The following is a 144,179-nucleotide window of genomic DNA, read 5'->3' as shown; positions in this document are numbered from 1 at the left end:
ATTTCTACTGTTGTCCTCTCTGCTCCATGCCCATCCAGCTCATTGGTATCCACCATGAGCCTATTCATTTTCTTTCCCAAATGTCCTGTGCCATCTGGTGGATTGAGGAGCAACAAGTGGGTACAGGTCCCCAGTTACTGCTCAGCATGACAGTGGCTTGACATGTTTCTCCATACTGATATTTCCAATGTTAGTACAAGTTTCCCACTGTGTAAAGCAGTTCTACTAAGCTAGACCAATAATAGATTTTTTTTAATGTGAAAATTAGTCTTTCACAACTAAGAACAACTTGCTAGCTGCTGGAAGGGCTCAGGTAAATGCAATGACATCCCATGAGGAGGTCACCATGTTACTGTTAGCATTTAGCTATTACTGCTTAATACTCAGCCCTCCACATAGATCTTTCCACTTGTCATCATTTAAGAGCAAAAAGCCTTTAACCTTTATCTCCCCAAGAAGTCAAAAATCTCTGATGCCACAAGTTTCGTAGTTCACAATACTGATGTTAAAATAGTAATTATATTTCACTTAGTATAAAATAAACCCCTTGTAACTCAAAGATATCTTTGAGTTAACATGACGCACTGGATACTGTTCATCACCAGACTGTTGCTTATTTTACCAACATTACAGGGGTTTGTACCATATCTTCAGAAAAATATGCTTTATGCTAAGGGAAGTGCACAAGATCTCACAGTTTCTTAGGCCGTACCTCTGAGCCATCCTCATGCACCATCTTAGTTGTGTCAGCCAGAAGAGAATTAACCCCATCTCTTCAGCATAGTGCTTCCCGTTCTACCCCAGAAGATTTCCCAGTTCCTTTTTCACTGAGATGGGTGTTCTCATGGTTTTCAGAATGAGAACAGTAAAGGCAGTAGCATTTTCTGACTGCTACATCCACATAAAATTATAGAAAACCATTTACTTATGTGGAATGAGACTGGATTCACACAATAAACAAACTAAGAACAAAAACTGATACACATCAAGAGCTTAGATTTGCTGCAGTATTGCAGGGAACCAATGAATTTGGAATATTTCTTCATTAGCACCAGCTTGTAGGGCAGCAATATTAAGAAATTAAAGTTCTGAAGTGACACCACAAGCCATACAAAATCACACAACTTAGTCCCTGATTTTTGAACATACTACATGAGGACAATACACATATTGGCATGTTACTGCAAGAAAGTGCAGTGTACTTTCAACACCAATGTGCTTAATTTGCTTCCTTAGGAGATTTTAGGCCTTGGGGGTGGAAGACACAACAAGGAACTACCCAATCTAAGAAACTGTTTTATCTAGATAAAGATTTTTTTTGAGATCTTTTTTTTTTCTTTTCTTTTAAGTGAGAAGGATATGGAGCAGCTGCCTAAAGCAGAAATGCTACAAAACTCATTAGCCATAGCAAAATTAAATTAGTGCTCTCCAGATAATCCTAAGTTATTATCCATGAATCTTTGTACAATAGTGCTCCACATCACTTTTCCTCTCACATATTATTTCTATCTTTGGTCTGTAGTTGGTGCCTTCTTAAAAGTCTTTGGCTGAATCACTGCCTAAACATGATCCCTGTAATAAGACACTGGGAGGTTTTTTTTTTTGGTTGATTACTTGTGTTTTTGTTGTTGTTGTTGTTGTTGTTTTTTGGCTGTTTAGCCATTTTTTTATTTGTTTGGTTGTGGGTTTTTTTTGTGTGTGTGTCTGTGTGTGTGTGTTACGTTTGGTTGGTTGCTTTGTTGTTGTTTTTCTTTTTTTTGTTTTTCAGCTGAAGTCTTCTTCTAAAACAGGAGACCCAATTCTCCAACATCTTCTACTCCATCCATTTTTTCACATCAGCACACAAAGGCTCCGGTTCTTGTCTACATTCAAGGAATTAAGATCACAGCTACACAGAGAAACTGCAGAGATGCTCTGGAGGCACATATTTAAACATCCCAATTATAGTGGGTGCCAATTTCAGGGGCCCAAAAGACCCACAAGAGTAGAAATGGCAGCCATGGCTCAGCAGAACACGGAGAAGTCTTGCGCCTGCTCCCTTTTCTAAATTAATTTTGCTTTTACTGGCTGGAAATACACATTGTTCATCTCAATATGACAATGGCTTTGTAAAATTTAATGACATTTTTTAGAAGGCCAGACATATGAACTCATCGACCCATCACTGAACTCATGGACTCCAATTTGCTGCGACCTCTGACATCTCCATTGCTCTTGGTGCTGCAGAGCTGAAGCTTCAAGGTCTTTCCCTAATAAATTGCAGAAGAATCTTTACATCCTCCTCAATACATGGGTGAATGGTGAGAAGGTGTAGAAGTACTTGCATAATTGCCTTCTTTGGCCGAGTTGGCCATGCCATGCTTTGGGAATGTGGGCAGTCTACAAGACTACATGAAGGCAACATCTGATCCCTAGCCTATAACCAAATTGAGGCAGCTTGTTCAATCAGAAGTCCCACAGTTCTTCCAAGCCACATGCTTTGTATATGATTAGAGAGACGACACTTGAGTTAGAATTTGAAATTAACTCTGCCATACAGATGCACTCTCAAATTCTTTCTCTCACTTCCACTGTTTGTTTAATCATACTTGCATTGACAGCCAATCAACGTTTTCTCAATTAAAGTGTTTTTATTTTAAATTGAAAATGGCTTTCCATTAAAAGTGCTTTGGATTAATTTTCTACTGCTTGAACAAAGAGCTGAAAGAAAAATTTGGTTTTCAAGACATTGGGTTAGGAAACCCCGTTCAGTTCCAGCCAAGAAACAGCTGAGAGTCTAAAGGCAACCTCTCAACATACCATCTGATTATTTTGGAACAAATTTGGACAGCTTTCAGAGAACATACAGTGAACTATCGTCAGCCATGGGAACAGAAAAGTAAAGGGAAAGGATACTTTCAAGGAAAAAAATAAGTGAAAAAAGAGTAATCAGATAATCTTTTCTCAAAAAAGTTTTCCTTTTGTGAAATTATGATTAATCAAAACCAAAATTGCCTGCTGGGGGGAGATGCAGGACTGGTTTTAACACATCTTAGTGATTATCACTTTAACATATTTATAAAAAATATTTTTTTATTTTAGCTGGGATCAGGAAAAAATATCTCAAAAGTTTTATTTGCTACTGCCAGCTCGCATTTAGTGAAGATTCTATACAGCCCTGAGAAACACGCAGTTAAGAATAACAACATAAATGTGCAAATTGATCTGAAGGCAGTTTTTAATATCTCTTTCACTATACTTCTCTGTGTCAGGAATAAAACATCCTCCTGATATCAAACATATACATTCATTGGCTGGTGGAGATCATTTGTATCCACAATGATGGCACAAATTGAGGTGGTGGCAGCAGGCACCTTCTGCTGAAAGATTTAACTCCCACTGCAGCTAGCAAGCAAATCATAGGTCAGATGAATGTCTCTATGAAGCAAAGATGCTATTAAAACTAATATTTGGGAGTAGTAGTTACTGGAGACATTCTTGTGGAAGGTCTTGAGAAGTTTCTTTTTGAAGTTTTTCTGCAAAAATGAAGGAAGAAATTGTCCCATCTCTTTACTTCTCATTAAGAATCATTACTTCTGAAGCAGTGCTAAACCATCTGTGTCAGGTAGCTTCCCTGGAGTTTATCATTATAAAGCTAAAGAACATATTTTAGTCCAGATTGCACCAAACCAAAATGGAGGGTTGGTTTTAGTTTCCAAGAGAAAGGTTTCTGTACATAATCTCAGCTTTTTTCCACTTCAAGTCTGCAGAAGCTGGGCTGTGTGCCATAATACCAATAAGTTTGGTGCATCACTAGAAAGACACAGTTCCCAATATTTGGTTGATGTACATGTTGCTTGCAAGACTTACAGATTGCTTGTTGATACAGTAAATTAAAAAGTTAAAACCAAGGCCAGCAGAGAGAGCAAACCTGTCTGCAACATGCAAGTTGCTCAGTATTGTTCCTCCTGGGACCACAGTTCTAGAGAAATGTGCAAATATTCTCATCAAATCATAGCTTAAATATCAGTTTGTTTGCCAAGTGATTCTCCCGACTCCATGTTCACAGCCATGAGAAAACATTTTATTTATTAATTATTATTTGTAATATGGGAAAACAAATGGCTATGTTCCCAGTCAGTCAACTCCTCTATCTGCATATGTGCATTCCAGGAACACAAGCCTTACCACTAGCTTAGAGAGGCTTTTTTTTTCTTTCTTTTTTTTCCCTGGGATCCTGCATTAAAACATTAGTAGTACATTACTGCTTAGCAGGTGCACAGACCCCTAGCCAAATGTTACTTGTTAACCATGGTGTGACATTATATGGCCATAAATGTCTACGTATTAATCACACGCTTTGATTTGTATCCAAAATGTGATTTATGCACCTGATTTCTAAGACTGTGTGTTAAGATAACAAGGAAGACTGAAGGAATTTTCTTCACTCAGACAGCTGAATCACTCCCTGACACAAAGTGGATGTAGCTGTCGGCAGAGAGGAAAGTCCTGGAAGAGCAACTGGAATCAACCATGTCAGAAGTGGAGCAGGGAGGGGAAAAAGAAGGCATCTTTGAAAAATTCAAAGGTCTTCCATTCTATTCAGGGCAGGGTATGTCAACAATATAGCTGCCTGCTGGTACTCATATGCTGATTTATGTGTGATCCCTAGAGGGTACACAACATAGACTGGCAGACTGTCTGTAGTCCAGTTTCACTGTCTTTTTGCAGTGTTATTTATTCTGTTAAAAACTGTACCATTGTGGGGGTCAACACTAGAAAGGTTGTTGTCATTGCTATACCACCTGATAAAGTGGTGACTCTGTAAAACCCCTGAATCACTTAGCTATGTTAATGAAAATACACAATACAGATCGAGCTTTGAGCACAGCACCTCACTGGGGACACACATATGTGTTTGAAGGGTGCTAAGCAAAGTTGCAGTGAAGACAAACGGGAAAGCCTACAGAAGGATGTTAGCTCATTCAGCAACTATGATTTGGTTCTCTTCTATTACTTTAGGAGAAAATCTCGGATGATCTAACATGTAGCAAAGCTTAGCAATGAATGAGTCTGCCAACATGGATTGTTGCAAAATCCTCCCCTCTTCAGTGCTTCATTTGAACTTCCTAATTTATAGTTTGATCTAAGGACTGAGGGTGGTGAGGCACTGGAACAGGTTGCCCATAGAAGTTGTGTATGCCTGATCCCTGGAGGTGTTCAAGACCAGGCTGGGTGAGGCCCTGAGCAACTTCATTTAGCGGGTGGCATCACTAACCATGTCAGGGGGGTTGGAACCAAATGATCTTTAAGGTCCCTTCCAACCCAAGCCGTTCTATGATCGTGATTCTATGACCGCATCATCAAGGCTACCAGAGAAAACAGGTGAAATTACTGCTTGTATCCCAGTTGTTCATTCAACATGGTAAGTAACTGGCGACAGCCCCAAGTCACAAGAGGAAAACCCATAGGATTACACTCCAAAATAAATATCTTAGACATTGTAATTTGAAACACCTGAAACAGGATTAAAGTATATCCAGTCTCTCACAGAACTATCCAAAGACCAAACTCCATCTCACTGCATAGACTCCCACTTTTCCAAAGGTATCACTGTACCACTATATTCCTCCTCTCCACCTAGCATGAAGAATCCTGTTTACTGGTACCTATTGTATCTTCATCTCACATTCATAATGATATGCCTAGCTTTCCTATACAAGGCAGAAACACTGTTTCTGGCCTGAGATGCTGAACAAGAGAATGCATGACAAGACATATGCAGGATATACTATATCCTTCATCCTTGACTTCTACATCCCTCACTGTGACATTCACATTCTCCCATCATCTCCAAGACCAGTTAGGCAAATCACAACAATCAATTTTGGTCCATCAGATTTTTTGTGTGACCTCCCTTTTGTATATGCGTTGCTTCCTATTAGCTAATGCCACACAATTAATTTCTTCTTGCTATTCCTTTTGTGTTCAACAAGTGGTCATAGTTGTGGCCAACCCATCTTTTCAGTGTAAACCTTCCGACTCTAACATGGGAATGAAATCACTATAGATCTATTATTTCTCGGAACAGGATATTTCAATTTGCATAAAATATTCTGCACTTGACACAGTGCCAGGAAGAAACACCTAATGTCCATTCTTCATTGCATTCTTGCTGTGGCCTTAGGAACAGAAGGAATCACCAAGTTAGTCTCACACCTATTACTCCCAAGTTCCTCACTTTTCAGTCCCATCTCTGATTTACACTCCCATGACTCTTTGAGAGCCCTGTCAAGGCAGTGACCAAGATAATGGACAAAAGGGAATTTCTTACATGATGTAATTTCACATTAAACAGGATGGTTCACAGGTTGTAATAGAAGGTCAACAACAGATATTATAACCCCTAAATTGGTTGGGAAAAAAATGGTGATTTGAATCAAAACTTAAATATAGATCTGTATTAGCCAAGGTAGCTGAAGTCAAGTGTCTCCCTATGTGTCAGTGATAAGCCTGCTAATAAATTGAAAGGAAGGCAGATCCCATCCTTGTTCATTTTCATAGCATTGGAGTTTACTGGAGGGGAATGGCACTAACACTGTCTTCAAACGTACAGTATCTCCTTTTAAGTTGGATGGCTATATTCCAAAGTAAAAAAATTATCTGAATGTCATTAGTCCAATGGGAATGCAGAAAATGTACATTTTGGAGACAAATCAACTTGTTAGGCAAGAAAAGGAGACCAAGAAGAAATTAATTAATTGAATGGATTCATGAGCCCCCCATTTGTTATTAATAAAACACTGAAGAAGAAAATGTTGATGAGACACAGTCATTCACCTTGGATTGGTATAACTATGCAAAAGGAAAATTCACACCGCTACAGACGGCTATGAAAGCCATATGCACAGCTTTATGTTCTGAGTTATGGATGTTGTAATAGATGGCAGACTCAATACTGTGTATGTGTACTTTGCCTAGGGATGAATTTTACACTAAAAAAAAAAAAAAAACCACAATAAGGGAGATTTGAGAGGAGAAGAGAGCTGATTTAACACAATGTATAACATGTAGTCACTAATGGACTTTTAGTTATTCCAAAAGATAACTGGCCCCATAAAAGATTTTTAGTCATTCTTATCATTATTTTCACACACTTCAAAGGCAATCAGTCTTTTAAAGTTATTTCTTTATTTCTTTATATTACAGAGCTATATGCATCTTAGAATATTGCACAATTACATATGCATGTTACCTTCTGCTTTCATGGACAGAAGTGCCCTGAAGTAGTGACAATGGTTTTAGCCTTTCCTTTTTCAGACGTTAAATGTCTTCTGAGTCAGCTCTTAGTTCTGCTTTTTATGTTCTTTGTGCTTTATAGGTATATTCTGTTACTTATAGCACTCTGGCTGTTGTTTGTTTGTTTTTATCTACAACATAACCAAAATTAATTTGATTTTAACCATTGCATGGTGTAGTCAAACACTGTTCTTACACAGCTGTGTCCATCCACAAGATCTGCTGAAGTCCATTTTCCAGGGAGAAAAATAAAAATATATAAAATATATAATTTACTGTTGTTTTAAAAAGTACTTTGGTTACTTGAAACTCCTGTGGGGTGAAATCCACTCTTGAACTCTGGGCCAGTACAACACCCAAGCATGCTGTGCTAAAGTTCATTTTGAGGATATAAGTGTGACTGACGTTGTTGCACAGGACTGGTTCTAGTAGTCTGTGCAGGAGAGAAGTTGACCGTGTGTTTTCAGGAAATAAAACAGGATTTTGAATTTCACCCAACTTTCAACAACTATGCTAATAATTCTACTGGGCCCTTGCTTCACTTTTTAAAGTGATCACAGAGGAGTAAAAGCACTCTAGGTTATGGTAGAGACACGAGTTATCAAAAATATCTCCTAATAATTTCAGGGTCATGATTGTTCAAAAGGAAACAAACCCTCAAGGCAATTTTAATGAAAGGAAACAAGAGGTAGATTCACCTAATCCACTTCTACTGAACCTTTAAAGACTATTCTCCTTTTTGTCTTTGCTGGAAATTGGAAGTCCCAAATATCCCCATACTGGCATGCACTGTGACTGGTTAGGACCAAGCCTGATAGTTTAGAAAAGTAATTTTGCACTCAGTGAGTAAGTCCTGGCAGTATTAAGTTGCAAAAAGGTAGAAAAAAGAGGGGGAGGGGAAGAGATTTTTCCATCATGGAAAAACCTCAGAAGCTTCATTGCATCTGTTTACTGCTTTATTCCTGAATTTCTAAAACACTGGCAGATTTAAAGAAGGGCCAGATAGTATTGGAAGAGATCCTGAATAGTCAGTACTAGTTTAGTGAGATCAGTCAGGCCATAAAGCCTTGCCAGCATTGCTCCTCCCTCAGAAATTTTTGAGTCTATATTTAAACACCCTTGATCTGGCCACAAGAGATGTGATAGGGCTGACAGCAAGGAAAGAGGGGCAAGGAGGAAATTAGGGCTTCCAACAGAAGGGAGGGTGGGGCAGTACTTCTAGAAAATCTGGGCTCTTTGGACATAATTGTCTGGCAGTGCATAGGTATTACTAAAACCCAGGATTATTTCCAACACTACATCATCATATCCACTACTGCTGTCTGCCAGTGTGTTAGTAGTAAATCTGAAGAGCCAGGAAAATAAGTGGAGCCTGTCTGCCTGCAATGAGGGTCTGGCCTCCACTCTGCAGCAGTCAATGTCTTTCTCAGGGAATTAAATTATCTGCTAAATATCTAAAATATTCCTGGGAGAAAAAATGCTTTTTGCTTAATTTCTGGGGGTGGAAGGTGGGAGAAGGCTGGGATTTGAAGAGGAGAACACTAAAGGTATAAATGGAAGGTAAAGCGGTCTTGGAGGTGAACGGCCAGTTTGGCATTAATACACTGGCTTCACCAGCAGCCAGTCCTAGCCTGGCATTGGTGTGCATTTTGAGCTTCTCTTTCTTCCTTGGCATAATAAAACTTCTGTATTACTTGGTAGCAGCTCTTTCCACTTGATTCTTTCTGGGTTTGTCACACACCACATTAAGATCCCAAGGGTGGGAAAAGTAGTTCTCCTCAAACAGCCCTAGAAAGACTTGCCTTTAGGAAGGGTACTGAAGAAGAGGGATGAAGCAACATGAAGATGTCAAATCTGTTTGTTTGTTTGTTTTTTGGGTTTTTGTTTTGTTTTGTTTTGTTTTGTAAAGGAAAAGAAAGACAGGAGATCCACCAACTTCTGAAATCTAGCTTATGAGCAGATGATTACTTTCCATTTTTAACGAGACATTTTGCCATCTGATCGTGACTTCTCTCTTGCATAGTAGCACAGGTGGAAAGACAGACTGGGACAAACCTAACCCAAAGTGAGCCTCCTCTTGGCATTTCAGCTCACGCTTTAGGATAAACTGCTAATCCAATGATGGAAAAAAGTTAATCCCTTTGATTTTCTTTATTAGCAATCTTTGAACTTCAGTTTTCCAGATGAGTCTAAATTGTTGGAATCCCAAAATAAGACAAAGTATAATTACTGTTTATAGTACAACAAACCCAAGTTACAAGATGAATTCTCTCAAAGAGAAACCCCTATACATTTTAATATCTATTACAGTGGGTGTAAACCATTGCTATGATGAGAAGGGCATGAAGTTCATTAGAGTCCTGTTAAGGCTGTTCTACAGGGCAAGTAAACATGGAAGTTTGCATGTCCTTACAGCATGTTATAAGCTTCTGCATCGGGCCAAACATGGTTGACAGAGACTGGATCCAGTCTACAATGGAACAGAGAGCACTGGAGGAAGTCTGCAGCTGGAGGCCAACCCCACTCATTGATTCTGGGATAAAGGAGAACACTCCACTTCCCTGCCTCTTTCATGCTTCACCTCATAGAGTGCAATTATTCAGGTTTTATAGGCATAAAGTGGATTTTCCCCTCTTTGAACATCTGCTAGCGCAAGGGTTTTCACTACAATAATATTTTAATCTGGGGCCATATTGTGCCATCAGTTTTAATCACAGTTTCCCATTGATCCCAGTGGGGAGTTTTGCTTTAAAATCAATGTCACAATATTGCCCTTGCACAGTGCAGCCGGAAGCATTAAGGTAGGTACTGATGAGCATTTGGAATTGGACACCAGCTGCCATTATGGAAACCATTTGACACAACAGCAAACTCTGTAAAATACTGGCTGTAGGTGCTGTTAACTCTGCAGGTGCCACACTGACCAACCCATTGGTTAGAATGCAGTTAATATGAGAGAGGCCTATCTTTTCAAACTTTTCATCCATGACTAGGTCTGACACTCTTCACCGGGCTAATCAGAATATTCAGAAGGGAGCCCCTTGTTGCAGGAATCAACCCCCTCGCTCTAATAGGTGCCATTCAATGTTCTTTCCAATGATGCCCATGACCTCTCCCTCAGTTTCCATGCTGAATTTGTTCCCATTCCTTTTCATTTGTTTGCACACTAAAATCAGCCTTCAATTCAAACAGCTTTTCTCCCAGAGTGGTGTTTCTTTTCCCTCACATAGGAGATAACTTCATCTCTTGACCTCTATTTGAAGGCCAAACAAGCCAAGCTCTTTTCCCTCATTTCACATTTTCTGCATGATCCTGACTATCCTGTTAGGCAACCCCTGACCCTTATATTCACCTTTCTTAAACATGGGAGGCCACCACAGCATGAAAGACTCTGGATAAAACCTTACCACCACAATGAAAGTTATGTCTCCGTAATGTATGAAAGTTTTTGGAACTATGCATGCAGGTATTTTTACCAAAGTAATTTAGAAAACAGCAATAAAAAACATTTTATTCACATCTCTTCTTCTTAGTAGGGCTGATTTTTTCTATGTAAATGATGGCAGACAAGAAAAAAAAATAGGTGACTGAAGCCTGGAACTACAAGGAAGGTTTTTAATAACTATTTTGCTTGGTATAATTGCAGTGGATATTAACTAACAGCTATACTTCCTCACAGAAAAATTATGTTTTGAATAACCTTAAAATAGAACTTTCCACTGAGAACGTGTTAGTCACAGCACAGAGCAGGATTCTTGGGAATTTTTTAAGTCATCAGAGAGGAGACTCCTAGGAAAGCTACAAGATAAATGGCTTGTGGAGAATGAGATCTAAATGCCAGTTCCATGAAGCCAAAGCCTAATAAAGCCTTTGAGGGGCCTGTGTGACAAAATGACACACCTAAAGATCAATCCCATTTTCGGAGAAAAACACTAACAGATGTCATAGATGTGTGGACAATATGTTCAGACCCTTAACATATTATCACTTTCTAACAAGTCACCATAAGAACCTCATAGGAAAAATTTCTCCTCTCTTACAAAAGAAAAAAAAAAAAAAACACATTTGCAAAATGTTTCAGCTTCACTGTACAAACAAAACCAAGAACCTCTAAAGTCCTGTATTAAAAAATAAATAAATAAAAAATCTCCCTGCTTCTACCCACCCTCAGCACCCAGTCAGAGCACTCATCCAACTGCTGGCTGAGCTGGTTCTAACCCATACTCTCTCTTAACATGCTGTGAGAAGAAAGAGCTACTGCCCATCTTCTACAAGGAGGCCACACAGTACATTCTCAGCAACCATGTTCCTTCAGGACTGATCATTGCAGCATGAGACAGTCACTTGAGTCAGAGAAGGGGATCAAGCCCTGATCTCATGCAGCTGGAGCAGTGGCTTAATTAAGGTCTCTCACATCTTGGATGTAGTCTGTGTCCAACAGACTTTGAGGCTCTCGGGGAGAGGGTTGTTCACTCTAAAATGAACTTGTGAAGCCAGAAGACTTTTCCTACCTTTGAAATGAAATTATTTTTATTGAAAGTGCTCCTGATCATCTTTGATGAGCATGTTGTACCATCAAGGCTGCCTCCTGCAGAGAGGAAGGTAAAGGATCAGCACATTTCATACTTGCAGACTGAAAGGAAGCTTCTAGCCACATTTTACTCTACTCGCAGGAACTCTTTCATTCCTTGCTGGCCTCCACCAGCAGATCCACTAAAATCACAGGCTTTAGCAGAAGCCAGGGGAACTCTCACCATTCTCAGCGCCAGATCTCACTACCTTAACTCCAGCTGGCAGACCGTTTCTCCAGACAAAGCGCTGCTGATTTTAAAGATTGGGCTCCTTCTCCTAACCCTTGCATGTGGGACAGCCCTGAATCTCCTCCAGCTGGCCAATTTTCCTGTCTGGTTTATACAAGAGGATAGACTATGGCCTTGCCTGCTCTTCTCGCCATTTGGGGGTTTTTTCTTCCCAAGAAGAGCTGTTCTGCCTGGATCTCACATGAGACGTACAAGCCTGCAGTTGCTCTGAGAAGTCCTGGCCACCACAACTATTTTTGTTTTCTGTTTATGGTACTTGTTGTAAATGTTATTCCTAAATCCTCATTTATTTCTGCAGCCCATAAACTTGATGATAGCACTAACACCGCAAGTCTTTCCAGCTTAATACATTTTCAGCCTGAATAGTTTCTCTGTAGAAAAAGAGACTCTCACAACCCTTCAAGGATGTGCTTGATGCCTACAACTAATGCTTAGGGGTTAAGACTTTGTGGCAAACACCTGCCAAGTCAGCTCCCAGTGCTACTTACATAAATATGCTTTTGTTCTTAGAATGTTACACCGGGTTTCATAAAAGCACCCGTGTACAGCCATAAAAGATTTAAAAGATATAAATAATAACCTAGGAGTCATTTAAAGTTGGGATCAGCAAATTTCAAGGAAGGGATCAACCAACTTTGGTAATTTAACAACTGTTTAAAATACATTAGCAATATCTGGTTTAATCTTATTGTAATTTATAAGCTATGAGTTTTTGTAAGAAAAAAAGTCACAGTAATATAGGAATGTGATAAAATAAGTGAAAGTCTATGAGTGAGATTTTTAAAGAAAAAGCCTATCATTTTACACAATTGCTAAAGATGTGTAAGCATACACATAAACGAATGAGCAAAAAAAATGTCTAAAAGTGTTTCAGATAACTACAGAGAGATTGTTCGAAAACGAACAGATATATTTAATTTGTCCCTTCCTTTTCTATTCTATGCAGTGGTATTAACAAAGAGCAGGTACTCAGAATTAGCACATAGACATTTTTCACGCTTGAAAAAGAATCAAGTCTGTAGCACCCCCCAGACAAAGAGAGACTTGTAAGGAAGTACTTTATTGTGTTCATACCTAATGTCTACTTGCACATGTACTTCATTATACTGTTTCTGGGGGTTCAGCACTTTTTTCAACCTTTCTTCTAGACTTTATTGCCACGAAGAGGTCAGCACATGTGATACTGTGTCTCTGCAAGAAACCCAAGTGAGATCTGTTCAGCCTCCTACAGGAACTTGAGCAGAACCAGTTGTTCAGCTCAGCCAAAACTCATTAGCATAGAAAATGCAGCGTTAAGAAAGCTTCTGAAAACAAAGCAAGGTGAGCATACACCAGATGTGCCTCACTGAGGTTAGTTTTCAACCCACCTGGGTCAGTTAGGAGCCTAAGTCCCCATCAGGAAAGTGATTCGGGACGTGTTTTTTTCACACAATGGAGAGGAGAGCTGGCCTTTTGCTCTTGGAAGAGCTCTCAACAGCTGGGAGAACACAAAACACAAGACTGAGGCTGTACCTGGAGAAGTGTTGGGTAGTTCTGATAGATGCCACGTGTTCACATGTTGCACAGCTCTATATGGCCACAGGTGCCCAACAGGACCTGGGCAAATCTCTGTGTCCTGGATCTGCTACACAGATCAGTTTTATTTTGGCACCCAGTTGCCAGTGACAGCCAATGTGTCATGGGACCACCAGCATGACTTCTGCTTTGAAAAGTGGTTTCATAAATGGACATACATTTTCAGTGTTGCTCTTCAAAACCTTTAAGTTTAAAACCAAAGCTGGCCTCTTTGAATTGGAACCACACCAGGATAAACTATTTTAAGCAGAATTGTTATACGTTGGGGGGTTTAAATTATCATTTTTCTCTTTCTTCTTCCTCTCTCTCATAGCAAAAATATTAATTGAAATCTCAAGAATGTAAAATATTAGTAACAGATATCACATTCTTCATATTAAGTTCTGGTTTAAAAGTTCTTTCCGTGCTTGTGGGGCTTTATTTTACAAATGACACTGAAGATAAATTTGGTCTTTCAATATGGTGTTTATGATTTAAGTAACCAAACAAGATTCTTAGCATTGGGAACCATGAAATCTAGGCCTACTTCTGCAATGTGACTTTGAATATTTTTTTTCCTCTCCGACCTCCTCCTCTCTTTAGAGTAGGGAAGCTGTCTTTCTGCAACCCATTGTCCCAGTCTCAATTACAGTTGCCAAGTCTTATCACAACACAAAAGTTTAATTCATGTTCTATGGATAAAAAACAGCAAACAAGTTAATACAAAACTGCCATTATAAAAATAGGTTTGAGGCTGCACAAGGGGAGTATCAATGTTATTAAAGGAAAGGTTTGCATCATATTATGTGCTTCCCATGTAAAAATAAATAAATAAATAAAATCCTTCATAGAATTCTGCTGACCTGTACTTCTGCAGCAATATAAATATCTTTCCTTCACTTTAAATAAATAACCAAATAAATGAAGAGAGAGCAGTGAAACTATATTATTAGCAAAGTCATGTAATATCAGTAAGAAAAGAAGATAGTAATGAAAGTAATAAAGGATGCAAAACTAGCAGTGCACTCTTCACATTTTTAAAATGTACAAATTTGCAAGGGAATATATATTCATGAAAGCAAGGTACTAATAGTTTTGGCTCTTGTAGGGCTCAGTCTGTCGAGAACTTCCCAGGATTGGCCTCTGGTGTTCAGGGAGACACAGAACAAGTTGCTTAACAGTTTTGCCAGAGTACTTCAACACTGACTTGGAAAAACCCTTGCAGTTTCTGTCCTCAATCTCTCTGAAGCAGAGTCTGCCAGTTAGACCGGTCTGCAAGGTAGTTTAGCGGTGTGGACAAATTGGTGTTTTATTTCACCTGTCCTCATCTGGGAAAATTTGGAAATCATACATTTTAGCCCCTTTCAGCATTCCTGTGAACAGAATAGGGAGCTTTCCAGAATGTACAATAAGCTGATCTGCCAGAGGTTCAGCAACAAGAAAAAGCCTTGCAGCCTGTTATTGATAACTCACCCACATACATAACAAAACTGATCCTTTATAAATACACTTGTACATTCAGGAAATTTGCTTTTCTTTCTGATATTTGGAATGCCGTTGCAGAAATAAAATCCTCACTAGATGTATTCTCAGTCTGAAAAGACTGTGAATGTAAGAAATGACTTAGTTCAGCTCATAGATAATGAAGTCTTCCAATTAGAACAGTAAGATGTTTCAAAAAGAGTACAAGATGGAATTTCATTATCCTCTTCACATATCCAGTTTTTTCTACGTTTGCCCATGTATTGCCTGATTGCTCTCCACATTCCCAGAGACTACAAAGTATCTTTTCCCAAACTTAATAGTTTAAAAGTTAAAAAAGAAATATAGAAAGACAGAATCCAGAGGGACTCCTATGGTTTTATAAATAGTCTTTTACAAAAGATAAGATCTCATGAACTGAAAAAAAAAAAGGGGGGGGATATTATCTCTCTAGTTCTGAGCACAGTTTTCTGGTTAATACCTTTTTGTATGCCTTTTTCTCATAAAACACAGTACTCTCAGCAAAGAATCATCCCAAATCTTGCTTGTTTTTCCAGTTTCCAAATTTTTATATGAATCTTTTTCCTTTTGGAAGATGAGCTTGCGCTAATCATTTTAGTAATTAATAGTCACATTTTCCATTAAGAGTAATCCTTTCTAAAGAACATATTCATAGGGCAAATATCCACCAGGTGTTTCAGATTCATCTTCACAACCTGGAAGATCTCTGCTGTTTATAACAGAGAATTTTCTCATTGGAAGTCTTCTCATGCCCAAATATACCCTTGCCATTCAACAGCTATGTGGGCAGGTTTCAGGAAAGGGAACTCGGCTCATCCAAACTTTAAATATTCTGTTCCCTTAAGCCATATTTCTTAAAGTTTAATGCTAAGTTAGTGTGATTTTATGGATGGTAACTAGGAATGACGTAGCTGTTCTCATCCTTCTGCTCCCTGTTCTGGTTCTCCCAAGGGGTGGAGTTATATTAGAGAATATACTGCCCAGGCAGAAAGCTGAATAAGGGATTCAGTAACCTTTCCGAATACACATCTTGTTTGAGTTTGTACATACATAATTTATTTTTAGTGTGCATATATTTCACCTATCTAAATGTTTTTAAGATGTCTAGATGTTGCCACTGTAGCCTCTTCTCTTTATTTAACCAGACACTTAATATTCATAGCAGTGCTAATATCTTGTGGGTGTTAGCATGACATCAGCCACACCATTGACATTTTGCACTGCTTTACCTGCATTCTTGAGTTAGGTTTCAGCTCACTTCTGGAAGTAGAAAAGCTGAGATAAGAGCAACTCTGAACATATGCATAACCCACATATACTGGGTGCATGTTGCTGGAGTCCCTGTGAAACGCACAGATCATGCCCTATGCCAAAGCTCCTAAAGACAACCATGCTGCTGCTGCCAGCACCAAGGAGAGCAGGAGTCAGGCAGCAGCTGATCATAAGGCAGGGACTGCTCCACTTTCAGGTGCAGATGTCACCTCTACTGCACCCCTCCTGCCACCAGTAAGGGAACTGAGATCCCAAGGCCCTCTCCACATGCATGCACATACACACAAACATGCAGTTCTTCCTTGGTCTCTGCCTCCCTTTCTGTGCCTTAGTTCCTCATCACTGAAGTGGCGAAGTTTTTAATTCAGTAAGAAGCTTTGACTGGCCCCTGCACTAAAATGTCTGTTTTGCAAACCAAAGGTACAAAATGCATTTTGCTATTAGTTCTGTTGCTCTCCTTGAGACCATCACTACACAGGACTGGAAAATGTGTGGAGAGATTCATATATGATAATGCTGACATTCAACTCCAGGACTGAACTGTCTAAAGACAATCTCCAAACACTACTCCAATGATTAATCAGCTGAACATTCACGCAGAAATATTTGATGTACTGCTCGACTCACCAAAGTCTTTTATTGTATAGTCAAAGGTTATTTGGAATTTATCTCTCCCTGCCAAGAAGAGGCTGACTGTTATTAGGCAAAATCTCGTTGGTGATCTCTTCTCTCTGGTGACCAGCAATAGGACCCAAGGTAACAACATAAAGCTGTGACAGGAGAGGTTCAGGCTGGATGCTAGAAAAAGTTTTTCATTGAAAGGGTGGTCAGGCACTGGAATAGGTTCCCTGGGGAAGTGGTCACAGCACCAAGCCTGCCAGGGTTCAAGAAACATTTTGACAATGTTCTCAAGCATATGGTTTGGTTTTTGGGCGGTCCTGTGTGGAGCCATGTGTTGGACTTGAAAATCCTTGTGGGTCCCTTCCAACTAGAGTTGTTCTATGATTCTATGAAAATTCAACCTGGAGGGCAGGGAGCCTATGCAAACAATATGGAGTAGTTAAATTTAAAAAAAAAAATGTTCAAAAGTAGGTTTGGGACATATATTTAAGGAAGACTGTATCCATTTTTTAAATTAGTCTCCCACAGTCACAAGCATCTAGTGAGAATGTAGTCCAGGAGTGTCACAAGAACATGTATTCCTCCTGTCTCTATGATCCACATATCTCAATGTGTTATAAGCCATCTGAAAAAGGCCAAAAGCCACAGCTATAAATTGCCATGGGAATGTTGCCAATATGATAGATCCCTATCATAGCAAGAAATTTTCTCTTCTGTTCTTTCTTCAGATGGACAGTTGCTTTAAAACGTTAGCATACATCTTCAGCTCTTGGAAAAGAAAGAAATGTAAGTCAGACAAATACTGGGATTACACTGCAAAGGTAGACTCAAATAAAGCCCTTTTCCACTACAATTCAGGATTTCTGCTCCCTGTTTTGATGTGAAAGAACTGTCTCTTCTTAGTTTTTGTTGAATGTTTCACAGAAGGAAAAAAAATCATAGAATCATAAAGACTATACTTCCAAAGTATAATTACTAATATTTTAGTCACCTAACACTACGGAAACAGACAGGTTCCTCTGGGGATCCTGAGCAGTAGGATAATGGCACTAAGTTGTAGTTATCCCCACATTACCAGAGGTTATGAGCAAGGGGTACCAGTCATAACTCTCTTATTGGTCTTTAAAAGGAAGTTATAGGTATATCTGTGGTACAATCTGAGTTTATACACTGGGTATCTCAAGAGCGTTCTGACTTTTCATAAAGCACAATAATTTCATAGTCCAAGCCTCCTCAGCACCCTGAGAAGCAACTTCCACTGCACTCCAGCTCTTATTATGCTCATGCATATCTGTTTTCTTCCCAAAGTAACTGGCAATTGTGTACCTTGCACTGGGTTGCTAGGCCAGTGTTGAATGCAGTTGTCCTGAAGGTTGCATACAGCCAAGAAGTCTTACAGGGAAACCCATAAAACTGTTGACTTTTGAATGAGATACTCTGACAGTGTCTGAAGCTTCTTGTTTGTGTAGCTCATCACATCTTTATGCTTGCACAGTGTTTCCAGCTGCAGGTATGCAAGGTAACACTTTTGATGACACAAGAGAATGTCACTGCCATAAAATAAGAACATTTAACACCATTGTCCTTCATTCTTGTGATAAATTGTATAAGACCAGAAACCAGCAGGACACAACTGTTTCAGTGGCTGCGTAGATAGCTACATGGTAAAACTTCCCTTGTCTAGAAAAATTTCTGAAGTGACTCTCAGTCTTCTTTGGTTTCCACAGCCTTGATATTGAAATCCAGCCCAAGGTTATGAGAAGAATAGATGAAGGTATCCAGCAGATGAATTGGGTTAATTTGTCTTCAAGCCATCAGTTCAAATCTTGTTTAAAATAATAAGTTGAAAAGCATTATATGAAATGAGATACTGCTCTTATACATTTTCTTATTTGTGAAGTGTTTTACATCACAAAACCATTAGAAAAATCCATATTATGTTACCATACTAATGATAATTTCAGAAGAAATGCTGAAGGCTTGGGGTTCTTTAGCCACCTGGAAAGTACACCTAGCAAAGGGTGAGACAGTGGCAAAAACATTCGTCTTAAGGCTATTTTAAGCTTAAGAGTGAGTAAAAGAGAAAGAGTCAATAGTTGAACACACCGTGCCAACCTGTCTCTCTTTCTACGAAGATGTGATTTTTCTTCCTTTTTTCAAATGAAAAAAAAAAAAAAAAAAGGCTTTGTCTTTTGGCATTTAACTTCATGTGGTTTACTGATGTACCATCAGGAGGTACGAACTTCTACCCTAATTCTTAGTGTGTTAATTCAAGTCTCATGGACAGCTATTTTAGCAACAACAATTTTGTAGTGTTTCACTTTAGCTAAAAAAATACTTACTGTGTTCAGTTTTGAAATGCCAATTATTTGAATAGATTGCTCTTAGTTCTTTCAGTCTCTTCTCTGTATGTATTATAGTTGCTCATCCACGCATTTCCAATCTTTAAAAATACTTCAGAAAAGATATATAGGGTCGTAGAGCCAAGACAGCTCAACTCTGTTTAGTTGGCAACCATCTTACCTTCACCACAGGAATAGCTATGGTACTAAAAGCTAATAACACAGAGGTTATTTACATGGACAGCTAGCTGGAACCAGGAAAATTGCACTTACAAGAAAAGTTGTTTTTTCCTAAGGTCTAACATTAAAGCTCAAAGCTCAGTGTTTTTTGTTTTGGTTTGGTTTTGCTTTGGTTTTGTTTTTTTTCCTCCCTTGCCTTAAACCCCAGTGTTAAACAGTCTTTTACTGTGAAAGTAATCCGACCAGCTATCTTCAAAATCTTAATAGGCAAAGTGGATTGACCTCAGTTCATCTTCATGGAGCTTAGGACAAATTGATCAATTTACTTCCCAAATAATTACCATTTGAATGTTGATTTTACCTTCCTAAGATTAGCACATTAAAAAGCCTGTATTCAGTAATGCTAATGCAATGCAGTTCTGTGCACATGCACATGCATACACACACTCACCAGAAACCCAATATATTCTTTATATAGACAAGCTTCAACTGATTCTGGATAATAAGGATTTGTTTATTCTTTTGTTGAGGAATGAAAAAAAATAAAAAAGAAATAAAACAGAAATGTATATGGTTAGAGCTGTGGAGGGAAAGACTTTAGCATTCATATTTTTGAGGTTAGGCATTAAGATTCTATGGATGCAACAACTCTAATCCAAACTTTATCTGTTTAAAACAAGCCCATGGAAGAAAGATTGCAAGAAATGATCCGTGTATCAGAGGAGACATCTATAACAGGAAAATTAGAACACCATCTAATTATTTCATAAAGCTTGTAAGGTGAGTAGTAAGACTACAACAGAGCGTACTGATTGAGCAATAACTTTGGAAGCTTACTTTTCATAAATAGCACTGATGATTGGTTATCAAAATGTGTCAAGCATTTAGGCAGGGCAGACTCCCACACGTATAAATATTCATTTCATTGAATGTTAGGCTAACTTAACTGATATGCTCAGAGTTTTCCACCTAGATGAAGACTCAGCAGTCCAGATGCTTAGTCTTAACCTAGTTAAGCTCCAGTCCCATAATCACCCTCTCCAGTGGTCATTTTCTTCCGTGGGAAAAAAATTCTCTGCTGCAATGGCTGATAACAGATTTCTCTCAGCATCTTAAGGGAAGAAAGGCAGAAAAGTTTTTCTGGTTTGGCACCAGCTAGAGTATCTTCCCCTCTGAACGTGCAGCAAATGAGGAAAGTTTAAAAATATGTATTTCAATTTAATGAGGATTTTTTTTTCTCTACTGTGTACCTGTCTCAGTTTCTCCTGTTTTTCTTGGTATGAAATTTTTCCATTTTTCTTTGCAACATTTTGCATTCTGATTCCTCTCTATGTATGTTACCAACATGAATGTTGTTTATATCTCCCCATTCATCATCTCCTGGCATTTGTCTGTCCTGGAAATTCTCCATGACAACTTTAATATCAGTTGCTTTCTCTTCACTGTTTCTCATAAGAAAGCCTAAGTCTCTCTATGCTTCTTATAAAACTTTGTGAGTTCTGATTCCAATATATCACCCAAAAGCCTGTTTTCCCTCTGTCTGGAACAAATATGAGCTCTGAGGGGACCATCAAAATCAGTACAATCTGTTGAATTCTGTTATTCTCAGTCACTGTGTTATGGGTTTTTAACTATAGTTTATCCTGGTTTTATTTGATTGATTTTTGTTGTTGTTTTGTTTTGTTTTTTTACAATTCCCACAGAAAGAGTTTTGTCATGAAAGTCACAAATAAGATATGTTTCCATCCAGGGTCATTTGGCTTCTCCAGTTTATTAAAAATGCTTAAGAAATACAGGTAATTGGTTTAAAAGTGTTTTTTTTTGTTTGTTTTGTTTTTTTTTTTTTTTTAATGGGAAATGGAACGGGTTACCTCCAGTCTCTGGATCAATTTAAGCTCATGGCAATAATATCCAAAAGTTGTCAGCTGTTTGATAGCAAGAGTTAAGTCAGTTTGTGGTCTCAGTCTAGGCTTCAAGAGACAAATGTCCATATTATACAAAGCCACTAAATATAGCACTAATGGATGTTTAATCAGATTAAATTTAGAACAGGCATGGAAGTAGAACTAGCCTGTAAAGTTATCCTTCCACATTAGAAAGTAAGTTTGTGGCATGGAGAAGCTGAGGAGATGTTAACCTTACTAAAGCTATGGATTGCCTTAGAGGTTTTCAGTCTTCCTTGCTTTTGGCCTGAGTCCCTTTCACAATTCATTTTATTGTGAAAAATGTACTGGAGAAAGGTAGACAAAACAATTACAATATGATGGTTTGCTGTAAGCACTGTTGCATTCTGTGCATACGTACATACAAGTTTTGTAAGCATTTTTGTTCATTTGTTTTCAATTACCAAGGGTATTTTCCTTGTCTGGATTGCCTTTTCTCTTTTATGTTTTCAGTATTATTAGTATTTTATATAATGCAATAAACTTTTTATTGTTTGAAAATAACAATCATGCATTAAAAAATGAAGAAAGCTGAACAGGTTAATGTTAAAGAATTGCACATACTCTGAACCTGTCAGTTCACCAAAATGCCTTGCACCTGGAAGAATTCATAGGGACTATACAGAAAAGTGATTATGACTGATTCAGAGTTTTAATTTCATTATTTATATGCTTAATTCAAGCCTGGAAAATTACATTTGTATATCAGCTGAGTTAGAACCATATATATATTGCAATTCCAATAGCTTAAAAAATATTTTCTTATTGCCTATTTTGAAATTTCAAAGCTGTTACTCAAAATAGCCAATTTTAGCATAGGATTCAGTGTGATCAGCATACTTCAGACCAACACCCCAGTGACTGTGATCCAGGGCTGCTAATGCTTCAAAAGACTTGCTTTCATCACCAGGTGAAATATCTGATGATCTATGAAGCGGTTCCAAACTCAATCATTTTTCAGCCCAGGTTTCTCTGAACGTTTTAAGGGAACAGAGAACCTAAAGATTTCAGTCAGTCATGTTTCATCAGCTGGTGTTTGGCAGGGTTGCTTGCAACATCTATTTTTTTCTGTTTCTTTGGTCAACTACTGGCAGACAGTTCCCTTCCAGGAGTATTTACAAACACAACATTGTCATTATATAGCAATGATACTGCCAGACATAAAGCAATGCAACAAGCAGTTAAACACATCACATTAAGTGAGTTCATTTTAGTAATTCTTCCCTTATACTATCCCAGTATCTTATCGAATCTGTTTCTATATAGCCAAGCATGCTATGTGTGTAGCAAATGTGTGAAATTTGGAGCAGATAGGTTGGTCCTGGTCCTAAGAAGTAGTACACAGAGTGAAAAATGTTAAGAACCATTGATTTAGACAAATAGACTCCAAAGTGACATTTGTATTTTGCTATCATTGCTATAAATACTTTGTCTTTTTTAGGGAAAGCTTTTCCTAGATGTTATTCTAAGAGGATCAGTCACAGTGCTTTTGACCTTTTACTGTACACTACTCCATTAACATCTTGTGGAGAAATTCTCCTTATATATGTAATTGATGCATTTTATGAGACACAAATCAAAATAGATAGTCAAAAAATAGATAGTATGGAACGCAGGAAGAGCTGCCTGCCTGAGTACTTCGTTGGCATATTGCCTATAGTTGATAGTGTCAACTCAACATATGGCCCTTCAAATGCACTGATGAATCCTCTTATGGGAATAAAGTAAGTCTTGCCTGTGACGTGTTTTAAGTTTCAAAGCAGTCCAACAAATAAAGCAAGTTGTAGCTCTAGTAAGGATGAGACTTGTATGCAAACAGTACAGCTTGCCACCACAAGGATTTTGTAATAATTTCAGCAGGCCAGTGTGAACAGTCTTGCACAAAACAAGAGTGATTATTAAAATACTTGCTATTTAAACACAGCCAAACTATGTTACAAGCTGATCTAGCTGGATCAGTGCTAAACTTGAAAAAGACTGTTGTTACTCTTGTTCTGAAGCCATAGATGTATCCTCAAATTAGGTAGAACTTGTAACAGTGCAAAAAAGAAACGATGGCAGAATTAAGCAACTAAAATTCTCATCTAATCTACTGAGCAAGATCCAAAAACCACAGAGTGTCTGAAATTATATATTCAGTGTTTATATGTGGCAGTGATAGAGTAAAAGAATTTGTACTAGTTTGGCTTTTCACATAGATGTACAAAACAAACACAAGTCTCCATGCCAAGAAGTGCAAGGGTATGCAGCAGAGGACTAGAAAAACAGAGGCAGCCTGACCACCTACTCATTTGAATGGAGTAAAGGGATGGGCACCTGACCCAAAGGGTACAGAAATGTCTGAAATAATGAACCAGTTTCCCTTTTTAATGTAGCTTTTGTTACAATGAAGCAAACACTGCTGTAAAAGGATTTTCTCTCCGTTATTTTTACCGCTGCTTCTCATGGTCCTTCCAGGCAATGAATAAAACTTGAAGGGCAGTCTGGTGCACAAATGTTCATGTTATCTTAAAGGGGTCAATGGTCAAAGGTGAAAAAAATTCATAGAGTAGTTATGATTAAAGGTAGGTTTTTAAATGCTTTTGATAAAGGCTTGTAAAACAGCCAAAAGAGATCCTGCAATTTTAATGTTAAGTGGCTTTTGTATTGGAAAAATGCCCAAGGGCCATGTCTAGCACGGTCACTTACAAATGACTGATGGGAGATCAATACAGACAGAGTGGGGATGCAGCTTTGTCACTGGGATATGTAGTTAGTATGTGATTAGCCTTAAGTAGCATTGACTTGGATGTAGATGGGCAGTAAAGTGCTTAGTATCCAGTCAGCATGATAGCTGCTTGTATACAAAAGTTAATGAAAGAGGAAAACTACATTATCATTAGACACCCAAAGGGGCTCCACACACCCATTCAGGGATTTTAGGAAAAGATCAGCCTGACAATGAGCTGTGTAGAACCGCTAGTCCCAACAGCATTAACTCTGAATTTGGCTTTCCTCCATGACGAACAATCCCCTAGGACTTGGTAAACCACCTAGTTAAGCTCTGTGTGCAACCTTATTATAAGGGAATGAGGAGCCCACTTTCCCTTTCTCAGAGGCAGAAAAGCCTGTAAAATAAGCAAAAATAGAAACTAAAGAGTGGAGAGAGGAAATGAGAAAGGACTTTGAGGCTCCTTTGAATTCTTACAGAATTCAGGAAGGTAAGATCCTCTGGCACAGATAACATATTGCCCTGAGCGTCCTCTGTTCCTTAGTGTGGGGGTCATTATACTTAATTAGATCCAGAATATCTCACTAGGCATTTCACTTTTCTTCTCCTTTTGATCACATGCAGTATTGGTAAACAGGGATTTTAAAATGCTTTTTTTTTTTTTTTTTTGCATTCTTGTTACAGCATTTTGCTAACTAAAGAAATAGCACCTTCTTATTTCACAAATGCACACACTTGCATGCTATTTTCAAAACATAGACTTAGTGAAGGACCCATATTTTTAACTTAAGAGTCTGAGCTGTGCCCTGATTTGCCTTTCTGGAGGGGCTTGTGTTTCTTCTTTCTTCCTATAAGAGCTCTCTATTGTACCTTTGTTGGACAGCAAAATAGCCTAAACCAGATGCTCTAAATCCTCCTTGATATCAAATTATAAACTCCTTCATATGTTACTCAAAAAAACACAAGATCTTTCTGAAGAGAGCAAACCTATGTAATGGAGGACAAGAATTTAGATGTTTCAAGTGTTTTGATTAATATTTACTTCTTTTTTTTTTTTTTTACATGAAAAAAAAAAATCATGCTCTGAAAAAGCATCACCTATGCTGTCTTCTATGACCTCTTATCCTCTACTCATGGTATTAAAAGACTTGCCTCAATTTTGGTCACGCAGAGTGAACTGAAATTATTTCAGTGCTAACCTGATATTTCCAGGGCCATGGTGAAGCCAAAAGTCTGTGGCCTAGGGCCATCACATGCCTTTCTAATAGACCCTCAGTACACAGTTAATTATAGGGAGAATTTGGATATCTAGCTGCCAAAAGCCACTGTAGCACAGCACCCAACAGAAAGGCTCCACACTCAGGATCTCTGCTGCATTCAAAGCTGGACACCTTTTACAGGCTTCCCACTTGAAATGGAGATGACCCAGAAGAGCCCAGAAGGCTTAGTGTTGGACAGTACATGCATAATATTTTGGGGAGGGGCAAGCTGTATAAGACCATGCATCTAAAATCATTAAACCTCTTATTAGCAAACGATAGTGCACACATTGTCAGCTAATTAAAATTGGGCCTAACTACTAATGGAGCCATAACCTGGGTCATTGATTCCCAAAGCGTTCATTCTTTTAGTAAGCTAACAGACAAGCTCTGTGGTTCAAACAAGGCAAAATCCGCGCTATAGTTAGTCTATCTTTTTCAACTGTCTGAACTCACCGTTGACTGAAGCTCTTCTGAGGGCATTGAACTGAGTTAGTAGCTCAGCTTTTACAATTGTGGTTATTTCTTGCCTGTTTGTTTGCTCCTAAGTGAAATCTAAAAAGCATTATTTATTAATATTTACAAGAAGGAGACACCATTTCTTCTCTGAAGAGTCTAGATGAACATACTTAGAAGACAAAACAATCTATTCTTCAGATTACTTGGTACAATTTATCAAAACCGAATAATTTGCCCCGGCAAGATTTGGCTACTTATCAAATGAAGCATGGTTGCCCAGTCATTTTCCGGTAGGAACAGTAACATATTGGTATCTTTTGAAGTGTTTTGTTAAATCTGCAGTCAGCTAACACTCAAGAGTAAATATACAGCCACAGCTGAGGCCTTCAACTTGACATTTCCAGGTTCACAAGTCCCAGACCTGTCACACATTTCCTTTGTGACCCTGGACAAGATATTTAATCTCCCAGTCCTCCATCTGTATAACAGCTAATATATTAGTTGTGTTTATTGCTATAGACTGTGGAACAAGAAGAGCGTCCAGTTACAAGTATGTTGAGTGCTGGATATGATGGAGATGTGTTGATAGCTGAGGCCTGAAAGTTGACATAAAAATAAAAATAAAAAAGGAAGAAAGAAAAGAAATCAGAAATCTCAAATGATATTTTGATATTTTTGGCATGATGCTTTCTGAACATATTTCTATAGTCTTCTTACCCAGACCTTCCTTACTTGTGAAATCTCATAGACCCCCCAAGGCTAATAGGGCAGGTGAGGCTCAGTCGAAGGTCTGTTTCCATCTCCAGAGGTCTCTGGATGTATTTAAGAACAATGCTCATATGAACTTCCAGAAATTCATAGCTTTTGGAATAGTCCTGAAACTTTACACCTTTGACACAGTGAGGGTGAATCATTAATTTGGCTCTCAACTTCCATGGAAAGTATTCAATTTGTTTGCATGGTCATATATTTACCACACCAAGACTTTGTCTCCTAGAAGTATAATGCTTGCCAATGAGTTGTTTCTCATGACCTGAGAAGCTAAGTGATGTCTAATATTGATCAGTGGTTCATACATTAATGGAAATAACTAAATTGAAAAAGAACCTCTTTATACACCCAGTGGCAAATTGTATCTGTTTGACTGGAGAGGGCAACCTTTTATTGAACTGCATAGTGGTTTGCTTTTAGTTGAGTTTATTCCTTTCTATAAAGGATTTTTGGCTTTCTGAATTGTTCCACAAAAGAAGTATTTTTTCTCTCTCCTCTGACCACATTTAGTACATGCCTATCTTAATAATGACTCTCAATTTACCTTCAATCACCCCCATGATGTAGGAAAAGACAATCTGAGTTTTCAGTGTCAATGAAGCACAGTGCAATAGGGGATTAATTTATTCCTGCAGACAACAAGCAAGAGTTTGTCCTTTTCCTACAGCTTTTGCCAAGGCATGGAAAGGAAAAGGAACTTCACAACAGACCTTTCAGGTTAGGCTGCAGCAAAATTTTTCTATTTCTTCTTTTCATCAAGTGATACTCATTTCCAAAGTAATGTTGCCTTCCTCAGTCCAAGGAGAGATTCCTTCACCTTGCACCATAGCCATCTCTCCTCTGAAAGAATTATACAATATCGGAAAATGTTGCACTAGAGTGTGAGTTGTTCTCATCCCAAGTCCTGTTTTATTTTCTGTGTCTGATTTTACATCAGCATGCCTACTTCAACTATGTTCTTGTTCCACTTCCTTCCAGTATATTAGCCAGCATCACTATGCTGGTTGACAGGAAGAGAAAAAAGCAAGCCGTACAGGGCAGAGCTAAGGACAGGATTTAGGCTGGCTTAGAAGGATCCAGGTGATCCTGACATTACACAATAGCCACAGGAGATTTTTCAGTTTAACAGCTTTGCTTATGAAGGGACACAACAAATGGAGTTTGTGCAAATTAAACTTGAGGTGAGTTGATAGAGCAGTTTTATTGCTCAGGAAATGACTACACTCTGCTTGGCATTAGTCATTGCCTCCCGATCCCATCTTTGAAAGATCCCAACATTTTATATTTATTTACCAACACAAATTACATTGGCAGCCAGTCACTTCAAGCAATCTGCCTGGTCTGGTACAGCCAAGCATACAAGGTTTCTACAAAGAAAAATAAAAGATCTGTTCTTCCTACTGAGACGGTAACACATATAGCATAGCCCAGGCTGTTGGTCAGCCAGCTGGCACTGAATTACATCACACTTTTTAAAAAAGAAAACTCCTTATTCCACTAATGCTTTCAGTGGGACTTACTATTACAGAAAACAATTATTGGCAATGTGGTATCTTCAGCTATACTGATTTTCTTTCTGTCTTTAACACATTTTTTGACACAGCACTGAAATGTGATGAACTGATACAAAGATATATCTCTGTTGTGGTCAAGCTGTGTTCTCCTCATATTTGTTTTGATTCTAAATAACCAAAACAGCAGACAAAAAAAGGTCTTATTCTGGATTTGTATAAGAATAAAGCAGCAAAACTAAGTAGAAAGATGTTCTTTGTTCTGTAGAGCCTCTCATTTCCATAAATGTTTTGTGTGATCTATTTGGTAAACTCCCGTTAACACTCATTATCTCTGTCCCATGCAGAATTGCTGCCTAGTCATTCCACAGAATAGAAAAATAAGAAAAGTGTTGTCACGATTCATATCTGAAAAGCATTTAAGAAAACAGGCAATTATGGATTTATGAGGACATCTGACTTTTTTTAATAAAAAAAAAAAAAAAGGAAAAGTATCTACAGGCAAGCTGGTGCAAGGGCAAGGCTTATGGCAAGGATACCTTAAGTAACTTATTTAAAATGTCAGATTTCAATTTCCCTATCAGTAAAACGTGGTAATAATGTATAAAAGAATGCTATGAGGATTAGTTAATGGGCCAGTTTCTTGCCCTCACCCTCTCTGAATGGCCCTGTGGACATCAGCAGAACTTACTCCCATTAAAAGAAAGAGTTGGCTCAACACACGTGGTGGCTCAAATCCATGAGTTGCTAAACTTCATGCAGATCAAAATGACAACCACTTCTTAGTATGAGATGTGAGTTTTGCTGTATGTTGTCAAGCTCATCTCACAGTCACATCTCATTAGACCCACAGCCTCTTTTTGAAAGCACTTCATCCTCTCCAGCTAGTAGGTACTGGCTCAGTTCAAAAGGTTAAACTGCTGTTTCCAAAGGATTCAGAAGAACAAGTCCTGACAAGTAAGAGAGCTGCAACTCCTTGATAAATCATGCACAACACTCAGTCGTGGGACCTGCAAAGTACAGAATTAAATTGTGATCACGTTGGCCTGTGCTGACTCATGGAAATGCAATATGGGAATCATTGTTTTAATCAAGTCACACATGTTAGGTCTTTTTGTAAAATAAAAAACTAGGGTGGGTTGTATAGACTAGGCATAAATACCAAAGAAAAGAGAGGGTCTGTGAAAATCAATCTCTCCTTTATATACTCCCAAATTATACTCATAAAAAAGAGGCCTCCAGCAGCTCTGTCAGTCACGATAAAGCTATCACTCTGAGATTTATTACAGGTTCTCTCCTTGTGGTTTCAATGGAAAAGATCCTACAGGTGTGTTTGCATTACAACCAGAGGTATATGAAGATTAATTACACGTCTGAGTGCTGAAATTCATTGACATATTTTCAAAGATTTAACCTGCATTCAAAGTCAAGTCCTAAAAAGGGGTACTAGCTAAAACAGTCAGAATGGGAATAAAGTACTCTCAAGGATCAAAGAGTAATCACCATTTAACTCTTGGACACAGGAATGTAGCCTGAGTTTTCTCACTGGTGCGTTAAGGAAGCTCTGTGCTTTGCATTTGATCTCCTTTGACAAAATCAAAATTCTACATTATTCACTTTAGCTTCCCCCAAAAAAAGAAGTTTTTGACCCAAGAACATCATTTTCTGAACTCTTTGGGGTCCTTACCTGGGACAGCAGCAGTCCCATGCTCTTCTGTCTACACAGAGAGGCAGAATTTGGCTTTTAGAGAAGGTAATTCAGTTGTGGCTGTTAGGCCACACTGCTTAAATTATTTTCCTCTGCAAGGACAAAACACACACTGCTTAATTTCCTAGGACAGGAAATACTGTTCTTTTCAGTCTCCTGGTCTCTCTCTCTCTGAACCCTCAGCACGAGTAGAGACTGGAGTTCACTCTGTTGGGAAAAAGGTAGGAGAGGCAAGATGTTGCTTCCTTCAAAGGACAATAAAATTAAGCACAGTCCAGTCAACACTCTCCCTGTCATGAGCTGTAGAGTAAACCTGGTTAGAAAGGGAAAATGTTTAGGGTTCACTTTGCCATGGGGCTAAACACATAAAATAGCAATCAGCTTTGCTGTAAAAAAAGCTGCTATGTGTTTTAAATCCACCATCTTGACAAACATCATCTAAATAAGTTGCCGCAGTCCAAATGTATTGGTCCTGTCATGAGAACTGAAGGTAGACCAAGAAAGGATTTTGATTTACTGCTTTTCAAGGTCTTAGATGAACAACTATAAAGTGGTGTTTTTTATTTATATTCTTGCAATTGATGCTAAAGTAGCACTTAGGCAATGAAGTATATAGGTTGCAATTGAAAAAGGAAAAACGTAATCCCTAAACATTGTATATCTTTGTCCAAGTAAAGAAATGAAATATCTAACCAACACTGCCCAAAGTTTCTGGATCTTATTCAGCAGAAAGTTAAACTTCCTGAGAGCTGAGCTGGTGGGGTGGTACGGTGGAGGCAGCATCACCCTGGTGAGAGAAACAAGATGGGGTCCACTACAAAAACACACAAAAGTTCTTGTCTCACCACCTCCCTCCCCCTGCCTCCTCACTCTTTCTGCCAGGGTCGGAGTCTTCCTACCCATTGAATCCTCTGAAAATGGTACAACTAAACACCTCCTAACACACCCACCCCTCCAATTCAGAGCATCAGTACACTTGTATCAGCAGGGAAAGAGACTGAAAGAGTAAGTCAAATAGACAAGAACAAAGCTCTGCAAGACAATCAGTTTATTTTGAAAGATATCATAACACTAGTCAAAAGAAATATAAGCAAATACTAAGAAAATCTTTTTAGCTACATGGAGGACTAACAACTTTTAAATTCCAATATTAATTATTTTTCTTTTGTTATCTTCAGAATTACAAGAAACTATTTATTTTGAAAAAGGATGTTTGACATTTATATGAGATGTCAGAATAAATTTTTCCAAGGGTATCAGCAGAAGACATTTTAAAATAGGGCTACAGCAGCCAGAAAAGTGATGAGTGAGCTTAAGGCATTTTCTGGGTCATCCTACATTCAGGGCCTTTATCTCCCTTACATTCTTTTACTTCTGCGCAGCCACAGCTTGCTGCATTTTCAGGTTTGATTTTCTTTCTCTTACCTGGAACTTGCTGCTGTTGCCACTACCTACTCCTAGGCAAGAGTAGTCACTCCTCCACAGAAAGCTGCCATTCTTTAAAAGAACAAATAGCTGTTAAATTGGATTACTACTAATGGTTAACATTTGTACTGTTATTTAATTTCTTTTCCTCTCAGCCCTTACTGATCTAGGAAATTTAGATGTTTTCTGGGGACCACATTAGTGGCAAAGTTTTCACATGGCAGGCTGATGAAATCCCCTTAATGAAGAAAATTTTAAGTCATTTTAAAAAATAAATATTAAAGGCACCAGGTAAGAAGAAAGGCCCATTGAATTTCAAAAAATGACTCTGAAACCACATTTGTTAGTGAAAAAAATTGAACATAGAAATTACTGATCAAGGTTTATTAGCACGGAACTGCAGTCAGTATTGACAGAAGTCAAAACTCAGAATTCAAAACAAGAGATACACAACAGCTTTGCAAGACGACAGGCATTTGACAGCAGGGAGCCAACAAGTAAATCCAACATGTTAAATTTCTTCATCCATTTCTGGGTTAAAATGCCACAGGAAAAAATGTGAACTCTTACATGTGGGTAGCTTTTGATACTTCAAATGATTTATACAAACAACAAAAAAAAAGTATCTTATTCAATCTATCAGCTCTCTTAGTCATTAAATCACAAGTGCACATTTTACACTTTTTGCAAGTGTTAACAGAGTTCTCAAGTCTCACTTAGCCACTGCAAGCTTTCCTTCTAATATTACCTGCAACAATCCCTGTTATGAGAGGATTGGGCTGGCTCTAGAGGACCCAATGGATGTCACTTTTATACCAATTCCATAAAATTTATGGTGTTTAGATACAGATCTTTGAGGGACACAGCCAACTTTAAAAAAATAAAATAAAAATAAAAATAAAAATGGATACATGTAAGTCCAACTTACCTATAATTTTTATTAAAAAAAAAATAAGACAAAGAAATATAACTGAAAGACTAAAGACAAATATTTTTTCAATATAACATTGCACAATTTTCAACAGAATTGCATTCGGCTGTATTGTTTTGCCCACATAGTAAAATTCTTTGTTTGATGTTGGTCTTTCACACAACAGAATGGAAGGAAAATGTTTGTCAAATTGGAAAATTTGTTTCTAAAAACTAAGCATTGGCGGAGAATTTCCAGGACTGATTTGGGACCTACTATGTTTATAAACATATTTATAAACAGATTTACAAAACAAGACATTGACTTAAAATCAGAAGATTTTAAAAACAATCTATATTGTTTTATTTTTCTTTTTGTCTGGGACTGAAACTTTTCTTTCATATCACCTAGCTTTTTCACTATCATTGAGAAGCACCATATATTTTAATAACAGAGTTTTTCAGGTAATTTGGTTGAAACAATTAGGCATATAAGAAGAACATCAGTTATAACAAGATGAGTGATAATGTAATAAGGGATTGGGTATGGAATAATCTGAAACCACATTCAAATTATTTTTTATTAAGTTGCATTTCAAGCAGAAATTTGATGTCCCTTTAACACAGTAAAAGGTAACCCAGTTTATAGCTATTTAGCAGTTCCTGTATTAGCAAGATAAGGCTATATTGTATTCTTATACTTTTAAAATCTCTTTGGTCAGGGCAATGAAGCATAATCCAAAAATATACAATAATTTATAGCTGTCTACAGCAAGGATTACGACTCACAGAAGTTTGGATTTTTTCTAACTTTTTAAGAAGGCTCAGAAAAAAGAGTATGTCAGTGACTTCATTTACAGTTAATCAAAATTGTCCCTTTCTCAGAAAGTCTAAAAATTTGTGATAAAAGTCTCACAATTGGAGAACTTGGAAGTAAAAATTTCATGTTTAGTTAATTTTAAAGGAAGTTATATCTCAAACATGTTTATTGATAAACTAATTAAGTAAAAAATTAAAATATTCTTTCTCTTTTTTGCTTTTTTTTTTTTTTTTTTTTTTGCTGGAAGGAGAGCAGTAGTAGTAAAAGGAAATCCCTAATTCTTTGGAGATTAAGTCAAGAATTCCAGACGTACATAACACGTCATATCAAAAGAAATCTAATGATGCTGGTCAAAAGTCAAAACTAGACATTTCTGATAACAAAATCTTACTTCCTAGCAAGATAAAGCCAGTTGCCTTTGCTTCCTAGTAATATTCTAATAATAATAATTAAAAAAAAAAAAAACGATCTCACACACCTTCCTCAGACAACACTTTCTAATTTCATTGGAGGCTTTCCTGAATAAGAATTGCAACATCTGGCCAACACATATGAAACTTGAAGCAAACAGTTGCATCTTGTCTAATACTTAGATTGCAACCCTTAATGATAATTTTTTATATACATATATTTTCTCTTCCAGTTTGGGAAGTGCATAAAATACCTAAAACTATTTACCAAATTCATAGTCATTTGAATTCAAAGGGGATTGAACATTCCATTTGGCTCATCTCTAGCTAATTTTATATTGAGTACAATAAAAAAATGAATATAGAAAAAAATACAAATAAAAAAGGTAAGGCATAATCTGTAAAACATACTTGAGATTTTTTTTCCCCTAAATTTTCACTTCTTTACCTGGGAGTGAGTTTTGCTATTAAAAACAAACAAACAAACAAAATACAAAACACACACACACATTTTAGTATTTCAATTGTATATGAGGTGGTAGGGAAAATATTCAGAGATATGTCTTAAACAAGCACAGTCTACACTTAATCTCAGTTATTTCTTGACCGTATCTCAAACAGCAGAAAGGTCCTTGCAATATAGATGTGCTGGAATTATTTTGTGTGCATAAGGATCTGTTTTCCTGGTCAAGCTAAGACAGTGGAATGATTTTTTCAAGAGATCTAAGGATAATAACAAACTTCACTATTTGCATTTCATAAAGTCTGCCTTTTTCTTTTACTTTGTTTAGCATGAGTATAGAGCACCATTTGTAGAAATAAACATATTTCAAAAGGCCTTTCAGAAACTAACATCCATCTCACTATACTTCTGCCCCTCACGAGAAGAAAAAGAATAAGTAGTGTCCATGATGTCATTTAATGGAACTAGTATATCACATGTAGAAACTGTGGCAAGTAAGCAATGTGAAAACCTACATAAACCAGGACATGAATCACCTGTACATTTTTGTTTCAAGTACTAGTAAGCTGTAGTTACATATAATGGCATCAATAGTTCTAAACTCACGAACAGACTCAATATCAAAATAATTCTAAAATTTCCATCCCCTGAAGGAATTGTGTCATTAGGGTTGGGTCTGTAGCTGCCAATTCAAACATGACTCGTGATGTTCTCAGGCACTGAATTGTTCATATGTCTACACCAGTGAAGTCATTAGAACATTTGGTTTCTGCCTGGCCTGTCCCAAGGAACCAAAGTCTCCCTTAACCTTTTCCAGATATGGTTTTGTCTTCAAAAACTGTTGTGGCATAGTTCACAGGTAGGAATCCAGTTTTAGAGGCTTACTAGTAGACAGTTCACTAACAGACACTCAATCCACCTCTATGCCAAAGAACATACCTAAACATGTCCAGTTTACCAGACCAGACATAATCTATGTACTCCAGACCAGAAAATATTTTTTTAGTGTTAACACAAATCCTAGTAGTTTTGCATGTTATGGCCACAAGTCCAGCTCCTCATAATTTGCACACACAGTCAGGAGCAAATCATGCCTATGATGAGTGACATGGTAGCAGCATGTACTTCATACGTGTTTTTTTGGCAGAGCATTAGAAGAAAAAATGCCATTGACAATTGTCCCTCTTTCACGCTTTTGTGCTCTGGATATTTCTGAACTTTGCAAACATTCAGGACAGCCTAAAATTCAGTTACAGATCAGAACAAAAGCATCCTACTGCTGCTCAAAGACTTGAAGTGTTCACAGCATTTAACATGTTTTGTACCTGCTTGCAGAGTTTCTGCAGTTCCTGTGGATGCATTACAACTGCATAGAATTTTGCAGTTTCAAATCCATGGATTCTGCAATAAGATAATCTATCAAAAATAATAATAAAAAAGATAACAATAATTAAAGCTTTGATTGACATGAAAATTTTAGTACTTCTTATATATCTCCACACAATAGGGCTGGCACTGGTATAGTAAGCCTAAAACTTTGACATATATACAAACACTCTACAAATGAGGTTTGCAGGACAAACTCATGTTATCCAAAAATTTTGATGCTTTCATTTGCATCTTACACATTTCTATGTTAAGCAATAAAAATCATTTTAGATACAATTCCAAACATAGCTAAGGAGATCTGGAGGAGGAGGTTTTCTCACCCAGGTGTTAGTCAAGGTTTCAGTGGGGTAACATCAATGTACATCAGGTGAGGATCTTGACTAACAGTTTAAAATAATGGTATAAAATAAGAAAGAGAAAAAGAAAAATTATGTCCAGGTTACATGAATTATTGCTACTATTCTTTTAATGACTGCAGAGAATGCTTTTCTTGATGATGAGGTAACTTGTGACTAGCCTGAATTTTGCAGATGAAATCAGTATTACTCCTGGTACACAATGAAAAAACTTGCTGATTGTAGCAGTATGAAAGGAAAAGCAGCAGGAAGGGGGAAAATGCATAATTTGTAGGGATTCAAAACATACATCAGGGTTTAATATCTACTATTTCTGTGCAGATGCAGATGCAGCATTTAAAATTTAAACAAATCCTTCAGAGGCTTCTAGATATGTTACAATCTGTAGTTATTTTGCACACATTTCCACGTTCTCAAAAAGTAAAAAAAGTTATTAAGAAAATCAAAACTTCACATAAACTGAATCCAACTGTTTCATCAGTTATCTCTGTAGCAGTGGCATATTTCCCTTGAGTGTTTCAAAGCCGTAGGAACAAGAGAGTATCTCTTGGTAACTCCACAAGGTACTATATTTTATTGGTCAGCAATGCAGAGTATATATCTATACATCTCTTTCCAGATACAATCAGAGATGCTGGCAGTGACCAACCTCTAGCCCTGTGAAAAGGAACCCATCCTCTGAGGGTGAAGGATCCTCATTTTCTGCCCTCTTCTTATGTAAAGTACAAATTGCTAATGCTGTCCAACATGATAACATGCTTTTGGTTTTGTTTAGTCCTTCTTGTAACTGTTGTGCTTTTTTTTTTTTTAATCTTTGTTTTGTTGCAACTGACTAGATGTGTGTATATATATATACAAGTCTACATATATCACTATCAATCAGAATTAGAAATCATTGTGATGGGAGTGTTTAGAAGACTGATAAATCAACTTTTAAATAAAACTTTTAGCTGACTGACAGTCATTAATGTCACCCTGTGCCTGTGGTTCTTACACATTGCCATGACATACCTTTTCATACACAAAACTATCAGTCCACTATATTTCAAATGGGCTGTGAGTGTGCAATACCAGGGAGCTGATGTACCAGTGGTTCCAGTACTTGGTAGTTGATGGTTGAGGAGGTCAAAGCTGTCAGGCTTGACAGCCCTTTGATGGCCAAAGTTCCTCCGGATGCCTGATGTTTTTTGCAGCTTGCTCCTCTCCCAGAAAGGGATCCCATCTGCTCCCAGTGCTGCTTATCTTGTTTTTGGCTTTGCCAGCCATCCTTCTGGGATACTTGTGTACTCAGCAGGATATCCTGCCCATTTGCTGTTCCTTGTGCTTATCGTGGTCTTTGTTCTTTATCTTGCAAGTTTTGTTACTTGGGTTGCTGTTTACATGTTTTCCATGCATACTACTTGTAACTACACCAGGGGTTTTTTACTCTTTGACAGACACATTGTTCACTTATTTATGTGAAAAGCTTATATGTTGTGTTTGGCTATGCCAACATACATACGTGTGTATGTTGCTGGCTACACTATTGTAGTATGCTCCTCTTGGTATTCAAGGCAAGTAAATATGAATTATATCCTAAGTATGACTATAACTACAATGTGTATCCTAAGTATAACTATGACAATAATTCATAGGTGTCTGCTCTGGCTACAATGCCCACATCTGCCAGATGGTGTGGTGGTGACCTGAGGTAAAACCATTCTCTCTGGCAGAAATAAGCAACCCAAGAGCTGTTAATTAGACAGATAGAAGAACAGAATAATTAGTACACTTCAATAGAATGCTTTAAAACAACAATTACACTTGTAACACCACTTCTTATAGTCAGTACCGTCTCACTGTAGTGGTGGTCTGCACATTTACTGAAATAAAATCTCTTTCAGGGCAGCAAAATAGAGATTATGTGAAGATGACATTATACAAGGATTCACTATTCATAAAATGAAGTTATTCTCCCTTGTGCTGCAGAATCTGTTAAATTAAAGAACACAGTGGTTAGTATCTTTGATGTAGAAAAGAAGGCAAGAGAGAAGAGAAGGATAAGTGTTATCAGCCTGTCTAAGGGAGAAGCAAAAAAAAAACAGATGTAGGAAAAGACTGATTTTGACTTAAGTAAAACATTTTTTTCAGCCCTAATGAAATGATTTTCTAGACCTGATGTGCAATGGAACTAGCAGCAGAGGCTCTCTGCTTTGATACAGATCAACAAGTGAGAAATCACATGCAAGTATGTTTAGGAAACCTGACATGACAGCTGGTTACCTAGTCTCTCTACTCCACAGATGCACTTCTGCACTGGGGAAGAAAAGGCATCAGTCATACTCTTCAGCCAGAAGGCAAAGTAGGGTCATGTTAGGAAAAGTTTTCACGGCTTCTGTGGGAAAAAGATAAAAAATAAAAATTAAAAAATGGAAGCCATGCCAAGAAAAATTGGATGCTGAGAAAAATCTAGAAGAGCCTTTTTGTGAGGAAAGTTCAATTCTGGGGTTACTGATGGTGCTTGCTGAAGAGAGCTTTGCAGGAGCTGTGCTGGGAGACAGGACCACCATAGCCCCTGGACAGAGCAGGCCAGACCATCTGCAGTGCCTTTCAGCTAGGGCAGGCAATCAGCTGTACTCGGTAATCTCTTTATCATTTCTTCCTTGCTTAAACAAACTCCCTGCAATCAGTGACACAGAAGGGAGAGGCATCAGCAGCAGAAATCCAGGTATGGTGAGGGGGTTGTTGGGGAGGGGTTAGTGAAGGTGCAAGAAGAAGCACAGCAGAGCATCTGTAGCCATCCCATCTGTCTCACATACAGCAGCGAGTCTCTGAGACCTCTATTCCACCAAAAAAAGCCCTGCTGTGGGGATTTGCGGTGCACATCACCTCATGAAGGTCCAGATTCCTATTAGTCACAAGGAGCAAAATGACGAGAGGTAAATTTGTCCCTGGTACCAACACCTGCCAAAGGATGAATGAACACTGTGTACGTCCTTGGGCCTCCTTAAAAGGCTTCCACTGACAGTAGTAGGAATTACTGACCTACCTCCAATATAAACTTGGCCTTCGTGGAACGAGGGATGTGTAATGCATACACTGTGACTGCTCTACTGGTGATCTCAGTCCTGACCCAGTGGGTCTAGTCTGAAATTAGTGGGCTTCTAATTGCTTTTTAATTTAAAGCAATTACAAAAGGGGGCACTACCAAACGTCATTTGTACTTGTGGGATCACATATGGAGTTTGACTGGGAAAAGCATACTGGACAATTTTTTCATTAGAAATTTTATTCTACCCACAGAAAATGCTGGAATGCCTGAAACTCAGAATCTATATGGCAACATGTATGGGCATTTTTATGCACAGACCTTTATTTTGCTTGGAATATTGAAGTAAAAAGCAGGCTCAACTATTTAGACTGGACTGAAACTTATGATTCATGTTCTTAGCTCTGTGGCACTGTTCTTTATTGTTTTAGCCACTTAAGGAGAGACCATTGTTAAAGGTTAACTGAGCCAAAGAGGCATCTAGAAAGAAAATAAATTCCTGATGTCTCTTTATCTTCCTTCAAAATTTACAGCAGTATGGAACATGACCTTGAGAAGTCATGTTAACTGACACAACCATGGCCATGGCTTGCGGTCATTGCAGACAGAGATAAGTTGTGTCCAACAACCACTTTGCAGATTGTGAGTCAGTTCTCACTAGAGTAAGGTTTTTCCGTGATTGAAACAACACTTTGTCCCTGCCTAGACATACTGTGCAGTCACGGTCATTGTTGCATTAGTTAACGTGACTTCTCAAGGACATGTTTTAACTTGTCATATGGTTCCTGTGAAATAAAGCCCGGTGAGAGGGACATCAGGAGAGTATTAGCAAAGTATGGGGCCAGCTCCATCAAAAAGGACAGATTCTCCGGCAGCAGTTCCTAATAGAGAAGTGACATCTCTGCATTGCCACTTCAAGCCCACAGTGCTATCTGAAGTGACATCTCCATGTTGCAACATGAAGCCTGCAGTGCTATGTGGAGTGACATCTCTGCAGAACTGACTGAAGCCCATCTTAATTGCAGTTCAGTCTCGGGAAAAGAGTTTTACAAAAACATTGCTGGAAACCCTCAGAGGAGGGCAGGCACCAGTTAGCAGCACTGATTCCTGAGTACCAGAAAGCTATTACTATTGTTAATGAAATAATAATGTGCCATTTTTACCCTGAGTTATAAGAACAGTCACCTTTGATAATAAGAACACATTGCTCTGTTTATCTGAGGGGAAGAAGGTGCTACATTTTTCTTCTTGCAAATACATATCAGGGAAAAAGTAAACATCTTCCCTGCACTAAAAACTGTTCAGCTCTGCTTAAGCAAAATTAAACATGAGGCTTTCTTCCCTGAAAAAATTGTTGAGTCTTGCCTGATTTCTATCCATTCAAGGCTGTGCCTGTATGGCTATGCCTTTAAGCAAACAGTCATAAGCTCTTCCTGGGCCTGGCATCAAAGCTCATGGGTCCACATCTATCCTTTACAGAAGAGTTGCTCCCTTTCTTTCAAGGCCTCACTAGGGCTTCCTCTTTAATTCTGGCTTTGATGTCTGTTTTCCCGACATCCCTCCCCCTCTCCTCCCCAGCAAAATAGTCCAGCAGATTGAGAACAGCCAAAAGAAGTCCAAAACGTATCTGCAACAGAGGTTAAGACTTGAGGGTCATTGAAAGATGAACAATAGTTGGAGTGGAGGAGGGGGGTGATAAAGCAATAGTAGGTTTCCATCAGTTTGGTTTCCAGCTTTCACAGGAGAAAGGGCAAGCAGGAGCTACTCCTTCTCAGTACTAGAGGGTTGTTTATTTACATATTTGTAGATCATTACGGGAGGGCCAGGAATTAAAGTTTGAACACTAGCCAATATTCTCAGGTGGCCAAATTTCAAGTGCTTGACTCAAGTTTTATGTTAGTTAATGATACTTGTGATGAAGTTAAGATTTTTCTTTTCTGGTTTAAGGCACTTTGGAAATAAAGAATGAGGAACCCATGTAGAGCTTGCCCACATCCGATCTCAGTTACTAATAATTTGTTTTCAGACTTGTATTGTTATCCTTGAACTGATTTGATTTTTATGTTATCTTAGTTCAGTTAACATGTTTACTCATGGGTTATGTTTCTGGGATGTGTACTTTTAATAATTCTAAAAGTAAGGAAAGGAAAAGTTTTCTCCTTTCTGAAATTCTCTTTCTGAGACTGCTTTACAGAATCATACTTACACCCTTCTGCTATACTAGTGAAAACATTTTCTCCAGCTGGAGATATTAAAAATTGTTGTATTTACTAGGAACCTTAGTTTTGTTTTTCATATATGGGACTGGTTCAAATTGGCAGTGACAGAAAAGTTGCCTATTGTATAGTACAGGGGAATTCAAACCTGCTGTAACAGTTACTCTCTGCACTGACCTGATGCAATTTTAAGGGACAAGGTGAATACCCATCAGTAGAAAAATGTCGTTATTCACCACAAACAAACAGAATTACCTGTTCTTAACCTTAAGGTCATCTGTTTCACATTCTATCCACCTTGGTCTGATTAGACAAAATTAGATTCTGAGCTGATTAGCTCAAGACATTTGCTGAAAATGTAGAAATTCATTATTTGATTTTCTTGCGGTAATTCTCATCGAATTTGTATGCTCAATGAACAATGTGGAAGTACTTAACCTTACTAGGGCCCAACCCTGCAACCTTTTGTGTGCCTTATGCTGAGTGGTCTCATCAGGTTAAATGGGACCCCTCACATGAGTAAAGACTGCATAATGGGCATAGTGGGAAGGTGGTTTTACAGTCTGTCAGCAGCATCTTTTTGGCTACTTACATCCTAATTTTGCAGAATTCAGAAATTAGCAGTTTTAGTTGCATCTTTTCAAACCTATCAGGAATGAAGTTGTAAGACCAACATTGGACAATTATCACTATATTAGAATGAGACTGCATTTAGACATGAGAGGTCAGGGGTCATCTAAGTCGGTCCTTTTTTAACTTAAATTTCATTACTTTTGCACATTACATTTGTCAAGGCTACATTAAAATAAGTCCTAAATCAGGTCATCTATGGAGAATGTGGGAATGAAACCATAAGGTGAAGGTTTCTATTCTTTGCTTTGTTTTTCCTTGCCACGTGAGCTTGGGCAAATCATATAAACACCTTTTTCAGCTGCTAAATGACAAAAATAATGTGTAATGTACTCTGTGAGTTTTACTTCACTCATAGATATTAAATGTCTTCAGAATCTTAGCTATACTCAAGAGACCTCTCTCTATATAAACTATACACATCCAAGAAACAATGATTTATTAACAGTATTTTGTCATTTCTTATGTCATCATTTAAATATATTTCCATGTTCCACTACCTCAGGACCATAACCATTGACTTCAATGAGATTCATATCTGTGCTTCACAGATGACTGCCTTAAAATCAATGAACATTTAAAAAATTCATATTCCTTCATTATGTTTTCTGGAAAGCTTTTTGTTTTTGTTTCTTTGGTTAATTTTCACACCTCCATCAGAATATTTACTCTTATTAAAGATAAAAAGGGACAGGAAAAAAATAAATTATCTATGTCACAAGAAGCTCTCTGCATGAAAGTCTGTGTTGAAATGCTGGAATCTGAATAGTAAAAATAATTTCATGTTTATCAGGGCCTAGGATCCTATTTATGGGAGAGTGGACTTTATTATGCAAAAGTTTTGTAAATATGGGGAAAAAACATTTCCCTCTCTCATTATGTGGATAGCTGTGGTCAGTGCTTGCAAGATTTACAATCTTCAACAAAGAGGTTAGACCGGACATCAAAAAGAAAGCATGTTGCTTAACATTCCACATACCTCAGATCTTCTCAGTAATGCTGCCATTACTGTCATGAATGTGAGAAACAGTGATGCCTCCAGCTTTGGAAACCTGTGTTTTCAAAGTCTAGATGGGCTGGGGGGAAAAAAATCAATATACCTTCAATCCAGTACCAATTACATAATATTTAGGAAAGGCACAGCTCCAATCCACATTTCCATAAGTTCTTCCTAAGCCAGATCTATTATGGAGAGGTTGCCAGTGATTTAAACTCAGTTGTCTAGTATGCCACAGTGTGATTGCAAAGATTTCCTGAAGTCACCTGAATGCCTAGCAGGACAGTAACTAGAACTCTGTGTATGCTGCCTATGGTCATACCAAACCATAAAACTTATGAATTGCAATTAAATATATTCATTTGAGGCCTGAAAGGCAAACTGGCAAAGCAGATATTGAACTGCTTTACAAATCAGAAGTAGAATTGCTGCATGGATGCATGTTTGACCTTTTGGTTTTTGTCTGACACCATGTTAATGCAACTACCCAGCTTTAAAATTTCAAATTACCAAAGTCGAACTATTACCTTTGCTGCATCAGTGTTGTGGGCAGATCTCTCCATTGCACTTAATTGCACACTGTATGAGTAAAACATCTGCAGGCTGGTCTGTGCAGTGATGTCCGATCAATAATCTACAAATAGTAAGAGTCCTTTCAGTTCAAGGTAAAGATACTCTAGGTTTGTGCATCCAGGGATTTCCTTCATTACAGGTGAATTCAGGGCCACTCTGAGGGTCAGCACCAGGAGACCAGACACTACGTAAATTCCCAAAATGGGGATGAAAAAAGAATTAGTGGCACAATGACTTGTTACTGGATGAATTTCCCTCTAAACGGGAACTGCTTCATTAGCACATACCCTCTCCTTATTGCAAGACTAAAACCAAATAAATCAAACCCTGGCTAGACTTAACCAATATTTTTTGTCATCATAATGTCTCTTTTTCAAAAGAGTTAAATGATTCAAGTTCATTTTAATAGAGAGCAATGAAGAAATTATAGTTGTTTCTATTCACACATAGCTCTAATGGGAAAAGCTTGACAGTAACTGCTGTTGCAAGAAATTCCTAACTTTTTCAGGAAAGGCACTGGTGTTCCTACATGGGTAATTACATCCTGATTCTGAGATTTTCCAGGAAAAAAACAAACAAACAAACAAACAAACAAAAAAACCAATAACTTTGTCCACCAGATTGGAAAGGGCTAAGAGAAAAAAAAATATCTTCAGGTTAAAAAGATTTTTTCAAAAGTAAGCGATTGTGATGGATTGAGTAGATTGCATCATTCATTTCCATAGCAACTAAACTTGTAAAATAACAAGGCTACTAAACTTGTAATATAACAATAAAGTTAGCAGAAGTTATTTGAAATAGTTTCCCTGATAGTTGATGTACAACTCCAGTGAAAAGATGAGACAGATAAATAGAAAGATTTGCTTCCTCTATTGAGGTTTGATTCACTATTTGTCTTTCTTCTTGATTTTTTCCCCATTATACTTTGAACTTCTTTCGAACAAAGAAATACCCCTTTGTCTCTTTGATAGCATAAAAGCAATTCACTTTTTTCTTTCACTCTTCCTTGGCCTCTCATTCTCCCTCCCCCATCCACTTCTGCCTTCCTCTTTCTCTGTTTTCAGCTACCTTTATCATTGCCTCCACCAAAATAAAAATTTTTAACATAGTCAACAAAAGAACATACGTAACATTAGAATTAAAAGCCAAGCGGTAAATCCCAGAATAAATATCACAAAATACTGGAATGATGATTGTTGAGGAAATCACACTGACAATCTGTATCAACAAGTACTTCTTCAGTTTTACTTTTCCTCTCAAATGCTACAGTATTCTTCTTTAATCAAAGCTGGATTTAAATGTTCTTGCAGTCTAAAAGGAAAATGTTTATCTATTGGAATCAGAGTCTTCTTAAAACTTCAGCTGCACGAAAGCCTCTTTTCACATACAAGAAATATAAATATGTTCTTTAAGTCCAATAGAATTTAATGTGACTTCTCTCAACATTGCTACTCAGTAGTACAAGTAATAGTAGGTTCAAACTTGTTGAGAAGTGCTACACCGAAATAACTCCTAGAAATGTTATGAACTTTGCTTTACAGCCAGTGACTTTTTTTACAAGAAATGTGGAAAACATTAGCTAAAATTGTGTTGGTCTGTACAATTTTATTCTGTTAAAGACAGGTTTTATGATACATTTAGCCTTTTAAATGACACTAATAGTCTCTGGAGACACACGGTCTTTCCTGCAGTTCAACAATTAAGTCTATTTCAATGTTATTTGGATAAGTTGAAACAATTCAGTTACTGTATGTCTGCTCAGTGGCACGTACTGTAAGGCTAATGGAAACCACCTAGAGTTAACTAAATAATAAGGCTTTAGCCAGCTTTAGACATCTACCTAACTTTTGGAGGGAAGGTTGAAAGCTGGGGGTGAGGTGGGGGTGGGGGGTGAAGGGGGTCATTTTATTGGCAGAGAAAGCAGTGTATTTTTCATCTCTCCTTCCACACATATGCACCCCTCCTCCCATCCACCACCACACACACACTTCAAAAAAAAATGCCCTAAAATTTACACAGGTCATAAGTCTGACTTGATAATGAGCATGATTAATCACAATAGTGTTTCTGTTTTTCCTTTCTCTTTCTACTTTTGAAATGTGTTACTTGCTAAATTGTACTAGCAAGGTTTTTAGATGCGTATGCATAAATACACATGTAGTCTTTACACATATATATACATAACTATATGTATCTATATATATATATATGTGGCATGTTCCAAATTACTCACACTTTTGTGTAGTAAATGTACGTTTATATAAATTATCTTATGTTGCCATGGCTAGACTGCTTCCGCTACCAAACCAGATCTTTTAGACCTAGCTTAATATCTCTACAGTGAGCTACTATGTAGACGTATCTGTAATCAGATTTTTACCATATGATTTAAAAAAAAAAAAAAAAAAAAAGAGTGAGAGGAAGTAATTAAGAGGGCTCCAGATTTAAAAACTTGGCTTTATTTCAAATCCCAAACCTTGGACTAATCAAGCACAAGAAGGACACAAAGGTACAGAGGGAGCTAAATTAATCACAGGCTAAACTGCTTAATAACTCTCCATCAACCCACACTCAGGGTGGGAGAAAGAAGCAGAACAGTACTGATATAAATCTATTTCCTACAAAGCTGAATTTTCCTCAGATTTTTGGATCTTGAGAATCAAACTGAAATTCTTCTTTTAGTGCTGATTCAGACTATGTCAGTTATTTCTCTGGAGTCTGTTAAATGTGTTAAATCTGTGAGGCAGCAGAAACATACCCCGAAATGTTAGATGTTTTAGCATAGGACAAAACATGGCCTGGTCTGTGTATGAACTACATGAGGATGCTTATCTGATCATGTCATACCACTGAAGATACAGCATGAGAGAACAATTGCAATCCAAGGTACGAAAACTATATGCAACATGTGACCATTCAGATTTGAAGAACCTGAGAAAAGTCAAGAAAATTTCACAGAAAATAGACACATTTTTCAAAATGATTTGTGCTACCAGAAGCTTGACTCTACACAAACACATGCACACAAATGCACACAAAAAGAAAATGTTCTTGAAGACTATTTCAATATTGCACAAAATATTCAACTGTGGATGCAAGGTGAAGCAGCGTACTCTCTCCAAGTGAACTCTGCCTAGAAAACCCTCTCATCCATCAGGATCAAAGGTGGAGAGCTTTTGAAGTGGACATAGTGGCAATGGACAACTCCACAGTATCCTTCAATACTAATTTATCAAGTACTGACTTAAAAGTCGCTTTCTGTCAAAAACAACAATAAACCACAGAAGTGAGGTAGGGGCCATACACGCATACCCACATTGATGCCACCACACTGGTGGTGGGTGTCTCCAGACTCAACAACACAAAAAGCTGCAAACATACTGGGCTCCAGATGAGATGGGCTGCTGCAGAAATGATGCATTGTCATGTATCGAGAAAGCCATAAGATTCTACCCAAAGTATCTAAATAGTAGCATACATCTAAAACTGATAATCTACCACCAAATTCGGTAGGGTTGCAGGGTCTACAGTGCCACTTTCAAGGACTTTCCTTTCTCTTTAAACTCCTCTAGAAGAGATCTGCTGTAGTGATGACCCTCCAGTGAACTGCCACAGTAAAAAGTTTTCCTAAGAAGACTCCTGACAAATAACATATGCAAGTAAAGGCATTAACTATACTGAACATTGAACTTAGGGGTAGTCATCACTGAATTTGACCTAGGAATGATGAGAATATTCCATTACAAACAATTAGTTCCTTTGACTGGAAGGTGTCTTTTTACTAGAGTTAAAGGGTAGCAGATTATGAGGTCTGGATTCATTCTTCTGCATTTATTTTAGAAATTCAACAGATAACAGGAATACAAAATAAGGTCTGCAGAAGAGCTTTTCTTTGATCTAATACAAACAGACTACTATTCTGCAAGCCGCAAAGGTACATTTTAATTACCACAGTGAAAGCAGATGTAAAATCAATAAGGTGTTTTATTTCTCTCATTGATATGTATAAATACTTACTTTACAGCAAGGTTAAGCTGAGTTTTCTGTCATTAAATGTAAGGATTGATGTAGGCCATTCAAACCAGGTTAAAGCAGCAGAGAACAGAGTAGCCCTCCATGTCACACCATCACCTGAAAATATTCACCCAATGTTTCAGAAACAATTTCCTGTGCTATTCAGAAATTTCACTCATCACCCAGTTAGGATTGAAGGCTTTAATGGACAAAACTTTATTACAAATAACTGGGTCAGCCTTTTCTCTATTTATACAACTGTGCTTGCTTGTCTTAATTTATGAAGTAGTTCAATTACTATAGAATTTCTTGGGGATGTCTCATTTTAATAGAATCATTAATTCTATGCTCAGAGGATGTATACAAATTGATGGTCAGTTCCTGATCTTCATTTTAAGCAGGCAAGAATACAATTCAGAGCCTCCCACTGAAACTTTCTCAAACTTTGAGGAAAATTTCTAATACATTCATAAGTATAAAATACATTGGTTTTTGCATTATTTATTTACTATTTTTTATTATTATTATTTGGAGCAGGAATCAGTCTCCTGTGGTCCTTGAGTTAATGCAGTTCCTTCCTTCATACTGGTTCTCATTTGCATAGGAGAAATCAGACCCTTTATCCACTAAAGTCCATCTATCAAAAACACATTCCTACGTCAGTGTGAGATTTTTGTTTGATTTTGTTTTGTCTTGTCTAATTTTGTTTTTATTTGTTTGTTTAACTCTTCGCTGAAAGTATGTAGACTTTGAAAAAGTCCACAGGTGGAAAGGCTGGCCCAGCCACAGCACTGATTAGCTTGAGACATCACTGGACTCTACCTTTTCTAGAGATGTATATGATGCACTAGACAGAACAATAAGTCTAAAACTTCAGTTGACTTTGAACTTAAACATGGTCTACCACTAAAATAAAACACAAAGTTTGGCGTTTTATATCCGTAGATTTTTTTTCTTCAGTTTTCTTTGTCAGAAATTATTTCCCTTCCTGACAGTGGTTCTGGGAATATGCCTTCAATGCTGAGAGGCACACAAATGCAATAGGTGCCACACAAGTACTACTGATTCAAAGCCAATTCCACATTATTCACACAATTTTATGTCTTCACTTAGAAGTTCATTTAAATGAATATCTCACTATTGACAAGGCTCTGCAACTGCACCATTATGCACATAGTGCCCAGATGACAGTCTAATCTGCTCTACAAAAATCTATACAATATTTCTCCTCCTTTTTAAGAAGTACTTGCTGTAATTTTAAATTTCATAAACTTGTTTTATGACCTGTTTTTACAAATTCTTCATGTATCCCATTGTGAGGGTTCTTGAAGAAATCTGCAGGAAAGAGGTACTTGCAGTGTCTGTACAATGATGTGCAGAGGGACCCAAACTACAAAACATCTGGTTATACTGTACAGACAGGGGAACCATGGAAGCAAGTTTGCCAGTAGCAGAATGTTAGCCTTGAATAAATTAGAAGGGAGAGATCATTCACATGCTCTTTTCTAGCAAAATTATATGAATATCAGGTTAACATGGGACAAGAGCCCAGTGAGAATAGAGCCCTTATGATTCAAAATGCAGAAATATCAGAGGCAACATGTCACAGAGATAAGGAAGAGCAAGCATAAAGATGTTATGTGTTTTTTTTTCTCCTTTTTTACTGCAGTCACAGAAGACAAAGTACCTTATCAATGCACATGTTTTAAGGGGCCAATTTTGCATCTAATGAAGTCAATGGAAAAAAACATCGAGTTCAATGATGCAATATAATGTCCTTAATGAAAAAAAGTAATCTCATGTTAGGACCTACTTTTGAACCCATTTAAGTCAATAGTAATCTTTCTTTTGATTTAAAAAGTGCCATATTAAAATACCAAGTATTCAAAAAGAAAGATATCTAGAAGACCTCTTTACAGGGAGTGCATCCCATCTATTAAAAGTTTAGATTAAATCATATACAGACCAGTGCGTGATCCCACAGGTATGGTCAGACTGCCCATGTGTCTAAAATAATCCTGGGCTCAGACATTGGCAGGACAATTGTATCTGAGTATCTTTATGTTTAACTCTTTCTGCCAATAAAATTCTCCCTGACATTTATAGAGCCTGCCATTTTGACTTACTGTATGCTTATGTTAAAATTTCATGGAAGAGGCATAATTTCTTCTCTCCCTGTATATATTCTACCTCAATAAGGAACAATTCATTTTACTCACACTTTTCTTTTTTAATATCACAGTAGCCCTGAGACCAGGCAGAGAAAATATCAACCCAAATGTTCGAGGTGGGAGATGCTGGCAGTGGGGGAAGACATGGAGGGAAGAATATTGTGAAGGGAAACCATTGTGGATGGCACTTTTTTTAAGCAAGAATGACTGCAGGGAACATGGCTCTTCTTGGTCTGAGTTCAGAAAGCACAATTTGGGAAAGAAAGGGATCGGTACTTCTGCTGCCAGGGTCAAGTTTATCTCCAAATAAAAACAGAACTGCTGGCAGATTCAAAAGCTCAGTGAAACTTGTTTTGCTCCTGCTCTGGACAAACGTGTAAGTCAAAAAAGGCAAATTCACATTGACAGGTATGAATTTTCTCGAAAGCTGTAGGAATAACACAGAACATGAAAGAAAGCCAGTAGACTCCAGTTATTTTTGGCCACTGATGAGAAGACATCATCTCCCCACTACATGATGGGAAGGTTCCCAGCTAGCTGGGTGCTCTCTGACCTGTGACAGTGGCAACTGAGACTGGGTCTCCATGTAGACACGCTCGTGGTGCACATCAGAAGTGACAGGTCCCCAGCACCAAGGGGAAAGATGACTACATGGGCGCTTAAAAGGGTAAAATATTTAACTTAGATATGAGTTTCAGTACTTCCCCCTCTCTGGTACTAAGCATAATCTAATCCCCTCATAATTACCTAACTACTCAGAGGATTCAAATTATTTAATGATGCATCTGAAACTTGGAGTGCTAGAGGTCAGGAAATGCAGTTTCTTCTATCGTTAGAAAATAAGAGAGCAACTGAGCTCTTGGAGACCTATGCAGCCTATAATGTACCAGAGACAATAGAAAGAGGAGAGGGATTATTCCTTCCACATAACCCCCCAGTCTGCTGGCACTGGAATCAAAATGTGGAATCTGAATTTTAACTGAGGCTTAATTTCCTGAACAAATAAGGAACAGAAGCATCCCACCAGCATTTAAGTCCTCCAGCAGAATGACCGGAGCACCCAAGGATATGACTTAACCTTGCCTACCCGAGTGACATCCCCAAGCTACACTAAGCATGTATACAGTTAAGCAGTCTATGCTTTTCATTTTAGGTGGGAAATTTGGAGGCAGGGACTATCTTCTTCCATATATCTGTACAGCTATGCAGCACAAAACAGGCCCATTTAACATCAGGGCAGAGAATTCATCCTTTGATGCATATTTAATATGTCAATAATACATCAATGTTAGTTCAGTATATAAACACACATATGCTCTTGGACAAAAGCATCCATGCATCAAAACTCTGCATCCGTATTTTAATGTATTTAATTAAGAGAGAAACCCATTATCACTAATTATAGTTTATATTTTCATAATACTGTTTTATGGTTATTACCTATTCCCTTCAGTTCTATTTATCTATAAGCCTTACATGCTATGATGCTATGACATGATCTAGAGAGCTCTTCAGCTCTCCAGAGTTAAAACAAAACCTGAAATCAGTACCTAGACTGATCTTAACAATTTGACACTGAATACTCTGCAGTATCTGGAATGCAAACTGACTTTGTCTTCTCACACATCTGCTTGCAGATAATCTCATCAGGAATTTCACATATGATTTCTCATTTTATGAAACCTACACACGCACATGTGCCCACTCCTCAGGAGGCTTTCCCGGCATTTTCATGAAACCCTTCATAACAGCAAACATCACTGGGACAGAAAAGGTGGTGTAAAGATTGGCCAGAAACTATTAATTGTTTTTAAAGCATATTTTTGTTTACTTAATTTTAATTATATTTATTGATTGAAAAGACTGAGATTGAGGTGAGTCTTTCTTTTAGTTTCTAATAGCACCTCCAATAAGAAGCAGTATCACTAAATCACTGCAATATTTCTTATAAAGAAGATAGAGCTTTTAGGCTAACACCTTATTAAACTACATTTACCAGTGCTTTTCAGAAAGATTTTTCCTTCTCTGATCTGCAATGGTTTCCAGGCAGGATCAAATACTGGATATTTGCTTTGTGTCTTCCCTGGGGTCTGCATTGGGAAAGGTGTCTTTGCTCCCAGCTCACCACAGTAGGGATGTGGGGTGAAATCCACCCCATTCCAAGTCCACGTAGACTTGATCTGAAGCACAGCCCTTTGATTTTTGTGAGTGCTGCTGGTGGACCGCTGCAACTGCACAACTGCACCTTGGCATCAGACCAGCATGGCACAGGTTCCTTGGACGTGTCACAAGAAGCAAAGCTGCCTCCACAGAGATCTGCCAGGTCTCACAGATTCTTGACACGACCCACAGCTTTAGCTGGGGTGGTCGCACTGCAAAATGCTTCAGTTTTCCTCATCTATATTGTTCCCTTTACTTTTTTCTCTGGCTGCCAGGGCAGACATCAGGCACAGAGGAAATGGGTTAGGATTTCAGCTGTCAGTTCAACAGTGCAGAAATAATACAAAAATAAAAAAAAAGTAAAATAAAATAAATAAAAATAGAAGTAGGACTGTAAACTTTTTCGTTTTATCAGGATTTGAAGCCACTCACTCTCTCTTGATGAAAATTTGTCATCAGTAACCACTGGGAGGTTTTTTAAGGACTCCAACCAACTCACATAGACTAGAGCAACTGCAAAATAATTTAGAAATATTAAAACAGATTAAAACAGATCGAATATACCTCAGTACTCACAAATAATAATGGTAATTTTTGAGTGACAAATAAAGCAATAAATGTTAGCATATGTATGAAAGTAGGCAGAAAAATATCCACCCGTAATTCAAGTCATTCTGCACTGTGTCTTTAATGAATACAGAGGTAAAGATGACTAGTTCCACCTCAGCCCTGTTCACGTATGCTCAGCCTGACCCTCTCATCTTCTCAATGGTAAAATAAATTTTATAGAAAAAAAAAATCAAGAGAATCAAAAAAAAAAGGGGGGGGGGGAGAGAGACAAAAAAAAAAGATAGACAAAGACACTAAGAAAGAAAAGAAGAACTATTGAAAGCCTGTGCAGACAAGTATGAATCAATTATTCTAAAAAGCAGATGTAAAATGAAGCTGCTTAAACATATAAGGCACTTCTACATTGTATTCAAATAATACTGAAATTATAGAGCTGTCATTCGCAGACCTGTCGAGGGTGCCTTTCTTACTACATTATGATTTAGCGTTTCTCTTGGAAGGTTGTAGCAATTTTGACATTAGAGTCATTGGACAGAAAAACCATAAAATGTACATGAAGCACCACCTCTCTTTTTTGAAGTCTCATATAGAGCTCCAAGAACTGATTTTGTCACTAAAAATAATAATAATAATAAAAAATATATATAGAATGACCTGAAAGGAAAGTATTCATGGAAGTGCAGAAATGTTATTCTCAAGAGAGAGAGCGCATGTCTGTAGAACAAATGTAGCTGTGAAGATTTAAATAATTTGATGGCACATAACCTAATCTGACATGGCAGCAGGTTATTTTACAAATTGTGAAGAGCTCTGCCCACCAGTGTCATAATAAGAGCCTCTTTGAGAGACAACTCAAAGATACAGATTTTTTGGAGGCAAACATGCAGGTGACAGAAATGGAGATGGAGCAAGCGAAGGGGTTCCTGCAACATGCTCAGCTCTGGGTGAGGCAGTATATACCACATTTCTTCCCAGATCCCTGTGCAGCCAGTGGGCAGATCAATCCTAGCACTAACAGTAGGACACAATTTCATAATTATTTAGCAGACTGCACCAGGCAGGGTCCTGTCCTGCAGGTGGGTGGATGGGGGTTCTCCCCGGGGTTGCCACAGCACAGCTCACCTCTGCCCTGTGCTCGTGTGCAGCTCTGGGAGGAGCTGGGTTACGGATAAAGGTGGCTCAGTCAGGGAGCCTGAATTGCTCGGAGGTAATTGCTGACCCTCACAGGTCTCATTATCTGTTACAAGCTCCCTGAGACAGCCCACGGGACCAATCCTTTTCCACACACACACATATTGAAACTTTCATTGCAGTTGGTGTCATGGCTACAAGTGTTGCAGTTGCTTTCCAACTGATCAAAGATATGCTAAGAAGAATGAATGCTGAACCAGCTCTGGACATGAACATATATATATAGATATCTATATTTATATTGATATCAATATCAATATAGATAGGCATGCATGCATATCATTTAAATACATGAACTGCAAAATGCTGATGAACTAGAAACAAATGCAATATATTTCAGGGGGCATTTTCAATCACTTGTTCTGATTGTTAAAATTGATGAGATAATCCTAACCATTTAGCTCTAATAAACTCACAGTTCATGAACAATGGCTGCATTAAATCTATTGTCACCAGCAGTAACACAAGGAGCAAAAGCTCACTGGCTCTTCTCACAGCATTTGTTTTTATTCACTCAGTCTCATTCTACATCAGCTGCCATCTGGACAAAATTCAGAAACCAAGACACCTGCTTGAAGAATAAGATGCTGATCAGATGGAATGGGCTGGGGCTTTATCTTGAGAGCAGAAATGTGAATTGTTGGTAACACAATCGCTTAAAAGGTTTGTAAATTATATGCCTTCAGTTCAGCATATGGCTTATGTGAAATATGGACTTGTGAACTTTTCACAAAACTTGGGCTCAGATGATATAGTGGTGGCTGTTTTATAAACGTGTGATAAATAAGTACGACTTTCCATGTATACACACAAAAGAGAGCATCAATGTCTTTCAGCACCCTTTTAAATAATGTTACTATTTTGTGTTTTCTTAGAAGCATATCAATATTTATTTCACCCAAAATATACAGGCAGCACTCACAGTACTTCTGGAAAAGCAAGTCAAGAAAACCCGGGACCTTTTGGCTATACTGCCCTGGAGTGGAAACAAGCCCCTTCATTGTGCCTGGTCAAGGGGTACTGACACAAGTCCTCCTTGGGCTGGGCCTGTCTCCCCATCACAAAAGGATAATTTCTGTAAGGATGGGTAGGGTAGGGTCAAGAATATCCTCTTCTCCTCTCCTTGGTTTGCATTCTCCACTAGACTACTTTTTATATGGCTTATCAACTAGGAGGGTAGGAGACCTTTCCAAATAAAGGTCGAGATGGCAATTAGAGATGAAAATGAGAAATTTTCATAGTGCAGGATTGTTATTTTATGTAGGATTGCTGTAAAATACAGAAATCAAAGCTGAAAGCAAACTCTGAGTAAATTTACAAACACATATATTTGGCTAGTACTGTACCTGTCAAACAAAGGCTTTGTTGAGTAGTACCACATTATACTGGCTTTTCTGATGACACACCAAACCTGAAACTGGGTATTGCTGTCATCAGAGCATAGGATGCTGCTTTGGTCCCTCTGTGGATTATGCACAAAAACGGATCTGCAATATTCACTGACCACTTACCTACACACTTCTTCTAGAAAGTGATTCATAAAGACTGTCAAAGCTTTGATGCTGTGCAGACTCACCTGAGCAAAGATAGGAACTTGGGTGAGTTATGGAGGGCAGGAACAGTGAACAGCTTTCATCTTCACTAATGAGTTTGTAGCACTATACAAACCAGTTTGCACACACAAATGAGGACACTGTAAGTGTACCAATCCTGCTTTTGGTGACCCTCTGGGATATACATCTGTGTAGGTTTCTCACATGTCATGAAGGGATTTCTGGGTGCTAATAGTAAACCAAATCTGAAGAAACATGGCCTGTTATTGCCCTCACTGAATATAACTAGTGCTGCTGAGACATTAATGAGTGTTGGCTTTTATTTCCCTATTTTGAGGAGAAAAAAAATACTGTTCAGGACTTTGGGAAGGAGGAGGAGGGCGATAGAGATTTTCAAAAGTTTGTTCCCCACTTTAATGCCAAGTTATGGTGCTTTATAGCAGCCAGCTTTTCAGTGTTAAATAGTCTTCTGCAGCCTCATCCTTCTGCCTGCCTACAAGAAATAGTGAAAAATTACAGTTGGGGGGGAGACTGAAGAAAGAAATATTCCATTTTTAATTGCCTTTTCATTTTCTTTTTATAGCCATGCTTAAACTGTGAGTTATCAGAAGCTGTTCAAAGTCTTTTTCTTTTACCATTTTAAAATATATTCCTCCTAAAGCCAGATGAAAAATATGGTTAATGGGGTTTTGTGACTCCCACAAAGTCCCCTACAAATTAAGGGACTTTGAAAAAATGTCAGCTGCCCAGTTCCCAAGAAAGAAAAATTAAACAATAAAGGCTTATCGACTTGTTCCTGAGAAGATAAAGCACTTATGAATGAGACCCTCTCATACTCTCTGGTTTGTGATCAGAGTCTTCAGTTTCCAAGATTCACAGAAAATATTCTGATTAGCAAAAGATATGTCCTGATTAAATGAGTTTTAAGATTTTATAACTGAATCCCATCCTTCCTTCAACCTGTTTTCATACAATGCGCTGTCTCTCTCAGTTGTGCTGCTATCACTACCAATTATAACCAGTGCCATAAAAACATCACATTCATGCAGATCAGCTGATTGTGCCAAGTTCAAGAAAGGACAGCAGGATGGAAATGACAGCAGCTTCTCCTGGCTCTGCTCCAAAGTCCCTTCAGGCTTGTTGTTGTTTCTCTCTGTTGCAGACCCCCAGGATTTCAGTTCCACAGAAATATTAATGCCATCCCTCTCTCTAAAGGGCCTGACTCCCAGGCTACTAATGCCATTGAGGGTATTTCTGTTGACTTCAACAGGTCATCTGCAGATCTCTTCATCTTTCATGTCATTCTCTTTTACACTATTTGTGATCTTTCTGTCATGTGTCAGCCTGAGCAAAAGCCATAGACAACAAACCCCAGTCCCACTATCATATACTCAACATATACACACCACATACATATAAACTGCAGGATTATGGCTGCCTTTTTGCTGTGCATGTGACTTGTACATGGCCTAAAAGGCCTTGGAGCCAAGGGGGAAAGACACCTGTGAAAGACTTAAAATTTTAAATTTTCTGACATGTGGAGCCTCTGCTCATTGCCATCTAGAGAAAGGGAGGTAACACAAAAGGCAAAGGAGGGATTCTACTAGCTCTGCCTTGTCCAAGTACGTTAAACTCCAAGTACTTCCAGTACTTGAAGGGAGCGTATAAACAGGAGGGGGAAGGCCTGTTTGCATGTGTTGATAGTGATAGGACAAGGGAGAATGATTTTAACCTAAGACAGGGGAGATTTAGGCTAGAAATTAGGAGAAAGTATTTCACTCAGAGGGTGGTGAGGCAATGGAACAGGCTGCCCAGAGAGGTTGTGGATGCCCCATCCATGGAGGCATTCAAGGCCAGGCTGGATTCAGCCCTGGGCAGCCTGCTGTAGTGGCTGGCAACCCTGCCCAGAGCAGGGGGGTTGAAAGTATATGATCTTTAAGGTCCTTTTCAACTCGGGCCATTCTATGATTCTGTGAAACAAGGCATCTTTCTAGAATCTTGTTAGATTACTGTTCAAAACACTGGTACATTTCCAGATTTCATTTCTTTGGAAACTGAAAACTGTTTCACCTGGAAGATAATGATAACCATATCTAGATATCCATATTAATTAGGATGATATAGAAAATGAAAATTGGTTTTAAATGTTTTACTCTAACTAAGGCCATTAGGAAGAGTGTGCTGATGAACCCAGAGTTTCAGCTCTTCTTATGCTGTGCAAAGGAAAATGAGATTTCTTCTGTCACTCCATTTTCCTGATGTTAGAAATGTGAGGGCAATTTCATAAACAAGAGAGTGGTCACTTGCTGAAAGCAGGACCATTCACTTTTCTGTATGAGCAGCAAAAGAGCCTGGCCTAAAGTATCTACTGCAGATTTAAAAAAAATCCTACATCACATTTAACAACAAATAAAGCATTTTGATCTTATTACTTTACATCTTAAATAAATAAATAAATACATCTAACTTCAAGGCAGTTGCATCAGTATTCAACCATCCTTCAGTCTCTTAACCTGCCCAGTGCTGTATATTTTTAGCATTTAGCTGATTTGGCAAACTAAGCTTGACAACACTAATTGCTGCAGGAGGCTGATGTGGAAGAAAGTAGTCACATTCTTTCTTTAACATGGCACAGTCTTCCATGACTCTGCAGAGTGACACAGTGAACTCAGAATAGTAACCAAACTAAGTGAATCTTCCCAGTGCCAGACAGGGATCATAGAAAATGATGGATTGTCTCCAAATTAAAGACAAGAAGTTAAAAACTATGTGAAGTCTGGAAAGCCAACTCATGCCAAAGGAATAGTTGCTTTGATTTAATTGATGATAAAAGAAAACCCAGAAGAAGGGTAAGTTTGGATGACATTCAAGTGTTTGTCCTGTGTTAGGAGGAGGGTAGAGATACCATCTGCTTACCTTTGTTGCTAGAACCACAATGGATAAGTACAACTATGAAAAGAGCCTTTGCTACACAAGAAGAGGCCGTAGCCAACAGTCAAAGATTTGTAGTTTCATCAGGTGCTGGCCTCTCCACTAAGGCATCTCCTCTGCAGCTGCTGGAGGAAGGCAGAGTTAGCAGCAGTGGCAAGCAGCAGGAGGAAGCTCCTTGTTCCCTTAGGAGTGAATTTTCCCCATACACATTCTCTTCTACATGAGAGAGAAATACCAAAGCAGAGCAATAATGTTTCCGTTATTCCAGCAGAAGTAATTCTGGGCCCATTGGTCTATTGACATGTTGAAAGTGATGCACAGAAATTCTGAAAAATGAAGGTGTGTTTTTTTCCAAGGTGGTATAAACAAGCAAGGAAGCAGAGAAGACATTTTCTAAGCTCTGGGAAGAGAAAATACTTTGTCTTCTCAAACAAAACCAGGATTAAAAATGAGCCAGGCTTCCTTCATCTCATAAAATACCTGATCACTACATCTCTCTCACTCCAGTACAAGATGCAGGAGGCATACAATCACTTTCCTGGTCAAATGCTAAAGAGTCATTGTATATAAAATGCACAGACAAGCAGAATAGGTTTACATAATGTTAATATAGACAAATGGCATGTACAACATATCTAGCTGCAATTTAATTAGATTAATTAGATCAATATAATTAGCAGTGCTATATTACACTATCAAGACTTAGCCTTGCAAAGAACAGTGCTAAAAATGGTTTACAGTCTTAAAGCATTGTAACAGTGCATGCTGTATCCATGCTATCACGCATCAATATCACCACTAACACACTGTTCATACTGAGAGTTTATAGGACACTCAAGAGACACATAAAACACTACCCTTGCAGAGGAAAATTTTGATAATGGAGTCTGTGAAATTATTTCGACTGTTGAAAAGAGCTCACTCGAACTTAATTCCAAACTACAGCATGGTCATGATTATATAGCAAGTTAATTTAACCCATCGAGGCAGGGGTAGACATAATGAACAAAACAGATCGAGGTAGCAGGACTTACCAACGAGCATTTTGCTCAGAGTTCTTCATGAGTTTTGTACACATAATAAATCACAAGTGGCTGTTTAACTATTGCATCATCAACTTGGACATGGACTAGATGTCACACTTGGTGAAATCTCAAACAGTTATTCTTGCTTTTAATAGTGATTTTGCATTAAACAGGGCTGTGAGATTTTGCTAGGACATCTAAACCTCCAGAGTGGTAAAAATGTTAATTTACATCTGTAAGTGTGCTCAGTACGCTTGGGCTTATAACTCACCAAACAAACGATGTATGTGTAACATGTAGAATCAACTACCGTGATGTTCTATATTCTGGAAATTTCCTTGCAAGGAGAAAAATAAATAAACTAAAAAAAAAAAAAAAAAAAAAAGCAGCCTGTTCAAAGTACAACAGCCTCTAAAATTTAGCAACATGAAGTCATGAAATGATGAATTAACCAGAATTCATGTCTGTGGATTTATTCCACTAAACAGAGAAGCTAATCCTAACTATTCCATCTGCACTCTTAATTTGATACTTGCCCAAAATTTTACTAAGATAAAAACTGGTACAATAACCACTTAGGCTAGAACAAGGCTTTTTCTCTTTGCATTTACACACACATAAGAATAAATTTTCTCATGGAAGAGATATAACAACAGCCTTGGTGTCTGCTGTCCATGCACTAGATACACAGACAAAGCCAAAATGCCAAAATGCATATTTCCTTTAGTGGTGAGAGACAGCTGAAACTATATGCCCATTTGACCCTGGAGTACTGAGGAAATAAAATCAATCTATTTGGTAAGGAAGACCAGATAGTTCAGTTGCAACCATACTCATCTCCCTAGAAGACTGAAGAGTATCTGAACAATCTGGTTTGTTTCAATCTATGCATCTAGACTGACCACAAGAATTAGGTCCCAGCCATCCTCAAACTCATTAAAAGAGCAAGTACAGAGAGTTTAGATGTGATTCGAGTTTTCTTAATAATAGATGCAATTAAAATGTGTATATTGTTCTGTAACTGTCCAAGGAAGTCCCATTTTCCATAGTTTTCAGGGTTCTACTGTTCACCATTATGAATATAACATGGTTTATGCTAGTGGTACTTCAAGCCATCTGTTTTGATCATAGTTTTTGTGTCAAGAAAAAGTTATATGCATTATAAAGAGCCCCTCTGCCTGACTGTTGGGAGTTAACATTAAATGCTGAACTGCTAGAGAAAGCATCATTCTGGCTTTAACTGTCTTCAGTATCATACTGGATGTGCAATAGCTGATTTTGACTTCGGTTAATTTTGCATCATTCTGACCTACAGTCTAGTCTTCACTAGATACACACTGCCAGACAAATAGAATAAAGCACTGAGGATTAATATAAAGAACGTCTTGTGTCTTGAAATAATCACCTATGTTATAGAAACTGTGAAAGCTTAAAATGAACGTTATAGCTTTCCAGTTTTTTTAATGTGATGTTGCTTTTAGCTTCTCTGGTAGAAAACTTTGCTTGCTCAGTTTCTGCATGACACATGTAGAAGAAAGTAGTATTGTTTTCATGTGTGAGCACAATTAGTAAAGAGCAGGTAGTCCAGCTGATATTAAAAGAAAAACTTGGGAGCAGAAGCCATCTGTGCGAGTTTTCCATTTTGTTACTCTCCTTTTCAAATAACTAATGTAGGACATTCTGTCACACACTAGTGTTTTATGGAATGCATATTTTCTGACAACTAAGTGACAAATTTGTCTGAAATGAAGCTATTCTTTAAAGAGTTAATTATAACCTGTGTAACATTAAAGAAAATCAATATATGTTTGGAACGAGTCACCATTGAATCTTATTCCAAACAGAGGAAACCTATTCTAAAAAATAAAGCTCTAAAAGTTCTAAAAGTTAAAGCTTTTGTTAAAATAACCTGATTTTAGTGTTAAATTGTTAAAAAAAAAAAAACTTTGTCAATATATCTGTTTAATAATCTTTTTGTAGAGTAACATTACATAATCTGCTTGTATGATGTTCAGCTGAAAATTTCACATTTAATACTGTTTGACAGCAAAACAATAGGCCAGACTGGTCTAATTGCTGAACACCTTGACATATGTAATATTTGGACTTTGAAAGGCATTGCCAAATGTTGGGTATCTGTTCCAATCTTTCAAGCTCGTCCAAATAAATAGACAAAGCTCTAAGAATTTACTCTGAGAACTGCTCATGGAATAAAAAAAGAAAAATGCATAAAATTTTTCCCATCCTTTCCAGAAGCAGGGGGTTTGTCTCAGATATCTCTCAGTAATTTCAGCATACAGGTTTGTCATTGTTGTTTGTTATAATGTATTCTATGTGCTACAGGAATAGTGTCTCAGTTCTGCAGCTATAGTCATCTGGAGTAGAATGAACTACAATTTTAACAAGAAATAACTAAAAATGTTTTGAAGTTGACCCACCCTTTTCTAAGAATGACTACAAGGCTTAGAAACAGACCTTAAATATTTCATCTGTACAAAGTGGCAAAATATTAAAATAATAAAGCCAGAATATATACTGTACTAAGAAAGAAAGATACTGAAATAGATTTAAAAAAACAATAATAATTAAAAAAAAAAAGTTAAGGTTTATCATATCCATTGGTTTTATAGTTCCAAAAACAAAGTTTGAAGAAAAAAGAGGACAAGTCTAAAATAATTTCCCACTCTACTTAGGGGAGTACAACTTTTAGTTATATGTGGTTGTTAACTTAACAAACAATTATTTATAGGTATCTAGAATCCCATCTCACCTGATCATACTTCGGTCAAATAGGCTCTACAACTGAGTGGTCATTTCAAGAAAATTGGTTTTATCACAGTATCTGCAAAGAAGCCCGAGGTGATGTAAAACCAATCCATTGTAAAATTAGAGGCAGATTATGATTGGGATTACAGGAGCAAATCGATATGTCATCTGCATACAATGAAACTATATTTATGGGGTTTCCTAATTTCATTCCATGAAGCAGTTCTTGGTTGCTGAAAAATAAGGCTAAAGGTTCAATTACAATTGTAAAAAGAAAGGAGGGTAATGGACAGCCTTGTCTAGCTCCCTGGTGTCGTTTTAAAAAGGGCGAGTTTAAATTGCTAGTATGTACACACCTGGTCAGGATATTACACAATATTTTTAATCCAATTTTTATGAAGGTCTTTCTAAAATGAAGAGTGTGGGGTTTTTTTTGTATGTGTGTTTTTGTTGTTGTTGTTATTGTTGTAGTTTTTCCTATTGTTGTTGTTGTGGGGTTTTGTTTTGTTTTTGGTTTTGTTTTTGTATTGGTGGGGGTTTTTTTGTTGGTGGTGGTGTTTGGTTTCGTTTTTATATTTAAGAACAGTCAAAAATATTTCCATTTTAATGAATCAAGAGTTTCCCAGTCAATTGAATGGACAAACCTACATTATCAAATTCTCATGGTGAATAAACATACAACTTTGAATCATCCTCAGTGAAGTACAATGGAAATAATCCAGACTGATCTTTGTGGGCAAGGTTTCCTAATGGAAATCCTTTGTGATGAGCTGAAGAAGTGCTTCAGCAGGCCTCTGCTCCTCTTTAAACCTTCACTTAAGGCTTGCTAGAGATTTGAGTGCCTGTATGCGCACTTTGGGTGCAGAAGTGTATTATTTCAGCAACAGTAAATTAATCTAGTCCAGGGTTTAAAACAGATTTCCAATGCAGCAGATTCATAGGAAAGACAGTTCATTGCGATTGTCAAGTTGTGTAATAGTATGTTTTTTGATTCAAATGTTCAGTTAAACACTTCCAATCACAGTTCAGATGTGTATGTACGATTTCTCAATGAATGGTTACTGGCAGCTCATCTAAGCATGTTACTTTTTCCAGTGTTAGGCTTTAGCAGTATTTATTATTTCTTACTAAGTCTAGGGTTACACTTTGATCTGGTGAAAGTTTCAATAAAGTGCTTTTGTTTACAAACTTTATCTCCTGTTTAAAGCAACTTGGAAGATTAGAGTGTCTGACAGTGCTCTTTGAAAGTGTTATTTATGATTTCTAGATCATGTGTCAAAGTTTGAGACTTTAGTTTTAATAATTGACGCAGCTTGGGATACTTCATCTTATTCTTTACACAGAACATGTGCCAGCAGTTTCTCATTTGTATTCTCACTGGTTTACTTTATATGAAAGCTTTTCTGCAACCATGATGTGTTGTAGTTTGTTCACTCTTTGTCAGCTAATTCAGTTGAGGTTTTTTTTACTGCACGTATTAGTATGCATTGATTTTTGTCATTTAAAAACTATTATTCAAAATTACTATTGTTGTATCTTCTCTTTTTTTGAGGTCTGCACCATTGTTAATTGTGGTTTTTAATGATTCCTGTCTTGGATTTTATAGCATATTATTACCATCACAGAATCAAGTTTCAAATTAATATTTTGGTCTGAAAAAAAAAAAAAAAAAGCACTCCTTTTCTTTTTTCAAGAAGTGTTTGATTTGTTCATGCAGTTTCTTGCTTGTGACAATTGTAAAAGGAAAAATTACTGCTCCTTCTACAGTGGGAAAACTGAAGATTTGCTTGGTCATTGATGGTGAAGATTTTCTGTGGAGAAGAACCTACATCCATTTCCAAGATAAATACTCTTAAGGTCCATTGTCTGCAGCATCCCCCCCACAGTGGGCACAGGACTATCTTCCAAGTACTGCAAACACCAGGCTGGTTTTGAAGAGTGAAATATCAAAAGAAAAGTCAAAACTGTGTATGTAACTCGTGTGACATTTTCACTTTGGCCTCATTTTTCTAAAAGACCAGAGCATATTGATCCACTTCCCATATTTCGTTCATAGGCAGCCCAAGAGAAAATGAACTGAAATGTTGTAAGCCAGAGACAACTAATAGGCAGATCACTGAAGTTAGTCAATCACTCCAGGCAAATGAGCATACGTTTCTTTCTAGCCCTTTAAAAAGGAAGACTTTCCTCAGCATTGCCACCTGTGCACTTGTGAGTGACAGCACTCCCAGCTGAAGTTTGGATCTGTGAATCATGCTGATGATCAGTAGGGTAAACCTTCTACAAAAGGTGAGATCCTTGAAGTATTCCCTTTCCCTGTGAAACTCACCGTGTCTTATCCACAAAGAATTGGATCCAGCTTCTTTTCATCCATGTACTTTTTTCTCACCAGCACTGGGGCATCTGGGCAATAACATTGACTGCCTCTGCAAAAGTAGACAGGCAACTGTGCGAGTGCTCTTGATGATAGATCCCACAAATACGTTTGCAAAGGCAGAAGATGGGATTGAAAGCTACATATCCCATGACGGAGGGTCTTCTGTTATCTGTCCAAGAGGAACATGCAGAGTCCACACAGAGCTGCACATCCAGGCCTGCCAGGTCCTGTAAGTGAATCAGCTGCACCCAAGGGACTGGTGGTGTTGAAGGCTGTTGATGGATCAAGTAACAGTAACATACACATCTTCCCTCTCTCAGTGGCCATAAGAAGCTCACCCACAAGGATCACTACAGCTGTACATCACGCTGTACTCCAGACTGATGCCTGATTATGGAAAGCATTGGATTTGGCAGCTGGAGTACTCCTAGAGAGTCCTCTACCAGTGTTTTGCTTAGATATGAGAGTTTATATATCTAAAGAATTCATGTTTCACATACTTGTTGAAGTGAAGATAGATGGCAGAAAGAGGTCTAAGAAGCCTTATGTGCCCTAGTTTTCAATCAGTTCTGAGCTTAGCTTTAATATAAAAATCTGTTATTTCAAACCTTAAACCTTCTGTTAGAATTTTAACTTTAAAATCAAAGGTTTCTTTCTCACAAGAGATTTAATTTCTTTATGGATTGTTGTATTAAAATAAAATCTTCCTGTTGATCTTCTCCCTCTTTTTATGATCATTCTTTAAGCACAAGGTTCTTGGTCCTGTACAAGAAACAGACAGAGGAAAATAGAAAAATTATACATATATATATATATATATAATGGACTTACAGGAAGATAAAAAAGGAAGGAAAGTAGGATAGCAGCTTTATTATGCATAATAGTTATTGCGAATAGAGAGAAACGGTGATACATTGTTTGTTACTGTGCAGTGACACACACAGTAGTAATTGCACCGTATCATGGGAATTATTGAAAGATCTTGTAAAAAAATTCACCATATCTCATGTATTAACTGTCCACATAACTTCCACTACAACTGCACATTGAGAAACAGGCAAGTAAATTCAGAAACTCAAGACAAGAGGTCCTGCCCATAGAATATGAGAGATCATAGAATCATGAAATCATAGAATCACTTAGGTTGGAAGAGACCTAAAGATCATCAAGTCCAACCATCATCTAGCACTATAAGTCCACCAGTAAACCATGTCCCTAGGTGCCATATCCACACATCTCTTAAATACATCCAGCAACTGTGACTCCACCACTTCCCTGGGCAGCCTGGTCCAATGCCTAACCACTCTTCCCATGAAGAAATTCTTCCTGACATCTAATCTAAACCTCCCCTGATGCAATTTGAGGCCATTTTCTCACATCCTATGAACCCCCTTAAGTTGTTTTTCATATATTGATGTTCTAAATTCAAATTTCAAATCAACAATAGTTCCCACAGAATCTCGAATTAAATGCAAAGAAATGCTGGAGGTCTATAATTTATTTCTGCCATGCCAAGGCATCGCGTATAGCTGCAGATGCAGTGGTAACCAGGTACTGATATGCTGTTTACAAATACTAACAGGCAACCGTGAGAGCACTAGGAGAATGCTAGATGTTCAATTAGCATAGGACAGGGTCTGTACCTTATTTTTATTAATGTAAATATAACTGATTAAACCAGAGGGATCATTCTAATAAATAGTTCTTGTTTGAGCAGGACATTAACTGAAGGAAAAATTATATGAAGGCTTAGGGTTAGGATTTGATTGAAGATTTTAGGCTACTGAATCTATTTAGTAATTAGATAAGGACTAAACGGAACATTTTATCTCAAAATGAATATGAATTATTTTTTGGGCCAAAGAGTGAAAGTCCCAGGTGTCATGCTTTCATCTACTTACGGCAAATGGAGGAAACTTGGCTTCCTAGCAGTGGTCAGTAATCAAACGTGAAAATTCAGTCAAGTTAGTATTTTATCAATTACAAAGCTTTTTAATGTATTGTTTTAAAATAATTGAAAATAAGGATCAGTGGGAATAAAGTCCTCATTTTAAAAATGTTTCTGCAGCAGGAATACCTAAACAAAATACAGCAAATAACTATTCTGAACAGTCTCTCAGGTAAGTGCTGAAGTTAATTACACCAAGGTTCAGAGCTACATCATTTTCTACACTGTATTTTTCTGTTTTGTTTCCAAGGGTAATTTCACAGAGATAGGGTGAAGAGAACCATCAGGAGAGGCCAAATTTGCACAGGACAAGGTTCTCCTCACATTCATTTCTATCCAGTACTGGATATACAGAAAAAGATTTTTTTAATCTGCAGTGTGGAGAAGGACCTCTTAGTTCAAGGTTTAATTGTGTTTGATCATTTACAAATGCATAATTACAAACATTTACATGTGGAAACTTTGCAGTGGCTTGTTCAGTCAGGCTTGCTCTCCATGCAACAAACCAAAGAATGGCAGGAAGTGACCACCAACTTGTTTCTTCAAACATAAATTGTATCTTAAAAAAAAAAAAAAAAAAAGACAAAAAAGCAGTTTTAGCTGTCTAGAGTATGTGCATGATGGTATAATCTACAGAAAGTAAATTGTTATATTCAGCTGAGGGATATCAACACTTTCTTAGGTAACCATATTTTGTCATTAAATTTGTTTTCCAGGGTTCAAGGGATTTGATACTTATTTTTCTTTTGTATATCACTTTAAAATAAACCAGAATCCATGCAAAATCTAATTCTGAAATTGTGTTCATGATTCAGAATGCATGAATTTGGATTCGTCTTGTATTAAAGCACTATTCTGAAGGATCAAAAGGACTTAGATTTTGGGGGTGTTTATAAACAAGGAATGGAATGAACTTGTCTTCCAGCCCGTTTGTTGGGATCAGCCTCTCCAGTGAAGTATACAAGAATCTGAACCTTCACATTGATCCTTTCACATCCTGTTGATAAAAGAGGAGATATAAAGTAGTGTGATCTGTATATTTGTTACTAAAAGCACTCATCCTACTCTTAGGATACACAAGCATAGGTACCATGGTGAAACAGCACAGCCTTGTCTAGTATACTTGAACAACCTTTGGGCAAGGAAAGCATCTGAGATCCTCTTCTGACAACCTTCATTGGGAAAAGATTAAGGACACAAAGAAGAGGTTGTTTGTAATATTTTCATCTGAAATCTGGGAAGCATCAAATGTGCTATGCAAACTAAGCCAAAATTCCAGAGACAATCTTGGAAGTAGGTTGAGATCTGCCATCTGATGTTTGTCTCAGCACCCATAATTTGAACTGAAAGTTTCCGGAGCTTAGGAGTGCTGAAAAGCCAGGCACAAGTTGACTACATTTAGGTGTTTAAAATAGATGCACCCAGGAAGAGGATGAGCTTTGCAAATTCAGCTTCTTAGGCAGAAAAAAATTCCAGCCAAGACACTTGTGTATGAAGGCAATCTTAGGACAGGAACCACAGCCAAAAATGAAACAAAAGAAGCAAACACAGCATGAATTCTGTCTGTGTAGAAGATAGATCTCCAGAAGGGTGTGCGGAGATTTCATAAAATTCTTAACATATTTTTAAATTCTATTTGTTAAGAAAGTAAAAAAAAAAAATAAATCCTTTTGATCCCCCTTATACCAAAATGGAAATTGAAAATGATTTTGTAAACCTCTCAATTTTGGATATGGGGTATGTGACTATCACAAGCCTCCAACAAACATACAGCTAAATCAATCAGCTAAAAACATCATTAAAGCAAAACAGGCTGTAAGTGAAGTAGACAAAATTTGAAATATCAGGCAAATGGAACAGAAAGTAGCGTAACAGAGATCAATTTAGTGACTGACTAAAACTCAGTTCTAAAATAAGCTGAAGGACAAGTATGGGTAAAAATCCTTCCTGACGACAAGGTCCTTTCTTCATGATCAATTCCTTCATCTGTGCTGCATAGTGTTACACAAACTGGTTGAGATTAAAATCTTAAAGCTCTTTCTTTTCTTTTTCTTTTGGATTTGTCTCAACTGGCAGCTTATTCGAGGTTATTAATCAGATCTGATTCATAAGTTTCAAAATGTCATAAAGAGGGCTCACATAAAAATAAATAAATAAATCATGTATATCATGCAAACATCTTTCTGAGGATGACTCAGACAACTGTAGGTTGTGCCACAGTTCTGTTGCTTGCTGTGCTGCTGTTTGCTTGCTGTCACTGATTCCCACTGACTTCTCTGAAGCGGATTTTCCATGGAAATCCCACATTTTTTTCCTCTTTTCCTATCCTTAGAAAGACAGACCTTCAACATACCACAGTAATGGAAAACAGTACTTATATCTGGGTTGTGTTTTGGTTGGTTGGTTTTTCGTTTGTTTAAAAAAAAAAAAAATTTAGGTCAGATCACTTTTACTTTCACCAAGCATGAATCAGCTATCAAAGGATCAACAGTCTTCAGGACAAAAAGACCTTTTCTTGTGCAATTTCAATTTCTGGACAAAATAATCTCTGAGAGGAATACAATAAATGTGGGAAAGCCAGTATGGAGATGCCATCCATGCTGAAGGCTTTTCCAGAATTCTTTGGTTTTCTGACTGAATGTGGAAGATAGGCATGTTATGTCAAGTCAGTTCAGTTGGAACCTCAAGACATCAAAATACTGAGCTGCAGACTGCAGAGTATGACCCAGATAGCTGAAATATTTTAAAACATTATTTAAAGACTTTTCATGAAGGTAACAGCCCTCTGGCTTAAGTCTGGAATAGAGCTCATTTAAAAGTCAGCATTTTCTAGGAAAATTTGTTACTTTTTAGTGGTAATTCAAATACTAAATATTTTCTACCAAATTTATGAACATGTTGATGTGGAAATACTCCTAAGTTGCCACAAATATATATATGTATATATATATATATATGTTATCAGACATTGTGTGTTCTCCTTTCTTGTTCTCTTCTGTTGGTCACTTGCAGACAGCTTTCACCCTCAGAAACTCATTATAACCTTCGCTTTAGGACAACGCAAAGGAAGGAAGCATTGCGCAGTGTGTGTCTTTGGCTACAGTGCACCAGTTGGAAATACATTGTATCTGGGGAGCCTGTCCCTAAAAGAGAATGGAGGCAAAAGAACAATAGCACTGCAACTCTCATGAAGGTTTATTTCCAATCAAAATACGTAGCTCTTCAGCCAAAGCTACACAACTCTGTGATCTGTTTAAAGCATATATATATATATGCTTAATTTAATTTAGAGAAATTTCAAAGAAAATTATCATCTTTAGCAAAACTAAAAATATCTGTTGAAAATAATATAAGAATTGAATTATTAGAATGCCTTATCTTTTCAGCTTTAAATACTCACAATATAGAACTACAATAAATATGATTAATGCAAGTATAGATATTTGTAGAAAAGGTAATAGAGGCTCAAATAATACTCATACAGAAAGTTTCATATACTTAAGAAAATATCCAGAAATCACAAAAGATATTTCGATATTGCTTTATATGAAAAATATACAGATGTAATTGTATAGTTTCATTTTTCAGAACAAATTAAACTTCATAAAACAAAAAAATCCATCTTTTACCTGTCTATTATATAGTGTCATGAAAGGTAAGAAATGTTTTATCACTGTCAACATGAATATGCAGCTTGTGCTTTTCTTCCTCCATTTTAAGAATAGTCAAGAAGGAAAAAAACATTGAAAAAAAATATAGAAAAAGCCAACTAATGTAATGTGCTTTATACTGAAAAAGGTAAAAGACACATTTTGCGATCTTCTGGGTGAACATACTCTTGAAGGTTTATCATATAAATCTGAAGTATATTTTAAAAGAATATTTATTTCATGCTACAGCTTGTAAATCAATCCAAGTTCCGCTTATTTCAAAATACTAAGGCAATCTTCTTTTAAGTATTTTCTAAATACATGTAAAATCTGAATGTTTTTAGTTTGAACTGTAAGTATTCAACAATCTATTTCAATTTCACAATTCTATTCAGGTTTCCTAAAAATTCCCCAATATAATAATAATTCCCCAAATTATTTTGATTTTTTTTTCAACTAGGGTATTAAATCACATTAATGAAATATTCCTGTGTTTGCATCCACCCAAGGTCACCAAGTTCAAATCTATTTTTCTCCATTTTCTCCATTGCTTCAAACTATTGCTGTCAAAGAAGGCTGGGGTGGTTTTCCATCATAGAAATGCAGACACAGTAGAAAGCATAACACAACTCTGTATGATCTGGAATAAGTCGGTGATGCTCTGGTGTGGGTTGAAGCACTCTTAGGAGAATCACTGGAACCTTGCATTAATATTTTATTTTTTTGTGTGTTGTTGTTGTTAGTTTGTTTGCTTGTTTTTCCTGAATGATGGAAAGATTTCACGTGTATCATTACAGCTTTACAAGAGTAATTTCTGTACATCCACCTTAATATAGTATGTTACTATATGTTACTATTATAGTTAATATTATTATTACTAACACTAACAAATTCACACAATCACACACACACACACAAAAATAGAATATCTATTTTCCTGAAAATGAGTATAGAGACTGAATGGTCAAAAAAAAAAAAAAAGTGGAGGGTATTGCTGTTACAACTAGCTGCAAATACTTCTGATAGAATCATTTTTCAAAGGAAAATTCAAGACTGTCCAAAATAAGTTGCTCTGAAAACTTACATGGGTTTTTGCCAAAATTTTGTTTCAGCAAAAAATGAAGACAAAAGTTACAGCAATGAGGAAAAATGTACTGTTTGGCTATCTTCCAAATGAATCATTTCAGATTTTTAGTGATGCAAGCGTGTGTTTTTCAATACAAAAGTATCAAAAGAAGAGACTGTAATCAAAGGATGTGATTATTTCAGAGAGACATACTTTGATTGATCGGCAATATTTTCATGTAAGTGGAAGAAAGGATCTGATTTTCTTTACTGCAGTGATATGTAAAGCTTACATCTGTCACATTTTCTTTCTTTCACCTGTGTCCTTCCAGGCAGATAGCAGAATGGCAGTTTAGGTTAAATGAGTGCCACTGAAATTCTTCTTGCACAAGGTGATTTTCCTTTGTGTGGAAACTTCACCACCAAAATCTTCTGTAAAGACAGGTTGAGGTCCATGATGCCCACGATATGGCCAAACAGGTGTATATATAGCTTAGTCTACAAAAATCTCAGTAGATATTATTTCCCAGGGATGCAACTGTAGGCCATGACATGTTCTGGGGAAGGTCCTGCTCAAGTAAACTGCTTTCACAGGGTACATAAAACCTCTTACCCAGTAACATTATCAATGGCTCTGAGAGTTTCTCAAATGTTTTTGTACATCTGCAAGTTAGAAAAACGTGTACATACTTCAGTGAAGGAGCATTCTGGGTACAAATTCAAAAGCTTCATTTCCTCCAGTACATTAAAAAAAAAAAATTACAAATCTACGTTCAGATGGCTAGGGAAAAGAAATAACATTAGGAATAACTCCTGCACAGATTTTTGGCTAGCATCAGTAGTTTTGTCTAAGGACATTTTCTGTCTAGTGCCGGCTGCTTGTTGCTTCATAACACCTGACAAATTCTAGGTTCCTAAAAGCAACCATAAATGTTTTGTGAATTGCTTCATTTAACAGGGAGTTCTCAGGACCTCACCCTCATATTCAGTGTGGTTCTGTCTTTGCTTTTTACCTTATCTCTTTTTTTTTAATACATTTCCAGCTCTTTTTTTTTTTTTTTTTCTAATCTCCCCTCTCTCTTTTGACCACAGAATAGATTTACCAACTGTAAGCTGGAATTTCCCCAGGCATGAGAACTTCTTCTGGAGGGAGATCTATTTTGGGAGGGCTAAGGCATATAGGAGCAGCCCTTACAAATCCAGCGCTTAGAAAAGAAAGAAGAGAGTAGAGTAACTAGAGATTTTGTGCAAGTAAAACAGGATTACTGAAGCATCTATTATATAATCACTCTTCAGAATTACAATATCATATATTTTGAATAATAATCATTCAAGAGACCAGAAGCAGCACCTTTTTTTCTTTTTCTTTTCTTTTTTTTTTTTTTTTAAGGAGAAGAATGGGGAAAAAGAACATATAGTGAGAATCCAGTTGAATACCTTGTGAGACTGGCTTCAAACGCTAGCCTTCAGAAAGGCAAGATATCAGCACCTTGTCTGTAATATTTTGCTGCGTAAGTTCTATTAAAAATGAGATAGCATATTGTAAATATAAGATCATGTGTTCAATCATTGTGTCAGCACTCACAGCTTCTAGTTCACTCCCAAAGTGCAATATTCCAGATATTATAACAAGGCTGTATGGTGCAGGCTTCCATTGCTCAGAAATGCTACCTTTTAAACTAGAGCATGTAAATGAAATACTTTATGCTACAAAACTAACCTTAGGACTAGTGTAGCATAATCCTGATTCACTGCTGTATCCCGTACTACTGAAGGTAGAAAACTTAACCTGCACTAATGAAAAATATCAGTCCTGATTTCACCAAGCACCTAGACAGACACTTAAATAATAATTTTGTGCTTCTAGCTAGATTAACAAAGCAACACTCAAGTCAAAATGAAAAACTCAGAAAGCTCAAGTTACATTAAATATTTGCTTATGAATAGCTCCAATTTTGCTTTGATTGTATGCTTGAAGTCCACTTTCCTAGAATTCTATAATAATTGCCTGTATAATATTTGTTTTGCATGCAACTAGGGAAATGATGTTAAACAATCTATTTTCTCTACTATCTTTTAGTTGGTAGTCATAGTAATATCCAAAACATATATTATTTTTGTAGGCTCTCTGACTTCTTCAGTTTGGCAATAGCAAAATAACAAAAGCTATATCAGAGGACATTAATTCTAAAGCCATACAAGCAGAGCTAATTTAGCTATGTGGACAATATAATCGTCAGGAATTACCCTGGGAATCCTTGAAGATGCTCTTAGGATCTCTCACCCATTCCTAGGACAGCTCTGATTAGTATTTCCTTCCTATGAAATCAAAGATAGTGTTCAAATAGAAAGGGAATCCTCTTGGAGTCCTCCTTCCAATGTGATACAGTCTATCCTCTCACAAAACAAGAAATTAGCCTTGAAAAATGATTGCTTTGTTTGCATCAAGGAGATGTGTTAAGTACCTGAAATTTTTACTCCTGCAGAACTATAATTCACACCTTGTTTAAAATGCAGATGCCTGAAAATGGGCCTGTAGCCATGCTCTACTCGTCTAACCGGCATTCCAGATACCTTCATAAAAAAAAAAAAAAAAATGGGGACGGAGAGAAAGGCAGAGCCTTGAAGGACAAAAATGCTGATGATTAAAAGGAACAGTATGACCAGTGTATGCTTACAAGTTATGTTCCTTTTAAATAGCAGGTTGTTGGGAGGATTTTTGGAGGTGGTTCCTGGCTTTTTCTTTTTCCTTTACTGCATAGAGCCTACCAGCTGTTTAAGTCAAAAATATGGTCATCTGCACTCCAGCCATGACTGTGCATGAAAATCAAGGCTGGACAAAGTAATATACAAGCAGAACAAAAAGAAAATCTCTCCCAACTAAAATCTTGTCTACTGTATCATCACTTTTCCAAACAGACACTTGTAAAAAACTGTTACTTCCTTTGCCCATCCTTTGCTGATTTACAACAGGCAGACTCTAGGAACAGTTCCTCCTTTTATAGTATACCAGTTTGGTTATGTGTGCTCAGTGGTCCATTTCTACACTTCTACAACATTTCTCACCCTGGACACCAAAAACATAAACTTAAAAAATAATAATAATAAAAATAAAAAACAAAAAGTAGACATTGTGAAAGTTTCAAAAAGTTGTATGTCACTAAAGGAATTGTGCCCCAAATCCTGCTGGTTCATCCCACTGTAAGCAGCACTACATGCTACTTGCATTCTCAATGTGCATCTCAAGAGGTATTTGGGAGCAACAAGGTCACTCATATTTTTCATCTTTCTTGCAAGACTTATCCGGAGAATTTCAGTGTTTCAGCTGTAAACATGATTAAATTGCAGCTAATGCATAATAGGTGCATGTCAGCGTATCTTTGTGTAAACTTGTTATTCTGCTGTTCTGTATTTGGAGCAGTGACAAATACATTTTATATTCCCAGTCCCTCAGAGCAGCTGGGTTCCCACCTAGTCTGAGCAGATCATAGCAATGGGGGAATGTAGATGAGAGCCCTCTGCTCCTGCAGCCCACAGCCTCAGTAAAGGTGACAATAGGCTTGCAAATATCTTGTGTTCTTTTTTTCTCTCCAATATGAATGCCCCTCATTGCTTTTGTAGCACAGTGTAGCACGGTCCTTCCTTCCTAATTTTTTGAGGTAGCATGAGATCTCTACTTTTCTCGGTTTGAAGCTGTCTTTATTACATACCATCAGGTAAACACAAAATGTTCTTGGAAGATCACAAGATGCTCAGATAAGACGTACATGCCTATTTCTTTGTACCTAGACTGTGTCTCCTTGTGCAAAGAAAGTCCCTGGTGTTTTATCATGATGCAGTTACTAAGTACATATCCCCATATGCTCCCTGATAGGTTGGAAGAAGAGACGGTTCCCTCGTTTCCGAGTCATGAAAGTGCCCTGATGGACACTTCTGGTCAGTTTGTCCTCTGCTGGCTAAGCAAGCACATTGTGTTTCCAGCCCTTAGTGGCAGAGCTACTGGTAGAAACCTCTGCAGGCCCCAGATCTCCTGCTAAACAGAAAATACACCCATACAAACCAGTTTTCTGTCTCTGACAAATGCTTCTGGAGCCATGTTTTGATATGGTATCCATGCAAACAGGAAACCACCCAAAATGTAATTCCCTGCCTCCACACAGCTCCTCAACAAGAAGGCACGTGCTCTAGGCCTCTTGGTCTGCTGAGCTATACCAAACATCCATCCAGGCTGTGATGCCTAGAGATATGTAAGCATTACCTGACTTCAGATTTCCACAAGTACTGCTGGTCTCCTACCCAAAAAAGGAGACTCCAGTTCCTCAGGCAGGTGTGGATATAATACTGTGCATTAGAATGATATAATACTTTGCAGACAGAAGGACATTCCTTCACAAATGAAGGCCTCAGAATACAAAAGCAATCCTATATGTGATGGGCTGCAACAGGTGAGGACAAAGCATGAAATAAACCTTTAAGCTAGCCATCTCAAAAGAAGTAGATACATTACACAAAGTCTTTTCTCCATTCATTGCTGCATCTTGGAAAAGCTGCTGCTTTGCATTTTACTTTTTAATGATTCCACTTTTTGTTAGGAAACTGGACAGTAAAAGAAAAATATTAGTGGAAAAAATTGCAAGTATCCCTGCAGCTGAGCTCCCCTGTAGTCTACTCAAAACCTGACCAGTATATCTGCTTTTCAAGTCAGAGAAAATCCTCTGTTCCTTACAAGCAAGTTAAAATGGCAAATGAGCTTTGGGAATCAAAAACACAGCACCACAAGCATTGGTTAGTGCTGGAATGTGAAGCAGAGTCCTTGGGAACAGATGGTTTAATACATCACAATAAATCTCTTATGAGCCTTTGCAACATAGTACTTCAGATAAAAATAAGTTTAAGTTACAATCTGTGAACAAAATGCTGTCCTCACAGGCAGAGAGGAACTGCTTTTGACGTTCATGAGAGTTGCAGCTCCACTTTAGAAAGATTTTAATTAATTCGTATTTTTAAAGGAGCTAATCAAAAGTCCCTTCTCACCTTATTTCATAATCATGAAATTCAGCCCAGAAGACTACTGAATGACTCAATACCAACAAACCCTCAGATAAAAATATGCCATTCATTGTTTATCCTGCTCACCCAGGACACCTGGAACAGCAGCTCATGATCCACCTGCTTCACAGACATTAGAGAGTGCAGGACAATTATCACAGCAAAGGAAGAATGTCATTTGAGCTACAAGCACTCACGTTACATACAGCTGACACATCAAAATACCTGCCTTGAGCAACCGTATTTGCATAAGTGAAAGAGCTACAGACCATGACTGTCAGAAAGATGTCATGTCAATTGGACTGTGCTTCCTTCTTCATTAGGTTTGTATCAGAGGCAGTCCAGGGAAGGGGAAGAATGAGGGGAAGAAAGAAGGGTTAGATATTCTGGATGACATAGTACAGCTGCAGTTTCCGATTTCAACAGCTTAAAGATCATATTTTTAGAATTACGAACTTATAGGGGACTAGGTACAAGATGGTAATTTCTTGATCTAAGGAACATTAACATTCATTTCTAATTCATATAAGTTGGCACACATCTTCAATTGCATCTACAATGTTTATTCCATCATTTGCTTCATTTCACATGAGTTCTTTCATTTAAACAATATTCTTGTGCAGTAGGGGTGATGGGTCCTAAGCTCTCTCCAGTGGTATCAGCAGCATCTTATGTCTCCCTTGGAGAAGTTAACAGTGGGCAAAGAGTTTGTACCGCATAATTTATCATACTCATGAACGCAGTTCATGAACAAACTGCAGCTTTTACAAGTTTGTTTTCTATTTGAAGCTGTCCAATAAATGTTTTGTGCAAACCAATTTCAGCCTACAAATTGCTCATAAACTGCTCACCGTGAGTAGTACTCCCAGTATTTGCTATTTGTAATTCAGTAGTCAGCCTTTGGGATTGGTTGGGCCAATCCCATGGCTTGTTTTTCTTTCCTGAACATTGAACCAATCTTACCAAACTCCAAACAGAGGAGAAAATGGGAGGTTGACTAGGTAATAAACCAGGATACGGTAGGTTTAATGCCCAAGGGAACTGGCAAAAATATGAAGGTCAGTAAGGAGAGACTAGTAAATGTTTAAAACAAATAAACAAACAAACAAAAAAAACAGTGTCAGCTTAGATGTTGGAGATAGAAGAAAATGAAGAGCAGTTCCCAGTCAGGAGCTATGAGCTACATTTATTCTCTCTATTCTTTATTTGGCAGGACAGCCCAGGCCAAGAGGAAATTCAGGCTCAATCTGGCCAATTACCGAATTTTCAGTGATAAATAAAGCCATTTCATTTCATCAAATTTTTAAAAATTACATTTGTCACTACTTGACATACAATAAGACTATGCGCTTCCTAGATTATTTATTTCAATCATCAGTTCAAAACAGCCAGGTAGGAAAGTAGAAAGGTTTGTAGAATATGGACACTAACTTTTTGACACTTCTTAACACAACAAAACAAAACGAAACAAAGCAAAACAAAACAAAAGAATCTGAAAGTATTCTTTGGCCTGCAAGATGTGTTGATATTGTTTGAAAGTGCTTCAGACTCCACTTTATAGAAAACAGGAATACCAAGTATGGAATATCTTCTCCTACTTCTCAAATAGTAATTTTAGAACTGTGAGGGAAAAAAAAAAAAAAAAAAAAAGTTATTTCTCCATATTACACATAAGCTTGATCACAGTGCATTTTTTTTTCCCTTTGCCTTAAGGCAAAACAGAAATTTTAGAGAGGACTGAACAGGCATCGATAGTTGGTGGAGATATGCAGAAAGGCAGGAAAAGGACATAAAGGTATTATTGGTAACGCAGAATAAGTAAACAGAGACTCAGTAGGAGAGTTAGCTGAAATGTAGGTCAGAGCCAAGGTCTTCAAGTCCCTGGAGGCTAGCAAAGAATGTCTGAAACCACAGTAAAGTAACACAGGGGAAGTGTTTTTCAAGGTGTGATTGTGCCCATGACCACTAATGCTGAAGGAACTTGAAAGAATCAACAGTATAATGTAACTGTAATTTGTGTAGTGGGTATTGCAGGAGTTAAATTCTAAAACATTCTGGCACTTTTAATTCAGCACAGAAAATGGTGTTTAACAGGGTCCAAAGGCATTTTATTTCAGCCCTGAAATCAATATTGGAAGAAAAGAGAAATTCAGGCCATGTGAAAGGAAATCCAAAAGATCTATGCATTTGCTTCACTTGAGATGGGTGGATTTCTTTTGAGATTGGGTACGCTTACATGATGCCAAGGCTTCTGCAGCTGGCTGGGTTGTTTGTTGCTTCAAATACAGCAGCAGTCCAAAGCTTCCCAGAGAAGGAAGGGCTCATTCACAATGCAGACCTCTAACCCAGAATCTGCCCTGGACTCAGATGCGTTAAACACATCGTATCCTGCCAGTCACGGACAGTTAGTTATCTGTAAATGTTAGGCAGATGAAATACATGTTGAAGAATAAAAATAATACACAGAAATATTTTTATCTGGTGGGATGAGATTTGGAAGAAATCATGACAGTTTTCCAATCACCAGTCATGAAGAGAAAAAAAATCAGCTCCAGCAGAAAATTATCATGAAAAAGCTTGATAGCCTGGAAAGCCAAAGTTGAGAACTGAAGCAAGTGTGAAGTAGAGGCAATATCAATCATTACTCTTCCATCAGTTAGTGGCAATAGCATTGAGAAGCCAAATATTCATCACCTCCCACCATACAGGTGAACTGTAATTTTGCAGCTTGGAAAAATGTCATCCATCAATTGTACCTTGCATTTCAATAGGTAGCAAAATACTGCCGTCATGTGTGGGCACATACCATAATGTTTTCAATGAGTATCTTTGCACAGATAATTTTATTCTGTAGCATCCAGAGAAATTAAATGAGGTCATATGTGAAATACAAAGTGTTATGTGAAAGCCAGCAACACTTTGATTGCATCACCGCCAGCAAAACACCATACTAACAGCAGTAATAAAACCATTTGTCCAATATTGTTGGATACACACATTTTCAACTCCTCTGGATGGTAGTTATTGTTCAGAGACTTCTAGAATAATAACACATTCTGCATGTAACTCTGTTAGAAGGCATAAATAGGGAAGAGACGGATGATCTTTCCAACTTTCACTCACTGGAATCTTCTCAGCACTTGGTTTCCATAGTCTATCCATTTCATCTGGTCACTTGGGATGTCAGCAAGCAGTGATGATACAAGTATACAGTCAGATGCTGCTATTTACCAAGCATCATGTTACACCTATTGCTTGAATAAATCTGAACAGCATCTTAAAGCAAAGGAGACACTGCTGCAGTAACATTGACAGAAGACCTAGCTATTAAGCTGTCTACAGAGTCTAGTATCAGTGAAATGTTTGACAGCCGCAGGGACAAATATGTATTAGCAACATTGCTTAATCCATGTTTCAAGGGCAGAATTGAAACCATGCCTTCACCCTATGCAGGCACAGATTGCTGGAAGGATACTGTCATAAATAATAGTGCTGGAGGCCATACCATTATGCACCTCCTCTTCTCCCTCATCCTTCCACTTAGCTCCCCTAGGCCAAGTATATCTCATAAAGCAGAAGATGCACAAGCTCCTGGAACATCAGAGAGTGCAAAAGAAGTAATCACAGCTATAGTTCCTGGGTCTTCCTTTATCAGCTCAGAGTGGGGCAGTACCTCCCAGGAAAAACTCAATTTGTCTGTATCATGGGAAGAATCTGTCCATTATGAAAGGTCTATAGGTGTCATGGGAGACCTTTTCATATGCTGGGAAGTGAGAAGTTGACTTTCGAAAAGATATGCTCTAGTTCAGACAGGAATTAATTTGGCAAAGCCTATGGCCTGTGTTAAGCAGGAGGTCAGATTTGATGATCACAGAGGTCCCTTCTGGCTTTATAATCTATAAAGGCTAACCACTTTAAGGGGAGAAAAAAAAAAAAAAGACAAAGAAAGAAACCAATACTGGTATTTTAAACCTCCAAATTCACCACCATCCAATATGTTCTCTGATTTCATTTTAAGGTATGTTTGTGGCACTGAGACATATCAAAGAAGTGAACTTAATAAAAACCACAGCATAGAGCACCTCTTTCTTAAGGGATTAATTGGAAAAGCTTAGCAAGTTACACATGCAACATGCAGGTGACTCTCAAAATTAGCCTAATGGAGGAGACTGCAGAGGAATCCATCAATCAACATTCGTACAGGAAGGCGAAGAAGCATATTACCAAGTGTTATGCTTGTATTCCTATTCCCTTTTTCCTCACTTCCCAAACATTATATAAAAGATTTTCTCTGCTCTCTACTTGAATAATTTGGCAGAAGGTAAGAATTGTGCAAATCTCTGTTCTGTGAGAGCTTTTTCTGAAGCTTTGATTCACCTGGGTTCATAAATCTCTAGGTTTTGATTTGAGGTTTAAGGCCACGTAAGCTACAAAACTGCAAACCGAACTCACATTAATAGCATGCAAAATTGCAAAATTACAAAGCCATAAATGGATTTACATTTGCAACTTAGGAACAATGGTCTGACTTTCCCATTTGTAACAAAAAACTACAGTCAGGCACATGTTGCTGTACATCCACGGCACTTGTGCACACAGATAAACATGCAGCCGATTTACTTGCTGGAAATTTGTACTGAATTTAAAGAGTGAAAGCTCATAGAAAGAAAACAATTTGGAGAATATTCTTTCTCAAAGCACCCTTCATCTTAGGCTTCTAGGGATTTTCACTTTTATTTTCTCTTTTAGGAGTGAATGCTAAATCAAATAAAATCCACACCATGTAAAACAGGAAATCAGTCAGACTATTGAGACTGTAAGGCTTGTGTTTATATCAGAATATTTAAACAGAAAATACAAATCCCAGATTTAAATGCACAAATTAAAGTAAATTCAGCAGATACATTGGGTAACCTTTTAATTTTTTTCAGCACTAAGAAAAGGTCTTTTCAAGAAAAAGTCAGGAAAGAACCATTGTACTGATATCACACTAAGTATTATGTTTATATATCTTCACTAAAAGCAGTGTAAGCAAACTGCTTTACAAAAATAGTAAATTTATCTTCATTTGAAAGGGAATATTTTTGTGAAGGTAGTCATGGTGGCTGAAAGGGGCTGTTTCACTTTGATACAAGTGATTTGGCAGGGGAGGGACACGGTAAGGCATTTACTTCTCATTTTCCGTTTCACACCTGAAATGCACAGGAAAAGGTCTATCTCACTTTTGTCAAAGAACTGACTTTTGAGATCTTCTCTTTTTATGTCAACCATACAGATGTTCCATCGTTATTACTGCAGAGACAAGTATGTGTCTGTTCTCTTGTTATCATCATCATTACTGGTTATTTTGGGTGACAAAGAGGGAAGCTAGGCTTGAACTTCATTGTCTTAAGTGTTAAGCTTTGGCCTGAAACTAGGGCCCAGCAAGCCTATTTCATGTGTCTCAAAACAGCAACTTTCAGGTTAGGTACTAGAAACTAGAAACTACAAAACAGCAGCAGTTAGAGATACAAAACTGTGGAAACATCCATATCTAGAAATGGTCCAATTTTCAAAGGGAATTAGGAGCATAACAATGCAGGTAAGCAGAGACAGTTTTGAAAATCCCACTCTTAAAGACTTTTTTTTTCCCCATGAGACACATGAAAATTAGGCACATAGAGCAAGATCCTCAAAAAGGCTAAACATTTTTCTTTTCTATCCTTTTTTTCCAGCTTTTTTTTTTTTTTTTTTTATTGTGCTAATGCGAAAGACCCTGCTGAGCTGGGTAGGGGTTCCTTCACCTCCTACCGTCCTTAAAGGACACCCTATAAAGAAGCACCATTGTTTCTGACTATACAGATCTCAGTAGTTCCTCCTGTCCTAGGCAGGAGTGTCAAAACAGCTAATCCTTGCTTTTAGACGTGGTAGATCATGTGTAGCTTGCTAGTGAAACTACTACCCCATGGCTCCCTGCGCCTTGTAGTTTCTCTGCAGAGGGGAAGAGGAAACATGAACATTTCTTACCTGCAAATGCAGCCTCATTTACCACCTCCCAGTCACATGCAGGCTCTGAGCACAGTCCTACCCTGATCTCAAAGACACACACACACAAACTTACAGGCAGACTATTATGCTAAGCAACTCTAGTGTTTGCCTTCTCTGTCACCCTCAAGACAAGTCAGTCTGGAGGAAACTACTTTGAGATTCCTGCTGCAGCCAGATAGCTTCACGACCAGGACCCAGTTAGCTTTATGAGCATCCATCAGCAGAAATTCAGGCACTCTCAGGCAGGGACTGTATGTATCAGAAGCACACAATTGGTACCTTTACTGCTTCCAGGGTCTGGCAACGAAGCTGCTGCAGTTCTGGAGAGGTGGATGAAGTTTCATCAGCTAGACAAGGGCACCAAGAAATTTCTGAGCCCTAGGTCTAGAGCCTTGCCTTTACTAACAACAGTGAGAATCCTAAGGCAAAGGCAATGGTCTTTGCTGCTGTCATTTTAAACACTACATTATTTATTCTCACTTGGAACAGAGCTACTAAACACAATATTTAAAAATTACTTTGTCTTCCCATATGAGCGCTCCCAATGGTTTTGGACCTGTGAAGCAACATTGAGAAGTATCTGCCAAAAAACCTCCCTCGAACCAGGAAGCATTAGGAAAAAAGTATCAGGAAAGCCTAATCCCTCAGTATTTGTAATTCACAGAAGTTTGGCTGAGTCTCCAAGCCTCTGGATGCTTATGTGAACTGGAATCACTGATCTTTTTAAAAATTCACTTCTCCCTCAGAAGCACTTAAAACACTCCAGTCTTGCTGCTCATTTGAACTTAGGTAAAATCTAACAATTTCGTGTCCCCACCATAGCTTTATGCCACCAAAGGCACAGCTATAGCACAGACAGGCTCCTAGCTGGCATGGATAATGTCAGACCTCTGGGCACGGACTTCAGCTCATGCTGTGAGATCTCACCAGGAATCTCAGGAGTGTGCTCAGATCACTGGTCCCTGCTGAAGCCATAACCAACGTGTGTTCACGCCTCTTGCTAAAACTCAGACATTACAGGCTATTCCACAGCTTCCTATCCAAGTAACTCAAAACAAGTGGATCACCAGGAGTAAACCCAAGTTTTTTTGTGATTGTTAAGGAGGACTAGGCCTTGGCCAGCTGTGCTCTAGCATCATCAGCCAGCTTCGCCTTCCAAGAGTGGCAAAGTTCTGGCAAAAATAAATATATAAATAAATAAGGGAGCAGTCAGCAAGGGAGGCAAGCAGAGGAGAAGGCTTTGCCCAGGGGCAGGCTGAGAGGGGCTGATAATGAATGACTGATGACAGTTACCCGCAATTTTTTACTTCCTGCAAAATGATAGACGCTGGCCAAGTCAGCCACGCAGTGCCAGAGAGCTGTGGAGCCAGGCTGGAAAGCCAGCCCGCCAGCAGACCTCAGCTTCCTAGGCAGGTGGATGGTGGCATGTCCAGCTGCAGGAGACGAGATGCCCCGGGCACCCACAGGGCACCTTGCATGCAGCAGCTCCTGGTACCATGGCCCCTCAGCAGGAGTGGCCAGGGGGAAGGAATGGCAGGAGGTAGGGGAGGAGGAGAAAGCCAGGTAACAGAAGTGATTAATGGGTGGGTGATGAGAGGAAAGTTTGCATATGCACTTGGAGAGGAGAAAGGATGTTCACTAGCTTCCTCCATGACAAATGCAGGCAAGAAACAGGAAGGAAAGAACTATTAATCAGTGGCACAAGCAGATATTTCTTTTTCCCTCAGGAGGAGCTGGCCTAGGTAAACTGCTCAGAACAGTTGTTTCCAGCTTGCCCTTTTCAGCGTGCCACTCGGCAGACCCCACTGCTGTCTGCGATGAGCCAGCACTCTTTAAACTCAGCTTCTCCTTCATCTCCCCACACAAAGAGGAAAACAGTCCTAAAGACAATGTACGAGTAAAAGCCCTCATCTTCTTGTTCCAGCAAATGTTGTTATTCACAGTGCACCTTACAAGCATGGCTACCTGCCAGTCAAACAAATACCACTCTACCGAGTCCCCTAAACAGCCATCTGATCCTTTCCTAACTGTTGTTTAGAGTTGTTTAGGGGTGCCCATGGAGTGATGATTAACAGCTCCAGGCGCTCTGCAAGCACTTGGAATATGCATTTCTTACTAGTAGGGACATTTTTTCCTTCATATTTTTATTGGTTGTGTTTTATTAGTCACATTGCTCTTCAGCCTCCCTGCAGCATTGGCAGCAATGCCATTAGCCTGAGATGAAGGTGCACGTCCTCCCTTCATGGCTGAGGTGAGGTACCACAATAAAAGCAATATCAATAAACAGTACATTGCAGAAAATTAATAAGCGGTATACTGATGAATTGTTGGCAGCCAGTGGTGACTACAGAATAGGTAACACACTTAATATCAAGTCATTTCTTGTTTTGGTTTCCAAGAATGTATTTAGGAGTCTTGATAGCGTGCAGTAAAACAGATCAGGGAAGGTATACAAATATTAAGTGAAGTCCAAGCACATTAATTACTTAGTAAGTGCTTGTAATTATCTGACATCTAGAGCACCTTGCTTGATCTAACATGTGTAGTGTTACTCCCTTGCATCAGTCGCAAAAAAACATTGTAGAAACATTGGTGCTGTGTGATAAAACATTCCACTCTTTTACCCCAGAATCTCAAAGAGCCCTACAGCAAGCTGAGGACTTACTGCATGCCAAAAGGTAAACCTTTCTATACCTATTTTACAGGTGGGCGAACAGAAGCAAAGACCTCCAGAAGGCCTTATAAAATTATACACCGAGATAGAAATGGAAAACATCATCCTGCACCAACACTCTCATACAGGAATAAGGACATCCAGCTTTTAATTTTTTGCTTTATCTTAAGGTTCATTTCAACATATCTAAAATAAGGACAGTAGTACATATTATCATACATGCAAAGATCCTACACAACACAAATTAACTTGTTGTCCACCAAAAAGGCACTTTCATGTCACTAGTAACAGAGTTAGTCTGTAAGCCACAGACATCACTGTGTTCACTGCATACAGGAGGGCAGTTTTGGGTGGCAAACTCTTCAGGGTTTAGGACAACCTTTCCTTACACACAGGTGCGGAACAGAACGTAGGCAGGATCTGATTCTGCTTCATATTTCTAGATGCTGCTACAACCCAGCCATAAAGAGCACAAGCATGCACACAGCATTCTCCATGTACAATAGCTGAGGCATAAAAAATGTAGAGAACATCATACAACACCTCCAGCTTTGCAGTGAGAAATAAGAGGTACCACTACACATGACTTTTTTTTTTTTTTCCAGAACTTTCTGGAATACTTTATGGCTCACTGTTTTTATTGTGTTGTTTAAGGTTATGAAGAGAGAAATTATATAGAGGAAAGAAAAGAGGATTAACATATATCCAACCATGCTATTTAAATAAATAAATAAATAAATCAGAATCACCTGATCCTTACCATAACTTTCCTGAATAAATTGTTAAAAAGGAAAAAGAAAAAAAAAGTACAACATCCTATCCAGATGGTAGTTCCAGTGCTCCGTGGTCAGCCTGTTTATTAATGAACATCTGTTTTCCTTACAAAACAGTGTGGACTTTCTACTATAAATTCTCCTTTCACATATTTCTTGGAAAATGACATTAGGAGTAATTCACTGTCACATAGATAAGCCAAATTTAATTTTAATTTTAGATATTGCATATTAATTATAGCATTTCTGTCACTCACTAGATTATTGATGTATTTGTAAAACCTGCAGTTGAATATTGAAAATCTAAAAATATGACTTTGTCTTTGAAGATGTTTGGCTCCAGTCCCCTTAGTTGTCCTTTCCTTTTAGCTCTCTGCACAACTGGAAGAACGTTGCTGGTAGAAATGATAATGGACATCAGACTTCAAAGCACTACAGATATAGTGCTAGAGTTCCCTGAAATAATCAATAGACTTCAGTGCATCACTGTCTGGTCATGGACACTTTTTGAATAGAAAAATGGCTTAATTGTAATTCAAGGTAAGTTTCTTCTTAATTTTAACCATATCTTACCATTTACTGAATTCTATACATTACATTATACAGAAAGACTGAGATTTGGTAACCTGAGAGGCAATTAAAATTTGGAAACAGACCAAAGCTACAAGTACATCACCATATGTAGGGCAATATTTTAATTACAAATGAGAACATGATGGAAGATTTCAGTCCAGTCTCAGGATTTTGAAACACCACAAACTAAAGACATTGAAAGGGAATGTTTAGATCCAAACATTTTAAAAATAAGGTTTAGATTTAAATGCAAAAAGCTTTAGTTTTCTATTAATGATATGCATCTTTAAGCACAAGAGCATAAAGATCTGGAAGCTCTTCTAGAACATTTCTTTTCTCAATACAATGGCTGTTTTTAAACCCCAGTGCAGAACAATAGTACTCTTCCAATACCTTTCCTTTTGTGCTCTGACATTGCTTTAAGAAAGAAACAAGCTTGGAGTCGGCTGGTATACCTGCTTATGCAGAAGTTTCAAAGCCATAGACAAGTGACTTCTGTTTATTTTAAACAGAAATATATGTGTACCTGTGTGTGTGTGTGCGCATCTGTGTGTACAAGTGTGTGTTTGTTTCTGCGTTCACCCTGACATCCAAGGTACATGGCTATCTGCATTTCAGTGGCTGTGATATCACTATGATACAGGACAGATCAAAAACGTGTGAATAAACAGAATACTGCTGGAAGCCACTGTTGCTGGAAGCCACAGTAGTGAGGGCAGTGAAACTGTGCTATTTAGAAACTATGGCTCCTTGCTAGTTTCAAACTATGCAGCATGGCTAGTATAAAACTAGGCTTTCCACATCCATCAGTGTGGTGACCATTACAGTTAAAAATTACAAATAAGATTTTTTTTTATATATATATATTTTTAAAAAGGCAACTAAGTGAATGAGATGAAAGCCAGACATTGACTGTGTTGTCCATCCTGCAATCTGCTCTTCCAGCAAGAGCACGGATGTTCTTATAGGACATAGGTCAAAGCAGAGCAATACTGACCTCAGAAGAGGAGACCTTGGGAAGGGAGTTTGGTTTTCAACTGAGAATGTGGTTCCCTTTTTCCAATTGCTTTCTGTCAACGGTAATTAAGATTGCCATGGCAGGAGTTGACTGACCTCATACAAGCAGGGAGTGACCTGCTGGAGGCCCCAGTGGGCTCAGCCGCTGGGCAAGCCCTGGGCACCCCACAGCAGCAGCCGGGCAGCTCCCACCTTCCCCATGCAGTTGCCATCCACTCACCTGGGAGAATTGCACTGTCCAACAATGAGCTGCTTGGTCATGGACAAGAGCCCAACCCCTGGTGTGAAGTTGTTGCCAGAGTAGTTTTGGCATCCAACCCTTCAATTTGAAGTGAAAGTGCTTGTTTAACATGCTTATTTAACGATCCACATGCCCCAACCTGCACCTACAGAGACCTAAGGAGGCAAAATCAAGCCTGGATTGCATTTATCTTCAAACTACGAGCACAAAAGAGGATTTAAATATCTGGTCTTAAATGCTCCTAAAACTGCAAGTGTAAAACCACACAGAAACATGCTCCCTGAGGAAGGCTTGCAGCCGAGTCATGGAGCAGAAACTGCTCGGGTCTGTTCCAAGTCATTTACAGATGACACAAGTCATATCATTTTTCTGTGCCTCACTGCCACCTTTGGACTCCTCTGTTCAGGCAGTAAACAATTTCCAGAAGGAATCATCTCTGACTGTGTCTGTGCTGCTCTTAGTTCAGCGTAGCTCAGCTGAGGAGGTATTGCAACTATCTGTTTCTCTGCTGCAACAGCAAATCTCTAATTATAAGCTTATTTGAATGGCCTTAAAAAGAGGGCAGAGCATCATCTTCTATGTATATACATTTAATACAAATGGGGCTGGGAGACAGAATTGTTCCAGTTAGCAGCTTTCAGAAAAAAATTAAACACAATAGAATATTTTGGGATTTTTGGAGTGAGCTCATGACACCCGTGCACTGCTGCATCTAGGAGACATGCATTTTAAGCCCCAAGGTTCTTTCAAAAATCCTGGCTGCAGTAGTTATCGCTGTTTTATCACCAACTGAGGGATCCCTTTCTAACCTTAGGGGAAGTCAGTGTCATCTACTGGATAACGTAGTGGCCTGGAACTGTACAGACTTGCCTCTAATCCTAGCTCTGCTGTTAGTTGGCTGAGATGGCCTTGAGTACATCACCTCACTCCTCAAAGCTCTTACTCCCCATACACAAAATGGAGACCCTGACAGTTACTTCATTTTTAAAGAACTTGAAGATCTACTGGTGAAGATGTCTTAGGTAACAGCCACATATTATCATTAATAACTCATGCTCCTTATGCAATATTCTCTGTGCCAAAGATGGAAGTCATTCAATTTGCAGAATCTGCCATTAATTGCTCTCTTGCTGTTAAAAAAAAAAAAAAAAAAAAAAGAGATCTTGAAAAAAAATTTGTAATAGGAGTAGTGGGGGCAAAATCAAAACTAGCTTTCATGTGAGACTGGTTGAATTTATTATTGATGCAATTGCCTACAACAGAATGAATGTAGGTCCACTGACCCAAGGAACTCCCTCTCCATACTCTTTCAGGGTGTCCTAAATGCTCTTAAAAAGGACAGAACTCTTCAGTTCCTCAATCACCAAGTCTCTAATTAAGCTGAAAAATATTTTGACCCTTTGCTCAATTTCAGTGTTCTTACTCAAAATAGCAAAAGGTATTCTAATTAAAAGTAGATTTTATGATGTGGGTTTCTTTTTTCCTTTTTCATTGGCACCTTGAAATTACAAGGTACCAGGAACCTGAAAAACAATGTGGCCTGTTTGCAGGCTTTTTGTTTTGTTTTGGTTTGGTTTGGTTTTAAAAGAAGAAGGAGGTTAAAAAAAATAAATCCTTGTGTGTACAAAGTGAACATTTGGTAGGTAAGGTGTAAGCACTTCTTTTTATTCCATAATTGTAAGAGAAACGTTCTTTAATGTGCAGTAATAACATTCAAGCTATGCTATTTTGCAACAAATAATAATACACACCAGCATGGGGCATGATAGCTAACAAACTTTTTCCAGCTAATGTATTGCCCATATCTATCTACCTTATTTTCCAGTGCCTTGGCTTTTTAATCCAGCCTTTTTTGATGGAAATCTGAGGCTGAGTGGAGCAGTAGTTACTTACCTTTTTAAGGAAAGAGTTTGAAGCAAGGCTGCTGAGTATCTCAAATCATTTCCATACAGAGCAGTGTATAATAGATTTCTTTTTCTTGTTTGTTTGAGTCAAATAATACTCAAAGTACAGAAAAGCTGGAGATGTGACTACTTGAATCCTTTAGTCCTGAAAAGCCCTAAGTTGTTTCCAAACTTGCACAATGTTATGCAAACAGGGGGGGAAACTGTCAGAAAAAAAATGCAGAGGTCATCAAGACCCAGCAATGTGCATCAGTTTTGCTCGCAAATGAAGGAATAAATTTATCATTGCAGACGTTGCATTAGTTACCGTAGACATGCACCATTTCCAAGATTTCTCGGGGGGTGAGAATACTGAGTATCAGAGCCAGCTTCTCCATTAGGCTTTTAACCGCAATGCTTCCTTGTTTTGTTGATGAGGAGTTAGATTTAGAAGCATAGGGAGGGGAAGCAAGCACACACAAAAAACACCAACTCTCTAGCTAAATTAAACTAAAACCTAGGTGAAGCCTCAGTGGGAAGCCTGCTGCACAAATTGGATCTCCAAATGCAGAAAAAATTAATTATGTGATGCACAGCAATGAAGTAAGCAACACCTTGAAGTTAACCTGGGCAGAGCTATTGATTCAGCAAGAAAAAAAAAAAATCACTTTGCTTCACCCTCTCTGTTGTTCTAATGTTAGTTTGGACTGTTGCCTGACCATTTCCAGATAGCATTTCGTTCATCTGCAGCTGTTCTAAATGTGCACTCTTCCCCAATAGTTCAGACAAAAACTGATCCCATCTGAGTCAATATGTTGGTTTTGTGGGGGAAATACTGTGTGTGCAAAAAAAAAAAGAGCTTGCTGTAAACACAGTAGAACAGACTTTGCCACCAACCTGGAGCTCTGAAGTGGACAACTCTCAAGGCCTCCAGGGCAGCAGATAGAATTGCTCATGCAGTTTTGCCTACCTCTGCTCCAGCAGTGCCAGTAAATCACTAGCAACTGATGGCTGTTCTCTGACCCAAAGAAGTCTCATCTTGCCCCGTCCTACAAAGTTTTCTACCATCTCCACTTCTATGTGCTGTGTAAATGGGAATGCTGTGTAAGAAAGATGATTTGGGTTGTGCACAAGAGTGATGCAGGGAGCACACATTCTACCTGACTGCAGTAGCCTGCCTGAATTTTAGAGAACTATTTTTAGTCTGTTTGGTGGTCTGAGAGAGGGCCTTCTTAACAGCAGTGCCCATTTTGCTGTTCAGAAACCCTGTGAACCCCAAAATTTTGCTGACCAAAAAACTTTCTGTTTCAGATTTTCTCTGCTGATCACAATCAGCCCCTAACCCAGCACAGCTCCATACTGAGAACTGGTGCTGCTAGTGCACACAACACATGCCTCTGCAATCATTGTTGCCTCCTCGTTCAGCCCCAGTCAGCCAATCCTAAAAGATTTGGATCTGGGTAGCTTTAGCCACCCAGGCATCTTTTCAGTTGAATTGTCTTGAATGATAGACCCCTGAGTTACCTGGGAGGAAGCAGAGCCACAGGACTCTCTAATTGAGGGGTTCCTGGTTCCAGACTTTTTATTTCCCTCCTTAGTTTAGCAGAGCCAAGATTTATTGACCTTCAAGTCGTGCTACAAAACCTTGCTGTTGTTCTTGGCTTTTCCTGAGGAGGCTATGGAGGCAGACTGAGGCACTATGGAACTTTCTGCTGGAGTACTTTTTCAGATGCTGAGCTATTAAAGTCTCTGTATTTTATAATGATTGCTGTTGTGTCTGAAGTTTCAGTCGACTGCCTTTATATAAACCAAAAATAATCAATCAATATATTGTTCTTTATGAACAATGATAAAATCCCATTATTTGTTAGTGGCTCATCTTTTTACTTCAGCTTCCACTGTTTTACAGGAACATGAAGAAAATTAAGATACATTTAAAAGAAAAAATTTACCTTTTGCTTATTTGGCAGGCTGTATGTAGAAGGTTCTAATCAACTTTCTCTTTTTGTGTCCTCTACTTTGTAACAATGAAGACAAAGTAAAATTTTCCACTGTCTTAATTAGGAAGAAAACAACTTTGTCGCAGAATGAAAATAAGGCACTCCTCCCCTCCCCACCAGCACTGCAGAGTCCTTTCAGCTGACTCACACAACAGGCCTGGAAGAGCATGATCTCACTTCGCAGAAGGTCTTAACAGCTGACATCTGGCGGATTGAAGTGTGTCAACACTAAGGCATTATTCTTTAGGGTAGGAAAAAATTTACAGTAATGAGGCTGGGATGAGGATAAAAAACCCTAGGTATGGTGATGTATTATTTCACTTCAAGAAGAAAAAAAAATTTAGACTGATTCCGTGAAAAGGTTTCCTAGGAGTAAAGTCTGTTAGACTGTGAAATAGTTTTAGAACAGAGAGTCTGCAGTAAAGGAAAAAGAGAAGTAGTCCAAAAAAACATGAAGCCCATTGAAGGCTTCTGTGGCATTTACTAATTCTAGGCAAAAAGCAAACTGAGATAGATTTGTAAGAGGGGTGAGACTCAGTACTCTAGCTTTCAGATATCTTGGCACCTAATGCAAATGCCAGCTACAGGTCAGGTGTCAGTAGTTGCCTACAGATGGAATTCAAAGAAGCTAGCATTGTCAGCCAAAAAAACTAAGAGAGCTTGAGGGATTTTTGCCCATAAGCAAAAGAAGTGGCATTAAACCTGCTTTTCAAACAGTATTGAAGCTTGGCATTTCTTTCCCCTTGGGATATGCAGCCATGTAACTCTCCTTGGAGCATGGATGTCCAAGAAACAAATAAGAAATCCAAGCTCAAATCATTCCTTTGCAAGAGTGGGGTTTGACTCTCCCACATCCCAGTTGGCTGCTCTAAATATCCTATATTAATTAAGCCATAAGAGTTAGGTATAATTACCTCCATATTATATTTTCTGAGCAGTTTAATGCTTTCAAAGCATGACTACCATATTAAATCCTAGTTGCAGATATAGCATGTTAGTCCGATTGGGCTTAGGCACAGGAAGAGCCCAAAGTGCCTTCACACTATCAAGACAGCTGATTTTGCATACGGTCAATAACAGAAATAGCCAAGAATCTACATAAGAAATCTAAAGATATCTCCAGAACCAGAGAAGAGCTCTGAGTATTAATGTCAGACATAAATATCTAAAGAGACGTTTAGTCACATAGTTTCTCTCCCTCCCAAAGTTACAACGGTAGCAAACAAAATCATAAATCCCTGAAACAGTATTGCTTTCCTGATTTCTACTTTCAACGTCAACATTTGAATTTGGATTATCCATAACAGAGAATTTTCCCTTGATAAAAGGCTCTGTACACCCTTGAGCCATCTCTGACCCTCTGTCCCTCTGAACAGCAAACTCTGTGGCCATGCCAAACACCTTGACAGTAAGCACTGTTTGAGCTTCAGTTTCTTCACCTCAGTAGTTTCTGCTCCAAAGGGGAAGCAAACTACCAGGAACAATGAAACTAGTTTTCCCATCCCTAATGCTATGCTCAGCACAGGACTTTTCTAGAACACAATGCTTCTCAGAATTGGTTTGAGACCTGGAGTGGAAGTGCATTACACGGCATTAAATATGAAGTGGACTACGAAAGCAATAAGCATATGACCAACAAGAAATTTGACTGGTCTTAATATATGATACTACATCTTTATGACTTCAGGTAGCCAGTTCAATTAAATACAGTTAAGTGCTTTAGTGACAAAAAAACAGAAAAGTTAGTCAAAGTTGTCATTGACTTTGATGTCTATTTTTAACACACTCAGTCCCTTGGTGCAACTAGGTTGTTGCAAGTTAATTAATGACTGCTTAAATGTAAAGAGCTTTACATTTCCTTTCATTTAGAAAACACATTACATTTCAAGGGAAAACAGAAAGCTCATCAACCTGAGTTATCCAAAATGATTCAGAGCAAAATGTAGACACTGAGACAAAGCCCACCATTAATATAACAGAACAAGGACGTTCAGTATGACTTTGTTTGGAAAGGGAAGCATACCATTCCCAGTGAATAAAGTTAATCATTTTTCTAGGCCTTTTTTTCTCTCCATGAGTTACCTGTTAAGTCCCAGTTGCTTCAAGTTTGCTTAATGTACCCCTTGGATTCTTCATAAACATATGGCACAAATATTAATGAGTTACTGTTGCCCCAGTGTAATTGGTCATCTAACCAAATGGCTCTGTTTGCATTCCTTGATTGGATTACCTCATTTTCTTTACAGAAATGTCTAAAAATTGATTGGAGCTTGGTTTCTTTCAGGAGGTTTTTTCATTACCAACACCACCTTCGCCCAAACCACCTACCAACTCCTCATCCTTAAAATGATTTCTTAACCCCTATGTTCCTCTGCAACAAGCTCATTCTCTACATCCAGTTAAATTATCAATCTATGGTAATGAGCATGGAGGCTTTAGCCTAAAAGACTTGTGAATTTTATTTGTACTCTTATGAAAAACACATTTTTTCTTTAATAACTTCAGTTGCTCAGCTAAATATTCATAAATAATGGACTAGAAGACATTGTAAATGCCAACAAAACAAGGTGGGATTTTTTGTTGGGTTTTTTTTTGGTTGTTGTTTGGAGGGGGTGTTTGTGATTTTTTGTTGTTGTTTGTGTTATTTTGTATATTCATCCTGCTGGAGGCAAAAGGAAACCCTAGTATCTATAAAGATCTGAACCATACATTCCTCCTAGAGTTAAATGCTAATACTTTTAGATAAACTGAACTTATTTATAATAACACCATCTGCGGGATTCTGATAGTGTTGGGGGGAGAGATTAATTTATCTTGCATTTTAAATAGAGATGGCCGCTGGCATCAAAATCCAGATCTAGCTTTTAGCCACCCAGTTATCAGAGAATTCCACATTCAGGGTACTGCATCCCTCACCAGAATGTTTCCATAATACCAATGGACATGTGCTATGAGGTGATGTAGTGGAAGCACAGAGCAGTCCCTCCTTCTCCCCAAAGCAGGCAGCATGTCCAGATGGATCACAATGCAGAATTCCCCCAGTAATGATAAGATCTAACAGTTAAGACTGGATTTAATTTCTAGGTTTTTAATTAGCACATCACATGGCATAAGCATCTCACCATATTTCTGATCAATTGAGTACGTAGCTTTACTTCTGGAACAAAGGCTTACAGGCCCAGGAAATCTCCACTAAACAGACTATTTAATACATACATACATACATTACCCACCCTAAACCTGTTGCCATGCCCTTTCTTTTGCCTCACTTCATTCAGCATGACTTGTACAGCATTACCAAAGGAGATGCACCTAGGACAGGAGTCCACATGAGCCATTGTGCTGCATTGCCCCTTGCTCAGTATTATACTTCATACGCTACAATTTTTTATTTTTTTTTCCAAAGTATTGGTTCTTGTAAACTTCATAGCTACCACAACAGTAGTTGCTGAAATAAAAGTGGTTGGAAAAGAATGCAAAACAAAGTCCTCTGCAAAAAAAAAAAATCTTCAAACGACACAAAGCAACCTGGGAATTATGTGTTCCATGTGATAATGCAAGAGAGACTGGTTACATGACACCCTTCAAACTTCACAGCAGCAGCCTATAGGGAAAGGAAAGGAACTCTGAGACTTTAGGTTTTGTTTCTAAGTCTTGCTGTCTTTCACATATTTCCTCCTCTACCCACCTGAACAGTGACTGTAGATGGTATATATCTGATTAACGAAATCTAAAATGCAACACAAATACTTGCAGCAGATAAAATTAACATTTGATTCCATCTATAACATTTCATTAATTCCAAGTTGCTCAACCATTTCCTAATGAACATGAAGAAAAGTTTTATTTGCCCTTCCAGAAGAAATAAAATACTGGTTTCCCCCCATGAAAACCAAAATCTGTCTTGTTAAGACAAGTCCCAACAAGAGTCAGTTATCACATACCAACATTTCCTTCCTGTGACCTTTTAACTCATTCATGACATCCCAGCCTGTTTCATTAAAGAAGTCATATTCAACCTGTAAAGGAAGGAAAAAAATGTCATGCTTCAGTAATGAATTACTGCATATGCACAAAGTGATCTAATGAAAGAACATTCATGAACACAAGCTCTGGTATTTACTAACTTCTAAGTGTTTCTGTAAGGTTGTAAACCAATATTCTTTTAATATCAGTTTTTCACTTAGTGCCTATGATTTACAGGTATGATAAAACTGGGCCTACAAGTAAGTTGCATAAAATTCTTTACATTCATCTCTTAGTTGAACATGTGGGTTGCACAGGAAAAATGGCTGCTGTTTTTGCCAGATAGGACACTGTAAACTTATATATAGGATGCATGCTTTGGAAACATATGTAAGCTAATTTATGAACTGGAAGCAATATAATCATGTTAGTGTCACCAGCACAATCAAGGTGAATTTGCTCCCAGTTGCCTGAACTTCACTCAGGTACCTCCCTGCAGCACTCACCACAGACATACTGCACAGCTGCACACACCTTCTGTGGCATGCTACAAGGTGTCTGAGCAGCAAAGCCAGTAAATATATGCAATTCTGTAAAAAAGAGGGATTAAAAGACACTCGAGAAAGGATTCTATACACGTGAGGCGATATCACGTAAGTGTGAGTACTATGTGTGAACTTGATACATGTCAGGCAGCATCATGTAAGGAGTGTGTGTACCTAAGAATTTTCTCTAAATAGCCAAATATATCTGTGTATCCTGGCCACTCCACCCCAGGCTTCCACTCTAGGTCTCCTGAAGGCACAGATTCAGAAACAGATGCACCCCCATTTATTAAAACACCACATTTACAGGGGGGGGAACGGGATTAAATAACAAGAAAACCTTCCCCTCTTAACACAACAGTCTTTAAGAATCACTGCTTTCTAACTCTTAGAAAAGACAAAAGCCTTTCTTAGTTGCAGAGTAAATGAAAAGGATGTTATGGAGAAGGGGAGTTCATGAGGATAGCAAGGACTGGAGGCAGGGAAGAGGAGTGTATTTGTATTCATCACTCTTGGTGTTATGCATTACTGTTGCTTTAGCTTGGTCAAAAATGTCCATGCAAAAGGGTTGGGGGAAGCCTCCTTGTCCCCCCTCCTGCCATGGAGCCTGGCGTGAGGAAGGATGTGCAGGAGGAACCTGGCAAGAGGCCTCCGCGTGCCAGGTTTTGACTATGTGAGCCCAGGGAGAAATCCACAGGCGGCTACGGGGAGGTGAGAAATCACTCCTGACAACACATTTTACCTGGCAGTCCGACATTGTTTATCAGCATAATAAAAAGTGCCAATATTTACCACCTGTCTAAAATATGCAGTAATAATAAACACAGTTACAGGGCATATTATGGTCAATGATGAGATATTAATTTATACCCTTGGAAGGATGGGAGGAAGGCGAAGGCTACAGTGCCTTACAGGGGGGTGAAGCTTGCTGTAGATGAGGCCAAGGCCTTTCCCTCTCTGATGAGAACAAATGGAAAATTGCATTTATATATATATTTTTTGTATTTGTTTGTTTGTTTGCTTTTTTGTTTTGTTTTAAAATAATATCCCTGTTTATATGATCAAGTTACAGAAAACAAAATGCCAGGATATTACCTTTCAGCTCCTGTGTCAACGCCTAATATCTGCATAACAGCATGTGTTGATTTTGTACAGAATTAAAGATAAATTAACTGGTGTGTCGGGGCAGCAGGGGCTCCCTACAGGGTCCATCAGTGAAGGGCCTGGCAACCCATCCCCATTCCACCACCCCACCAGGATCGGAGCAGCTGGGGACACCAGAGCAGCCCCAGTCCCAGGCACTGGGCACCCCCCTGGGGAAGGAGAGAGGCCAAGGCCAAGCCTGGAGGCAGACCCGAAGCTAGGCCTGGCAGGGCAGGGCCCATCAGACAGGGCAGGGCTGTGGGTAACTGGAGGCCAGCTCTGCTGGGGCCTTGCTGGGGCCCCAGGGCTGACATGGCGGCCTGGGCCATGTGGGAGGCACAGGGACCAGGCAGGGACAGGCAGAGCCGGCAGTGCCTCAGGGCCATGGTAGCCAAAATAAATATCAACATGCAGCGCTGTCTCATCAGCCTCTATGTCCTTCACTGAGTTTTTTCCCTTTTCCCCCTCCTAGCTCTGAACAAGAGCTTGTTTAGGATGCTTTCTTCTTCTCTCTTTTGGCTGTTTTTCCCCTGAGGAAGGTGAGAAGCCATCCAGTGGCCACCGCTGCTGCCAGCACCATCCTCACAGAGAAGGAGGAGAAGCCGCAGGACGTGCACAGCTCTGTCACTACCACTCATAACCCAATTAAATTCAGCTACCTCTAGTGCAAATTTGGAACTGTGGGCTCACTGCCAAGTAGCAATATATAAATTCTCTGCGCACAAAAGCATTTTTACCTACAAAAGCCAGGGAGTCACCTTCCATTCACGAATAAGAGACTTGTGAGCACCTCTGCACAACAGAAGCTGCAGGTGGTTGTTACAAAAGATGTGTTTTAATAGACTTGCTCTATTTTTTAATTTGGTGATGCAATGCATTGCTTTCAGAAGAATATCTTCCAGGGCTGTTTTTCACAGTTTTGTTCTGCAGTTTATACAGAAAATTGCGATGGTCAATTAGGCCACCCATGTTGAACATAACCTTGCAAACATCACTGATTATCTGCATAATACAGAGAACTTATGTTGTATTTTGCCTTTGGGTTAACATCAGCTGTAAAAACACTGTCATTTGAAAAGGCCAGACTGTACATAGAGTGGTAAGGGCTGGCACCGAGTCACTCAACAACTGCATGTTTTTCTACATTATGGTACTGGTTAAGAATATAGTTGGCTGGGAATTTTTCAACAAAAGGCTTATTCTTGGCCATGAAATTTCAATTAGCTCAAGCTTGATTTAATGTCATGGCCATCAATGGGGTTCACTAGTTTCCCAAAAATGACACAGCACAAGAGCATATCATAGGAAATAACCATACACTTAACTATAGTGAAAGAGGTGGACAGCTTCTTACCATGCCTGTGGTCTTCTACAGACAGCTCTCTGCCTATAACTTCAGACCTATGATGAAAGGTGGAGGTAGCCCTATATTTTAAGACACCCTTAAGTACAGCAGCAACTGAGCATTCCTCACTGCCGTGCCTATGAGTGCAACCATCTAGGATAAGACTGGGGTTTCACTTGCCTTGCTGTGCAGCATATCTGGGAGAGGAATGTGGATGGAGAAGCACACCTTCCCCTGACTTGCTGCCCTCCTGCTGCAACGCAAAAACAGGGTCCAAGTGCTCATGTGTGGGAAAGAGGAAAAAAACAACAAAAGGAAAAGGTCCTGCTGTGTGAAGAGCAGACCTCTTTGGGCCACCTGCAGGATGAGCACATGGGGCTGCTACAGCATCTAAAGAAGTAGGGGTGCACAAAGAGCTGGCACAAGCTCTTTTCCACATACACCCAGGGATGCACAGATTGGCGGTCAGCCATGCTATAGCAAATACAAAGTCACGTGTAGATTTTAGCAGAGCAAACAACTCTTAGTAACTATGTTAAATAGAACTTATATTCCAATATCTGTGGCCAGAGAAAAATCTTCTAATTAGCACTGTAGAACACAACAGAAAGTCAGTCCCAGGAGAGAGAAACCCTAGGATGTTCTTGTTTAAATGTAACCCCCAGTTTTGCTGATGGTCATGTAGAAAGACTGGGAGTTTTCTGTTTGCCTTCGGCTTTTGGACTAGAAGTACTTTTACTGCAAGTAACACTAGAGAGCAAAGATGCAGGAAAACAATTATTATTATTTGGGGAAGTAATTAGACCTATGCATCACTTGCCTGCACATTTGTTCCATATTTCCATAGCATAATATGTGGAGTCATCCCTACAAATGAAATAAAGAAGACAGTCTCCCAACTTCAGGAGTCTGAGGGCAAGTCAATTCTAGAAATCCCACGTGGAAATTTTCATGGTCTGCCACATGAAGTCAAACACAGGATTTATTTCTCCCTCCTTCTCCCCCTCCTTTAGTTGTATCAAGAGTTATTTAGAATTGGTCTAGTTGTCTACCAAACATCTATGCTCTTTCTCTCACACAGACATACACACATGCACCCCCACACTGCCGCACTGGTGTGTGCATACACATCTCCAGCTGTGTCCTGGAGGTTCCTGGGAGCCTGAAGGGAATGCTCATGAAACATGACTTTCACAGATTCTCAGTCCATCTGGAACACTAGGGCAGCATATGGTGGGGCAGCACAGTAACTGTTTGTGGACATGTCAGACTATTTTTATCTTGTGTATTACCTGATTAAGGTAAGAGAAGATGTGCTGATTTAAGCTCTTTCTCCCACATTAACCCTCTCCAATTTTATTTTTCAATTTAAAAAGAGAAGACATTTTAGCCAGCCCTGGAGGGATAGTATTCCCCGAAAGGTACAAGAATGTTCACATAAACATGCCATTGCTGATACAATTATACCAGCTTAGCATAGACAGAGATTAAAAATAAAAAAAAAAAATTAAAAAAAAAGGTGTGCAAGAGAAGGATGTTTTTTAATATAAATTGTAGGGTTATCCCTGGGGCTGGAGAAAAAGGTACAGTTAAAAAAAAAAAAAAGGATTAGGAAATAATAACTAAAGCTGCATGCTTTATTACTTCAGGTAAAAATATCTTATGAATAATATAATCATTGTCTCTGGTTATTGGGTATGAAAAAGATAAGTGTAATCAGTGTACTGTAATACAGGAACATTAACACTTTCACATTGACTGGATACAGACTTAGAAATGAGTTAAGAATCACTGGGTCATCTAAGTGGAGGATTATTCTACACACAGGCCCCTAGGTCAATTTAAATTATTTAATTTATCTCAGTGACCGCAGGGGCCTAACCATCCCTGTGCCTGCATTTTTATCTTGCAGTCCTGTTAGAATAGGTTTAATTCTAAGGGATCAGAAAAGCTAGGCTAACAAGACAGTGCACCAAAATGCAGGCACTGGCTCTTGTAGGGTTAATAATAGAACCACAAAGAGAAATGACTCAAATTATACCAAGGACATTTTATTACCCAGCAGCCTTAATCAGTATTTTTTTTTTTTTACACATTATTATACCAAGGGTCCTTTCAGTGCTCATTGGCTTGTTACAAGCATTAAAAGAGGGGACGATGCATTGCAATTAATTCCATGCCTTACTCTGAGTCTCACTGATTTCTTTGAGTAGAGTTGGGACGAAGCAGACAGATGCAGCGTACCCTACTGCTGAAAGCTGTCCAAAAATTACCAAGAAGGAAGATGAAGTAAGTTTACCACCGCACTACATTGTCACTCATTACTTTCACAGACCATTGCAGTCATTTGACCATGGGACATATTCAGTGCCAAGGCATGCAAGGTTTTCATAACCCACCATCCAGCCCCACTGCATGTGAACGCTAGTCTGATTTCAATAAAGGGTCAGCGTATCTGATATTCCCACTGATATGTTTTGGAGCTATGAAAATTTAAAACTTTGGCTCTTGCACCTCTAGTGAAATATTGTAAAATAATTGCTATTTGGTAGCGCTTCTCTAGAAGTTTCAACTATAGTGGCTTTCAAGCAGAGAAAGAAAGAAGAGAGTGCAGTAGGGCCAAATGTAAGATGCAAAAGCACTGACAAAACGAATCAGGGAATAGTTACTGGCTAAAGTCTGTAATGAATTATTGACAAATATACTCATGCTTCAATTTGAATTTAAATTAAATCAGTTACACAACCAGCTCATCTTGACCCCACAGATAGGAAAGATTAAAAGCTCACTTTAAAATAAAGTACAACCCTCTTTAAGAAACCAAATCAATGACACCTGTGGGCTGACACAAGACACAACCAGGCTGTGAAATTCCCAAAGGCCATGTGCTCTTATTTTCCAGGAAGTTAGGAAATTCATATTATCCATTTACTCATACTCAACAATAGATCAACATGATTAAACTTCTCATTGGTTTCACTTTTGAAATGGAGGGAAAATTGTGGTAGATATTAAGATACTTCCCCTCACGTGGTGCTCTTTGCACAACGATATGGTAGGATGTTATCATGTCTCTGTGATCCCTTCAGCTGTGAAAAGCCTCAGCTAAAGTAATCGCAGTTCTTGACCAAGAATATTTTTTTTTTAAATGAGAAAATACCTGCATTGAACATATCCCTAGAATGATATTTAAGGATATTTAACAGAAAGCTGACAGCTACCAGTGCTCATTTTGTGAAGGATTATGCCACCAGTTTTGTCTTTCAGTAACAGCTGACCAAAAACCATCCAAAGCAATGTTAAACACTGTGGAAGTTTTCCTACCAGGAATAAATCAAAAGTTGACATACATTGTTTTGCAGATTCAACGGGGAAACTATGCCCAGTGAGGCAAGTTAGTTCTGTAAGGTTTTGTTTCTTCTCTATCCAACTTTTTCATTTTTTTCAGTTCACTTTAAATTATAGGCATAAAAAAATCCCAGAGAAAGAAAATTTACCTGAAACAATCAACTTTTACCTATTAACTGCCTGCAAATCTGCAATAGCTCAAGGTTGTCTGTTGAGTGAATCTCAGTCTTGACATACTCAAAACAAATTCAAAGAAGATATCCTCTTGGGAAGCTTAATTTTATGCCAAAACTGGATGCAAAGAAAGAGTTACATCTGCTTGGTTGTTTTTGTTTGTTTGTTTTCCAAAGGGCAAACAGAAAACAGACAACTCTGCAGTGCCAATGAAATTCTGATCTGGATAAAGCTTCTGCAGCTTTAAGTCATGGCAAGGTTTCAAATTTGTTACAAATATTAAAAAATGCAACAAAATCACAGACATGGTGTAGGTTAGCAGAAGATTTTTTTTTTTTTTTTTTTTTAATTAACCACTGAGAGGTCAGTCTTGACAGTATTCCCAGAGCTGGTACTTTCCACTCTGACTGATTAGCCTAGGTTACTTTCAGTGGTTTCATACAGCATACTCTTTTTAACATGGCAACCTTTTCCACCAATGTCAAAAAAAAAGGGTTCTAGTCTCCATGTAGAAACCTGTTTACATGCAGATTTAAGCAGTCTATATACAGTGTTTCAGAGGAAACTCAAGGTGGAAATTGTTGAATCTCTGTATACATTACAACATGAACCTGAAATAATAGTCATTCAATACAAGTTAGTCGGAGCTATTTATTTACTGCTTATTTTTTCCTTTAATTGGAAATTCACAGCATCAATTTTAAAAGTAAAAACATTCTTTAACAGATTACCTTTTAGAACATGTTTAAACTTAAAAAAAGGTCCTACAAGATACTATGCTTCAGTCAGCCAGGTAGAAGAAAACAAACAGATACTTTAGAGTTGATAGGCACCAGAAAAATTCAGAGAAATCTGGAAGTCTTGAAACAAAATCCTATAGATCAGCGGCAGAGCATTTTAGTTGAAAAACATTAGGGCACCTATTGAAAATGATTCTGAAAGCATTTGTAGGTCAAATATTCCTCTATTGTTACTCCAAGGTGCTCAAGAGAAGCAAATTGTTTTATTTGCTAACTTTTTTTTGTATTGGCCAACAGGCCTAGAAGTCCACAAGTGTAAAACTGCTTCTTCCAAAACATTACAGAAAATTGTTGATTATTACCCCACTGCAGCAATGCTCCTTGCCTCAATCAGTATTTTCTTTTTATTGAGGCAATGCTTTGTTTTCCTTCACTGAATAAGCAGCACACAACCAACCTCTCCAGCAAGACTTCAACTTTACTCCTCTTATCCCTCAAATTAATGGTGGAAAGTGAAGTTTGTAAAGACACTAGAGCTCATAACATTAGAAACTCTTGCCTGTGTTTGCAGTTCCCCATATGCACAGCCTCATTTGCTGCTCAAACTCAGTAGTTCTAACAGTTACCTATGCAGATCTTACTCTAGAGTTTGAAATTCCCCACCTACAATATATATAGTTAGTCTTAATAAATAAATGACTTGGACCATGCATTATATATCATTCAAATCCATGAGGACACAAATTATGTATAATACATTGGCTGTGTAATTTATTTATTAAGCAAAACGTGAATTTTCCATGCTTGTGTTTTGAGGCACAGTTTGTCACACACAGCTAAATGATGTATTCTTATTAGTCCCACTCAATTACCAAGTCATCCCTCTGTGCACTGTATATTTGTTAATGATAGTGCCACAACGCTGCATCTACAATACCTGTGATTTTAGTGATTCATAACCACTCACTAAAACTGTGAAAATGATAAATTGACTGCTGTTGATTAAATGCCGCCAACAGTATGTTTCGTATGTGTTTGTCGCAGTTAGAAGTTAAAGAAACAGCATTGCTCCAATCATTTAAATATCTAATTAAGCAGAGCCCTGGCTAGATAGAAAGAGCTTGTTGGAATGAAATATCATTAAAAATAAAAAAAATAAAAAAGTATAGCCGTGATTTTTGCATGTGTGTACATAAAGACTTTTCATCACAACCCTGCTGATCATAAATATGTCATGAACAAAACAAGACCAAAAGGTAAAAATTAAAAAGGATGAAAAACTTAGAACGGCGTGGAGTCCTCCCAGACTTACTGCAAAGCTGCACATGGTTGATTTGATGGCCTTAGCTTGTATCTGAGATTAGCGTGAGACAACAGTGAACTCCAGTAACATATAAGGCAGTCCTTGATGACAGCCCTTAAGACTGGGGCAAATAGAGTGGAGAGGAGATGATGTGGGTGTGGGGAGAAAGCTATATTCCAGTAAAGCAAGCAACACCTCTCAGCCTCCCACTGTAGGAAAAAAAAAAAAAAAAAATGTTTGCACATTTCTAGCAAAGGAATGGCAGATGAAGGGGAAAGCATCTCTTTTAAACTTAGATTAATTATCTTTACTGCTTTGCTTAATGCTTTTTCTTTTCCCCCCTTTAGATTAATCCTGTGTAGAGTCCTCAAGCTAATACTGGAAGCACAGTGGAACGAGACCAAGAAAAGTGGATGTTTCTGTGCCAACAATTTGACTCCTATCTGAGGATGCTGGAGTAGAGAGTACTAAAAATAAAGACTTGCCAACTTATGGTCATCTTATTAAGATGAATTGGAAGTGGTTTTTTTTTGTTTGTTTGTTTTTTCCTCTCCCTCATTTTGAATTTGGAGCTAAGCATATAGATGCCAGAGTACAGTAGAAGGTTTCTGCCTGTTTTTTTTTTTTTTTTTTCTCTTAACCATTCTTCACACAAGCAAAGCTTCCAGATTTCTGTACGTAGATAGGGACTTTCATTTCAAATCATTCTGCACTATCTGTGCCCAGAAAACTGAGGAGTTGCACATGAGCTGATGCAGGTATGTGATATGCAGGTATGTTGCAGGGACAGCACTACTGAACAGGAGAAGCAGAGAAGGGGGAAAGTCTGACAAAGAGTCTATGTCTTGTGTAGTCCATTGTAGGTTTTTTTATTTCGAACACACAGACTATGTCATGTCTAAAAATATTTCCCATTTAAAAGCTGCAAAGAACACATATATGCCATTTATCACACCTAAAGGGTGGAGGTTTGAGCCAATTCTGCTTAAATTTTAATTTATGTCCACAAGGACAGTAAATACTTCAGATGTGGTGCTTACATCACAAAATTACCTCCTGCAGCAGAGTCTTACCAATATAGCATGTATGGTCTTTTTCATTTTGTATGCAAATGGTCTTCTCTCTCTACAGAAAATGTGTCCCCAGCATTGCACGTGCCTTCCTGCTCCTGTATCTCTGGACTCCCAGTCAGGGTTTTATAGAAGCCAGTAAATTAGGAGGAAAGGAAAGATATTTGCCTTTCCTAAGAACAGCTTCCTACAAAGGGAGTAAATACTAATTATGATAAAGAAAGCTCCAAGCTGTGCAACACTGACATGGAGAAAATAGTCTTCAAGGTGGGCAGCACTATGGTTAAAGTGGCATGCCTAAGTTAACAAAGAAAATAAGGGCCACAATTGTAGATTACTCTGTGTCTCTCTGAAATTTAGACTAATGCCTTATTTCCAGATCAACAAATCATCCAATCCTCTTGTCAGTTAATGAGTCTCTTAAAGATACTTTGCCCTTAAAACATTTTTCATCTGTAGAACTGAAAGTGCCTATTCCTCTTTACACTGTAAACTTACACACCACATTATTCAGACCACACAGACTAGAATATTAAGTGTTGCTCTAGTACAGAAATCTTGAGCTTTCCCCTCAAGTCCAGCAAGTAGTAGTATTGGATAAATCATTTACCTGAACCATCTCATTTCTGACTTAGAATCTCCATGCAAAGTCCATCCTTACACATCCATTAGTAGGAGTGTTTACCGAAAGACAGCAGAGTAGAATTTGTTGCTCCCTGCTAAATTTCAGACAGCAGCAAAGAAGTTGCAACAACGTAAACTATCTAGAAAGTGCAGCAAAACAGCAAGGCCTTCACTTGCATGCAACTGTGCAGTCACACCTGCCTAAACCAAGCAGTTCTACAGCTGGCTGTGGGTCAGAAGGACCAGTCTGGGTTTTAAGTTTATCATTTAGCTACATGCAGAAGTGCAGCACTGTGCTTAGCACTGGTTAATTCACCCCATCATGAAAAAGGAGCCTCTGACACAGTCTATTGCTTTTTTAGAAAAGACTCTGTGGGTGAGACTTGGGTCTATCTCAGTAAATATTTTAAATAAATAAATAAATAAAAAGATTTAAATAAATAAATAGAAGAATGGAGTAGAAGGAAAGAAAGAAAAGAATCCTTCTTAATCCATGCCAGAATGGTCAGAGGATTTTCTCAGTACAGTGTTTCTACTACTACCTCCTCCATCTGAAGCTCTGAGCAACTTGGAAAATCTTCATAAATAATTTCTTCGGCAGAACTCAATTCCTTCAGTGCTCCAGAAGATAAGTCATCCTTGAAGACAAATATACAAAGTACCTGTAAGGAGATGGCAAACCACTAGAGACCTTCCAAAGCCCTTGGAAAAAGCCTTCTCATGTCAAAAGAGCAAATAACACAACCAAGTTCAACAGAACAACTCAAGAACATGAGCTTATAACCACCAGAGTCCCACTATTAGCTTATTCAGTGACCTGCCTCAAATACAGGAGAAATTTGACAAAAAGCACAGAGAGAGAAAGAAAAGGCAAGTAAGCATCCAACCAGAAAGAAAACATATCTGGGCTACATCAAGCTGGGGAGAACACGGGCAGCTATTCATGCACACTTGTGTGTGCGTACACATCAGCCGGTTGTGTATGGAGAAGACAGGCAGAAAAGAAAGCCTCAGGGTGCTGGAGAAACTGCTGCTAGGATTAGTTTGTTCTTCCAAGTGAGCTGTGTGCAAGGTAGCACTTTGAAGCACATCACCTAGCTGTACGGCAGCAGAAACTTTGAAGCAAGTACAGGAAGAAAAGGCAAGATTTTTCTACAGGTCAGAGACCAGAGAGATCAGGAATTAATGTCTTTTCATTGTTTTTTCCACGCTTAGCACAACCAGACCCCAAATATAAACTCTGAGTCTTGCAACAATACAAATAGTAAGCCTATTATGCACCAATGGAGAAGGGACCTGGAATCATGGATGTATGTCTAAAATGGGAAGAAAAGAGTGTCTGTCACCAAAATAATAAAAGTGGCTTGATTTTTCATGACAGATTCACCATCCCAGCAATTAAATACTTTTAAAAGGCCAGATCTCATGTTACTTTGCATCTGAAAGCCCACAGGAAAAGAATAAATAAAAAGCACTGCGTAGAAATACCACACATTAATACTTTAAACACAAAAATCTATACTATAACAGAATTCTAATGGAACTTACCTTTTAGACAAACTTCTAAATGAGTCTCAACTATAAACAGCTGGGGGAAAAGGGAGCAAAACCACAATTTTGTCAAAATAAAGACCCAAAGTATTAGGTGTCATAGAAAATGCACATGTCATTCTTCCATAAATAAAGTTGCTAAGCAGATTTACTGTGAAACAATTTATGCTGTGTTATGTAAATCGCAAAATTCTTAAGCCTGCTTGGTTGTAAAGAACAAACCTGTGAAAAGAATCCATTTTTACCATCAGTAACACCATACATTTAGCAGGTGTCTATTTTACCCACAAGATATGCAAATTAATACATAAAATGCCAAATGTATCAACTATTCTAATAGCATTTTTTCCCCTCATTATTTTTTCCCTAAATAAATGAACAATTGCCTTATTAGACCTAGATGGATGTCCCTTTCCAATTTCTTTATAATCAAACAGGAACTTGGCAATGAACCAAAGTGTTTACTCTGCACAGAACACGATGTTTTAGCTACTACTTAGCTACTCCTCCTGTAAGAGAGTCCTATCAAGGACTCTATCAAGTATACCATGACGTATATTCATTATAGAGAATAAGCTTCTCAGCTGGCCTGTTTCCTACCCACTTCCCAGGCAACACTAAAAAGTCAGGTTAGAGAACCACAGATACTGCTGGTTAGAATCAAGGAATCAAATTAGAATACCAAGAATTCAACCAGAAGGTCAAAACTATGAGTGAACCAAAAGATATAAAACAAAAATCTAAACTTAAGAGGTTGGAAGGAACATGGAATATGAAGAGGTGACAGGGTGAAGGGGAGGAGAGTAGGACGGAAGTGAGAGAAAAAGATTCAAAAAGCTAAAGTGAACAAAAACTGATTTCAAGGAGCTGAAAGCATAGCACTGAAACAACAGAAGCCAGAAAGTCCATTCACTTTCTACTGAGTGGAACGAAGGGAATGAAGGCAAAGAGACTTAAGAGACTGAATGAAGTGAACCCAGCTTTTGTTTACAGATAACATGACAGCAGATAACAAGTGCTGAATGAGTAGGGTGACTACAAGTTACCCCTTGCAGGGCATGGCTCTAAGTCACACTGTAGCTTTCAATATCTATCATTAGCTGTTATTATTAAATAGGTGATTCCCTGCATTTTCTGATACTAGATTTCCTCCCTCAATCAGAAGGGAAAATCTCAATTGAAGCTTTCTGTGCCCACAGATTTCAAGCAGTTGTAACTGAAAAAATAAATCCATCTTTTCATTCACTCCAGCTTATAGGCCCAGTATTTAGTTTCCATGCACATCCACAAGAACAAAAATGTCAAATGTTCAAATCTCTCTGAGAAGAGTGACCACAGTCATAACCGGACTGTTCTGAAACCAATGAAAGGCTAAGGAGATAATTCTTCCTTACGTGCTTAGCCTATACACTGGTGTCAAAAAGGCACAGGTTGAAGGTAAGCAGAAGGCACATTTCTGACGTAATGAGAAATAAAGTGCCTGCAGTTTAATTGGTTGCCATGTTCTCACACATTGGTGATGCCAGCACTTGAATTCAGAAATAGCCCATGCTCTTCTGCCTTCCCACATCTTGGAAATGAAGAAGCCAGGCAGCAGAGAGGCACAAGCAAAAGGGGTTCCCCTGACTGCCCACCATCCAACTGTAGCACACTGATAGAGCCTCCCAGTTTGTAATGCGCCTAGGAAATCAGTGCCACTGCTAAGCAGATACAAACATGACCCAAATAGTAGAAGCAATCAGTTTTGGGGTTGCTTGGGATTCAAGTGTTTTTGTTCTGATCTTGTAGCTGTCTTCTACCATACCCCATTATCACTCAGCCTCTGTGATATGAGCGCCAATGGAATTTTCCCCTTGCAAAACTGAAGCAAATGATTATGCAAGGTACTGCAATGAAGTTAAGCCTTTCCATCAAAACATTGCATAGTTGCTGATGTAAGATGATTTTTAAGAGTGGATCCTTTTCCTTTTTTTCTTTTTTTTTTTCCCCCTCTAAGTTTAGCAGTTCCTGAAACTGTTATGGATGTTAGATTTCTAATTATTTTAGTTGTTTCTCACTGATCACTAAGGGTGATTGGCTGGCAGATGGTATGAATCAGTCTGAGTGCAAGGATTTGCACAGTACAGTATTTCCAAAAAATGTGTAGTGAATATTCAAGACTCTGTCCTGACTGTATACCCAAATTAGTCTGATTGTTTTCTGCTTTCAACCAGTTCACCTGCAGCAAAGAAGTCACTCAGTTTCAGACTCACGCCAGGTAAAATTTCAACATGTATGAGAACAACACTATCAACAACGTGGGAAATGTAAATTAATAAAAATGAAAATTCTTAATAAACAAAAAATGAACATCTCAATTGACTTCTATCTTATGTTTGTTCCCATTTGTTCTCTGCATGCCGGTAAAGTTATTGTCTCTATTTTTTCCACCAATAATTCATTTATATTTATGGAGTCAAAAGGCTTGATTTCAAACTCTAAAATATAATAGAAACCAAACCTTATTGTAATTATAGCAGAAGAGACATGAGCAGATATTATAGAGGAAGAGGGGTATGAAGTGGAAACCATGAGAGAACAAACAATAAAGAAAGAAACTGATTTATTCCTCAAAAGTTTGTTGGGCTGCTTGGAGAGGTGAATGAGGTGGTATTATTTATGCCTTTTCATTAAAATTGATTTAAGGGTGTTTTCAGTTAACATGGCAAGCCTATTTAAACCTTGTGTTTTCTTTTTGTATTGCAAAGTATCTATTAGAACGTCTCTAAATTCATATAAAATACTACGTGCATTCGGTGGTTGGGCCTGCATAAAATCTTAATGGAAACAAAATAGTAGCTTTTTTGGCATCAGTGCTTTCAAGGCATTCCTGTTTACAAAGACTCTGACTTTTCTGTTTACTGATACCTTCATGTCTCATCTTCCAGAAAAAAAAAAAAATGAAATCATCAAATAGGTATTTGGTCTTCCTATTTGCTCAGTTTAAAGTACAGTTAATACCTCGTTAAAAACAAAAACATAAAACTAAACAAACAAACAAAAAAAACTCCATACATTTCTAGTTTGACTGCCTCCAATAAATGCAAAGTTATAAAAGGAGTCTGTCAGTTATAAAAGGGAGTAGGCTTCACTTCTAATGCAAGAAGTAAACTTCGATTTCAGGGGAAATTTACCCTGAGACAACTGTATTAGTCAATACATAAAATAATGACAGTTCTTAGGGAGTAAGGGAATTAGAGATTACTGATGTATCACAGCCTGCCAGAATTGCAAACACAAGGACTAGGACAAATTTTGTTGAGCAATACATTCAACTTGCCTGGAATTTCTCTCCCCACCCCCACAAAAAAAAAAAAAAAAAGAGAAAAAAAAAAGCAGGAATGACTTTACTTGAGCTGTTTGGAGTAGACTTAGCGACTTAGCCAAATGAGGACACAGAAGAACTACAGAAACCTCAGAACTGTCCTCTGCAGTTTTAATGAAAAAAAAAAAAAGAGTAACTAGTACTTTTTTTTTTTCTTTTCAGAATAGTTTGGGAGAAAAGATGATGTTTTCTTTCTGGTTTCCAAGCCTTTGGAATGCATTTTTTGACCATTCTTTCCCAATGCTTTTTCTTTGAAAGCTAAAAGCTGAGAGGATCACCCATAACCTGATTCCAGAGTTGTGGATTTAAAGTTCACAGAAAGCCTCCTACTTTTCCCCACAGAAGATTAAAAGTTATATAAAATACAGATATTGAGAGCTCCACAAGTCTCATGGCATATTTGTTCCCAACCCAAACCAACAGAAATGCTAAATAGTACAGGAGCTGCTCTATATTCAGATAATTTTCAGACATCCTAAGTGAACAAAAGATACCAAGACAAAAATTTCAACCAATCATCTGCCAATATATGTTGAACCTTTGTAAAAACAAGGCTAAGAAACTTGAATAAAAGTTACATTTCAGTGCTTTTGTTATTCGTTTTCCACAGCTCTGTATGCAAGATCTTAACCGTGCTGCCAGAATAGACCGATGACATAATGCAATATAAAGTTATGCTTTGAATCTATTTTTGGCACTGTTCCATGCAGTTCTTGCTCTGTTTCCTTAAATAAAAAGTACATTAATTGCTGGGATGCATTTTTAAGCAAACATACTGTTTTGAGCACTGCTGCCTTCTTGATAGCAGATTTCAGTCTACATTTCAATTGCAATCTATTGAGACGCACCACAAATCTGAAATTTCATAAAATCCAGAGTAAGGTCACCAAATCCAATTTCAGCTACATAGGACAGGAAACCAAAGTATTTCCACTGTGCAAGCTATTATAAATTTCAGTCCTTTGTAGCTGAAATCAGGATTTGGACCACTGAATTTATTTTCCCCATTTGTCTGCTGTGAAACCCAGTTCTGTATAGGCGTCCACAGAAGAGGCTGGTCTGTTCATTTCAGTTGTTTGAGCTACTTTGCATCAGTTTTAGTAAACAACAGCATGCCTTCCATTTTTCCTTCTCAGACATTTTCTTTCTTCTTAGAGAAAGCATAAAAAAAAAAAAAGTAAGTGCTTTCTTCGTGAGTCTTCGGCCTTACGTAGTGGCCTGTCCTCCCAGTGTCCTTCCCCAGGCCCCGAGTCATGCATCACTCATCTTGTCACATTGAACTCCAGATGCTCCTACCCTAGAGAATGCTCTGACTCTGGCAATTTTTCTTCATTCTCACTAACAATTTGGTAATGAAATATTGATTTTTAGTTAGATTCATATTGATGCTATTAGGTTTGCATTGATAAATCATGCTGGCCTCCTGTCTGAGAGGCTAGAAAGTGCTACACTGAACCCTGGAGATTACAATCAACTCATTGATGTGTTAATTTGATGGATTTTTTCGTTCTCTTAGAAGGAGTAGGAGGGCTAGGGGAAGATTTTTCAGTACGGCTGTTGTAAAGTTTTCACAGAAAAATCAGGGACAGTAATTGTGGGTTTTTCTACACACATTTGCTTTAAAAGTATCTTTCTGCCTATTTGTCCAGAACATAAAAAGAAAGGAGGGGGGAGAAGGACTCGGGTTGAGAGGATATGACACACCTTGTAAACAGACCTCCAGACTCCCACATGGAGTGGAAAAAATAGGCACAGTTAAATCCCAATTAAACCGTTCAGAGGTTGCAGTCAAAAAGCATTTCCTTCTGCTAAACAGGTCTTCATGTAGAGCTAAATCCCAGGTGAGGTGAACGTACTGTGGCAATGGGCACCCCCTCAAGCTGGCTCCACTCTACCTGGAGAGGCGGTGGTGGGATAGCTCCCCCCTTCTTCCTCCAGCAAAGTGCCACTTAGAGAGCCAACCTCCACATGCATCTGCAGCCTATTTAAAACAGCCCCGTAGCTTTGATTTATGGTACTGTGCAAATGTAATGCCTGTCATTAAGGGACAATACGTGCCTAACCAAAGGATTACATTGTGATTTCCTTCAAAGGCACAGCATTTCAAGGGAGTGCAGCAGCCACTACAGCACGGGGCGGGGCGGGGGGGGGGGGGGGAAGCTTTTAGAGAACATTTAAGTCAAAATTCACTGTATCATTATTTGGTAAAGAAAACCATTTCACATTTGGGCATTGCTTTAGTTATTTTCCCTGAAAGTCTATCATCCTCCCCTCCACTTGCATCCCCCACCATGCCCCTCAGCACCAAAGGACAGTAGCAAAGCCCATTTGACAAGAGACCAATCCTGTAAGTAGAATAGGCCAAAAGTCTGTTTCATTAATAAAATCATCTACCCACTGAAATAATCTCTCAAATCCTTAAACTAGATGCACTTTTTTTTTTCCTTTTAGTATTTTCATCTTTTTTTTCCTGCCCTTTTAAAAGAACACTGGTGATCAGACTGCCAAATCAATGACGTCTTCACCGAGTCTGAATACCACACAGAGCCTACGTTGGACCAAGGGAATTACCAAAAGAGCCTCATGAGAAGACAGTCCACCTACCCTTGATTAATAATTATTGTATGGAGTTGGGGGGGAGGGGGATTGATTTGAAGAAACTCCATTATCAACTCCTCCTGCCCTTCCAAGAGGCTTTGCTACTCCATTCAAGGTTGAACCATTAAAAATAATAAAGCCACTACACATAGGGCAGTTTATTATTACCTTAGCTATTTTGTTTTGGTGCCAGCTGAAAGAAGGGAGAGGGACTTGGAGAAAAAAAAAAAGGAAAAAAAAAGCTTTTTGTGCCAGGTGGAAATGGGCACCTTTTTGCTGGAACCTGATTAAATAAGCCACTTATGAATTAGGACATTTTCTAATTAGCTTCACTTCAAGACTCTCACAACCTCCCTCTCCTTAGTCTCCCTCCCGTGTGAAAACATACAGAGTCCTGTCCTAAAGAAATATGTCTTGGTATGTAAGGAGGCAATCATCTGTACCTTGAAAAGATGATGTCAATGATGAAACTGTTAGTTAAATTCTGTTGTACTATTGACATCTTAATGCCACAAACCCAGCTGGTACGAGATCAGTAACTTAAAGAGCTGAGTTCAGATTAATCTCTTTGAACCTTGCTGCTGAGCTGAAAACTCTGTTTGACAGTCTAAACTGCCAACTTCATCTTCTTCTCCCAGTTATACAGTAGGCTAAATGCTACAAAAAAAAAAAAAAAAAGCACCCTGCTAATGCAAAGAGGTTTCACATGTAGCACGGAAATTTAAACTCTGGCAACCATTTCAAGCATAGCTCTGTCTCTTTGCACACATGTAGCAGTTTGCATTACCACATATGCTGTTAACTAATTTACTCATTTATTTAGATTTTTACAGCACTTATCCCATGCTCCAAGTGCTTTTAGAATTATTTAAACATTCAGTGCAACACTTAACATTTAAATTTAGAATACTTAGGTTATGGCAGAACAACCAAATTTAAAGCTAATTGACTCTACCAAAGCACCCTCACAGAAAACCCACAGGGACTTAAAGCTATCAGCCCAACTCTATCCCAAATGTCTACCTGAAAAAAAAAAAAAAAAAAAGAGGAAGAAAGGAAAGGCAAGCAAGCCTCTGTGCTTCTGCAGTTCAAACCAATAGAGACTCTGAAGACCAGGGAAGACAACTATGGTCCAGGATCAAAAACCCATCAAAAAAGCACCCTGCCAACATCTCTATGCCTTTGAAAGCCAATTCCAGCTATTCTGTCAATGGCTGACCACATCCCAAACTACTTCATCAGGAGTTATAAATCTGTGTCCACTGAAGTCACGTCAGCTCTCTCCTACGAGCACAAGGTGGCTCAGGGTTTATACCCACAGTCAGGCTACCATGGCTAAGCAAGTTACCAGAGATCAGTTGAACCTAGATAACTCTCTTTGAGTGCCCTTATAGCCCATCATAAATATGAGGTAATTCAATTTAGCCTGCAATGAAAATAGATTAAACTAAGTCATATCACCTTACATTTGTCAAAGGCGAAGAGGACACACACGGACTGTTTCTGCAGCTTAGCTGATGCATGGTAACCTGTTAAACTGCAGTAACTCAATTGCAGCTCTGAGCCCTAAACTGCAGTCACTCAGAGGGACCCAACTTCTTGACACTGAAGCATGTCATTTTTTACTAGATTTTTTTCCAGTAACCTCAACAATTGCAAGTGACCACAGTAAGAGCAAAAGTCACGTTGCGTGGTTTAACTACAGGGTAATTTAACTAGATGTGCAAATACTTGTGCCGGACTGCTCATTTGAATTCAACTTGAAGCTTTTAGGTCTTCTACTCTTACTATTGAAATGCTCCCACTGCTGATTTAAGAAACTTTCACGGGCCACAGGGTGTCAAGAGATAAATGCAAAGCACTTGAGAGAGTGCAGAGTTTAGTCAAAGCCATGCTGCAGTCACAATATGACAAGAAAAAGAATTGCAGGAATAGTGGGAAGAAATTAAGAAATAAGATTAAGGGCTAAGCTCTGGAAATTGTGTCTTTTCTGACTGATTATGTAATATTTGGTGATAATTTCAGGGACTGTATAATTAGGAATAACATGGGGATCTAGAGGTCTGTATTTTCTACATGACAAAGCACAACAAGAAGGTATGTACTACATATAAACAGTAAATGATTTTCTGATTGCTAGCCATTTTCCTAATTATTTCTACATCACACTTCCTCAAAATGTCTTAAATGCACTCGATCCAATTGACTGAGGTTTTTATGTCACCCCTAACACTGTAGTATTGGTTTGCTTCTATGCAGTTCAAAGATAAAATCCCTTGTAAAACTGCCCCTAGAAATCTCAGGGTATCTCCCACTTGATCTTTGCAGTTCTCATACTTTGGACCTTATGTGCACAGACACTGTCTCTCCTCTTCTTTGGGCCTTTCCTGTTTTCATCTTGCAAAGCTCCAGTTCACCTCAGTTTCCGGGTCCTGAACAGGCTGGAGAAGTGGGCTGGCAGGAACCTCATGTAGTTCAACAAGAAGTGCTAAGTCCTGCACCTGGGTGTAGTCATTGCCACCTCCTGCCCGAGACATGGCCACCGGAAGAACTCCAGCCTTTTTGTTTCACAGATGGCATGGAGGTAGCTTCTAGGCGGGTGTTCACTTCACTCAGAAGTGAAAATCTTGCAAACTGTGGCAAATCATAGCAAGTTTTCAGTGAGTTTAGCCCTGGCAACAGATGAGATCTGATGCCTCCCTCCACAGGGAGCAACAGCACAGAGTGACATTTTGACCAGCCCATCTCCCACCTCCTTTCCTCCAGATGGTGTCCCCAAAATGAGACCCTGGGCCCAAAGATGACACTGGGTCCACGGGGTCGGAACTAACCAGGAGGTGTCTTGTGGTTTGCCACTGCAGCTTGTGCAACTGGCCTTCCCCCGACCCGACCCTCCCCAGCCACACACCACAATTAGATTTTGCGAAAAGACAAAACCTCTCTTCCTCCATCTCTCCGTAGGAGGTCTTGGGGAGGGGGCTGCTGAGAGCAGTGAGGGGAGGGGGTAGAAACATCATCAACATGCAGCATAATTTCCTGCTTGCCAGCATATCTTAAATTGATGTGGCCAACAGCGTTCCTGGTGAATGTTAAATTAATTTGGAAAGTCTTCGTGTATTGTTCCTCACCATGAAAAGCACTCATCACCTCTCGCTGGCTATCTGCCCTGCCTGGGAACGGGGAGGGAAGCTTAACAGGCCACAGCAAAAATGTTCACAAGGCTGTAGCTTGTGGCTTAGCACGAGAGCTGGGAAATTCCCCTCACCAAGATGTCCAAAATATTGGGCAGCAACGATAGCTTTGTCTTGAATGCAGAGAATTCAGAATTTATTAATGCTGCTGCACCAACTGTGAAAGGAAGATTGAATTGTCCTTAAAGGAAAATAAAAGTAAATAATGATGTTCTGTTGGCTTCAGACTTACTTAAAGCTTGCTTAAAGGTTCAGTATCTAAAAGCTCTCCAAACTAACAGCAGTATAGGTACAGAAAACAGTATTATTGAAATGTCAAAAGAACCAAGAAATATTTAAAAACCTAATAAATCATCTTCTGATTAGCTCGAACTGAGCATGTGAAATTGTACCGGGTTTGCTTAAATGCTATAAGGAAGCAAGAATGATTCAAATTAAATTCTGTAGAGCAGGTTTCTTTCTTTGTTCTTTTAAAAACCACTATATTGTCAAAATTTGATTCTATATTATATTTAATTTCCCACTGCTGTTTTACCTCACTGTAGATGCCTCCAAGTGTAGCCAGTCTCTTTTCCAGTGCTTCTCAACTATTAGCTCTATTTATTTTTTTAAAGTTATTGAACTCACTCGCGTTCTCCCTCTGCCTTATATTTCAGAGGATGCTGTTACATATTAAGCCATTCTGTCTTTTATCCATCTAGTAATTTTGATTTTTTGTTTCCTCCTCAGAATGGATTTTTTTATTATTAAATCCATGTTCCACATCAGCCCACTAAGTTGAAGACTGACCTTTAATTTCATTTTGCTTTTAGGCTTCCATTTCCTTCCCTAAAAAGTATTTTTGGTATTTCTTTTCTAATTAGAAGTGCATCTGAGTTGCAAGGAATCCCTAATCCCTTCAGCCTCCTGAGCACTTGGATCCAGAGGTTTGAGCAGCCACAGCCAGACTGGCCAGCTGTGGAGCCTGGAAGTGGACCCTGCCTGTAACTCCAGCGGCCTGAAGGTCGCAACTTTGGGAACCAGAGTTTCCATGAAAGTCACTATTTAGAGAGAGACCAGCTACTTTATTTTTAAAAGCTTACAGTACACTAACAAAAGGAGCACGACTCTGGTTTTCCCAGCAATTACCCAATTCCCATGTAAGAGAGAAAGGTCTCCCGGTTCATCCACTCAGGAACTAGAGTATTGCCTCATAAAACAGACCAGAACTCCCCTGTTATCACTCAACTTGTTCACTGAACTTTAATTATGAGATATCACAAAAAGAAGCACTTTAAAAACACATTTTTAAGACTGGCCTTAATAATACTCATGCTGCAACAGTCAGTGACCAGATAGGGAGACAAAACAAAATGCCCAAAACATTATTTCCATCATTCTGCAGAATGGGAAAGCCTCCTTATAGCTGAGGGTCCAAGACACAGGAACAACATGAGCTGCTTTGTCATTCATCTTATTGCTCCAGTCTGCATTTGCTGCCTCACCAATTCAAACATACAAATCAGAGTAGAAGGTGACTGTTCCCGACCTCAAAATTTTCACCACACCTACCGAAGTGGAGCAGCACGTATTAAATATACGTGTTTAATATGTTCAATGTATTAAACAATCTTTCCCACTCATCCCTCCCCCACATTTCACCAGCACAAGCAGATGTCTCCTCCAGAGGTATTAGCGGGCTTGCTGGCTTTTCTGACCTGTGTTTCAGGTCATAGTGTGGGTAGATGCCTGTTTCAAGCAGTTTTTTCATTTCCTGTCTTGCAGACAGAGCTTATGCTCATCCCAGACCAAGCAACAAAGTTGGAAAGATCACTCTCCAGGCTTTCCATTTCAGACTCCTTCAGATTAACAGTGCCTGACAGCTCTATCCTAAAATGGACTCCTCTTTTGCTGGTGGAAGCCAACACGCACCCCAGAGTTCACATTTCCAGGCAGGCAGTACGGACTAAAACTGGGAGAAAGGCATTATCTCCATTTGATAGAGAGAAGAAAGGCAGAATGATAAAATGACTTGCTTAAGGGAGGACCAAGAAACAAACTCTCATCATCTAACGTCCAACCTCATGCCTTTAAGGTGAAACCTTATTATCCATATTTGCCGGCAAAAAAAAAAGCAATAGGACTAATATCAAAGCGTGGAGAGAGGTCTAATTTGAACAATCCACTCATAAAGAAACAATTAGTAAAAGTACCACGAAAGAATATACCTTCCTGTTTTCTTTTTTCCAATTCCACATCAAGAGTTCCCAGACTAGGCTTACCTCATTTCAGGTGACCAGAAATGCAAGGAAGCATGGATTTTAACACCATGCACTATCAGGAATAAAGATCAGAGTGACAGGGAGCCATATTCATAGCTTAGTAAATTAATTAATTAACAGTTACTTGCATTTAGAGGAAGGGAATGGCTACTTAAGTGGCCTGCTTAAGAAAGGATAGTTTAGCAACCTTATTGATTTCCTGTGTACACCTAAGCGGCAGTAACAATTTTGCTTCACCAGTGAGGGCCTGACCTTCAGCCCCAGGTTTGCCTTCCCAGAGCATCCCATATAACACCAAATGATGATACATGATAACAGAAAAAAAAAAAAAAAGAGAGAGAATGATCTTAACAGGCCCCAAGTGCTTGATGGCTTTCAGTAAATGACTTCTCATATGCAGGTTGCCAGACTCTGCTTAAAATCAACAATTTAATATACTGCATTGGCATCAGCAGGCAAAGGCCTAGGTAAATCTAAGAAAAGATAATCTGTCTCAGGACTCTGGTGTATCATTCAAATCTCTGGAAAAATCAGTATATCATGCAATAAACATCTCAATCCTTTCTTTCACAATTAGATTGCAAGAAAAAATAAAGTTTGTTTTCTGCAAAATCATTAATTACAGGAGGAAATAACTGCCATTTTTAATGTGTCCCAGGTTATATATATATCACTAGAAAATAAATTAACCTTGACTTTTTTTCTCTTTTCCTTTTTTTTTTTTTTTTTTTTTTTGATTCTATCAATTTCCATGTGGTCTGCTTCCTTTTTCTAACTGGTAGCCCCAGAAACTTTATTCCTGGCCAAATTACACCATAAACTTAGGCTAATGAGTTCTGCCAGGTGTTTCACTGAAAATTAGTTATGTGTGTGAAAGACTTTTTAAAAGACAAGTGTATCAGGTACAGCAAGGTGGTAGTAGAAAAGACTGTGACTACTTAGTGTAAAATCCATCCCCAGCCACTCCTTCCTGCATAAACCCTGCCCTGGTCATGGGGAAGGCCATGCTCACTAATAGTCAGAGAGGGTATTTGCCATTATAGCTGATTGCTGATTACAAGGAAATGCAAACTAAACAGAAACCCTGAAGATTCTCTCCAATGGACCTATTTCAAGAGGGTGAGATATATATTTGATATATTTTAAGCATTTGGAAGGGGAAAATTCAATCACTGCCATACATATTTTCCGTCCCTGTATTTTTTGTGTCAGATCGTCTGGCGTGGGTAGATTTTTTAAGCAGAGTGTTTTCTGCAGAGCTAAGCCAGAGATGGAGAGATTTCTTTGTACCCAAAGTTACATCCCCTTAAATGAGTTTGAATGTGGCCTCCTGAACATGCAATGCCTGTATGTTCCCTTTGTATGTGAATCAGGTAGAGGTCCACCAGCCACAATAACTGGATTGCAATCTTCTAGTAATTATCAATAGGCAGCCTTTCCCTTTGTGCATGCCTGCTGGGAAAAGTAGTATTTATCTGAATAACCTCTATTCAACATTTTAAAATCTTGCTACTTATTCAGATTAAATCTTACTATCATTGTTTCTAGAAGCTATCAGGTATTGTTGGGAAAGTAGTTATCTTGCTTCTCCAGTCTATTCTTTGCACTAGAGATATGGTTTTGTGGAGTTGCAAATCGGAATTTAAAAAAAAAAAAAAGGGAAAGAAATCATCAGTCCATCAGGATTTCACAAAACCAGCTAGTAGGTGACACAAATAAGATACATCTCTTCAGTAAATGAATAGAAAACAAACAGAGGAAATGCTTATCTTCCTGTTTTAATATGTTACTCCACTTTTTTCTAATATTTAAAATCTGACCACCTGCAAAAGATTATCAAGAGCCTCTGTGGATTTACAGGAATGCTCACAGTACTTGGAGCAAATGAGGTGCTCTCTCTAGCACACACTACTCGCTGTCATTCAGTGTGCTAACAGCGAGAGACAGGGCCATCAGCAATGCAATTGTTATTATTTGGTAAAGGCTGGTGGTGACTTATGAGTTTCAGAATGCAGCTTCCTCATTTGTTTAATGTCGAGAGATTACGGTTTCCATTTGCTATGGTTTTATAACATGCAGGTGGGAAAAATCTCTTTACTGAAAGCCTGTCGGTAACTGATGCCAATGCTGAAATATCCCCGCTCAATCCTTGCAAAACGAACCTGTGCCATATTCGGGTGTGACACAAGGCACAGATCCTGCGACTGATGCACACTTTTGGCAGCTGCCATGGGTGTCCATGGACAGGGCACCCCATCAGGGAAGAGCCAGGTGGGGATCAACCCACGTTAGTGATGAGACTGCTGCAGGCTCAGCTCAGCTTCTGGCCCTGCTTTCTTTCTGTCTCTATGTGGGGAATAAATAGAGCACTTCCAGATATGAGAGGGGTCCTGTCCCGAGGAACTCTGATGGCCTGGAGAAGGGATCCATCTGTACACAAACTTTTTAAAAGGCTAGGGAGGATTTTACAGACTGCCAAACAGTGGGTTTGAATTGCAAGATAATTGAAACATGGGCCCTTCCAGCCTCTTTCTGCTGCCTATCCCCAGCCTGACAGCATGGTACCAGCTCATGGTACCACATGCCCATGTGGTACCAGCCTCCTGGCTCCCAAAAACAGGGCTTTGCTTTTGGGGGTTCAGGTTGAGCTATGTCTTCAATGCACCGAACCTACATTGCTTTAGATCAAAACCAGTCTGTTAACCAGGCTGGCAACCCCAAATCATTTTACACTGGAAAATTAACAGGTAAAGGGTGGGTAGGCACCTATAAGGAAAAAAAAGAAAAAAAGAAAAGAAACTTCTCCACTAAGGAAGGTTCTTTCTTTCATCATAGGAAGACAGAAATCAGACTCTACCAACAACCTAAGCTCAGCACAGGCAGATAAGGAAAATGTCCATGTTGAATGGATCCCCATAAACATCTGCAAAGCATGGGCGCACAGAGGTAAAGACTCATAATACATGGCAAGCCACATGGCAAGAATGGTTCGGGGACTTACGGTTGATGCTGCCTTGCAGACTCTGATGGGTGCAAATGGGCTTTGTGCTGTACAAGTCCTGGTTATGGGATGACTGTATTACATCATTACTGTGGCACAACAATAGGATTCTGGAAGGGTGGGTGAGTTTGGGGTTAAATTCAACAGCTCTAAAAATAATGCTTCCAGTTGAATTCAGGCTCAAGAAAGAGAAAACTGGGGGGAAGGGCTAAGAGCAGGGTTAAGTGCTCGGTGTCCCTCCCTTTCACCAATGTGAAATACATGTTTTAGCACTGCTTGAAAAATTGGCTGCCCTGAGTTCCTGATATGCCATGAGTGTGAGCATGTAGGAATAAGCATAACTTGGTTACAGGACTTTGCATCTTTCTTTTGAGATCTGAGGGTATTTTCCAGCTCTGCAACACCACCTCATCAACCATGGCACAAAATTGTGGTGATGTTGGGGCCAATCTGGGGGACCATGGATCAGCCTAATGAAAAAGTGTCCACAGTAGAGTAGGGGTCCAAGCCAAAGCAATCTGATCCCCTGACTCCAGTGAAACTCTGGTCCAGGTGTTGCAGCTGTAGCTGATCTCAACTACAAACCTCAGGCTCAATCCGAGGTTAATCTTAGCCATATCAGCATTAAAACTTCTATATACAGGTTTTGTTTTACTCTCCTCATCAGAGCCTAGAAGTGCAGTGTACTTAGCATGACTTTACTCACCTCTACAGATGAGGGAAAGTAGTTATGAGAAGGGTCAAAAATCATAGTCAGCTTTCACAGCTTTGGCTCAGTCTCAAACTAGTATGCAGAAAATAGTCGTTTTACCCAGTGAAAACTGGCATTTTTTCCTTTTCTTTTTCATAAGAATGCTTCCTGCCCGTTGCTGTTTGTGAAGGCTTTGGAGGCCTGAACACCCACATAAACACACTGGTCTAAGATGCTGCTAAAAGATGAGATCAAAGTCTGGATTCTGGAGGGGGACAATGTTTTACCTTGCAGACCTTGTTAGCAGGTGCCAGTCTGGCCTTTAGAGCACAGGTGATGCCCTCCATTTAGTCACGGATTGCATGTTCTGGGACGGTGAAGCCCATCAGAGTCAGCTCTGAGACAGGGAGGAAAACAGAACAATTTATTTGCATGCTAGGAGATGAAGAGGTCTTCCTGCTAATTTTATGACCCTCAGAAAAAGGGGTAGTTCACTTCTGCCTTAGAAAAAAATATTCTTTTTCATTTAAAAACAAAAAAAAAGAAAGAAAGTTCATAACATGCAAAGGAAGGAAGAAAATATGGCTTAATGTACTTCCTTTTTAAGCTAGTTTGAAACGGACTGGTTGCCTATCCCTTCCCCCATAAATAAAATCTGCACTGTGTGTTTACTTATATCTTACATTTATTTTAGTCTTTGTTTCCAAAGATATCCCAAGTCAAAGCAGAAAAATCACTTCACCCATCACTGAAATTCAGTCACCTCCGGGATGAAGAATGGCAGTCAAGGGGACAGCTAGTACACAGTAACCTTGGCCAAAAACCCAGGTGCAGAAATCTGCTACCACCAAAAGTGCCATGGGACCTTGCTTTTAAAGACTTTCCCACAGTAAATTAAATGAAAGTGTATTTATCAGCTTCAGGAAAATGAAATGTTGAGTTGACTCAGCCAAGCCTCAATCTCTCATTTTATAGACTCTGGGCATCTCAAGTGTAATGCAAAAAGCATTGTGCTCCTGCACGTATAGCTTATAGCAACGATAGAAAACGTTGCAACAAACCAGTCACCAGGTAAGACTTTGAATTTCTCCAGCAGTTGAGTGTTCCAAAACCACAAGGTGATGGCAGATTCAGAGCTCAGATTCCCTCTGTTACAGACTATACATTTGCTCATCCACACCCTATTACCAATTCAAAAACAGGAAGATTGCTTTTGTCATCATTGGAACCAAGACTCATTTATCTGGCACAAGATACCTATGCACATAACAAACATATTCATTAATTGCTAGTTTAGTGCAATATTATTCACCACATCAAATGATCCATCTCCAGTGTTGCTTAGACACTTATGCACATAAGACCCTTCTGAACAAAAGGTTTTCTTCTTTCAATAAGTTTGTGAAGGGGAAGAAACATTATAATGGCCTTTAGAGCACACTTAGCAGAAGTGCAGATAATGGGCACTGTGACATTACTGGTTTTTCTTAAACACACCAGATTTTTCCTTCAATTTTTTAGGCCCTGGAAAGACAAAATTTCATTGGAAAAGCAGATTTAATAAGTGATTAGAGGGTAATCATTGTTCTCTTGTAATATGTAAAGGGCAATTTTGGGTTGTGAGGTAGTCTGTGGGTCATGTGAATTTAATTGTCATATACAGACTTATACCACATTAAGTGTATCCCTAGTGAAACAGCAGAGTTGTAAATCTGTGATATATACATATATATATATATATGCACTATTTTATAACAGAGCTATGGGAATAGTCCATTACCTATAAAATAAAGAAATAACGTTAAATATGCCAAATCAATTTCCTCGTGAAACCAGCAACAAATACTTAGCTAGTTACTGCAAGAGACTCCAGTTCCACACACTGTCCCCATTTCCACCATTTTAGCTAGTGCTTGCATTGCCAATATAAGAAGTGTCAAGTCAAAGGAGACATGTTGGAAGGTACATCAGAATAAATCAAGTGTTAAGTTTCTTTCCCATATTTCTTTGGGGGGGGGGGGGGGGGGGGGGGGGGGGGATTTTACAGGAAAGGGAACTAAAATAAACAGATAGGGACCTCAAGATTGCCTATATGCAAATGCAATGCTAACCATCTTGTTTATAAACTTGTGGGGGCCTGAGGTTGAAAACTTGCCCCATTTGAGGTCGATGGGTATTCTGCCATTCATCTAAACGAGGATTGTTCTGAATCCACTTTGTGAATTCGCTGCAGCCTGCACCATGACTCTTAAATTGCTCTCCTAGTACCAATTTCCTGCTCCTTCATTAGTCTGTCCTACTCCTGAAAGCAGATGCAGCTCAACTCCCTCCCCCAAAACTTCCTGCTCCTTCATTAGTCTGTCCTACTCCTGAAAGCAGATGCAGCTCAACTCTCTCCCCCAAAACTTCTCTCTGTTGCCTTCTGGAACTCTTGGATGATCTCCTCCTTTCTGAGTTACAGCTTATGTAGAAGGGGCTTCACTAGATAACATAAATAAGAATTTTTCAGATGCAGCAGCATACCAGTTTGTCAAGTCCTATGATAGGAATTTTAAGGACTGCTGAAAGGACATTGCTGAAAAGACAACATTTGCCATTTCACAGTGATTATGTTACTGTGATATCACCAGTTCTATATACAGAAAGATATCCATTACCTCAGGTATCTAAAGCAGAATATGTGAGAAGTGTTTGCTGTAATGAAAGAGAGTAAAGAAAAGTGAGTGAAGAGATGAGTGTTGTAAAGAAAAAAGGCCACAGTGGAGTTTGAAATCTAGTATACCTCTGCTGCCTTAATGCAAATTTTTTTTTTTTTTTGCATTATTGTTATTCTTTTGGCAAAAGGCCATGTGCTAAGGCCAGAGCTGTAGCCAGGATTTTCAGCCTTAACCCTGAATTTCCTGGCTTTTATGGGTTTAAAGCCAAGCTTTTATGTTACTCAAACATAGCTCTATGTAGCAGAATTGATTTAACAGTGTCCTTTAGCTAAATGGAGAATTTCCATAGCAGTTACTTCAAGGGTTTTAGAAGTCGCTCACCTGAACTCACGGAACTCCAAGGCACCCTTTCAAACGTGCCTCCTGATAACGTGCTAATGCCTGGACTTCAGAGGCAGCCAGCTTCATTGAAGGCCTATGCTAAATATTATCCATGTAGCAACAAAGAAACCTCCTGCTTACTCTTTTATACAAACTGAAAGTGATTTGCAGCCCATTGTTTTGCTCAAGAGGACAGCAACACCTCCCTGAGGCTCTTCATCCAAGTGGATGACGAACATGTTTCCAAGTTGAAGCTCCTTGAAAAGAAATGCCAGTTTACCAAGACTGCATGTGGAGACATGGGATGGTCTCCCAGCATTGAATAAAGCACCACGTTACGTACATTGCACAGGACAGGATGAATACATTACAGACATGCAGCTTTAGGTAAAAGGGGAACTGATTTACTATTTGGAATCTTCAGTGTTCAAAAACCCTTTATTATTATAGGCTGACCTACATTAAAGTTTCCTTTCCTGTTCTAAGCAACATTCTGCAGGCAGAGATAACCATTCAAAAATGACTCTGCAGCAAAGAAATGATTTGAACTATGGTGCTACAGATATTAAGTATCAGAAATGAGCAGCTGGCTACGTTTTTCTTTTGACAAACCTCTTATTTCCTTTTCTCCTGGCTTTTGTTTTGTTCTAACACCTAGTTATGTATTTTGTGAGCATAAAGCAATCTTCCACGCTGCAAGGCTGTGTGTTTTAAACACCAATCATGATTCAGAACTGTAGTGTGGAGATTTGAAGCTGTTTTTGGAGCTGATAATTATTGGCTTTGGCTTCTCATTGCTTATATCTGAAAACATAAGCCTCAGTTAAAAAGGGAAGGTTGTCCTCTGTAGAAACAATACAGCTAATTCAGAAGTGGCTTAATACTTTAAGTCAACTAAAAGTACTCTATAAAGTACGTAGACATGAACAAAGTACACACAATCAAATGGGAGCGCTTCTAGGTCTATGCACCTGATTAGCTAAATCCCATAAGAGCTTTCTCCTCTATTGTGGATTTCCAGCATAGAAAAGCTTGGTTGCTTTTATAAGTAATGAGAAAGTGGGGGGGACCTTGTCCTCCAGGAAGATGGAAGGAATAAAGGGTACTCTTGTAAAATGTTATAAATGTTGCATTTAAATAAAAAAGTCTTAAATTGCGGAGCTGGTCCATGTAATAGAAGGATCAGTAATTTTAAAAGAGTGCCAGAAATGAGCCAATTTCACAAGCTATTTGAAGGATATTTTCATGTAACTTTTGGCCAAAGCAATGTTCCAAAAAGTCTGAAAATTGAATCCTAATTAGTTACGAGGATCCCTCTGGCTCAAGTTGACTATTATATTGTGCTTCGTGCTCCCGAAGCAGATGAGAACCATCACACCTTGCCAACATATGACAAGGAAAAAGGTAAACTCACCATGCCATTGCTTTCAGAAGAGTTTAAAATCAAAAAAGGAGAGAAAATTACACAAATCTTGAAAGAGAATTGCCATTCTTTCCACATAATAACAGTCATCTGGGATAATACGCCCGTATTTCACTTGTCAAAGCATGCTGTTTACTATTTGGTCTTTTAATAGTGAATTTAGTGAACATTAAGAGACATTAAGGCAAAGCAAGCATTTTTATGTTATATCAGCTCATTCCCCTGCCCCTCAATACACAGGTCTTTACATTCCTTTGTGTGTTCTGAAGAGACCCTATACATCTTTCCATATAGGTTAAGCTGACACTGCAGGAATGAACATGACCGATTTAAATCTTTATTAAAAATATAAATGTCTCAAATACTAAAACTACCTATTCATAAGACTGAGACTTTTACTCTCACACATGCTGAATAGGCTTGGGGGTTGCACAGGGGGCAGTAGCAGTCTTTTTGAGGTTTTGGTTAGTTGTTTTTTTTTCCTCCTTTCTGAATTTTATCTTGTTGTTCAACAAGAAATGAAATGCTAATCTCAGCTCCACCTCTATTGGGTCATCTTCAGGTCAGCAGATTAGAGAAATCAGTGGAAGAATGAAGACAGTCTACTCCAACTGCAGGGCAGGACAACCCAGTTATTAATCAATCTGATGGCAGCATTTGAACAATGACAGTCATCTGTCAGAAAGCAGGAGGTGGCTCCTCATTAACACACTGCTCACCTGCCCTGAGCTACAACTCTTTTATAATAATATCTATCATTCACCTCCAAGGTGTTGCTTCTTTCTTAGGCTACATGAAATAACAGACTATTTTCTGCCCTCTCCCTGGTACTTCATTTTCTTGAAGCTCACTCAGCCTACATTGCCTTACAAAAAAGAAAACTAAACAAGGAAAAATACCCAAACAAAATTAGAGAGACCAAAATGACTTCTAAATAATTATTAAGACTTTCAAGCCTCCAAATTAAAATAAATAGACTGAGTTAATAATAGCCATTTTTAACACTGTTATCATACCACAGTTATGTTATCAATCGGCCACTTTCTCCTGACTAGCATGTCAACCCTTATTTCTGCCAATCTGATTTCACCACGACCGTCCCAGCAGGTTCTCTCACACCAGCTTTATATGGTCACATACCTTTTAGAATTACTCTGTTTTGCTCCGCCAGTTTTCATTCCACGTGCAGATGTCCAAGCCAACATAATATCTTAAGCAAATAATTCTTTCATAAAATACTACTTATCAACATACATATTTGTTATTAGATGCACACACACAGAGGAGGTCAGACACGGGGCTGAAGACTAACCCAACACAGCACTGCGTCCACCATTATCTGTGTTTAAGAAGGGGCTCACAGCAATTTCCATCAGCCTCCCTGAAAGTCGGACCACAAGAGAGATCATTAAAGGGAGGGGAATATACAGGTAATGTAAAATAAAACTCAACCTACCAATTGTGTTCCAAGTTATACACTGGACCATCAAGCTGCTGGGGCACCTGTAGATTTCTTGCTCCCTTGCCTTTGATTCCAGTGCTTTAATTACTGTTCACTCTTAAAAACCTCATCAAACAAAGAACTGGACAACTATGTAGCCTGAGGATTTTCTTCAAAGAAAATCCCCACAACGTTGGTTATAAACACACTGGGTATTACAGTTTTAATCCAAAGGTCCTGCTCACCCTATAGCTCCACATGGCCTGCTTCCTCTGTCTTCTCAGCGACTTCCTCCACCTCTCAGCCCATAATCTTCTCCTCCCTGTTCCTGTACCCCACCCTGCTTTTGATTTTTCACAGGTTATTTAAGGATGAATTTACACATAGCAGAAATCTTAAAGGGCTGTGGATTTTCTGCAGTGGAAATTGTAGCACCTCTCTCAAACCTAGGGCTCATGAAAAGGGGTTCCTGATGTGATGTTACCCCACATAAGGAGGGTCAATTGCATCAGCAGTATGAGACTATTACTGACCAGATAAAGGATGGTGATGCCTCACACCAACCAAGATCAAAATCCTTGGTGCTGGAAACAAGCTGGCTGGAACTGAACACATTCTGAAAGCTTGCAACAAAAATGGGTGAGAAAAAACAAATGTCAGAGAAAACTTCCAAGCCCACCAAGCAATGATTTTGGTGCCAGCGTTACAGGAGAGCTACCATGTCCTTTCTCTGAATTTATTCCCAAGGGGGATATCTACCCCCAGCTGTTAGTAGTCTACTGTGCCAGCACCAGCTGCAGACAAACCACCTTCCTCACACAAGCAAGTCCCAGAGTGGACAGGTGAAAAACAGAGAGGCAGCAGCAGCTTAGCAGTCATTAGTAACAGGTAGCACCTCATCCACACTGCTTCTGGAGGATGACTGCAGCGCGGCACTTGGAAAGGAGGGAGGAATCACAGACTCCAACTTCCCAGAAAATGCCGAGCCAAACCCCATTGAAACCATGTCAGTCTGCTCAAATGGGCTGGAAATGTAGCAGAGCTACAGAAGCTCTGGTATTTCTGGCCTCCTTTCCACTCCTACAGCAAGGACAGCATCTCATGAGCTGTCTAAGCTGCTTCCCGTTTGAGTTAGGCATTACTAGGGCATAGTGAAACAGGCAAGAAGTTAGCTTTGCAGATGTTTTCAATAATTAAAAAAAAAAAAAATCATTTCAAATATGGGAGTCCAAATCATTTTTGTCTCTCACTTAATTGTTAGTAGGCATGCATTATAATTTCACTAAAAAAGTGCAAATTTGTATTTTAATTTTGGCAATAAATCAAGGTAACTATGTATTATGCTGTTTCTTAACATTAGGCACTAGAAAAACAACGACAAAACTTACTGAAAATATGCAACAACAACAACAAAAATAGCCAAACACAACCACATTTTAGGAACACCAGGACCACAGTCTTTCTGTCTAAACTCTGTTTGTTTAGGCAATTACATTGCCTGTTACTTTCCCATAATGTGCTCCTTTTAGCTAGAGTGCTCTGCAGATGATTTGATGCTGCTAATGCCTGGTTCTCTAGGAGGGGAGAGGAGAAAGGAAATGTTATACCCGAACTCTGACCTCAGTGGATGGCTTTCTGGGGAATGCACTACACTAATTGTCTTCTTTTTGAGCTGCAGTGGATGTAATTGCATATATAGGGCTTGTGTTTTGCTTGTGTTACTTTTTACTGTACAGAACGGTGTGTCCACAGTGGTGCATTAAAGCAATAATAATGAAAATAGTATCCATCAAGTCATTTCAGTGCTGTTACCACGCTGGGATGTGACCACCCTGCAAGTCCTGTGTGGTTACAGCTCTGAAGCTCCCGGGCTCCCCCCACCCCCGCGCCATTAGCCCTCTCCCTGGATGGCAGGGAAGCAGCACCAACCTCACGATTCTCGTGTCTGCAGCTTGCTTTCCACCTAAAGGAGTATTTGGCAGCGTGGTTAGTCGTCCCTCCTCTGCTATAGTGACATGTGTGTCCTAGTGTGTGCACATCTTCGGTATGGCTGGAACCAGAGCATCATCACAGGGAAGCAAGCAGGCCCTCAGCCGCACCCTCCCATGAAGAACGCATGTTACAGGTGAACAATCTGATATATTTAAGTAATATACCGAGCACTAGCAAGTGAATTAGTTTCAGACTAATGAAGGTGGCCGAGCTGTTATTGAATCTTCCTCTCCCTCTACAGACATGCCTGCAAATCCTTCCTGGCTGGCTGTTTGTGCAGGAGGCCCCTGGAGCACGTCAGCTGGGGCTGATTTCTTCCCTCACAGCTTTTTCCTCCAAATAATGCTTTTTCCCCAGGAAAAAATAAAATGCTTCATTTTATTCTTCCTCTGACTCTCATTTCCTCCTTCTCTTGAACTGGGCTACTGTTAACATTAGTTCCTGACTAAAGTGATGTGTCTTATATTTTTTTTCCCCCTGTGAAAAACCCTATAAATAAATTATTTGTAAGTGAATATCCACCTTTTTTTTTTTCCCCAATATCATATTCCTGACTGAAGTTTCTTTATTCATTTGATTAGGAAATTCATATTATAATTTATTTTATCTTGTATTAATTCTGTACAAGTTTTACTTCATTTAAATCTCTTTCTACATACGCTTGCATTTTTTGTGCTGTGTATCTTTTATATAGTTCATATATACACATCTAGTCTCTATATATGAATAATAAGAATAATATATCTCCCTCTTATGTTCTTCATATATATATACATTTATATATACATGCATGTGTGTATATATGTATTCCTCTGTATATGTATGTATATATATATGGATGGATGGATGAATTATATATATATATATATATATATAATTGCCCAGGCTTTACAAACGGATGCCAGCAAGCGAATACCTGTCTATTGCTCTGTCAAATGTGACTCGCTGGGAAAGCTATTGGGTTTATAGAAGAGACAAACATTTCAGGCACGCCATTCTGGGGTAATGAAGCATGGCAACAAAATATACCTGTGCAACATTTGATAAAGATGAGCTGACACACCAGTCCAAATAGGTTCTTTTGTGTGTCTGCACGTGTCTACCATCATTGCTTTCATCTTAAAACAGGAAGGTAGCAATAGCAGCAGCAGCTGGCAGGAACCACAAGAGGAAGAGCAGCTCACACAATTAAACGTCGTTTACCTCTGGCCTTTATTTCACTCCTCCCTCCCCCTAATTTATTATGTGTTTTCTCCATCTCTATGCAAAAAACATGGGCTCAATTTTTCTTTCTTTCTCGTGCTATCTAGCTCTCTTTATAGGGGGACTAAACAAGACAATAGGCAAAATCCCATGGCATTTAGCTTTGGATCTTAACTTGAAATGCTTCTTAGTAGGGTTTTTATGGCCTTTATTGTTCTTTGATTAATGTAAAGTAAAATTAAACCCTACAGTTACACATTAGTACATCAGCTAGAAAGAAGGCAGAATTATGCTGTGCACCTCGCTGTACAGAAAACACCTTTTTTTTTTATTATATTTTTGCTTAATCTTCAGAGCAAAGGAAGGGAAAAACCTCTCCTGGTGGGGGGGGACCTCCAAAGGGAAGGGAAAACATGGATTTCAGCCACAGTGCTGAGCACTTGGAGCAACCCAGTTAACACCATGCTCCTAAAGAGGTGCTGAGTAACAGCTCTTCCATTGAGGTCAGCAGGAGTTTTCGTGGTACATAGAGCCCAACAAAGAGATCTCGAGGGGTCTGCCTGACCCCCAGAGATTTTGCATGCAAGGGGCATGGTAACTAGAGATAACCAAATTTTATGGTAGGTGTTATTATGTGGATCTACACTAGTTTTTTACCAGAGAGACAGCTGCGTAAATCTTTCTCCCAGGTTTAATTTAAAACCATGTTTTCAGTGTGTAGAGATGTTATGCTTATGTGTATGCTTGCAAATGTTTGCATTCAACGTAAGCGAAAGCTTAATTATGTATAGCATTTTGGCTAACATCTTCTACCAAACAGGCGAAAGTCCTTCTACTATATATATTGTGTAAGGCACTTATGCTGTATTAATTTCTTTATTAAATGTGCTCTACACTCATCTCTTCTCCTTACACACAATCTTCATGATATATGTGATTTTTCACTTTGCCAGCTGGTAACTTCATTTTTACTCTGGGTTTCCATTGGATCTTTTCTTCTTCATTTTCCACAGAAGTTTCTAAGCAGAATGCAATAACAGTTCAGCTGAAGTAAAACTTTCAACATTATGATGCTGGAGTGGGGTTTGAAACCAGACACAATGTGTTTGGCCCATTGTAATCTCTATACTGTAGCAACATGTAACTGAAAAACTGAAATGGGTCTTTTTCTTTTTTTCACTAGTAAAATTCCTGCTAAATCTGAAAGATGTGTAATAGGTTTGGCTTCATGTTTTCCTCAGAGCAGGAGTACTTTTATTATTTAATACAAGTCACTGTGGTTGATAATAAATGCCTCTTAGAATGCTTATTCCTTTCAATTTTCATCAGTAGTCAGAGCCTGGGAACTTCAATTTCAACCTCTGATTGTCCCCCACCTCGCACCCATCTCATGAAATCTATTGTATCTTTAGCCAAGTTCACAAGTCAAATGACACATATGTGGCCTTTCTGTTCATTTTGTCTGACACTAAGACAATTCAATTGATGCTCAAAAAAAAAAAAAAATCCCAAAATTACAGAGCATCTCTGCCAAGGGTAAGAACAGGTCAAGAGCCGAAGGAATTTAAGCAAACCGTCTTTTATACACAGGAAGCAGTTAACATATGGAATAAAAGAACAGGGATAGCAATTGATGAAACATTTGGGAGAAACTTAGATAAACAATCATAAAAAAGATTTAGACAAGTACTTGGAGTAGCCAAAAAAATAAATAAAACTAACATAGAGCGCACAAGTCACTTCATCGTCCTTCCACTCTAAAATAGCTGGAATAAAATGGCAATGAGCAGATAAACTGCAAAATATCATTATGATTTAGTACCCATTTCTTTCCATCAGAGCCCCTATTTTAATTTTCATTCTTCCAATTTACAAAGTAACAATAAAATACCCTTTTCGATTTATGGCAATGAGACCCTTTTAATTGAATTTCAGAAATGAGTTGATTTGACTGATGGGTAGGTAATGGGAATGTACTATTTACAGTGGGAAATGGATTTCTAGTGGAAGATTTTGAAAAAGCAGAGGGAAATAGCAGATTTTGGATAGCTTACGTACATATACATGCATGCACACAAATATATATGGTGACCCTGAGGTAAAACAAACAATATTTTTGTTTTAACCTAAAGACCTCTACCAAAAATAAGAAGTTCACAAGCACTTAGACCATTTATTCCAGTAACAGCAAAATGTACAATCACTATGACCTCATTATAACTCTTACTTTTTCTCACTGTGCATAGAGACATGGGACTGAGTGTTTTTTTTCTCTGACTTTTAAGCCAAAACTGGAAATATTGGCAACTTATGGGCCATCTCACTCTGCCCAAGAGTTAATGTGGAGTAGCCTACATCAGCCATCACTCTTTGCATTGCAATGGCAAAGTTCCAGCTGACTTTAATGGAGCCAGAATTTCACCCCAGGTGCACTATTACAATTGACTAGGGCCTGATGGATTGATTCCTGAGATGCTCTGGATTCCAGATGTGGATCTCATAAAATTGTAGACTGTGGTGTGTGTAAAGCTTTTTTTTTCCTTGCCCATTAAATAAATAATAATAATAAAACACAGTCCTTATAAGCAGGGTAAGGGAGAATATGCACTGTTTTTTTCTCTGTCTTCCAAGAAAAAAATCCTTCTTCTTTCTCTACTACTTATGATCTCACATTTATATAGCAGGAAAAAAAAAAAAAAAAAAAGAGAGAAAAAAAAGAGAAAAAAAAAACAGTCAGTGAGCTGCATCTGGTTTAAAATATATGTGGAGCTGGGCCCATGTGTGCCTGCTGAAATGTTATCAGCAGCACCTACAATAGCAAGTCTAATGAGAAGCCAACTATGTTAACAGAGACAGAAAATTACCCTCAAAAGTCAGGCAGTCCTGGGGACCATAACAAGAACAGAGCACAAGCAGCCTTCACTTGCAGAAGAACATGGGACTATCAAGAAAAAGGATGGGGAAGGTGGAGGGATCTCCGATTCTAAAATAAGCCCCGAGAGACCTAGAAATGACAGGGTACCATGAGCAGGGCAGGTGTTTCCCATCCTGGACCTGTCTTACCCTGGGGAAGGTATGGTTTCTGCACTGTCATAACCAGGTATCTGTTCTGGATCCTCCACTTGTCCTTCCTCTTCTTCTTTGTCCTTATGGACATTTGAAATAAGTCCATCTAAATCTATCTCCACATCTGTAATGAGTCTGGGGAGAACAAAATAAAATCTCTGTTCCCAGTAAACAAGTTGTGGTGTGACTGTTTCTGCTCAGTAAGGAAATAAGGACAAAATCTGAGCCTTTCCTATTTCCTACTCCACTTGGTAGTACTGTGGAGAAATGCTCATGCCTGGCAAGACAGAGAAGGAGAGAGAGAGACAACAGAAAAACACAAAAGATGTGCAATGTGCAGTCAGTTGAGTTACCCTGGTGGTGCTGTCTCACTTCCCAGGGTCTGGGAATCTGGAACAACTTGAGAGCAGAGGTATGGGAGCCCAGGCAGGGACACAACGCTCAGTGCTGCAGCAAAGGCAGGTCACATCATGTTTTCCCACAAAGTGGCAGAGCACATATGTCCTGCACGTAAGTTAAAAGCAGAGATGAAATAGCAGGAAAGTAATCCACATGTATGAGCAATGAGAAGGATGCAATGTAGGGTAAGCTTTCTAATATTTCGTAGCTAGGATGTGGCACCAAAAGCAGAGAACAGCAAATGAAAACAAGAAAGCCAACCAAAAATTAAAAAAAAAAAAAAAAAAAAAAAGAAGGAAATAGTCAGAAGGGGGATGCCTGATTTTGGGGTAGCAGTAGCTGGGATGGTAGAGCCTACTCTCTCTCAAGTCACTGTGTGCAATAACCGCAAAAACAGGCTGCAGATTATCGAGTGAAACCCCTGAAATGGTTGCAGGTGTGTTAGATTTGTTTGAAAGACAGAATGACAAAGGGGGAAGAGGTTTTGCGGAGCTACATGGAGCACAGATTAAAAACAACGTACTATATTAAAAAACCAACATATCCACTATATACGTTATAGAGGCATGCCAGAAATAAATGTAACTATCCCTGTGTTTTGTGAGCAATATAGAGCTATTTTAAAACTCTCTGAAAAGCAGTCTGTATCCACTGTATTAAAAGGCATGCCTGGTCTTGTATTTCTCAACAAAAGCCCCTGTTTACAATTCCTACTGTGGACACAAAAAATATTTTGTGTGAATCTGTGTTTGTGTGGAATTATCAGATGCATCTGCCCATGGAAGGACAAACATGGACAAGGTCAAAGGAAAATATTCTTTAGAATAGCCCTTAAGCAGGCAGAGGAATTAGGCCTGATTTATGAATGTATTTCCACAATTCACTTGAAAATTTGTAATGTCTGTGCAGCCTGGCAAGAAAAAAAGGTGAGGGTAATGTGAAGGAATGCTTCTATTCCACTTTATTGTAAAATTATCCCATGTTACCTGCTCTAATCCCCTGAAAACAAATTAAATCCTCACTAAGCTGACTTTAAATCAATAGTTTCATTTAAGAATAGTGTGACTTAATAAAAATAAAAAACTAACTGGTCCAGCCAATTTAAGAGGGAAATAAATCATTGCCCAAGGAAAAAAGCAGATTTGACTTGTATATGGGCCGCAGTTTTGTTGAGGGGACTAACCTGCTGTCGAAATTAACTCAGGGTATATTACATATCTCATCAGCCTCATTCAGAAACCTGCTCCACTGTACTAGGAAAGAAGATTGCCAAAAAACCCGGGGATGTTATGGAATGAGACAATATTTCTGAGAACACTTAGTAAATCATATAAGAAAACACGTCTTTGAATCGCCCTGAAAGATCACCTCACGTTCCAGCATCTCCCTTGTCTAACTTGTTGGGAGAGGAGGCTTGTGAAAAAAAAAAAAAAAAAAAGGATGCCACGCTTACAGCCAGGGGAAGAGCAAGCATAGCTGCATTGGAAGCAGGAGCAAAAGGAGCAGAGCGATGAACACACCAGCAAATTCATACAGCAAAACATAGTAACTTCTTTTTTTTTTTTTTTTGGTAAATCCATTGATTGAATTATCCACACAATCTTTACAGGTGGGTGAAGATATTATTTCAATGTCATTAATTGTAGATTACATCTATCACTGATTTACTTTATACCTGTTATGAAACTTGCCTAATAAAGATCTTACAGGTTCTGACTACTAGAATATAAACAGAGGCCACGATGAAGCATCTTACTCAAATCAGTGCAAGTTATGCATTGCAAGTCACTGACAGCAGAATTTAATAATCCTGACTCCAGTTGACTTATTCTAAGTGTTCCCGGATGAATACCTTTCTCTGTCACTTACCACATTTCCAGGCATGCCTTTGGACACTGTCTTTTAAATAACCTGTGTAAGAGCACCCCACAAGTTTGCAACAGAGGACAGGACTTGCTTCTCCAGAATCTCAGGAAGTGCTTCAACCACACACCTCTCTTGTAGTCCACAGCGACCATCTATGGGAGATGAGAAGATTTCAACATTTGCCTCAGACATCCTATACTCAAGGAAGGAAGGGAGGTGATTCTGTGAACTTACAGACCTGAGGTACAAGGACAGTGGTCTCATGCTGCACTCTGATTTGTCTGATTCCCTCAACACAATCCCAGACAATGTTAATGTCTTCATCTTATCTTCCTCACTTACAGCACTCACGCACCAGTGTTAAGAAACACTGAAGATTTTGGTGATAAGAACCATAAGAATTCACATGATGACTGAGGGAAAAATTTAGAGGGGTATATAAATGCAGAGTATAGATTTTAACCTTGGCATTCTCGGTGCTATATCATCAGTGCAGACTTGCCAACATTGGCAGACCTGAATATAGCCGAACGTAAAGCTACTTCACAGAAATGTTTCAGTGGAGAATGAAAACAAAGACTAAAACATCCAGTTTTATGGAACTGGGGGAACTGTTCTTTTTCAGTTACCTTTATTCTTGAACACAACAATTAACATAATAAGTAAGGGTTTTATTATTGTTATTAGTTAGTTAGTTAGCTTGGTAAAAAAATGCTTAAGAGTGTCAAGGTTTGCAAGGAACCTGAAAGAGAATGACTTGGAAGGCTCCAGAGGAAACAGAGTGTATTGCAGAGCTAAAAGCACCCAGCTGCCCTGAACCTGTCTGACAGAATACTATATGACTGTGTGTTTAACAGGTAGTTTGAGTTGCGCTTATCCGTATTTGTATTCCCCAGTAAGCGCTACCAGGCTTTGCTATCCCACTGTGATTTTGAGATATGAGGTCTTAAGGAGAGTTGGATCAAGTAGTGTCTCACAAGATCATCTGCGCTGGGCCTTTTTTTCTTTTTTTCTTCCGCTTATCATTTTTCTTATCCTTTCTTGATTCTGAGCCTGCCTATTTATTTGTTATAGGGATAACCATCTGTGTTAGAGCTAGAATGAAGGATCGCCGTACATGTTACATTTGTATTTGACGGACTCCTTCTTGCTAGATAAAAAAATAGTATGCTGTTGTATACTGCATCTGACTAAAAATACAGAAGTTAATTTTCTTTCTGGCTCGGAATTATTTAAAGATGAGCCTTATATTCATGAAGATTTATGGCCACATTCTCCTGTGGGAAGGCCTTCAATATCTTCTCACCTTTTCATTTCTTTTTTCCAGATTCTGTGAAGAGAACACCTCATATTGTCCAAATCATCAGGTCATCCAGTGCCAAAGTAGTAATGTTTTCAAAGCACACTATCCTTCTGAGCTCCTCAACGTCTTCTAAAAAGTCAGGATCTCCAAGACACAAGTAGGACACTATTAGAAATTACTGTCAGCTTTTGGAAAACTGTGCCTCAAGCCATGGGTCTTGACTTTTCTGTTTGCAAACCCCTTTCTGTCTTGTCGGTCCTCCTCTTGTTGTAAAGGTGAATGTTCAGCAAAAGGTGTCTATTTTGCATGTGCAGAGTACCTTCAAAGCAATTGTTGCATGCAGTAACTTGTAGCTTACATGTGCAAACTCAAACCTTTTGAAGAGAAGAATGTGAGGAATGTAAATCAGGTCAGAATCATGCTGACAAAATGATAACACTCAGAAAGCACTTGTAAGGTTGTACAAAAGGTCCAAACCTTGAAGCTGAATTTTGAATACTTGCCCTTTAAACTCTATTATAGGTTTAAGGCAAACCTTAGGGCTTCTTAACCTTCAGTTTTGACAAGTGAATAAATTACTAGGAGAATATAACTCATTGGTTTAACATAAAGGGGGAATAGGATAGTGTGTAACGACAATAGTAAATGACACATTACAGACATCATTATGTCATCATGGACGATATTGTCCTGGGGTGTAAGATTATTTATTTATTTTTACCTAGTATAAAGTCAAACACAACTTCACCACTTAAAAAGAACTAAATACATAATAATGATATTATTAGAACTAAATACTAATAATACTGCACAGCAGTGGCAATGGTAGTGAATATACCATATGCCCACATGATGTATATGGTGCTTATGGAAAAGAAGCAAAGAGTTACATTACATTTTAAATCCAAACTGTTGCCAGAGCCTCTGCCTCGTCTAAAGGTCTACTTGTCAGTTGAAGGATTTTTCCTGTTTCAAAATTCTAGGGTCCTGTTATTTTTAAAGAGCGTATTGCAACCCAACGGAAAACTGTGTGCTCTATTACTTGCCAAGGTTTACATATCCCTACCCTGGGATCTCTTTCTCTCTCTCTCTCTCTTTTTTTTTTTTTTTTCCTTCTAGATTCACAGTTACTGGTTGCCCTTTCAAGATACACTCAGTTGTTACTATCTGTAGTACACTGATGAACCATTTGATGATGCTACTTACCAAACTGGCATAACTTCATAAATTAGAGTTTGTAATCCTTTCACTTTTGTATTTTATTCTCCCTGGCACATAATGCACCATAATATTAGTATTTAATCTAGATAACGTAAACCACAAATGCTCAGATGTTCCTCATCACCTGGATGATGAAATACTTACTCAAAGTTTTGTAGATTAAACTGTGAGAGCTGCAATCTTCCAAAGAGCTTTGGGGCAATCCATGGATGTGATCAGCTGGTACATTCCATGGAGCAATGCTCTCTCTGCAGGTGAGCATCTCAGGGGAGGTTGTGTAGTGACTGCAGTAGCTCAAACACCCATTGCCATGACAGAGGGGGTCTTGGGTTACTTTCATATGCAGAATTAATCTGGGGCTATATTTGCAGCTATTTTTTTGAAGCTATTCCCAAATAGCTTCTACTATGAGAGATTTGGGGGGCTATGAAAAATTTCCCCTTAGTAAGTGTGTTTATTGTTAAAGTAAAATAAACAGATGCTCTGAATCTTTAAATAGCTCCTTTTTTATATTTGTTTATGGAATTGTAATAAATATTTGGGGTTCTGGATTTCTTTTTTCCCACCATTTTCCCTTGACATTGCCCATCATGTAACTGACTATATGTGGACACTTACCAAGAGACCAAACAAAGAAATATAAATCTCTCTAGTTCTTGGTAATCTCATGCATTCCTGGCTCCCAGCTGATCTATCAAGAGGTCATTTGGTTGAAAGCCAACTTGCCAGACCTTCCTCCCTTGTCACTGTTTTAATTTCCTCTTTTGCTTGCTTTATTCTCAGTACTGGTACATTTTTAAAAATAGCATTTGCATCTTTACAAGGAATTGCATTTTAAATAAGACATTCTTGGGCAGCAACAAAAAAGACCCTCTGTCTCTGAGGATGTGTCTTGACAACTTGTTTTTAGTGTTTGGAAACACATACCACTTTGTTCAGTTCTTCTACACAAGCTGATAGTTTCAGACAACTATTTAATAGTATCCCAGGGAAAAAGAAAAAAAAAAGGCAAAGGGAACACAAATTATTGGCTACTTGTCCCAAGTCTCGATATTTACTGTAGACAGCAGTCTTCTCCCTGTCTGATCACAAAGGTATTTTAAACATAAATGCAATATCTTCTCTTGCAGATTTACTTGTCTATAGTCTGACTCAGGGGGAGTCAGACACAGGATGGGGGGCAGCAGTCTTCCAACATTGCAAAGGACAAACTTCTTGCCTGGCCAGTTTTCTTTTAGCTTTTCTGAGTGAGAAGCACATCTTGGCCTTGATTGCTCTAACAGCCCAGTTTTGGCTCTCAAGTCTTTGGTCTCGTTCCCAAGCTGGCTGTTGACAGGCTATGGAGTATTACATACTGGTTTTAATCTTCAGGAAACATAAAGCATACATAGCTGGCTCCAAATCACCAGCTCTCCCATACCACAGAAGAGGAAAGACCAGGTTTCAGGGATGGGCTAGAGCAGGGAGGGGTGGGAGCAGGGGGATATCACACAGCATTGCATTTAACCCCAGCCACTGCCATTCTCCCACTGAGAGAAAATTACTTGACCAATGTCTCAGCTATTTGAAGCTAGGCCAGAAGCTGTTTGGTCTCTACAAATACCTGAGTAGCTATACAAAAGACAGCATAACTTGTCTGTTTCTTTGCACAACCACAAATATTTCCACTTACATGAAGTTGGTGCATTCGATCCAATATCATGTTTCATATGTACCTGAGATTCATAAGGAAGTCAAAAAAGCTCTTCAGGCAGAAAATGGCAAAACTTTTTTTTTTGCAGGTGATGTCACCTCTCTCTCCTCTACAGGCTTTTGTTGCTATTGTCATTCTTTGTGGTGAAAGAAAAAAAGCACAAAGAATCCACTGGATTTTCTGTCTGTCTGAAAATGGCAATGCTCTACTTTGCTCACATTCAGCCCCAAATTTGGGTGGTGCGAGCTGAGCCTATCCCAGATTCAGACCCATTTCTGGAATACATCCATCTCCAGTCAACAGTTCCCATGCCCAGGGTCTATAACACCACCAACCTAGGGAAGATCACTGTCTTCTCCTTTGACAAGTCCACAAAACGGGAACTCTTTAGGAAGTTAGGAAATACCCTGTATCTAGAGCAGATTTGGACAGAAGAAATGCCTGTGAGCACTTGCAGCATCACAATACGCTCTGCAATATAACCCAACAACTGGCCCAGCCTTTCTGTGATTAGAGCAGAGTAATCACGGCCTCCCCAAAATCCATGCCAGCTCTCCTTCAGCAGTTCAACACATGAGAAGAAATTTCATGGATTGATTTAAGTCTCGCTGTCATTTGATAGCTTTGTGAGGAGGGGTGAAGGGGTTTTTAGGGCAGTCCTGGAAGAAGGAGCAGGGAGGGAAGAGGCAGAGAGCTGTCAGATTAGCTACACAGAGGACAGAATTTCCTAGCTGAAGCCAGCAAAAGAACTTTCAGATTTTTACCCTCCCGCCTTTATATTATGGTATTATTGCTCCTTATAGTTTAATAAGTTTCCACACTGTTGTGACACCTGACAGCAGCACCTGTGTTGGTGGATGAAGCAAAATGTGAACAATGCGTTGTTGACTGTAACAAATACCTGTCAATTCCAGATTGACAATTTCTACTTAAGCTAATTTACAAAAGGAAAGGTAAAACACCCTCTCCTAGGGTATTATGAAAAGAAATAACGAAACATTTGATATATGCTTTTACAATTAGAACAAAACCTAAAGCTTTAGCTTAACAGTATAAAAGAAAATAATAGAATGAAAAAAATTAGTATGTGACCTGATTGACAGTTGCTACAGAAAAAAAATAATGTTATACATCTGTGTATATATTCTTATCTGTAAAACAAATGTATTCATCTGGAAACTAGGTGAAAATCTTCCCTTTTCTCTTCCAGGCTGACCTGGATGTGCCACAAGCAACCCAAAAGCTGCGGTTTGCAGGTGATAACAGTGACCTTGGCCTTTAGGACCAACCCGCTGCTGATTCACCAGTTCAGTGAACACACGGCCATGTGTTTTTTGTCAGTGGAGCTGGTGTGTTTATAGCATTTAGCTGAGCAGAGTGTGAGCTCTCCTGGAAAGTGCCGAGTGTGCTTGGAAAAGGGAGATTCTTACCAGTACCCTCTTTCTCTTCTCCCCTTTTAGGCACTTAATGCTGGTATTTGACTTTCTCACTATGCTGACCAAGCTCAGCTGAACCCAAAAGGGGTGGAAATGCTGTGGAAAAACACTTTACCTACCTTCCTACAAATCCTCTGTAGCAGCAGGGACAGTGGCGTACAGTAAGGTGACCTGGAATGGTCAATGAGCCCCCTTCCCTGCTGCCATATATACACCCATCACCACCGCACGACCCAGGGTAGCCCCAGACCCTGCAGGAGTGTGCCGCGCCTAATGGGCCTGCGAGCCAGAGGCTGTGTTTGCGGGACGCAGGCAGACAGACGGCAGGTTTCAAGAATGCATTCTCTTAAACACATCGTTTCCCTATTTTCCACCTTCAGCAACTGAGAAAATGGGACTTCATTAATGTTATTCCAGACAAAGAGCGGCAGAGGAATGTAACTTTAAAAAAGCCTATATTTTTTAAATTGAGAGAGACCAATTACAAGAGCTATAAACACTTTAATCATTTCTCTGAACATGTGGAAATACATACATTGTGAACCTTTTTCATAGGAAATGCTAAAATCCTTTCCTTAATGGCACATTTTCTTAATGGCTTTACAGTTTCTCAGTTCATTTCAAAGGGCTGTTATTTGTTATGTGGACATAAGTTTAGATTATGGTCTAGAATGCTGAGAGATGTTTGAAAGAATTATCTGGTGGATGGTGGCAGCTACTTTTGCGTTGCCTTCTGTTCTTGCTTTGAAATATAGGGGGGGGAGAGAGGGAGGATACGGGGGGGCTGGAATGCCTGTCCGCTAAATATTCCCTATAAAAATGTGGGGTGAAATCCCATCCCCAGTCAAATGAGGAATGTATTTCTGCCAGACTTTATCCCGGTATTTTACTTTATTAAGTACTAAAGTAAAAATAAAGTTTATAAAAAGGGATGTCTTTATTTTTCCAATGAGATATTTTTACCTTATGCTCTGATTCTTTGATCTTTAGGGGCATAACGATAGTATGTGCAAAACTGGAAGGAGTAAAAAAAAAAAAAGAAAGAAAAAAGAACAAAAATGTGTTGTATAAAAAGAAGTTATGACAGAGGATTTGCAGATGATGAAGTCAGAAATTAGAAAACTGATAATTTCTGGAAACAGCATGCTCTTTGTAAAAGATGAAATGTGTCTACATGAGTGTCCTAGAGTGATGTGGAGATCTTGGATGAAATCCCAGCCCCACTGAACTCGATGGGAATTTTTTCTTTCACTGAAACAAAATCAAGTTTTCACTTGCCCCTTTCTTTAAAGACATGTGGAGACACAGTGGTATTTCTTCTTTAGAAGCAAGTCTCGTCCAGCCTAGGCATTTGCACTCTCCTCTCCTGCCCTGCATCATTCTTCTGTGTCTTGCAGAGCTCTAAGCTTTAGCTCCTTCACCACCCAGTATCTCACTAGACTCTTACCAAAAGCCTCATTTACACAAATTGCAACAAATAACTATTGACACACCTCTATCGTTGGTAAGCAGTGATCAGTCCACTGACTCTGAGAACAGAGTCAGTGATACAGACTTGGGAAAACCCAAAATGAAGTTTTCAGAGTTCCTGCAAATCATCTCTTGTTACAGTTCTCTTGTCCCATTTCAAGACTTGCTGGAAACAGGAGAAGATTTCAGTGGTCTTCTGAAAGGAGAAAGGTACAAAATAAATAAATAAATAAATAAATAAATAAAAACAGCACATTTTCTTGGAAGGTAAATGGTTAAGCCAATGGTTAAAATGGATTTTCCATTGCTTCAAAGCAAATAGAGATTTCTAACATTATGCCACACAGTGTGTATATGAAGCACGAACTTCCTCAGGACCTAAAGTGGGTGCTTTTTCCTCAAGACCTTTCTTCCTCGGGGCACATTTCACCACCCCATGCTCTGTTTCTATTCCACTTTAAGGAGGAGGGATGCAATTGCCTGTGAATCCTAAATATTTGGAGTCCTCAGCACTTTAAACACAACCTCTAGGAGGTTGCTCCACATGCTCTGCTACAGATATTTTTCTTGTGCTTGTTGACTGAAAGGGTCATTGCTCTGTTCTGTTCTATCACAAATCCAGATATTACACTAACACATCTTCTGAAATGGCAAGGCAAATTTGACATGACTTGTGGGATTCCTCCTGTGAGGAGTCACCACTTAGTCCAAACCACAGAGAGTGGAGTTCAGCTGACGTGGACACAAATCAGTTAAAAGCTTTTTTTCCCTGCTCTGTCTGATTTCACAAACAAGGAAGACATTTTTGCTGAAACTACTGAGCCTTTACCTTTCATTTTGTTCCCACAACTACCACCACACACACAGGTTGTTCATCTGTAATTTGGTAAAGGGACATAGACCCCTCC

The 144,179-nt window shown here is 38.6% G+C and overlaps 1 long non-coding RNA gene across 8 annotated transcripts; it reads right to left on the bottom strand.

Moving 5' to 3' along the window:
- Positions 1–60,726: 60,726 nt before the first annotated feature.
- Positions 60,727–121,238, bottom strand: LOC125184730 (uncharacterized). Of its 8 annotated transcripts, XR_007169112.2 has the most exons (5): positions 121,030–121,238; positions 105,603–105,701; positions 94,750–94,824; positions 66,305–66,412; positions 60,727–64,667 (listed from the first exon to the last, which is right to left on the bottom strand). It is a non-coding gene; the product is annotated as an uncharacterized lncRNA (long non-coding RNA). The 8 variants fall into 8 exon arrangements; XR_007169111.2 differs by lacking the exon at positions 66,305–66,412 and having other exon boundaries at positions 105,603–105,725; positions 121,030–121,228; XR_007169109.2 differs by lacking the exon at positions 66,305–66,412 and having other exon boundaries at positions 105,606–105,701; positions 121,030–121,222.
- Between the last annotated feature and the right edge of the window lie 22,941 nt (positions 121,239–144,179).

Source organism: Anser cygnoides, chromosome 2 (genome assembly GCF_040182565.1).
Source record: "Anser cygnoides isolate HZ-2024a breed goose chromosome 2, Taihu_goose_T2T_genome, whole genome shotgun sequence".
NCBI lineage: Eukaryota > Metazoa > Chordata > Aves > Anseriformes > Anatidae > Anser > Anser cygnoides.
This window is presented reverse-complemented; position numbering and strand designations above follow the sequence as displayed.